The sequence below is a fragment of the Capricornis sumatraensis genome, chromosome 4 (genome assembly GCF_032405125.1).
Source record: "Capricornis sumatraensis isolate serow.1 chromosome 4, serow.2, whole genome shotgun sequence".
Lineage (NCBI taxonomy): Eukaryota > Metazoa > Chordata > Mammalia > Artiodactyla > Bovidae > Capricornis > Capricornis sumatraensis.
In genome coordinates this window covers 63,998,729-64,142,907 of record NC_091072.1, presented here as the reverse complement: position 1 = coordinate 64,142,907, position 144,179 = coordinate 63,998,729, and the positions used below count along the sequence as shown (strand labels likewise).

The 144,179-nt window shown below is 41.5% G+C and overlaps 2 protein-coding genes across 2 annotated transcripts; both read left to right on the top strand.

The window, feature by feature from the left end:
• Positions 1–25,832: 25,832 nt before the first annotated feature.
• Positions 25,833–134,780, top strand: POC1B (POC1 centriolar protein B). The gene is made up of 12 exons (XM_068970361.1): positions 25,833–25,847; positions 26,520–26,604; positions 52,864–53,035; positions 59,393–59,572; positions 72,178–72,285; positions 72,412–72,527; positions 73,660–73,793; positions 76,458–76,526; positions 77,145–77,297; positions 97,380–97,460; positions 129,344–129,562; positions 133,301–134,780. The coding sequence occupies exons 1-12, from the start codon at positions 25,833–25,835 to the stop codon at positions 133,403–133,405; spliced, it is 1,437 nt and encodes a 478-aa protein (XP_068826462.1). The 3' UTR covers positions 133,406–134,780.
• GALNT4 (polypeptide N-acetylgalactosaminyltransferase 4) lies at positions 27,196–28,932 on the top strand. The gene has a single exon (XM_068970360.1). The coding sequence runs from the start codon at positions 27,196–27,198 to the stop codon at positions 28,930–28,932; it is 1,737 nt and encodes a 578-aa protein (XP_068826461.1).
• Positions 134,781–144,179: the final 9,399 nt, after the last annotated feature.

Sequence of the window (144,179 nt, the reverse complement as noted above, 5' to 3'; positions counted from 1 at the left end):
CATTTACCCTGCTTATAAGCCCACCACAAAGAGCAAGGCTTGGGTTTGCCTAAGCCTACGTTTGAGACAGAAATAAAACCCTTTTCCCTCCAAACAGGGGACTGAGCTGTGAGACCTTGAAAGCTTTTCTTATTGCTTACCTTCTTTGTTATTCTTTTACAGCCTTGTGGATCCATAATATCATTACCTTTCCCCCACACAATTGTCTAGTTTTGACTCTAATGTCTATGGAGTTCATGGAGTTAGGTCTCAATAAAGGTCAACTTCTAAACAATGTGCCGCTGTGTTAGCTGGTTTCAATCTGAATATATTAATTCTGGTGCATGTGTGTGTGTGTGTGTACTTTGGGAAATTTTCAGTCAGAGTTTAGTCAAGGATAAAAGATCCTGCATTGGGAGACTCCTGACAAATGAGATAAGGATTTCCTCCATACCCTTTTCTACAAGTGTCTCTGTACTGGACTCCCATTCAGTGACTCGTTTGGTCAGAAACACCATTTCCTCTACTCTTCAAGGGCCAAAGTTGAGAACAGGATTGCTGGGTATGATTTATAAGATGAAAATACAGACTATTCATCCCAAATGAGACACTAAATTTACTTTGAAAACCTGCTCTGTTTGCCCGGAGATGACTCTCATGGAAAACAGCCTGGAGCCTCTGCTAAAATGAGGGTTGTTATTACCCGAAGCACTGTCCCTCCTCTCTGCAGCCTAGCAGGAAACAGAATTTAGAGTTTGGGGAAGTGAATTGCTAACAGCCTAACAGAGCAACCTAACCCAGAATGACCAGATTGCAGGCTTCTCGTGAGCCAGGGACCACCTGTTCTTTACTTTAGCTCTTGCTCAGCGTGATCCTTCCACCTGGGGGTCATCCACAAAACTATCTAAGTGACATCTCGACAAGATCTGAGAGCTGATTCTTGCATCCACGTTTAGTGAGTGGCCTGCTATGAGTGAGACTTTGTTCTAGTTCCATACACTGAAATAAGAAAAATAAACCCCAAAAATCCTGCTTTAAAAAGACTTTTAGTGGAAGAGGCAGGAGGTAACCAGTGGTCTCAATCAGCTTGGCCTGCCCTCACAAAATACTGTAGACTGGGTGGCTTAAAGCAACAGAAATTTATTTCTCACAGTTCCAGAAGCTAGAAGTCCAACATCAAAGTATTGGCTAATTGGGTTTCCAGCGAGAGCTCGTTCTGGCTGGCTCATGACCACCTTATCTCTGTGTCCTCACACAAAGAGGGAGATGAATCTCTGGTGTCTCTTCTCATAAGGACACTAATCCTGTTGGATCAGGGAGCCACTCTTAAGACCTCATTTAACCTTAACTGGTTCTCAATCTACATATAGTATGCTGAGAAGTAGGGCTTCAACATGCAAAGTTTAAAGGGATACATCCCAGTTCATATCACCAACCATCCAACAAATTAATACAGTGGCAGGTAGTACTGAGTGGTATAAAAAGAAAGTGGAAGAGACTAGGACGGCTTGAGGTCAAATGATGCTAACAGGCTTCTCTGAGAAGATGACATTAGCAGAGGCTTCAGTGAAGAGAGGAAGCAAGCTGCTGAGACGGGAGATGGCCCAGAGACTCTCCCCTCTCTGGGGATACCAACAAGAATGCTCGATCACAGCAGGTAGATGTTTCAAAATAAAAAAGAATCAGTCAGATAGAGTTGATTAGGGAGAAAGAGCAGCTTGTTTTGAGTGAAGCAGCCTTCTGCCTTTCAGCTCAGTCCCAAGGAGGAAGCACCTTGGCCCATCTGATCCCCACTGTGCCCGGAGGGTATGAAGGGGAAGAAGTCTAAATGTATTTAGAATATCAAATCTCTCTAATAAAAAGAGCTCAAACCTCAGGAGATTTTAGCCTGTCCCCAGAGCCCTGAAATAACTCTTTCAACAATTTGCAATAATTCAGTAGCTCTTATTATTATGTTCCAGGTACTGTGCAATTATTCATGACCACGGCTTGGCATAGAAACTAGTTAAAATGCCCTTGGACTTCTTTTCTTGGAAGGTAGTTATTACAGTGGAAAGTCAACCGGTTCTGTCACAAGCTTGGGATGCCCTAGGACAGAATTGGCAGTTCTTTCTCTATTGCTTGGCCCTTCTCTTTGGTTCTCTTCTCTATTTTGTGGGGTTTTTTTTCCCTGGTTATCTCATCTAATCTTGTATAACCTCTATGCCTACTAATCTGTAATTTACATTTGCATTCACACGTTTATTTTGAACTCTAAACTCAGATACTTCATGACCTACTTGATCTCCTAACAGGATGTCTGATAGATGTCCCAAACTTATGGTGCCCCAAACTGAACTTGCCATGTTCCTCTCCAGTCCTGCCCTACCCACAGTCTTCCTCAGCTGACTTGATGACAGCCTCACCTTGCTCAGTCCTGAAACCTCAAAACCGCGCTTGACTACTCAAATCTCACGTCCAGTCTTTCAACAAATCCTGTCAGTTCAACCTTCAAAATATACACAAACCCTGACAATTACGTGCATGTCTGCTGCTACCAGCCTGGACCAGGCACCATCATCGCCATCGTTTTTCCCCTGTGTTATTGCAAAAGTTTCCTGACGGGTCTTCCTGCTACTACTCTTTTTCTGTTTGTCAATTAAAAAAAAATTGAAGTATAGTTGATTTACAATGTTTCAAGTATACAGCAAAGTGATTTATAAACACACACACAGATGGGTCTTCAAAGGTGGCAGCAGTGGTAAAGAATCCACCTGCCAATGCAGGAGATGCAGGAGTCAGAAAGATCCCCTGGAGGAGGAACTGGCAACCCCCTCCAGTATTCTTGCCTGGAGAATTCCATGGACAGAGGAGGCTGGCGGGGGTACAGGCCATGGGGTCACAAAGAGTTGGCTATGGCTAAGCATGCATGGCACACATGTATATACTGATACATATATATATATTATTTTTCAGATTCTTTTCTATCAGATTATTACAAGATATAAAAAGCCCTGTGCTATATAGTAGGTCCTCATTATTTATTTAAAAAATTTTTATTGGAGTATAGTTGATTTAAAACATTGTGTTAGTTTCTGCTGTACAGCAACGTGAATCAGATTATACATATATATACTCTTTTTTAGATATTTTTCCCCATATAGTCATTACAGAGTATTGAGAAGAGTTCCCTGTGCTATACAGTACAGTAGGCCCTTATTAGTTATCTATTTTATATATAGTATTATCTATTTTATATATAGTATTATATATTCTCTAATATATATTATTATATATATTATTAATCTCCAATCCTTAATTTATCCCCCCTCCCAAGTTTTTCCCCTTTGGTAATATGTTTTCTATGGCTTTGACACTATTCTGTTTTTAAAATAAGTTCATTTTAATCATTTTTAAGGATTTCATATGTAGGTGATATCATGTGATATTTGTCTTTGTCTGATTTACTTCACTTAGTATGATCATCCCTTAGGTCCATTGATGTTGCTATAAATGGCATCGTTTCATCCTTTTTACAGCTAAATAGTATCCCATTGTGTGTGTGGGTGTATATATATATGTTACATATGTATATAGCATATATATTATCTGCCTTATCTTCTTTATCTCTTTATCTGTTAATGGACACTTAGGTTGCTTCTATGTCTTAGCTATTGTAAACAGTGCTGCTATGAACATTAGGGTGCATGTATCTTTTCAAATTAGAGTTTTCAGGTTTTTTTTTTTTTTTTTTTTTTAATGCCCAGGAGTGAGACTGCTTGATTATATGGTAACTTGAGTTTTAGTTTTTAAAGGAAACTCCATACCATTCTCCATAGTGGCTGCACCAATTTACATTCCCACCAACAGTGCAGGAGGCTCTCCTTTCCTACTACTCTTCCTCCTTTGCTGTCTAGTCACAAAAAGCAACTAGATGCTTTCAAAATGTATGACAGCTCATGACACTCCCTTACTCAGATTCTTGCCCCATTTCATTGAAAGTAAATACCAAAATCATAGAGCAGCTTACAGCTATCTTTCCTTCCATTAATTCCCTCACCTCACAACCACTCCTTCTCCCTTGACTCACCTTATCTTAATACAGTGGTTTTCTTGGCTGGAACTCATCAGGTCCTTTCCTGGCTCATTGTTTCCTCTGCCTGGATTCCTTTCCTCCACCTTTACACATAGATAGCATCTTCTTTTGGGGCTTCCAAGGTGGCTCAGATGGTGAAAAGATCTGTGTGCAATGCAGAAGGCACAGGTTCAATCCCGGGGTTGGGAAGATCCCCTGGGGAAGGGAATGGCAACCCACTCCAGTATTCTTGCCTGGAGAATTCCATGGACAGAGGAGCCTGGTGGGCTACACTCCATGGGTCACAAATAGTTGGGCATTTTTACTTAAGTATCACCTTCTTAGTAACACCTCCCTGAACATCTTATTTAAAATTGCAGCTCCCCTCACAACACTCCCAATCCCTCTCACACTGCTCGACTTTCTTGAACATCCCAAGTCACCATCTGACACATCATTCAATTTACTTACTGTCTGTTGCTCACTGGCTGTGTTCGCTCACTAGGCCATCAGTTCCACAAGGACAAGAATCCTGCCTGTTTTGCTCACTTGTGTAAGCTCACGAGTCTAGAATAGTGTCTGCGACTTGGTAGGTACTCAATAATTATTTCTCTTGTGATCTAATTGCTTTTAATGTAGATATGTTGCTCTCCCCACAAGGCTATGGACAATATTTAATGCAATGCTGTGCATCCTAGACCTTCAAATACACGATTTTGGTGGGTTGGTTAGTTAGAAAAAGGCACTAATTGTGCAGCATTTTGCAAAATTGTCTAATCTAATTTCTAGCTTGGGAAAACTTTTGCAAGAATGTCATGATTATATAAAATGCATTTTATTTTTCCCTTCCTATTGAAGTGTAACAGACATGTACAAGAGTACATCTATCATAAGCATGTACCTTGTTGTAATTTCACAAAATGAAGTTTCCTGTGTAATCAATGCCCAGAAGAAACACACATTAGCAGCTGCTAGATGCCCCCTTATGCTACCTTTCATGACTTCTGACATCATGGCTTAGCTTAAGCACATTTATTTTAAAGACTCCATATTGGGGCTCCAGCAGTTTTAAGATTGCGTGTATACAACTGATCTTATAGAACTGATGTGATTTTTTTCCCCTCGCTAAGAAAGAAAACAGAAAAATGAAACGTTTTACAAAGCACAAGCATAAGGAATGTATCAGAAGCTCACATTTCCAAACAGACTTTCTGGCAAAAATCAATTAAGCTCAGATGTAAGAAGCATCTACTTTTACCTCAGGTACATTTAAGATGGACTAAGAAATACATCGTGCATCAGAAATATATGTCAAGTGCTAAGTTATTATTCCTTTATTGCCTTCTTGGCTTGAATATTGATGCTGTTATATCCGTAAGAATTTCTCACATAAAGTAAGAAGAAGCTTACTGAAGTTCCCTTTAAATCCCATTTAAATTTAAGGGTAAAGAACTTGCACGCATGTGGGTGAGCTGTTATCCCTTATCCCTTCACATCCCCAGTTCTATTCTCAGCACTTCTCTTCACTGCAGAAGCAGATGACTCAGACTTCTTGCTGTTTCCCATCTCTCCCTCAAACGCTACCTCTGGCCTCAGGGAATTCCCTCTGACCAAATAATCAGAAGACAGGGGGACTCTGGCCTGATTTAAGGATGTATCTGTCTAGGGTGGCTCTGCAATTCAGAGGGAAATCTCCCTCTGATAGAACTTCAGGCAGTACATCTGGCTGGTCACTTGACATGAAAAAAGAGGTAACATGAGTTTTCCTGAAATATACTGTTTCATGGGCAATAGCTAACAGGTGCATGGACTAATCAGGGACTCAGTGATTTTAAAACATCTTGGAAGACTGATGCCAAGATCATCTGCAGGGAAATTGTCGTGGACCCCTAAGAATGGCCGCAGTGTTTGAAGTGACTTGAGTCTCATGTAAATGGCCCCCAGAGGACAGTCATTGCGTGGAAGGCTCAGTAAGGAGGTGGCCAAGATGGCCTATGCCCTGTTTGTCAGTGAGCCCCCTCCCCTGGCCATCTGTGCACTTGCATAAATGGCTCAAGTACCAAGTGGCTGTGGGAACCGAGATAGACGCAATACACGGGGACAAAAATGTGCATTTCCTCTCACCACAGTTGATCTAGCCCCTGAGCCTCAGTATCCAACTTTCTAAACCAGAATCCAAGCCCGAGTCCCAGCGCCGTTTCCTAGGAGCATCAGCCATTCAGGTCAATTATTTTGGACCACTCCAGTTTGGAAGAGACAGACAGTCCTATAACGCGTCTTTATGGGAATACTTGCATATTCTGGAGAGTGATTCCCCTTTATTGCTCGTCATGCTTCTGCCAGCAGTGTCATAGGTGGTTGATAGACCGCCTTCTTCACCCCCATGGTACCAGGCACATCACTGCCTTTGACTGCGGAACTCACCTACCGTGGAATAACTGTGGTACTGAGAGCTGACATCAGGAAATCCATTGTTTCTTACATCACCGAGAAGCGCCTGGCTTGATGGAATGGTGGAATGTCATACTGAAGTCTCAGTTTTCTTCATTGTAATTTGCGTTTTATATTCGAGTGTAGTTGATTTACAATGTTGTGCTAGTTTCGAGTGCACAGCAAAGCCGTTGTTGCTGCTGCTGCTGCTGCTAAGTTGCTTCAGTCGTGTCTGACTCTGTGCGACCCCGTAGACGGCAGCCCACCAGACTCCCCCGTCCCTGGGATTCTCCTGGCAAGAACACTGGAGTGGGTTGCCATTTCCTTCTCTAATGCGTGCAAGTGAAAAGTGAAAGTGAAGTCGTGCCCGACTCTTCGCGACCCCATGGACTGCAGCCTACCAGGCTCCTCTGTTCATGGATTTTCCAGGCAAGAGTGCTGGAGTGGGGTGCCATTGCCTTCTCTGTTATCTGTACCCATATATCCATTCTTTTTCAGATTCTTTTCCTGCATAAGTTTTTTCAGGATATTGAATAGAGCTCCCTGTGCTTTACAATGAAAAGTGAAAGTGAAAGTCATTCAGTCGTGTCTGACTCTTTGTGACCCCATGGACTATACAGTCCATGGAATTCTCCAGGCCAGAATACTTGAGTGGGTAGCCTTTCCTTTCTCCAGGGGATCTTCCCAACCCAGGGATCAAACCCAGGTCTCCTGCATTGCAGGCAGACTCTTTACCAGCTGAGCCACAAGGGAAGCCCTAGGGCCTTGTTGATTATCTATTTTATTTATAGTAGTGTGTGTATGTCAATCCCTGATTTATCCCTCCCCCCAGCAAACTTACTCCTTTGGTGGATCAAGTTAGTTTTCTAAATCTGTGTCTGTTTTGTAAATAATTTCATTTGTTCATTTTTAAGATTCATTTGTATCATTATTTTTGGATTCCAGGTATAAGGGATATCATATGGTACTTGTCTTTGTCTGACTTATTGAAGATTTAGTTTATGGAAGAGGGTGGCAAGGGAGACGACCTGGTGTGAGGTTGGAGTGTTGTTCATCAAGTGGTCAGATCAGTGGTCAATACAAGGTGCTGAGTATATGCCTGTAGGCACCCAGGGTGGAGGCGGAAGTGGCTTCTCTCACTGTTCCCTCTTCAAGAAGGTTATAACCCTCTTCAAGAAGGTTATCTTCCTGTCCCTGAAACATTTTGTATCTAGTGAGTTTGCAGTCCTTGTGCCAAACAGGGAAGCATATTTCCACTGCTCAGCCCTGAAAATGCCCCATGGCCATCTCCGGCTGTGCCTGCCATAATTAAGGGCAAAGCACTGGGTGTTTCTATGGGCCAGTGTGATTGATTCTGTTTAACAAGGAGAAATTGGATTGCTACCAAATGGGGACAGTGCTGTGACTGGAGCCCGTGGGGTTCACTGCACTCCCTGTGTGGCTGACATGGTCAATGGGAGACCAGAGCAACTCCATAATGACAGAGCACTGAGTATGATGGCTGGGTCCTGAGGAATTGAAGGGTTGGCTCATTCCTTCAGGTCAGCACTGCCTTCACGGCCAGGGTGCTAGCTGAGAGTCAGGGCATCATGCGCAGAGCGGGCGGGAGAAGGAAGTCAGGATGGTCACGTTGGATCTGCGCAGGCCTGGGGCTGCAGCAGCCGGACTCTGCTGTCCCTGCTTGCTCCTCATCTGCCTCTCCTGGCCGCCTCGCGCCCTGCTGGGTTTAGCGTCCAGGAAGGAGCAGGAACGAACTCCGTCATCCCTCAGTGAGGACACTGAGTGCTCTCATGGCTGGGGACCTGAGCTTCTTTCTCCAGCGGAGGAAAGGACTAGAATGGAAGCTGAGTGACAGCAGGGCGGCCTGGCCTGGCTCTTCTGAGCTCTTTTCTCTGTCCTTTCTGGCCAGGCTCTGGGGCCTGGAGTCTGACCGCTACTGCACCAGGCGCCTGGCATGCTTTCCCTGCCCTCTGACCGGAGGCACTGGCAGGAGGCCAGCGGGCAGGAGGCGGGCGAGGTCGGGGATGCATCCGCCTTCCCCGGGCTCCTGCTGGTCAAGGCTCCAGCTCCCAGCCGAGGTAGGAGCCTCAGCTCTCAGCACACCGAGAGCTGCACTCGTCTCTGGGGCTGAGGGCTAATCCCTGGGTGTCTCCCTAGATCTTGTCGGCCCCATTAACCCTGCCCACGCCTCTGTAAATAATCCCTGCGCACAATGCTTTTCAGTTAAACCCCATTGAGAGTGCCATCTGTTTCCTGCTAAGACTTCCAGTGGATAGAGCAGGGGAAAATCGCTGAGAAATTGAGATACCGTTGGCTGCTGTGAGGAGAAGGGAAATTTAGGGGATATACAGGCCAACACATTACAGTCGGCCAGAATCCATGCCTTTCCACAGACTGAAAAAAAGAAAGAAAGAAACTAGTCATCCCGACTGGTCTGAGTTCATAGTTCTTGGTTGCTGTTTGTTTTGTTAAGGGTTGTCAGGTAGAAAAAGCGTGTGACGTGAATTGGGGTGTGTCTGAGATTGAGGGGATTCCTTCAGTGCTGAGTCAAGGACGGTCCTGGACAGGTTGGGAAGCCGGGGGCTTACCTTCCTTTCAGACTTGAGTCAGGACCTCCGAGTCCTCCCCAGAGGACCCTGCTCAAGCAATGTTCCAGGCAAAAGAGCACACTTCTAGAATCACGTGCTCTCGCCTCTCAATCCGGAATCAACGGCAGACAACTTCTCTGGCTCGGGGCATCCTTTCCATTAATCCCGCATATAGTCTGAGAAGCCCTGACTGTTGGTCTAGGCAGCCAAGAACAACTGATCAGAGTCGGAATGCCAGACGAGAGCGGTCTGCTGCCTCGGAACTCAGAGCTCTGACCCCTAAACCAACAGCTGAACTGAGTCTCCTTAGACCCTCCAGAAGACTTTTTTCTTTTCCCCTTATAACCCTGGACCTTGCCAATGTGGCAGTATGGTCTTTTTGACTCCTTTGGTTCCTCAGGCCAAAAACCTGACCTTGTCTTTCTATCTCTCTGTCTACTGTAGAAGCTTCAGAGGCTGACAGCATGTCCTAAAGACAGCAGCTCATACCTTTGTAACATTAACATGTGCGGTGCTGTTTTTCCTTTCTTTCTTTTTGGCTCTGCTGGGTCTTCATAGCTGATCAGGTTTTTCTCCAGCTGCAGAGGCAGGGCTGCTCTCTGGCTGTGGTGTGCGGGCTTCTCATCGCAACAGCTTCTCTTGCTGCAGAGGGCTGTAGGGTGCACAGGCGTCAGTAGTCGCGGCTCCCAGGCGCGAGAGCACAGGCTCCGTAGTTGTAGCTCACAGGCCTAGCTGCTCCTCGCCACGTGGAGTCTTCCCAGATCAGGGATCAAACCCATGTCTCCCGCGTTGACAGGTGGACCCCCTACCACTGAGCCACCAGGGAGGATCCCATGGCGTTGCTCTTAAGTAGTATTTATCTACTGTGTCTGTTTTATGGATGAGGAAACAGAGCGTTGAGTGACGTAAGTGCCTGGCCCCGCTCAGCCAGGCGGCGTGTCGTAGACTCGGGATGCACCTCTGCTCGGCAGACTCTGGACCCCCTTGGGTGCTGCATGGTCGTGCTCTCATCTTGCTCACCTGGGGAACCTTGGCGCCTGGTCCAGAGCCTGGCAGGTAGTCAGTGTCAGTCATTAAATATGTGCTTAAAATTGTTCAATGAAGATAAGCCCTAACATAGAAAGCTGCTTCCACCTTCAAGCTCCTTTTCCTTGGACCCTGCCCTGGCTTTATTAGGCTATGTGGCTTTATTAGGCTTCTAAGGAAGGGCAACCTTTAGTGGACTAAACCAGTAAGCTGGAAGAAAAAAGGAGCAGAGTGGCCCAGCCTTATGTGGGTCCAAATCCAGGCTCTCCCAGTCCCCTAATCTGTAAAATGGGAATTTAAGTGGTGTATTCCTTGAAAAATTGTACTAAACACTGTACTAAAACTTGGCATCCAGTGAATAAATAATGCTTAGTGGCAGTTTTGATTTATTTAATTGGTATTATTACAAATCAACCCAAATGTAACAAATCTAAGTGCAAAGGGAAAATTTCCATTTCTGGGAGAAATTCCTTTCCACTTCCGAGTTCCATCTCCTAGCTGAGGGCTTTTGCCATGGAATCTATTTATTTCTTCTTTACGCCTCTATTGATGTTTGGTCTCTGGAGCCAGTGAGTGCAAGGACAGAAAGCCTTGAGCTCCCTCTTGAGGCCAGTGTTGCTCCAACTTTGAAATTTTCAGTAATTTCCTGGGACCCACAGGATGCTGTCTGAGATTTTGTTTATTCCTCCAGGTGCTCACCCTCCTTCTGTGCTGGCTGTTTCCTGTTTGTCCCTTTAGGTCTACACGCCACCACTTGCCACTGTGCTCTGGGCCCCAAGATGCTGACTTGTAATAGACTGCCTTGATAATATCCCTCAGCCACCAACGTCTAGTTTATCCTAACCAATGGAAGCCACCAGCACCGAGGTCTAGGATATTACTTCTGCAGGATCCTCCCAGCCAGGTTTCTAAGAGCAGACAACAGCACCCTTCCAGCAAAGCCCACAGCTCCTGTCATTAGACCCTGAGATTTCTGGTCCTTTGGTGTTGGCTCTCTCTGTTCCCCTTCAGACCTAGGGATGGCAATGACTTTGTGTTGCTATTACCTTATAATACAGCAAGTCTCTTTATGCCTTTATAAAGAGGGACAGGGAATCCTGGCATGCTGCAGTCCATGGGGTCACAAAGAATCAGACAACTTGGCAACGGAACAATGGCAACACAGGGTATCTCTGTTATTTCCCTTAATTCTTCCCACAGCGTTGTAACTAGTCCCTTTACCAAGCTCTCAGTTGCTCTATTTGAGAGTGGCTTCTAGCTCCTAACAGTTCTACTCATCCTGTGTCCAAATTCCTCGGGTTGACACTCGTATCTCTCCCTCATCTTCCTGATACCCGGTGCGCCAACAAATCAACTCCTTACAGTTTCCATAATATAATGTGCTGTTTAGCGCTCCAGGATTCTTCGATTAATTCACCAATCTGCAGAGCCCTTTCACACTCCGTGTCCAACCCCTTTACAGTCTACTCTCCTCCTGGCCTCTCCCCAATCCCTTTTCCTCTTCAGAGGTCATGGGTCAACAGCCATGTCTTCTATTCAGTCCGTCCTCACCTCCCATGGTGTACATTTTCCCCATCTCACACCCATGCCATTTCCATCCTACTTGGTAGCACCCTTGCATTCCCCATCTCACACTCATGCCGTTTCCGTCCTGCTTGGTAGCAGCCTTGCATTTTGGTTGTGTCTGCCTTTTCACTAGTGTTTGTGGAAGGATCCTGGCTAGTTTAATTATGTCCCATTGGCTGGATTAATTTATACAAGCCTAATCCATCCAGAACAAGGCATTTCCCTAGCCACAGGGACTTCTTCGCAGGTGCTGTACTCAGCAGGGAACTGAGAATCTCTGACCCTCCCTTTCAGGAAGTAATGCTCGTCCCTTCAGAAGTGAACCGAGAACATGTAGCTACATCTGCTGCCAGTTTGCATTTTGTAGCCACGCAGGGTGCTGGGTCTGAGGAAGAAGCCAGCTTGGGGAGAGGCAGATCTGAGAGAACCATGGGAAACAGATCTGTGGTCTTGACCACACTGTGCCCACATCCGTTACACAAGCCAGTTTGAGATGGGTTTTCAGTTATTCAAACTAAAAATATCTGCAACATTTATGTGAGTAAAAAAGTGGGATTCATAAGGTGCAATTAGAAAACAATTTAATTCTTTTCTTCTGCCCAATCAAACTTACCCAAAGGCCTGCTTCTTCCTCTCTGTGTGAAATCTCAGAGGTGGGGTGCAAGGGGGAGGGGGAAGCCCCATGCCTCATCTGTTCTTTCACTGATAATAAAATGCCTTTCAGTACACCTCCAATTCAAAACGGTTTTATTTCAGAAATTAAAGCATCCACCTCCTCTCCCCTTAGGCTTTCCTTGTCGCAGAGTTGCCCCGGAGTCGGGAAGAAGGGGCGGAGCACACCCAGCTCCACCTCTCTCCACGTCCTGCCTCTTATGTCTGCGAAGAGGGAGTATTCCAGTTTGCTTTTTTCATTGAAGGGTAAACTCTGCTTTGCTCGAGTGAACGGCTGGGTTGGGTGAGAGCAGTTAGTTCAATTTAGGAGCCTGCTAGGAGTCTGTCTGGTTATATCCTTAATGCTTACACGCATGCTCAGTCGCTCAGTCGTGTCCCACTCTTTGTGACCCCATGGACAGTAGCCCCCCAGGTTTCTCTGTCCATGGAATCCTCCAGGCAAGAATACTGGAGTGGGTTGCTATGCGCTCCTGCAGAGGAGCTTCCCAATCAGGGATCGAACACAACCCCCGGCACCACCCCCATCTGTCTCCAGCATTGGCAGGCAGGTTCTTTACCACTAGCTTCTTCTGGGAAGCCCATATCCTTAATATTTAAGCCAAATCCATTATTGTTACAGCACTGGTGATATGAATGCTGGCATTTCGACCTCCATGTGTCTGAAACCTGTAGGGCTCAACTGCTTCCCCATTTGGGTGGGAAAGAGAAGTCTTATTTGGGGGCTCCTTTAAACACCGTCAGAATCTACAGACATGATTTCCTGCCCCTCCCCCAAGTAGTCTGTAAATTTTTCCAAATCAGTTTACAACTTTTACAGTGTGGGAGAGTTTGACTAGAAGCCTGGATTTCCAGCTTATCAAGGGCTGTGTTTCCCATGGTAACAACCTCTGAGATTGAGTGGCAGCTGCCCCCTTCAGGTGAGAGGGGCGGGCACTTTTCAATTCTCTGCAAATTCCTGAAGTTCAGATATACAGTGATTTTATTGTACTGTTTCCAGTGTATGTCTTGTGTAACTCACGCAATTCAGTTAGGACACTCTATTGTATCTGGTAACCCTACAGTCCTAGCCTGTCTCACTCATTATTGTTATCCGCTTGGGCCTAGAAGGTAAGTGAGTTTTCTATCTTTGTTCTCATTTTTCCTTATATTTTTATTTAAAATATTGTGTGGTTCATAGTAGTATGCTTAATAATGTTTATATCATGAATATATCAGTATAGTCTGAGAACCATAAGTATATTCCATAGAGACTATAAGACTTCCACTAACTCTGGATAAAAAGATGGATTAAAAAGTCATAACCTCTGGCTGAGGTCATCTTGAATATAGATGACGCATTCGTAGTCAAGGGCCAGCCCTGCTGACCTGGAATTCTGGAGCGTTGACTTGTAGGGTTGGCTCCGTGATGGTCTAACTGAACAGTGTGGGAGTCAGTGAGCCTTCAGGGATCTTTGGTTTCTCACCTGTAACAGAAATTGAAACACTTTCCAAGACCCCTACCCTTTTTTTTCAGTTTTTTTGTTGTTCTGAGTAGTCATCAGAAAGAGATTAGCATGTGCGTAATTTGACAGCAGAATCTGTCAGCAGCAGCAGCAGGAGAGAAGTCAGCTAGTGACTCTGCCTCAGTGGCAATAAATCAGGGCACATATGAATAGATTACTTTTTCATGTCTTCAGGCACTATTTCGGAAACTCCTGATCCAACACAGGATGTAGATGCCCAGAAGAGGACATAGCAGACTATTTTGGGGAGTTTAAGATGCCTTTAACTGATATACACCATGATTTGGTAAGAGCTACTGAGGGAGAAAACACATAAATGATCACACATCATGCCAAGACATATTGGCTAGGCACATGATGATTATATGATTTTTGTCTTTCATCTTTTTAATGTGATGCATCATATTTACTGATTTGCATATGTTGAAACATCCTTGCAACCTAAGGTTGTTCATCTTTTTTACTATAGCCATCCGGTGGCTGTGAAGTAGTATCTCATTGTGGTTCTGATTTATAGTTCTCTAATGATTAGCATCACTACGAACAAAGCTAGTGGAGGTGATAGAATTCCAGTGGAGCTGTTTCAAATCCTGAAAGATGATGCTGTGAATGTGCTGCACTCAATACACCAGCAAATTTGGAAAACTCAACAGTGGCCACAGGACAGGAAAAGGTCACTTTTCATTCCAATTGCAAAGAAAGGCAATGCCAAAGAATGCTCAAACTACTGCACAATTGCACTCATCTCACACACTAGTAAAGTGATACTCAAAATTCTCCAAGCAAGATTTCAACAGTACGTGAACTGAGAACTTCCAGATGTTCAAGCTGGTTTTAGAAAAGGCAGAGGAACCAGAGATCAAATTGCCAACATCCGCTGGATTACCAAAAAAGCAACAGAGTTTCAGAAAAACATCTCTTTCTGCTTTATTGACTATGCCAAAGCCTTTGACTGTGTGGATCACCACAAACTGGAAAATTCTGAAAGAGATGGGAATACCAGACCACCTGACCTGCCTCTTGAGAAACTTGTATGCAGGCCAGGAAGCAACAGTTAGAACTGGACATGGAACAACAGACTGGTTCAAAATAGGAAAAGGAGTACATCAAGGCTGTATATTGTCACCCTGCTTATTTAACTTATATGCATAGTACATAGTAAGAAACATGGGCTGGATGAAGCACAAGCTGGAATCAAGATTGCCAGGAGAAATATCAATAACCTCAGATATGCAGATGACATCACCCTTATGGCAGAAAGTGAAGAAGAACTAAAGAGCCTCTTGATGAAAGTGAAAGAGGAGAGTGAAAAAGTTGGCTTAAGGCTCAACATTCAGAAAATGAAGATCATGGCATCTGGTCCCATCACTTCATGGGAAATAGATGGAGAAACAGTGATAGACTTTATTTTGGGGGGCCCCCAAATCACTGCAGATGGTGATTGCAGCCATGAAACTAAAAGATGCTTACTCCTTGGAAGAAAAGTTATGACCAACCTAGACAGTATATTAAAAAGCTGAGACATTACTTTGCCAACAAAGGTCTGTCTAGTCAAAGCTATGGTTTTTCCAGTAGTCATGTATGGATGTGAGAGTTGGACTATAAAGAAAGCTGAGCACCGAAGAACTGATGCTTTTGAACTGTGGTTTTGGGGAAAACTCTTGAGAGTCCCTTGGATGGCAAGGAGATTCAACCATTCCATCCTAAAGGAAGTCAGTCCTGAATCTTCATTCGAAGGACTGATGCTGAAGCTAAAACTTCAATACTTTGGCCACCTGATGGGAAGAGCGGACTCATTTGAAAAGACCCTGATGCTGGGAAAGATTGAAGGGTGGGAGGAGAAGGGGATGACAGAGCATGAGATGGTTGGATGGCATCACTGACTCAATGGACATCAGTTTGAGTAAACTCTGGGAGTTGGTGATGGACAGGGAGGCCTGGTGTGCTATAGTCCATGGGGTCGCAAAGAGTCAGACATGACGGAACGACTGAACTGAATGATTAATGATGTCGGGAATCTCTTCATGCTTACTGACCATTTATATATCTTCTTTAGTGAAATGTCTTTTAAAATCATTTGACTATTTTTAAGTCATACATGCTTGAAGAAAAATAAAAGTTTGATGTGGTATAGAATGAAATGAGTCATGAATTTTTAAAAAGCTTCTGAGACTGAAGTGAAGGAAAAAAGGGGGTCCTGCAAAGATTGTATGGAAGTAAAGGCAGAGGGAATAGCTAAGACTATGAAGAAAATCAAAGATGGTCGTTGGATAGGGAATGACTGGAAAGAGGAGCCACACTAAGTAGTCTCTGAAGCCTCTTTGAGGAGTGTCATTTAAGCAAAGACCTGTCAGCCATCTTCAATTCCATCTTCCCCTTCATCCCTCTTACACACTTACTTGACAAGTCATAGTGATGCTTTACCTCAAATGACCTTCTAATGCATAAGCTCATGATTAGGACGGAGAGGGGAAGGGAGGCATGTGTTGCCTTCATAATGGGAAAAAGGAGAAAATTCTTACAAGTGAAAACCTGATATAACTGTCAAAATTCATGGAAGAAGCGAAGTAAATTGTGAATTATCATGATTTTATTTATTCTGAGACAATAAAAGCTACATTCTTTCTTTAGAAAATTAAACTATATGTCTTAAAAAAAAGAAGAGTTATCAGTGTCTGAAGGCAGGTCCAATAACCATTTGCCAACAGGTACCAACCTAGATAGCATATTGAAAAGCAGAGACATTACTTTGCCAACAAAGGTCCATCTAGTCAAGACTATGGTTTTTCCAGAGGTCACGTATGAGTGTGAGATTTAGACTGTGAAGAAAGCTGAGTGCCGAAGAATTGATGGTTTTGAACTGTGGTGCTGGAGAAGACTCTTGAGAGTCCCTTGGACTGCAAGGAGATCCAACCAGTCCACTCTGAAGGAGATCAGCCCTGGGATTTCTTTGGAGGGAATGATGCTGAAGCTGAAACTCCAGGACTTTGGCCACCTCATGTGAAGAGTTGACTCATTGGAAAAGACTCTGATGCTGTGAGGGATTGGGGGCAGGAGGAGAAGGAGACGACAGAGGATGAGATGGCTGGATGGCATCACTGACTCAATGGATGTGAGTCTGAGTGAACTCTGGGAGATGGTGATGGACAAGGAGGCCTGGCATGCTGCGATTCATGGGGTCGCAAAGAGTCGGACATGACTGAGCGACTGAACTGAACTGCACTATTGGTTCAGGACCAAGGACAGCACTTCAGTTTTTCTGCCCCCCTCCCTTCATTTCATTTATGTCACATGCACGTGTACTAAGTCGCTGCAGTCGTGTCCGACTCTGTGCGACCCCATGGACTGGGACCAGCGAGGCTCCTCTGTTCGTGGGATCCAGGCAAGAATACTGGAGTGGGTTGCCATGCCTTCCTCCAGGGCCTCTTCCCAACCCAGGGATCAAACCTGTGTCTCTTATGTCTCCTTCATTGGCAGATGGATTCTTACCGCTAGTGCCACCTGGGAAGCTCTATTTATGTCAACTCTCAAATTTTTTTTACATCCCTACTGCCAGCACCCCAACAGTGCCAGAATGCTCCATTCCAACAGTGCCCTCCATTCTACTGAAGTTCACCCCCCAAATAGGATGCCATTACTTACGTGCTTTCTTTCCCTTCAATACTTCTCTCTTACTTTTGTTTTCAATTTTGGTAAGATACACTCAATGTAAAATTTACTATACATCCACCTAGACATACTTTATCTTCTCAAACTGAATCTCTACACCCATAAAATAGTAACTCCGCATCTCCTCCCCCGAGCCCTTGGCAAACACCAGATTCTACTTCCTGTCTCTTTCCCTAACCCTGCTACCACCACTTTTTATTTTTTATTCTGTGGATTTCCATAAAATAATTCATTGATAGCATAAGCATCGACCCTAGTAATTATAAATGCAAAGTCTCAGACTCTTGATCTACTGAACCAGAAATTCTCAAGTGGACTCAGCTCTGCAGTTTAACAAGCAAGCCCTTCAGGTGATCCTAATGCTCATTTCCTACATGAATTTTCTGCAATAGCTTAACTGTTGGCTTGGGGGAGATGGGTGAAAGTGAAAGTGAAAGTCACTCAGTCCCGTCCGATTCTTTGGGACCCCGTGGAATATACAGTCCATAGAGTTCTCCAGTCCAGAATACTAGAGTGAATAGCCTTTCCCTTCTCCAGGGGATCTTCCCAACCCAGGGTCAATCCCAGGTCTCCCGCATTGCAGGCTGGTTCTTTACCAGCTGAGCCAGAAGGGAAGCAAAAGAATACTAGAGTGGGTAGCCTATCTCTTCTCCAGCGGATGTTCCCAACCCAGGAATCAAATCGGGGTTTCCTGCATTGCAGTCAGATTCTTTACCAACTGCGCTATCAGGGAATCCCTTGAAGTGATGGTTGAATATAACATAAGACTTGGTTTGAGGCTTAGACCAGGTAGCCACAAAATGCATTTTAAAGAAGTCCTGTGGCGTGATTTGCCCAGTGGCTCCCAAATATTAATGCACATTATAATCACCTGGAAAGCTTGTTTGAGAACCTATAGATTTCTTGTATTCACATCAGATTTTCTAAATTAAAATCTCTGAGGTGGGAATTGGTACTTTGGCTACCCTGATGATTCTTACCTATTTGTTAGCACCATGAAGGATAGACAGACACAGGTAAGTCTGGAAATCGGAAAGTAGGTTGGGATTACAGAAATACTCCAGGAGGCAGAGGCAGAGGGTCTATAGAGGGGCTGGAGCCAAAAGAACAGAAAGATGGGAAAATCAGTTGTGAGAATGTAGTTGATAGGACTTGGTGACTTAATGTTAATTGATATAAATCATTCACAGTCTTTAAAAGAAAAAGGGTTAATGCTTTAATGGTTCAGAAGGATCTGGTACTTTCCTTTCTATGTATTCTCCTCTACTATGAAGCAACTGTATCCAGAAGAGAGTGAAACTGCGGGGCAACAGGCTACAGGTAGTTGTTAAGTTGCTAAGTTGTATCCAACTCTTTGCCACCCCATGGACTGCAGCAGGCCAGGCTTCCCTATCCCTCACTGTCTCCTGGAGTTTGCTCAAACTCATGTCTATTGAGTCCGTGATGCTAGGTAACCATCTCATCCTCTGCTGCCCCCTTCTCCTTTGCTCTCAATCTTTCCCAGCATCAAGGACCTTTGAACAATGCTGGGCAGCTGAAAATCCATGTATAACTTTTGACTCCTCGAAAAGTTTTACTGACAGCCTACTGTTGATTGGAAGCCTTACTGATAACATACACAGTTGATTAACATCTATTTTGTATGTTATACTTGATATATTCTGAATTCTTACAATAAACTAGAGAAAATGTTATCAAGAAAATCATAAGGGAGAGAAAATACACTTACAGTACTGTACTGTATTATCCATACCATAAGTTTATGTCATCTGTTTACAAAATGAATCATCTGCCTCTATCTACGTCAATATTGTCTTGTATAATACAAAACACTGTAGGTGTTATACATATTACTAACACTAGACATCAAAAATGAAAGGCAATATGAAAAAGAAATCCATACTTGTTTAGAGGTAAAACAGTTTCTGCATTGAGAATGAAGTAGCAGCAATATGATCGCTTTATTGTAGCCTGGTGTAATCAATACAAATGCTTCATGATAGCCTAGCCTATACACTCACGAATAATCAATATAAAATTTTTATAGCATACAGTGTAAGTCACTCAGTCATGTCGGACTCTTTGTGAGCTCATGGACTGTAGCCCACCAGGTTCGTCTGTCCATGGAATCCTCCAGGCAAGAATACTCGAGGGGTTGCCACTTTCTTCTTCAGGGGATCCTCCTGACCTGGGGATTGAATCCCAGGGTCTTCCACACTGTGGGCAGACTCTACTGACTGAGCCAGCAGGGAAACTATTATAGCATACAGTATTACAGTCTTATTCACAGTACAGTATTGGAAACTTTATCACATCAAAAAAATTTACCTGTGATGCTAGGCTGATATGCAGTTTCTCTGATTACAAGGGTGAGGCATACTCTATGATGTAATTCTTTGAAAGAAAAATTGTAAAACAAAAGAAGGCTAACACACTATTCATTTAATATGAAATATCACTCACCTTATGCCTATGTAAGGATAGACAGAACCCTACATATTTTTATGCATTCATGACATACCTAAATTTCTTAATTTTTTAATATTTCTAGGCTACATAGTTTGTCCAAAAGTTCTTTCAAATTGTTGCAAATTTTCAAAAACAAAATTCCAACATATTTATTGAAAAAAAAAATACCACTTGTAAGTGGACCTGTGCAGTTCAAACCCATGTTGTTCAAGGGTTCAGTTCAGTTGAGTTCAGTTCAGTTGCTCAGTCGTCTCCGACTCCAGCTCAGTTTTTCAGTCCAAGTGCCATAAAGAGAAATGAACAGCAGATGGCACCTCTGTGCTATGCCTGAATTCTCAACCTTTGAAGGGAACTGCGGTGCCTGGAAAGCCCCATCTATGGAGGAGCCTGGTGGATGGAGGTCAGTCTGTGGGATGGCGAAGAGTCGGACACGACTGAGCAACTTCACTTTCACTTTTCACTTTCATGCATTGGAAAAGGAAATGGCAACCCACTCCAGTGTTCTTGCCCGGAGAATCCCAGGGACGGGGGAGCCTAATGGGCTGCTGTCTATGGGGTCGCACAGAGTTGGACACAACTGAGTGACTTAGCAACAGCAGCAGCAGACCTTGGAATGACTGGTGCTAAAATAACAACCCTTCAGAGTGTCGAAGTGGATCAACTCAATTTCTGATCTGAGGGGGATCTAGAAAAGGAGGGCTAAATAAAGAATCAATTTTGTCCTACCTTTGTACCTGGCTTCTAATGATAACTTGTAGATTTTTAAATATTGTGGCTCCCATTCAGATTAATAAATTTGTAATCTGAGAAGGCCCCAAATGATCACTGTAGCAAGTAGAATTACATGAACTCAAGCATTCTTGAGTTTAAGGGGAAAAAGTCCCCAACTTTGGCCATTTTTCCAGATGTCCACCTTTGAGCTCCAAAATCACTGCAGATGGTGACTGCAGCCATGAAATTAAAAGACACTTGCTCCTTGGAAGAAAAGTTATCACCAACCTAGACAGCATATTAAAAAGCAGAGACATTACTTTGCCAACAAACATCCGTCTAGTCAAAGGTATGGTTTTTCCAGTGGTCATGTATGGGTGTGAGAGTTGGACTATGAAGAAAGCTGAGTGCCGAAGAACTGATGCTTTTGAACTGTGGTGTTGGGGAAAACTCTTGAGAGTCCCTTGGATGGCAAGGAGATTCAACCAGTCCATTCTAAAGGAAATCAGTCCTGAATCTTCATTGGAAGGACTGATGCTAAAGCTGAAACTCCATACTTTGGCCACCTGATGGGAAGAGCTGACTCATTTGAAGACCCTGATGCTGGGAAAGATTGAAGGGTGGGAGGAGAAGGGGATGACAGAGGATGAAATGGTTGGATGGCATCACTGACTCAATGAACATGAGTTTAAGTAAACTCTGGGAGTTGGTGATGGACAGGGAGGCCTGGTGTGCTGCAGTCCATGGGGTCACAGAGTCGGACACGACTGAGTGACTGAACTGAACTGACCTTTGAGCTTTTGCTATTTGCAAAGTTTCGGAATAGCAAAAAAGAAATAAAAGTAAATATGGAAAATAATGGACAGGGCAGTTTGGAGTAATAAATGAGGCCAGTGGAATGGAAATAAAGAAGGTGTTATATTTCTTGCTTTTTGTAAAACTTCCCGGGAAAAGTGTTAGGTAGGATACAGAATTTTACATATTTTTAATGTGCTTGCAATCACAAAAAATGGCATCATGACTTAGCGATTAAGAGGTGGCATCTGGAAGCACCCCACTAAAATCTAAAATTCTTCCACATCCTAGCTGTGTGCCTGTGACTAAGCAACTTAATGTCTCTGCATGTCAATTTCCTCATCTGTACAAGGGAAATAGGAAAAATATCATCTCTCTATAATGTACAACTTGACTAATAGCATTAACACTGATATATATTATATATGAAAGTTAAGAGAGTAAATCTTAAGAGTTCTCATCACAAGGAAAATAAATTTTTTAAAATGTTGTATCTATATGAGATGATGGATGTTCACTAAACTTACTGTGGTAATCATTTCATCATGTATGAAAGTCAACTCATTATGTTGTATGCCCTAATCTTATACAGTGCTGTGATTCAGTTATATCTCAACAAAACTGGAAGAAAAAAATTAATATTATCTAACCAGTCCATTCTAAAGAGACCAGTCCTGGGTGCTCTTTGGAAGGAATGATGCTAAAGCTGAAACTCCAGTACTTTGGCCACCTCATGTGAAGAGCTGACTCATTGGGAGAGACTCTGATGCTGGGAGGGATTGGGGGCAGGAGGAGAAGGGCACGACAGAGGATGAGATGGCTGGATGGCATCACTGACTCGATGGACGTGAGTTTGAGTGAACTCTGGGAGTTGGTGATGGACAGGGAGGCCTGGCGTGCTGCGATTCATGGGGTTGCAAAGAGTCGGACACGACTGAGCGACTGAACTGAACTGAACTGAATCAGATTCTTACGAGATTTGTCAAAAATTTTAAGGTACTTAGAAGAGTACCTGGCATGTGGTGAGCGTATCATAGGTACTTGAATAAAAATGTTTAAAGCAGCTTTTAAGTGATGGGACAATCTGATTTTTTTTCTATTCATATTCATTTTTTGATAATTGGAAAAAAAGTTAAATTTATTTTTAACCAAGTGTGCATGTTCAGTCGTGACTGACCCTTTGCCACCCTATGGACGGTAGCCCAGCAGGCTCCTCTGTGCATGGGATTTTCCAGGTGATAATACTGGAGAGGGCTGCCTTTTTCTCCTCCAGGGGATATGCCTGATCCAGGGATTGAACTTGTATCACTTCGGTCTCCTGCACTGGCAGGTGGATTCTTTACCAACTGCGTCACCTGGGAAACTTCTTTTAAATTTATTTCTGGCTGTGCTGGGTCTTCGCGGCTGCACGGGCTTTCCTGTAGCTGCGGCAAGCAGGGGCTACTCTCCAGGTGGGGTGCGCGGGGCTTGCCACTGCGGCGGCTTCTCTTGTTTCGGAGCATGGGCTCTAGGGCGCGCATGAGTTCAGTAGACGTGACTCCCGGGCTCCAGAGCACAAGCTCAGTAGGTGTGCCACACGGGCTTAGCTGCTCCACATCATGTGGGATCTTCCCGCATCAGGGATCAAACTCATGTCTCTGGCATTCGCAGGTGGATTCTTTACCCCTAAGCCACCAGGGAAGCCTGTCACCTGGGAATCTCTTTTAACTAAGAGACTTAGAGAAAAATCCATACCTAAAAAATTTCTCTCTTTTTTTGAGCTAGTTTATACATCTCCAACTTTTTCTGTTAATCTGCCAAACCCAATATTAGATATATCTTGACTGTGAGAAATTTTGAGGTCCTCAGAGTTTTCAGAATTATTATGTATTTTATTATTTTTATTGTAGTCAGATAGACATAAGTATTACCATTTTAACTATTTTAAGTGTACAGTTCGATGGCATTAAGTATATTCACAATGTTTTGTAACATCACCACTATTTCCAGAACTTCATCACTTCAAACAGAAACTCCACATCTGTTAAACAGTGACTTTCCATTCTTCCTTCTCCCCAGTCTGTTCTATGAACCTCCATTCTACTGTCTGTCTCTATGAATCCATATCATCTGTTAAACAATTACTTTCCATTCTTCCTCATCCCCAGTCCATTCTATGAACCTCAATTCTACTGTCTCCATGAATCCACATATTTGAGGTGCCTCACTAGGTGGAATCATACTGTATATGTTCTGTGTTTGGCCTCTTCACTTAACAGAATGTTTTAAGGTTCACCCACGCTGCAGCAGGCTTCCCTGGTGGCTCGGATGGTAAAGAATCCGCCTGCAATGTGGGAGATCTGGGTTCAATCCCTGGGTGGGGAAGATCCCCTGGAGGGAAGGCATGGCAACCCACTCCAGTATTCTTGCCTGGAGAATCCCCATGGACAAAGGAGCCTGGCAGGCTACAGTCCACGGGGTCAAAAAAAGCTGGACACGATCGACTCAGCACCACATAGCATGTTGCAGCATGTATCAGAATTTCATTCCTTTTTATGACTGAGTAACAGTGCATTGTATGTATCACATTTTACTTATTGACTTATCTGTTGGATACATGAATTGCTTCCACTTATTTGTTATTGTGAATAATACTGCTATGAATATTGGTGTACAAGTATCTGTTCCAGTCCCTGTTTTTAATACACTTGGGTATATACCTCAGGGTTAAATTTTTAGGAACTGCTATATTTCCTTTTACGTTCCCACAAGCATCCAGCATTATTTTTTTAATATGTTGGTCTCTTTTTTTTTTTTTTTCTTTTAAAGTCAAACCTGGACTGGGAATAAGTAGCAAAGCTTAGAGTCCTGCCGCAGTTTGCTGATAAGTTGCTAGTATCAACAATCTTGACACATCACCTCCTAGACTAGAGTGATGTTTCTCAGTGTACACAGCTGAGACTCCCAAGGCAATCACCTAAGAGGCTTATTATTAATACATCTGTAGGGTCCTTGATTCCACTTCATATATGCTGAATCAGCATCTTTGAGACTGAGGTCCCCTAAAACCATCATTATGCATGCTAACACATGAAACTCAGAAACCTAGATTGTTGAGTTCTCAAAGGTGGGGAAAATATCTCAGTCACTTTTGCATCCCTCACTGCCAAATATCCTGGAGATATTCAACAAACATATACTTGAACTAATATTTCAGTCTAAATTTGCTTGATTGCTATGTACAGTATTCATTACAACCAAATTCAACGAGTTAGAAAATCTGTAATAGTGTAGTATGCCTTTCATTTGTATAGACAGTGTATCTTACCAGCTGTGGTCTATTATCCCATCTTATGCTGCCAAGAATCTTTATGCTACATGTAACTTTCAGCTGAGTCCTTCAAGCTTTGTAACAGGGTAAAAAAGGATACGGACTTGGAACTGGAAGAGCTGTCTTTGTGTAACTTTTGATAATTAAATCAAAATGTCTAAGAATCAAGTTTATAATCTCTAAAGGTCGGCCACATTTCCTATCAACTTCGCAGCGTTGCTGAAACTCAAATGATATTCTATGTAGGAAAGTCTACTGTAGCAATGACTATAGTTACCATGTGGCCGGATAATTGAAACAGAACAAAAAATATGTTTCTAAGTCTTCCTAAAGACCTCAAATATGCTACTGTATCAATTTGCAGCTCTAAAGCACAGGCAAACGAGACTGAAACAGAAACACAGCAGAAAAACCTTAAATGGACGGAAAACATTCGTTCATTCATTCATCACGTTTATCCAGCATCTACATTTATAACACTCTGGGCGTGTGTGAAAAATAGTGATTAAATAAATTCAAGTCGGTCCTCCAGAGATTTACTTCTTTTGTGTATATTAATAAATAGCAAGCCGCCTCATTTCAGATCAAACTGTCTTCCGCATCAAAAAATAAGCTGTGCGGGCGGGACCTGCTTCAAATTCGCGCGCGCTGTCTCTTTAACGCGTAATAGAATTCTGATTGCATCGATCACAGGTTCCTTACCCTCTCCCAACCATCGGTCTCCTACCTATATCGGTTACTACCCTCCTTCTGGTATCAAGCCGGGGTGAGCTCAGGTGTTAGCAAACGTTGGCTTTGATGTGTGACGACACCTGATCCCCGGGCGTCCGCCTTGCCAGGTGGCGGAGGTCCGGCTTTTCGCGGCGCGGGCGCAGCCTCGGGGCTCGGCTGGCCACGCCTGGAGCGCGGGGTTTGACTGGGGCGCCGTTGTTGTAGTGACCGGGAGGCGCTGCCGCTCCGGGCGGACGGTTCCGGGCACCGCACGGTCCCCCTTCCTACCCCGCCCCCTCCCTCCCCCCGGTTCCCTCTGCGGGCAGGAGCCGGGAGCTGAGCGCTCCCCCATGGCCTCCTCCCCGGTAAGGACGGGCTGCGGTGCGCCTCCCTGGAGCCGGTCCCGCGGGTTGGGGAGCCAGGTCGGGGCTACACCCGCACCTGGCGGGGCATGGAGGCAGGAGTCCTCAGCCGAGTCCCGACCCGCGAGCTCCGCGCCCCTCGCCCGGGGGCGCCCGTGACTCATCCCTTGCCCCTGGGGCACCGGGAGCGCCGAGCCCTGGCGGAGCCCCGGGCGCTCCTCCCCGAGCTCCGACCGGCCCGGCGGCCCCATGCTCCCCCACCCCCGAATTCTCTTAGGGTTTCCGTGGAGCGCCTGCGTCAGAATCACGGGGGAGGTTTTTGAAAAGTACCGAAGCCGGGGGGCTCCGCCTCGCACCTGCGACCTCGAGCCTGCGGGCGGGGCCCCGGAACGTGCATTTCAATCGCTCTGCCCAGGTGGTCTCCGGCGGGCGCCCGCTTCTGGGCAGCGCGAGCGGGGATTCCGCCGGCTCTGCGGGGGGAGGCTGCTGCTCGGCGTACACCCCAATTAGCTGCGGCCGCGCGTGCTCGTTCGGGGTGCTGCTGCTCCCCAACAACCCTCCACCGATGTGGCCGTTCCCGGGCCGGCTCCCGCAGGAGGGGACCGCGCTCCTCTCCGACCCCCCCACGTTCGAGGTCTGCACCTGCTTTCAAAACTTGACAAATTTCCTTCCCAGGAGGACCCGGTTCTGGAGCGTTACTTTAAGGGCCACAAAGCTGCGATCACCTCCGTGGACTTTAGCCCCAACGGCAAACAACTTGGTAAGTTTTCTTTTTTTTTCTTTTTTTGTGATGAGACGCTCAATCGGTAGGATTGCCGCCCGTCCACGCTGAGTCCCCGGGAGCATCACGACTGAGGACCTATATGGGTAGAATCGTGTGGAGAGCGGCCGAGATGCAGTTGGAGCGGGAGTGGACCCGAGTCCGGGGTCACCTTGGTGCTCCCGCCCCCGGCCCAGCAGAGTCGCCCACAGGCCTGGGCCCGGGCCTGGCCGACCACTGGCGCGAACTCGCCACCAGGGGGAGGAAGAGGGAAGGGGAGGGGTTTGTCCTCTGCCCGGGGAGGGTGGGGTGTTGTTGGCTGTAGAGTTTGTGAAAAGTTGTGAGGCAGGCAGGAGGAAGTGGGGAGAGAGGAGTTGGGGCTGCACCGGAGGCCGAGCCCCGCGGAGGTCCCAGGTGACCCCCAGGAAGCCCCCGCGACTGCCGAGGAGCCGAACGCCTGCATGAAAAGAGGGACCTGCTCGGAAGTTCGCTCCTACCTGAGCCCGGAGCTCAAGCGGCGGGTCCCGCAGCCCTTCCCCTGCGCGCGGTGACTCTGGTGGCCGCGTCCGCGCCCCAGCCATGAAGATCCGGATGGCCGTAAGGTGGACGTGGGCACGGAAAAGCTGCCTGCTGCTGGCTCTCCTGACAGTGGCCTACCTCCTGGTGGAACTCTCCGTCTCCACTTTCCATGCCTCCTTACGAGCCGGCGGTGCCCGGGAACCGGGGTCAAGACAGCTCTCAGAGCCGGGGAAGAAAGCAGTGGATTTGTCTCGACCGCTGTATGAGAAGCCCCCTGCAGATTCCCGTGCCCTTGGGGAGTGGGGGAAAGCCAGCAAACTCCAGCTCAGCGAGAGTGAACTGAAGCAGCAAGAGGAACTCATTGAGAGATATGCCATTAACATTTACCTCAGTGACAGGATTTCCCTGCACCGCCACATAGAGGATAAAAGAATGTATGAGTGTAAGTCCAAGAAGTTTAACTACAGGAGACTTCCCACCACTTCTGTCATCATCGCTTTCTATAACGAAGCCTGGTCGACTTTACTTCGCACCATCCACAGTGTTTTAGAAACTTCTCCTGCAGTCCTTCTGAAGGAGATCATCTTAGTCGATGACTTGAGCGACAGAGTGTATTTGAAGACACAGCTTGAAGCTTACGTCAGCAATCTGGATAGAGTCCGCCTGATTAGAACAAACAAGCGGGAAGGGCTGGTGAGGGCCCGACTGATTGGGGCCACTTTTGCCACTGGCGATGTCCTGACTTTCCTGGATTGTCACTGTGAGTGTAATACTGGTTGGCTGGAGCCACTTTTGGAAAGGATTCATAAGGATGAAACAGTGGTCATTTGTCCTGTTATAGACACCATCGACTGGAATACTTTTGAATTCTATATGCAGACTGGGGAACCCATGATTGGTGGGTTCGACTGGCGTCTAACATTCCAGTGGCATTCTGTCCCCAAACATGAAAGGGACAGGCGTAAATCAAGAATTGAACCATTCAGATCGCCCACCATGGCCGGAGGACTGTTCGCAGTCAGCAAGAAGTATTTTCAGTACCTTGGAACTTATGACACTGGGATGGAAGTGTGGGGAGGTGAAAACCTGGAGCTGTCTTTCAGGGTGTGGCAGTGTGGAGGTAAACTGGAGATCCACCCGTGTTCCCACGTGGGCCACGTATTCCCTAAGCGGGCACCATATGCTCGGCCCAATTTCCTGCAGAATACTGCTCGGGCAGCGGAAGTCTGGATGGACGAGTACAAAGAGCATTTCTACAACCGAAACCCTCCAGCAAGGAAAGAAGCTTATGGTGATATTTCTGAAAGAAAATTACTACGGGAAAGGCTGAGGTGCAAGAGCTTTGACTGGTATTTGAAAAATGTGTTTTCTACTTTGCACGTTCCAGAGGATAGGCCAGGCTGGCACGGAGCTATTCGCAGTATTGGGATCTCTTCTGAATGTTTAGATTATAATGCTCCTGACAACAACCCCACAAGTGCTAACCTTTCCCTGTTTGGGTGCCACGGTCAAGGAGGCAATCAATTCTTTGAGTATACCTCCAACAAAGAAATAAGGTTTAATTCGGTGACGGAGTTATGTGCAGAAGTTCCCGAGCTAAAAAAGCATGTGGGAATGCAAAATTGTCCCAAAGATGGGTTTCCTATCCCAGCAAACATTATTTGGCATTTTAAAGAAGATGGAACCATTTTTCATCCCCACTCAGGGCTGTGTCTTAGTGCTTACCGGACACCCGAGGGCCGGCCCGATGTTCAGATGAGAACTTGTGATGCTCTGGATAAAAATCAAATCTGGAAGTTTGAGACATAGATGAGCATACTTTGATAAGTGCTTTGGTCCTGAACTGACAATAGCTTCAGGGGAGTCAGCCTTCAGAGAGCCTCAGTGAAGATTTATTTCATCAACATTCACCCAGTGGTCATCTGCAAGACCTCTGTAAAAGCGGCGGAGCGTTTTGGTTAAAAACAAAACAAAACAAAACAAAACACTGAAACTGGGTAAACAGAGAGCTGTTGTTTAATATTTCAAAGTGCCTTATTTTGGGGTTGTTTTATTTAAGAGCTTTGTCAATATGTTCTCTTACTTCTTAAAGAAGTTGACTTGACTGTGACTTGAGATACACAAAACATTTAAGTGCCAGACTTAATCTTAAAGAATATAAAAGTCCAAGCAAAATGAGGGATGATTTATGTTGATGGGTAAGTTCACGGCACATCTCATTAAAAAGAAAAAAACAAAAAACTCAGAAATGTGCAGTTCAAGCTGTTGCTATTTTTGTTGTACATAGAATTTGAATTTCCTTTAGTCAGCACATGAAATTTTAGGTTTTATTTAGTTTTTTTATTCTAATTTTCTGTTATTCAAATAGAAATCAAGGAAAGTTACTCTTCAGGAGAAAGGCCTGGGTTAGTTATCTTGTCACTGGATGTAAATTGGAATTGAGTTTAGAGGTCTTCCTAACAGACAGACATCTCAGAAAAATATACCCACATCTGAATGAAATGGGAATCATTTACATTCCACACTTTGTGGAATTGAGGGGATTGAGCTATTAGACTTAACTGCTCTATGTTGATACCTCAGATCGCTCTGATTTTGTAAGCTGTCCTCTCTGTGAACTTGTTTGTGTATATGGGGTATTTTCTGATTGCACTTCATTAAACTTTGAATGTATCAGAAAGGGACTCATTCAGAATACTGTGCTTCTCTTTGTTAATGCTTAATCACTTAAAGTAAACGCTTAATAATCGCTTAAAATAAACACAAGTAGAGGCCAACTGTGTTTACTGAAACTTGTGAACTCAAAGTGAGTCCTGTTTGACAAAGTCAGTGCAATTCCTACAGAGTTCTTGCTGATGAGGACTTTTAAGGGTTGATTTTAAGATTTTCCAAGGGGAAGGATAGCCTCTGCAATGGTGGATGAGGCCTTACAGCTTCTTTTCTGCACAGAGTCCCAGACCTGGCGCCTAGATAGCTGTCAGTAATTGTGGGTGAATGAATGACTGGCTGAATGAATGGCTCAGCCAAACAATGTGGCGTTGGTCAAGTCATTTGATTAAATGACTCATTTTGGGCCTCAGTTTTCTCATCTGTAAAATGTGGGTGCTGGAGCAGGTCTTGAAGATTCCCTCCTGCTCTGGAATGTCCTGCTTGTACATTCAGTGACTGTGCAATCTCTACAACACTTTTATCTCCTCCCTGCTAATGTAGGTAATGTTGTTGAGGAACGGTAATTCCAGGTATGAAGCTGGGAAAAAGAAATGGTTTTTGAAAATTAAGTGAGCTGAGCTCAGCTGAAGTGGTTTTTTTTGGATGGAGTGGAAAGTTGTGGCCAGTGTTTGTATTCATTTTATTTTGGAAATTGCTGAACCAATTTTGTTTTTTATTCTTTGATCTTTCAAACTCTGAAAGGAATCTTTTGGGTTAAGAATGTTAACATTTTCTAAACTAACTTATGTGAGAAGTAAACCTATTTTTAAAAAGTTACTTTTACTGTTTTTATTCCAGTGTTATATCCAGAAATCAATCACAGGCTGAATTCAGAATTAAATCTTAACTGGTTCATTTTGCTGTAGACTGGTGAAAAATGCATGCTCCATAAAGGGTCAGTCCACAGTACTCAGAAGCTGTTTTTGGTGTCTACTTGACTACTTGGAGAGTAGGAACTTGGCAAAACCTAAATTTAACAAAAGTTTTTAGAATAACCTTTTCAAGCAGTAATATTGCTTTGTAGATTTTGTTTCTCTTTTGTTTCATAAAAGAAAAATGTGTTAATAATTTTCCATATGTTATGTAGCAAAGAATTGTTTAGATTCTATGTGTCATGTGCATGACCTTGGGTGTAATTTAGGAAAAATTTGTAATAGTGCTCGGAATTCATTCATTGGCAGCAGATATTCTACTGAACCCACCCTCACCCCTTACTCAATCTGCCTTTTGGTTTTTTAAAAATCACTCTTCTCTTTTTATTTATTTTTGTTTGTTCTTCTTGCATGCTCAGTCGCTTAGTCATATCCAACTGTTTGTGACCCCATGGACTGTAGCCCTTCAGGCTCCTCTGCCCATGGGATTTCCCAGGCAAGAATACTGGAGTGGGTCGCCATTTCCTTCTCCAGGGGATCTTCCCAACCCAGGGATCGAACCTGTGTTTCCTGCATTGGCAGGTGGTTGTTCTTCTTAGCCCCCTATCAGATGGGAGTGCTAAGATTGATGTATTCTAGCTGTATTTATTGGAATTATTTTTATCCTAGAATCTTTCTGCTCTCATCAAAAGAAAAAGGGAGCATTGAAAAGTAAAGCACTGAATTCTTTATTTACCTTTTGCCTAAATTGCAGGGTGTGACCCATTCATCTTTTTATAAGAAATTTTAGGCTCGTGTTTTATTTATATCAGTAATTCAGAATAAGCGGGTGGTTCATTCTTCATAATAATGTAGGTAATAAAAGAATGAGATATTTACATTTTCATATGTAGGCATTTCCAATTTAATTCCTAAAACACACTGTAAAACTACAAGGTATATTTGATTTCCTACTTCTAATTTATTGATACCAAAGCTCTTTTGCTATATATAATTAACAGATCTTTTAAGTTAATTGACATGCTTAAAAAGTGTTATAAAAATTTGGTAGGCAAGAATTTCAACTTTAAATGATCATTGGCGACTGAACTGAACTGATGTTATTTAGTGTTCAATTCTGTGAATAGGTTGACTCTCTAAATAGTCATTTTTAGCAGCCATTTAAAAACAATGATAATCTAGTCATCTACAGAGTCTCTATAACTCAAAATAACTTGTTTGTAAAAGAAAATTTGTCTCTGCACCCAGTAGTAGGCTCTTGAGTATTCATTATATGTCAGCAAATAAAACTTTTCTAGGTTGATGGTAGGTTATTTTTCAGTTGTGTAGTTGATTTAGGGTCTCAATTTTAGTTAATAAAATACTTAGTTTTGACTTGTTTGTCCTTTCGAATTGATGTTTTAATAATATTAAATGAGCACAAAGAATGTTGAGATTCAGATTAATCTCTTTTGAACAATGAAATTTTTTGGTGTATGATGAGCGATTTCTGTCCTTTTTTCCTTTTGTTAATGATATTTGCAATATTGATTAAGACATGTAAAATAAAACATATGCCTAATTATTTTTGCAAACGGATTCTGATGGTTTTAGTCTCTGGGATCACTCTTTCTATGTACACATTTACAGCTGGTAATAGGAGTAAGGTAAACTTATCGTTTTACTTATTTGACAAATGCAGACAGTAGAATATTTAAAAAGTTGAATTCCATGTCTTATTTTGCAAAGTGTCATTAAGTAGCAAGGATTCTTTAGTGGTTCTAACACTGTTCATGCGCTAAAGTAAAGTGAAGTCGCTCAGTCGTGTCCGACTCTTTGTGACCCCATGGACTGTAGCCTACCAGGCTCCTCCAACCATGGGATTTTCCAGACAAGAGTACTGGAGTGGGGTGCTGTTGTCTTCTCCAGAGGATCTTCCCCACCCAGGGATTGAACTCAGGTCTCCCAAACTGTAGGCAGACACTTTACCTCCTGAGCCACCAGGGAAGTCTTATGCATTAACTACTCATAAACAAACTGGAAATGATCAGAAATCTCCAGGACAAATTGGGAGCACTATAAAAGGAAGCAAGTGGACACGTGGGCACATTAACACAACATTAAAAACCCTGGGCCAAAAACAAATATGTCTGTCCTGTAAACTGCATAGCGTCACACTTCCCTCAACCTTCTGTCTGTATTACCCTGTCCCTAAGCACAATTCCTGTCCACCAGTAGTATCTTTCTTCCTCTTTTAGTAATCCTTGCCAAACACCCTCCACTCCTGCTAATCCCTGGCATGACACACTGCCTGAGCATCGCCAGTCTCAGGACTCGGCCTTATATTTCCGGTGTCTTGCAGCCTTATTTAAGGTATGTGTAGTCAAGTTGGCTTCCCAGGTGGCTCATGGTAAAGAATTTGCCCGTCAGCGCAGGAGACACAGTTTACAAGGTTCGATCCCTGGGTCGGAAAGATCCCCTGGAGAAGGAAATGGCAACTCACTCCAGTATTCTTGCCTGGAGAATTCCATGGACAGAAGAGCTTGGAGGACTACAGTCCACAGGGTCACAAAGAGTCAGACACGACTAAGCATGCATGCACATAGTCAAGCTAAATATATTTTCACTGATCTTTTGGTTTTTTCCTTTTATGTATAGTTTAAAAACTTACCCTCAACATGTGTGTTGTGATCTTCCTAGTAAGGAGTGATAATAATCTTGCTGGTAAGTTTCTACGTGGCTGCAACCCTATGCAAATCATTTCATCTCTCTGTGTTTCAGTTTCATTAACATTTTAAAAAAAAAGACTGGAAAATCCTTAAAGTCAGAACATTAGTGGTTGCCAGGGCCTGGAGGAGGCAGGAATAGAGACTGATTGCTCATGAAGGTGGATTTTTTGGAGGGTGTGATGGTGGTGGTGAGAATATTCTGAAATTAGATGGTGACCGTGGTTGTACAACTTTGAACAAAACACTGAATTGTACACTTTAAAAGGATAAATTTGTGGTATATGAATTGTATCTCAATTAGAAAAAAACAAAACTTTAGGGGAGAAAAAGTGGCTGGGGAATTTCACGTGTCTCGGAAAAGACTGCTCTTTTCTCTGTCCTTCAGTGGATGGGGCTGGGGAATTTCACGTGTCTCGGAAAAGACTGCTCTTTTCTCTGTCCTTCGGTGGATGGTGGTTTAGTCGCTAAGTCATGTCTGACTCTTGCAACCTCATGGACTATAGCCTGCCAGGCTCCTCTGTCTGTGGGATTCTCCAGGCAAGAAAACTGGAGTGGGTTGCCATTTCCTTCTCCAGAGGATCTTCCTGACCCAGCTTTCAAATCCGGGTCTCCTGTATTGCAGGCAGATTCTTTACCGACTGAACTATGAGGGAAGCCCCTCCGTGCATACTGGACTTTAAACCAACCCAGTAGTATTTGTTGTTAATGCTTGAGTCATGCTGTAATTCAGCATAATTAAGGAAGTTAGATAAATCTGTGCACCTCCTAGCTTAGAATTAGGCTACAGGTAGAAATTAGTTTGTACTGGAGTTTTTTCTCTAAAAGTTCAGAAAAACCTCAATCAATCCTTTTGAACAGGAAATAGAGATTATTATAAAAAGTGAAATGAGTTCCAGACAGAGTATATAGCTGTCTGTGGCAGAACTGGAGGCTAGAGAAGTCCTAACTCTAGTAGTCGGGTACTGCTTTTCCTTTTCTGCCCAGCTTGATCATTTCTAGGCTGGCTGGGCAAGGATGTCTCCTGTGGGCCAGCAGTGTCCTCCACTGCCTGACCATCTTTCTAACTCATTTATCTATACTTATCTGATCCTCTTTCAAAAAGGAATAGGAGGTATTCTTCTTACTTTTTCCTTTTTCCTTAATTTAGTTCTGCTGTTTGTCAGGTGCTATCCTATGCTTGGGTGTTTATACAGAAGTGTGCAAAACAGATGTGCTTCTTACAATGGTATGAAGAATTCGTGGTCCAGTGATAGACGCAGAAATTAACACGTAAGCACAAATCATGTGCAGATACAACTTGTGGTGAAGAAAAGGAACAGGGTTCTTTGAAGGATGGTAACTGGGGCAATATACTAAAGTTTATGGGGGTCAAAGAACATTTCTCTCTGTGTTAGATTCAACTCAAGGCCTGAAGGAGGAGCTAGCTAGGCAAAGACTAGAGGCAGAATTTGTTGTTGTTTAGTCACAAAGTTGTGTCCAACTCTTCTGCGACCCTGTGAACTGTAGCCTGCCCTCTGTCCATAGGATTTCCCAGGCAAGAATACTGGAGTGGGTTGCCATTTCCTTCTCCAGGGAATCTTCCCAACCCAGCTATCAAACCGGCATCTTCTGCATTGGCAGGCGGATTCTTTACCACTGAGCCACCAAGGAAGCCTGGAGAGAGATTAGCATAAGCAAAAATTCCAAGTGGGAAAGAGCTTGTCCTTGATCAAGGAGATAAAAGAAGGCCTGGATGGGTAGAGCCTATAAACAACAGGCTCTGGGAGGTGAAGAAAGCTTCGAGACGTGTGGTTGCAGGGCAGGCAGAAGCAGCTCACTGAGTCTTTGGAGGCTGCAGCGGGTTAAACGGCGACCCTCCCGAAGATGTGTCCCTGTCTTGATGCCTGGAACCCGTAAGTGTGACTTCATTGGAAAGAAAAGGTCTTTGCAGGATTTGAGCAGAGCTCCTCCTGAGCTGCCTGGGTGGGCCCTAAATGAGACATACAGAGAGATAAGAGGAGAAGGTCACAGGAAACCAGAGGCAGAAATTGCCAAGGAGATCCTGAAGGCACCAGAGTCTGGAAAAGGCAAGGAATGAATCCTCTAGAGCCTTTAGAGGGATTGTGGTCCTGCCAACATTTGGATTTTGGATTTCCGGCCTCCAGACCTGTGAGAGAATCAATTTCTGTTGTCTTAAGGCTCCAAAGTTACGGTCCTTTGTTACAGCAGCTGCAGGAAACTAAGACAGAAGCCATGTTTTAGGCTTTTGTTCTGAGACTCATGGAAGTCTGTTGAAGGATTTTAAGGGAGAGAATGACACAATCTGATTCACACCTCAAAACAATCACTGTGGTTTCTATGTGGATTGAACTACTGTGAGTAGAAAAATCAGTTAGGAGCCATTATAGTAATATCAGCAGGTGATGGTGCTTCAAACTAAGATGGTGGTCTTCAAGCTAGGGTTACTAGCATATGAATAGCGTTTAAAGTCATGGAATAGATAAAGTCACCTGGGAAAAACAGAACAATGAGGGCAAATGGCCCGTTTCCAGGTGGCTCAGTGGTAAAGAATCTGCGGTTAATTCCCTAGTCCAGGAAGATCCCCTAGAGAAGGAAATGGCAACCCACCTCAGTATTCTTGTCTGGGAAATCCGATGGACAGAGGAGCCTGCCAGGTTATAGTCCATGGAGCTGCAAAGAGTCAGACACGATTTAGCGACTGAGTGTGCACACATACAAAAATCTCCAGCCTTTGAGTCAGAAGGGGAAATAACAAAAGAATCCAAGAAGGAATGGTTAGAAGAATAGGAGGGAATGCCCCTATAGCAGGGTATTATGAAAGCCGAGGTGTAGATAGAGTAGGGTAAAAACGTTGAAAACAGAGAATATGTTAGTCATTAGAGAGAGTGGGGGAGGGAATTATTGCAGAATTGAGTGCCACCGAGCAGTGTAGACAGGTCCCTGTGAAATGAGTAGTCTTGAATTTGTATTGTTCCTGGTCTTCCTTGGAGTGTGTCTAGCAATTCTGTCACAAATACAGAATTTGTGTACAGTCCAGAAAAGGCTGAGTGACTGAGATTTTGCCAGAGGAATTTGAAGGGAGGGAGACAAGTCAAAGGACTGAATATATGTGCAAGAAAGGGTTTATAAACTGGGCAAGGAAAAAAATGAAGACTACAAATTGGATAATGAAATGAAGATAGTGAAAGAAAGCCTCAGTGGAGAACGCAGGTCAGTGCATTGGAGTTCTGGATAAGATAGAAGCTGTGAACAAGCAAGCTATAAGGAAAGCATGTTGTTAAGGATAGTAGGTTTCAGTTAGTAATCAGAGGAGTGTTGGCGCTGCTTGTGATAACATCCAGGGTGTGACCACCGGCACAGGATGCTGAAGACACATGGAAGAAAAGGTCTTCAGAGAGGCCTGGTTGTCCCGTTGATCCCAAATGTTCTTCACTACCTCACTCTGCTTGGCTGGTTCCTTTGTGTCCTTCGTAACTCCATTTAAAATCCCACTGATTACTTCACCTGAATTAAGTATTCTGTGCCCACAAAAAATTCTCATTTGACATCCTGCTTTTATCATTCATGCCTCTTAGCACAATTTAAATTGATACGTTAGCCTTGCTTGTTGACTTGTTGCCCTCTTTTCTGCTTAAATTGAAGCTCCCTGTTTAGAGATTTTTGCCTATTTTGTAACTCAGGACTCCCCCCACCCCAGCCACCCTGCCCTTACATGTGGTGGGGCTGAGATATCTGTTGAGTGAACTAATAATACCAAGACTTGGAACAGAGAGGACTGTGACCTCAGGTAGGTGAAGTGTGAAAATGCATGTCGCTTGGGAGGGTTTCAGGGAGCTTGATGTCCCCAAGCAAAGTCAACATGTAAGTAGGAGGGGGGACTTTCAGAGAGGGGGTGGTGTGTACAAGAGAGGTCTTATAAGTGGTGTTTCTCTGGGCAGGTGGTAGCTTTGCGGAAGGAGAGCAAGTGTGAGTACCAGGGTCAGCCCAGGGAGCATCCCGAGCATCATGGGAGCGAGAGTGCAGCGTGATTGACGGCAGTGGGGCTGAAGCACTAGAGGAAACAGAAGGGGAGGTGCGGTGGGTTCATGTATGCTCAGCAGCCTCTCAGAAGGTGGTGGGCTCTTGGGTTTCACAGGATGGGGGGCAGTCAGAGGGGAGAGGATAGGAGCAGATGATAACTTGTGAGTGTCATCCCTCTTATGGAGGCGGAAACTGGAAGCTGAGTAAGTTAGCTAAAGTGGTGTAGCTGGTAAGCAGCAGAGCCTGGCTGAGCCCGATCTCCAGTCAGCTTCTGGAGCCACACTCTTTCCCCTTAGCTCAGTTTCCCAGAAGGCCACACTCAAGTTTACACAAACATTAGAAGAGTTTAAGAGCATTTTCAGGTGATGTGCACAATCTGAGTTGCATGTTAGAAGTTTCCAATTAAAATGATGTGTTTTAGCATTGACGTTATCAGCCTTTCCTCTTTTTGTGTTCAGGGTGGCTCTGTCATCGACTCATTCCCTGTTTCATCTCTGGGGTGTTTGTACAATAAATGATGGTGTAGAACAATTTTATTTACCCCTTTTCTTACTGAATAGAGGCAGAATGAAACTGTGAATTTTATTTTCCTGGCAGTGAAACCGTAATTGAAGTTTGCCAGAAATTCTTTTTCTCTTCTGGTTCTTAGTTGCTGAATTGTGTCTGACTCTTTTGAGACCTCATGGACTGTAGCCCACCAGGCTCCTCTATGCGTGGAATTCTCCAGGCAAGAATACTGGAGCAGGTTGCCACTTCCCAGTCCAGGGTATATTCCTGACCCAGGGATCAAGCCTGCGTCTCCCGCATCTGCAGGCACTTTTTCTTCCCCTGAGCCCCCAGGGAAGCCTGTTATTCTGGTTCTTGATGGCAACCTGTGTAGCAACTTTTACTGAAGCTCCTCCTACTGTTACAGGTTTTAACTCTTGCTCCCAGTGCTGAAGTGACCTCAGGCATGCACTGAGAGGCAGGAGCAGAGTGCTGTCTTTCTCAGATCTCCATATTCGTCGGAAGTAAGGGAGAAAGTGGCCAAAAGTTCAGGCTCCTGGGTTTCACTCTGGAGAATGTAGCTTACTAGAAACACACGTTCTCAACAAGGTCCCCAGGAATTCCAGTGGGGATAACATGTAAACCCCCAGAGCTTGGGCTCTTGGTTAAAGGGACGTGGATGTGGAGTCTGACTGTTGTTGTTGTTTAGTCTCTAAGTTGTGTCCGACTCTTTTGAGACCCCAGTGGGTGGACTGTAGACCACCAGGCTCCTCTGTCCATGGAATTTCCAAGACAAGAATACTGGAGTGGTTTGTCATTTCCTTTTCCAGGAGATCTTCCCACCCCAGGGATCGAACCCATGGCTCATGCATGCTTCCCGCCGGGGAAGCCCTGGAGTCTGACAGACCTGGGTTAAACTCCTTTCTATGTTTACGACCCTGGGCAATTTACTTCACCTCACCAAGCCTCATTTCCTCATCCATAAAAAAGGGGTGATGATAGTTACCTACCTCCTTGTGAGGATTAAGTAAAAGGATGTTTACGAAGTTCTCAAAAGGATTTGGCCCTTAGTGACCACTCCAGAAGGGTTTGCGTTGTTAAGCTCCTCAGCCCTCACGGAGAGTTTGAATACATTAAATTTCTCCACATTGTCATTACTAAAGATTATTTTTAAAGCAGCCACAGTTTCTTTGAGACTCTGCTCACACTAGTAACAGGCTAATTACTTCGTGTCAGCTAGCAGGAAAATTATTCCCTATTCATGGCAGAGGAATTTTGAGTTAGTGCCATCACTTAATTATATCAATACTATTACATGGTGCTTGGATTGGACAAGCTGATTCTGAAAGAATTAGATAGGATATTAAAGTTTATCTAGTTATGGTTAGAATATTGTCTTTGTATTGTGCAACCGTCTCTCTTACTTCTCTCTTGGTTTGTGGTGTCTTTGTCTGGGGATTACATTTTATTTTTCTTGTCTTAAGAAAACTATCTACAGTGAATTCCTCCCCTTAGATTTCCTTAGAAAATGTTCTTGTTTATATCTCCCTGAAGAAGGTGATCCAGTGTTTTCTGTTGTAACCCAAAACCAATATGAACCTAGAAATGCAACAGAAAGTACAAAATCGTGGTGCCCTCAAACCAGAGAGCTGAGTTTTGTCCTGGTAGGGGGTTTTAAAGCAGACATAATGAAGGTACGAAGTATATCAAGGAACTTCTGAAATAATTGAAAAATTCAAGAGTTTCTATACAGAGGTGATTGAGTTTTTCAGACCCTCTTGACTATGGAATGAAAAGGCCTGAGAGGAATATAATCCAAATTTTTTAAGCTGTGAAGGATACTAGATGGTGAACATGGGCCTGCTACAATATGCACTTTTTGACCCATTAATAATTATTCAGGGAATTTATCACAGTGATATTTTGTACATATCAGAAATAACACATGTTCATTGCAGCGTTGTATGTAAACAACCTAAATGTGGTCACCTGGTTGAAAAAATTAAGATATAGGTACATCATAGAATGGTTTCCCCGGTGGTTCAGTGGTAAAGAATCTGTCTGCAATGCAGGAAATGTGAGTTCAGTCTCTGGGTTGGGAAGATACCCTGGAGAAGGAAATGGCAACCCATTCCAGTATTCTTGCCTGGAGAATTCCATGGACAGAGGAGCTTGGCAGGCTACAGTTCACGGGGTCACAGAGTCAGACACAACTTAGAGACTAAACACCGCCACCATAGAATACTATTCAGCTATGAAAAAGACCGAGGCTGACTTCTGCCTCCAGTCACCGTAGTTAACTAGGAACCAACTTGCCCTCCAGCTGAAAGCATCTGTGAAATGAGACAATACAAGGCAACTGTTTTCGGTTGTTGAGCGACAGGGAACGTGAACTGGTGATCCTTGCAGGAAGGAAACGCAAGGTGAGCCCCTCCCGTTCGCGCATGGCCTTGGCTTTCTCTCAGGGGCACTCTCCCTGCTGCCCACAGAAGGCAGAGCCGAGCAGAGCGAGCCTGGCCGAGCCGAGGCAGCAGAGGCCTTGATTCTGGCCGTGTCAGGGCCAAGCTGCTGAGACAGGTGGGCGGCCGCAGACTCTGTGGGGCCGCTGCAGTTTTGGCTGAGGTGCACTTGAGAGAGTGTGGGGTCTAGGGGAGATCCTTTCCTGCCAGGCAGGAGGCGGGGGAGGATGAGGAAGAGGCTGGTGATCCCAGGGACCATGCCGGGTAGAGCTCGACCAAGCTGTAGCTCAAGCAGAGGGGAGATCTTTCCCAGCACCTCAGGCGAGACACCAGGGAGGCCAGGCCGTAGGCATCGGGACCGCATCTGAAATAAAGGGTATGCCCGAAAACTCAGTTCACAACTGAAGGAGTTTCACTCTGACAAAGAATAAAACCAAGTCTGACAAGATCAAAAGGAGTAAAACGTAAAATGCACCCTGACTAGAACTGCTTATGGCAGGGATGTGGGTTAGTGATTCTGAAACTGTTGGCGTGCTCTAGACTTGAACAAAAGTATATTGAGTGTAATGTGAGTCAGATTTTTTTTTTTTTCTTTTTACCGTGGGCAAGGAGAGTTATAAATGTTAGAAGACGAAGGGCTGAAATGTACTCTGTGCTGTTAGATTGAAATGGGAGTTACCAGTATATGAACACATGGTTCTTAATATCTTTATCTTGATTTCTGCATATAGATAGATACGCTTTCTATTTATATCTTATTTCTTAGTTCTGAGATTTCTGTTTATGTCTTAGTTCTGTCAGCTATCACAGCAGTTTGTGCATGCGTGCTAAGTTGCTGACTCTCTTCAGCCCTGGGGACTGTAGCCCTCCAGGCTCCTGTGTCCACGGGATTCTCCAGGCAAGAACACTGGAGTGGGTTGGCATGTCCTCCTCCATGGGATCTTCCCAACCCAGGGATCAAACCCACGTCTCTTACATCTCCTGTGTTGGCAGGCGTGTTCTTTTACCCCTAGCACCACCTGGTAAGCCCAGTAGCAATGAGCAAACATAGTTGCCAGATCTTGGTTTCTAAGTTTGCCATTCTCTATGAAAAGGAATCAGAACTTCTTGGGGAGAAAAAGACCTGCACCAGGGCTGGAGCGGGGAAAGTACATCTTGCAGTACCTTGTAATTATGGAAGCAAGGAAGTATTCAAAGAATGATGGACACATATCAGAACACAAAGGCAAGCTTTAAGGGGCTCTTCCTAGCCAAATCTGGGACAGTATGAGAATCAGAATAAATAATGATAAATCTGGATAATAGCCCATTGAGTAAAATAATCTGAGTCCATACTGATGTAAATGAGCAATTGAATAAGTAGATAGATGGAGAAAAAGAGAAGATTCTTCCTTAAAATAGTAAATCAATGAATTAAGTATTAGTTCATTAAGTAGTAAATTAAAGAATAATGGGTTCAAAAATTATTGAAGGATGCTAAAATTAGTGGGTGACAGTTTATTGAGGAAGAGGATATTTACATAATTTAAACTATCTTCCCCACAAAATACTTATTAATTACAAAGGGGAAAAAACACCAACTTTATAAGGCAGAAATTACCTACACCAAGTGATCAAGGTTAATCTCACCAATATTGGGACAAACAGATATCAAATGTACCCTAATACAATGCACTGATAAGGGCACAGCATAACTTTTTGTGACATTCTTGTCAAAATGTATGTATCCTAAATCTAATGACAAGGAAACATCTGCAAAAAATAAACTGAAAAAAAAAAAAAAAAGACCAGATTTGTGATTACCAGAGGCAGTGGTAGGAGAAGCAGGAATTGGATGAGAGTGGTCAAAAGGTGCAAACCTCCAGCTGTAAGAGACGTACTACTGGGGGTGCAGAAGTGTAATTAACACTGCTTTACTGCTATATGTGGGCTTCCGAAGCGGCGTAGTGGTAACAAATCCACCTGCCTGTGTGGGAGAAGCAGGTTCAATCCCTGAATTGGGAAGATCCCCTGGAGGAGGAAATGGCAACCCACTCCAGGATTCTTGCCGGGAAAATCCCATGGATAGAAGAGCCTGACGGACTATAGTGCATAGGGTCTCAAAGATGCGGACACGACTGAGCAACTGATCAAAACAGATCAACCAACCGACATTATATATAAAAGTTAAGAGTAAATCCTAAAAGTTCTCATCATGGGGAAAAATATTTTCTTCCCTATTCCTTTGCTGTATCTATATGAGATGATGGGTGTTCACTAGACTTATTGTGGTAATCATTTGAGGCATGTAAGTCAAATCATTATGCTGTACACCTTAAATATACAGTGTAGCATGTCAGCTATGTCTCAATAAAACTGGAGGAAGAAATTATAAATAACCTAGACAAAAATGTGACTAGACACCCACGTTTGTTTAAGCACATAGGAGGATACTCAAGACAATGAGTATCTTCTCTCCTCGGTGCTTAAACAAATATGTTCAATATGCCTCCAGGAAGGGGAACCAGGTGGCCAAGGGCTGGAGGGAAATTCAGTAAATACTCCTGTAATATTGGAATTCTGTATCATACACACTTGCACAATGGAACAGATAAGCTAATTTAACAACAAATGTAAAAAGCCGGAGGCAATACCATGCTTTCCAGAAAAGGTATTCCTCACAAAGCAAGCCTCTAATGAACCATAGTTGATTTTGGTTAAATCAGTGAGAGTGCTTGGGTTGATTACAGAAAGTTATTGCTCTTCAACACAACGACTGATGCCCTTTTGGACACTATGGAGAGCAAACCATTAGTATATATTCTTTGTCGTCAGCTCCAGGTGAGTGTGGACTTTGTTCTTTCTTTTGTCCTAATGAGGATTTCTTGAAACAATGGACTACTGTTATAGAATATAATTTAAAGATTTTTTTTTTTAGTGGCTAGACTTGTTAAACTTTTAGCTTCCTCCCTCTGATAGTTAATCTCAAACAGATGGTGATTAGGTACAAGCTTTGACATTTTAAACGATGGGGTAATGTTTATAGAGGGTGTGGTTCACTGGAAATGTATGAACGCAAATTCCAAGTTGACACTGTACAGCACGGATACCAATAATCAAATACCTTTTATTATGATGGTATTAGGGTTTGGTGGATCAGGGTTAAGGAACTGAGGAGGGAAATTCAGTGTCGGTTTTCATAGAAGAATGCGTTTGTGACCGTTTTGTAGATTGCTAGTCCTTTTCCTGTTTTCTTGAAATTTGGAAGACACTGTAGCATGTATGCTGAGCCACACAGTTTTAAATGGGACATCTCTGCTGCTAGTGTTTCATAGTTAATAGGGCTCGGAAATGCCACCTGGCTCTCAGGTTTAGCTGTCCACATCCTTTAAGTGTTCACCCTGCTTTCTGTCACTTCTCTTTAGCAGGCCTCATGCTGATAATAGCAAATATTGCTATAATACAGGTAAGTAGCCATCAACTCTTAAAGCTAACAATTTTTGAGCATCCACTCTGGTTAAGGGTAAGGGTTTCCATAGTGGCTCAGACAGTAAAGAATCTGCCTGCAATGCAGGAGACCCAGGTTCGATCCCTGGGTCAGGAAGATCCCCTGGAGAAGGGAATGGCTACCCACTCCAGTATTCTTGCATAGAGAAATCCCATGGACGGAGGAGCATGGTGGGCTACCGTCCATGGGATCACAAAGAGCTGGACACGACTGAGCAGCTAACACTAAGTCTGTTAAGGTGCCCTTTTCCTTTTCGGAGGAAATATGTAAAAGCGCAATTCCTAAGTCACCATCGTGGTTGTGTCACATTCTTCTACCTCTGGCTCTGTGTCTCTCCCACCCCTGCCACCAGCCCCAATTAATTGTCACTTCACATTGATCCTATAGTAACATTGTTTCCTGGTTGTATTGAATATTAGGGACCCTATGAACCTTCAGTGAGTTCGTGGGTCAGTTGTGTGTATTAACTCTCTCTACTGCCTCCCTCCCGGTTTCTCCTCAACCCCCACCGTTCCAGCTTTGATCCCACCACTCCACTGAAACAATTCTGCTGCCAAACCAGCCTTTGATCCTCAGGCCTACAGCTGGCTTCTTGGGCAGTTGACCTGTGTGGTCGCACAAGGCACACATTTCGTTTAAGGCCCTGCCATCCCGGTCTTGACATTTTCATTGATTTCCTACAAGAGACCCCACGTTTACATCTTATACTGGATCCTACAAACGATGTAGCTGGTCGTGTTCAGGCCTGATCTTACCAAGTCTCTTTGAAGCCTTTGACAACAGCCCTGTCACCCTCTGTGAGTACACACTCTATTCCTGCACACCGCAGTCTCCTGGCCCTTCCTACTCCACTAACGGCTCCTTCCTTTCACTTCCTTTTGTCCAGGTTAAGTACCGTCATCCGCTTCTGTATCTAGACTTACTGCTTGAGTGACCCCATCCAATTTCCAGTCTCTAATATATTATCTACACTGTCACTGCTGACAGTAGCAAAAACTAAAGCTACCGTAATAATAGCTACAGCCGAGTGTTTTCTGTGTGCCAGGCTTGGCTTATGAGCATTATTTCACTTAATGCCTTAAATGCCTTAATCTCATTAAATATCTCTAGCATGCACCTGGGTGCCCAGGCCAGCAGCCGGGCACCTTGTTTTCTTTTCTCTCTTTCCCCCTCACATCTAGTGTGTTTGCAAACCTTGCGGACTCTGTCTTTACAATAGACCTTGGTTTTGACTACTTCTCCCGCTTCCACAGCCTGGTCCAGACCACTTCCTCCTGGCTGCACTGTTGCAACAGCCTCCAAACTGATTTCCTTCTTCCCTCTGTATGCACTCCAAACAACAGCCAGACTGAGATTTTCTGTTTGTTTTGTCTAAACATTTTTTTGAAGTATAAGATATGTACCAACGTTGAACAGCTTGCTGAATCTCCGCAGTGTGACTTGCCTGTTTTGCCAGTACCCTTGACCTCCCTTATAGCCACTGTCCTCCCTGCCTGCCACCCACATAATCTCTATGCTCACTTCTAACTCCATAGATCAGTTTTGCTTCTTGAACTTCATGAGTACATTTTAATTACACAGGTACACAGTATGTATATACCACAATTTGTCTATCTGTTTTATTTTGATAGGCAGTTGGGTTTCTAGTTTTGGTCTTCTTTGAGTGATGTTCCATAAACATTACTGTATATATCTTCTGCTGAACATGGGTAAGAATTTCTGCAGGTATTTGACTTAGAAGTTGAATTGCTGAGTCAGATGGTAAGTGTGTATTCAGCTGCTTGTTGTTGTTCAGTCACTAAGTCGTGTCTGACTCCTGCTACCTCATGGCCTGTTGCCCACCAGGCTTCTCTTTCCATGGGATTTCCCAGGCAAGAGGACTGCAGTGGGTTGCCATTTCCTTCTCCAGGGGATCTTCCTGATCCAGAGATTGAACCCACTTCTCCTGCATTTGCAGGAGGATTCTTTACCACTGAGCCACCAGGGAAGCCCAAATATAGTCATCTTGTGTGTGTGTGTGTGTGTGTGTGTGTGTGTGTGTGTTTCTGTGTTAGTTGCTCAGCTGTGTCTGACTCTTTGAATGCTATGGACTGTAGCCCTCTGGGTTTCTTTGTCCATGGAATTCTCCAGGCAAAAATACTGGAATGGGTTGCCATTTCCTTCTCCAGGGGATCTTCCTGACCCAAGGATACAACCCAGGTCTCCTGCACTGCTGGCAGATTCTTTACCATCTGAGTCACCAGGGAAGTCTTTCAGCTTAACAGATTTCAAAACAATTTTCCAAGGGTGGTTATAACCACCAACATTATCTGAGAGTTCCCTTGTTCCACATACTCACCAAAATTTGGTATTATTTATCTCTTCTGTTGTGTTTTTCATTCTGTCTGCCCTCTGATGGATAAGGATAAGAGGCTTATGGAAGCTTCCTGATGGGAGAGACTGACTGAGGGGGAAACTGAGTCTTTTTCTCATAGGCGGGGCCATACTCCATAAATCTTTAATCCAATTTTCTGTGGATGGGGGGGTGGGGGGGATGCTGTGTTCCATCCCTGTTTTCTGATCTGAGGCCAAACTGCGGTGGAGGTGATGAAGATAATGGCGACCTCCTTCAAAAGGTCCGGTGCACACACTGCTGCACTCAGTGCCTCAGACACTGCAGCAGCCACCGCCAACCCACGCCTCTGCCAGAGCTCCTGGACACTCTCGGACAAGTCTGGATCAGTCTCCTGTTGGGTGATTGCTCCTTTCTCCTGGGTCCTGGTGCACACAGGGTTCTGTTCATGCCCTCCAGAGTCTATTTCCCCGGTCCTGTGTAAGTTCTGGTGGCTCTATGGTGGGGTTAATGGCGACCTCCTCCAAGAGGGCTTATGCCACACCCAGGTCTGCTGTACCCAGAGCCCCTGCCCCTGCAGCAGCCCACAGGAGACACTGAAACACTCAAAGGCAGGTCTGGCTCAGTCTCTGATCACATGGAGCACAGCCTTATCTAACTCAACAAAACCATGAGCCATGCCATGTAGGGCCACCCAAGAAGGACAGGTCATGGTGGAGAGTTCTGACAAAACGTCATCCACTGGAGAAGGGAATGGCAAAGCACTTCAGTATTCTTGCCTTGAGAACCCATGAACAGTATAAAAAGGCAAAAAGATAGGACGCTGAAAGATGAACCCCCCAGGTCAGTAGGTGCCCAATATGCTACTGGAGATCAGTGGAGAAATAACTCCAAAAAGGATGGAGCCAAAGCAAAAACACCACCCAGGTGTGGATGTGACTGGTAATGGAAGTAAAGTCTAATGCTGTAAAGAGCAATACTGCATTGGAACCAGTTAGGTCCATGCATCAAGGTAAATTGGAAGTGGTCAAACAGGAGATGGTAAGAGTGAACATCTCCTTTTTAGGAATCAGTGAAGTAAAAGGGACTGGAATGGGTGAATTTAACTCAGATGACCATTATATCTACTACTGTGGGCAAGAATCCCTTAGAAGAAGTCGAGTAGCCCTCATAGTTAACAAAAGAGTCTGAAATGCAGTACTTGGATGCAATCTCAAAAATAACAAAATGATCTCTATTCATTTCCAAGGCAAACCATTCAACATCACAGTAATCCAAGTCTATGCCCCAACAAGTAAGGCTAAAGATGCTGGAGTTGAATGGTTCTATGAAAATCTACAAGACCTTCTAGAACTAACACCCAAAAAAAGATGTCCTTTTCATTTTAGGGGACTGGAATGCAAAAGTAGGAAGTCAAGAGATACCTGGAGTAACAGACAAATTTGGCCTTAGAGTACAGAATGAAGCAGGGCAAAGGCTAACACAGTTTTGTCAAGAGAATGCACTAGTCATAGCAAACACCCTCTTCCAACAACACAAGAGAAAATTCTATACATGGACATCACCAGATGGTCAACACCGAAATCAGATTGATTATATTCTTTGCAGCTGAAGATAGAGAAGCTGTATATAGTCAGCAAAAACAAAACTGGGAGTTTACTGTGGCTCAGATCATGAACTCCTTATTGCCAAATTCAGACTTAAATTGAAGAAAGTAGGGAAACCATAGACCATTCAAGTATGACCTAAATCAAATCCCTTATACAGTGGAAATGACAAATAAATTCAAGGGATTGGATCTGATAGAGTGCCTCAAGAACTATGGATGGAAGTTTGTGACATTGTACAGGAGGCAGTGATCAAGACCATCCCCAAGAAAAACACAAAAAGGCAAAATGGTTGTCTGAGGAGGCATTACAAATAGCTAAGAAAAGGAGAGAAGCTAAAGGCAAAGGAGAAAAGGAAAGATATCCCCATTTGAATGCAGAGTTCCAAAGACTAGCAAGAAGAGATAAAGCCTTCCTCAGCGATCAAGTCAAAGAAATAGAGGAAAACAATAGAATGGGAAAGACTAGAGATCTCGTCAAGAAAATTAGAGATATCAAGGAAACATTTCATGCAAAGATGGGCTCAATAGAGGACAGAAATGGTATGGACCTAACAGAAGAAGAAGATATTAAGAAGAGGTGGCAAGAATACACAGAAGAACTATACAAAAAAGATCTTCATGACCCAGATAACCACAGTGTGATCACTCAACTCTTACATTCTGAAATGCAAAGTCAAATGGGCCTTAGGGAGTATCGCTATGAACAAAGCTAGTGGAGGTGATGGAATTCCAGTTGAGCTATTTCAAATCCTAATGCTGTGAAAGTGCTGCACTCAGTATGCCAGCAAATTTGGAAAACTCAGCAGTGGCCACAGGACTGGAAAAGGTCAGTTTTCATTCCAATCCCAAAGAAAGGCAATGCCAAAGAATGTCAGACTACCACACAGTTGCACTTATCTCACACATTAGCAAAGTAATGCTCAAAATTCTCCAAGTGAGGCTTCAACAGTACGTGAGCTGAGAACTTCCAGATGTTCAAGCTGGTTTTAGAAAAGCCAGAGGAACCAGACATCAAATTGCCATCATCGAATAAACAAGAGAGTTCCAGAAAAACTTCTGCTTTATTGACTATGCCAAAACCTTTGACTGTGGATCACAGCAAACTGTGGAAAATTCTGAAAGAGATGGGAATACCAGACCACCTGCCTCCTGAGAAATCTGTATACAGGGCAAGAAGCAACAGTTAGAACTGGAAATGGAACAATCGACTAGTTCCAAATAGGGAAAGGAGTATGTCAAGGCTGTGTATTGTCACCCTGCTTATCTAACTTACAGGCAGAATACATCATGAGAAATGCTGGGCTGGATGAAGCACAAACTGGAATCAAGATTGCCAGGAGAAATATCAATAACCTCAGATATGCAGATGATACCACCCTTACAGCAGAAAGCAAAGGTGAGCTAAAGAGCCTCTTGATGAAAGTGAAAGAGGAGAGTGAAAAAGTTGGCTCAACATTCAGAAAACGAAGATCATGGCATCTGGTCCCATCACTTCATGGCAAATAGAAGGGGAAACAATGGAAACAGTGAGAAACTTTAATTTCTTGGGCTCCAAAATCACTGCAGATGGTGACTGCAGCCATGAAATTAAAAGAAGCTTGCTCCTTGGAAGAAAAGTTATGACCAACCTAAACAGCATAATAAAAAACAGAAACATTACTTTGTGATAACGGTCCATCTAGTCAATGCTATGGTTTTCCCAGTAGTCATGTATGGATGTGAGAACTGGACTGTAAAGAAAGCTGAGCGCCAAAGAATTGATGCTTTTGAAATGTGGTGTTGTAGAGGACTCTTGGCAGTCCCTTGGCCTGCATGGAGATCCATCGGTCAATCCTGGAGGAAATCAGTCCTGAATATTCATTGAAAGAACTGATTCTGAAGCTGAAGCTCCAATACTTTGGCCACCTGATGTGAAGAACTGACTTATTAGAAAAACCCTGATGTTGGAATGGATTGAGGGCAGGAGGAGAAGGGGGCAGCCTAGGATGAGATGGTTGGATGGCATCACCAACTCAACGGACATGAGTTTGAATAAGCTCCGGGAGTCAGTGATGGACAGGGAAGCCTGACGTGCTGCAGTCCATGGGGTTGCAAAAAGTCAGACACGACTGAGCGACTGAACTGAACTGATCTCTTCTATTGTAGCCATTCTAATGAGAGTGTAGTAATATCTCGTCGTTTTAATTTGCACTTTGCTGGTGACTGTGGATTTGAGCACCTTTTTATACATTTATTAGCCATTTGTATATCTTCCCGTATGAAGTGCCTATTTAAGCCCTTTGCCTATTGGCCTACTGTGTTTTCTTGACTTTCCTTATTGATTTGTTGGGTTCTTTATATATTCTTTGTTATATGTTGGATAACTGTATTGTGAATATCTTTTTCCTCTCTGTGGCTTACCATTTTATTTGCTTAGTGATGTCTTTCAGTGAGTAAAATTTCTTAATTCTAGTGTAGGACAAATGATCATTCTTTTAGTATTTTAGTAATTTTCATGTGTTATTTAAACAATCGTGCCTACCCCAGTGGCCATGAATATTTTCCCCTAAGTTCTCTTCTAAACGCTTATCGTCCTGCCTATTGTATTTAGAGCTGTAATCCATATGGAACTATTTTTGTGTATAGTACAAAATATAGGAGACATTGTCTTTCTCATTGTGAATACCCAGTTGATCCACCATGATTATTGGCTGGCCCATCCTTTTCTCACTGTCAAATGACAGTTTTCTTAAATCATAAGATACTCCTGTTCGGAATCCTTTAGTGGCTTAGAACTAAATACACACCTCTCACGTGGCTCCTTGCCGGCATCTGCTTCCTTCTTGGCTTCCATCCCTGGTTGTCTTTTTCTCCCTGTCCTGGCGGACATGCTGGCCTCCTTGCTGTTCCTCAGACTGCCAAATTCATTGCTGTCTCAGGCCCTACATGTGGAGTCCTTCTGCCTGGAGTGCTCTTTCTTCATGTCTCAGCCTGAACCGCTTCTCATTTCCCTCAAGTCTCTGCTTAGATGGGGGTGTCCTTTCCTTAAATAGAATCACTCACCACTCTGTATAACATTAAGAAAGGGAAAAAGGTATAAGCTTCCATTATAAGTACAAGAGACATGATTATAACATTAATTAACACTGCTGTATGAAAATTGCTGAGGGAGTAAGTCCTAAGAGTTCTTATCACAAGGGAAAATTGTTTTTTCTATTTCTTTAATAAGAATTATGAGATGATAGATGTTCGCTAAATCTATTGTGGTAATCATTTTATGATGTATATCTCATAACTGGAAGAAAAAAAGAATAAATAGTCTATAAAAGTCCTCTGAATATGTATGACATTACTGATGAACTATCTCCTACTCTATTGCAGTTCCATGAAATTGTGTCTTATTTCCTTTTGTAGCTCTTGTTTGTAGTATAATACCTTAGAACTCGAGTCCTAAATATAGCACATATGATAATTCATGGTTTTCCCTGTTTTGTCACATTAGCCACAAATAATTTGAACCTGATTTATTTAATAATTTGATGAATTGTGATGGAACATCAGCTTTTGTACTTTAAGAAAAAAAAGGGGGGTAGTATGCAGCTTATAAACTCACTTTAACTATTTTACATGGAAACAATGCATAGACCAAGTTCGAATGAATTTTATCTATGGCTGAAGAACTTAGAAGCTTTTCAGAGCTTCAGAAACTTTTCTTCAGAAACTCTTCTCTTCTAAGAGTAATACTAATTGTGTTTCGAGGTATTTTTTCCTGAACATTCTATAATATTTAATGATTCTCACTGACCTGGTTTCTCTCACTGGGGCTATTTTGGGGGCACAGGCATATATAATGGGCTTCCCTGGCGGCTCAGTTGGTAAAGAATCCGCCTGCAATGCAGGAGACCTGGGTCAGGTCCTGAGTTGGGAAGATTCCCCTGGAGAAGGGAATGGCTACCCACTCCCGCATTCTGGAATGGAGAATTCCATGGATTGTATAGTCCATCGGGGCGCAAAGGGTCGGATATGACTGAGCGACTTTCACTTCACTTCATTTCAATGCATATACAATATTTGGTTTTGTGGCAAGAGTTAGATCTGTCTTTCATTTGTTTACTTCCTGATCAAAGGCATTTATTTCCGCTATTGATTCCATTTGTCTTCCTTTTCTTAAAGCCTTAAGGTGATGTCTGAAACACATGATTCTTTAATAATTGTAGGATGTTGTAACAGAGCACAAAGTGGGTTTTAAGCTTACCTTATCTTGCTATAAAAGGCATTACTGGTCAGTTAACAAAACTGGAAAACATTTGGTCAGTTAAAGTACTGTCACTGATAAATTTTGTGAAATTGATTGCAGTGTTTTTGGAATGTAGAAGAATAGCTTTATTCTTAGAAATATGCCCTTAAGTATTTAGGAATAAAGGTGCCATGGTGTTGAATTTACTTACCCCAAAATGGCTTAAGAAAAAAAATTGTGTGTGTGTGTGAGTGTGTGCATGTGCGTGCACATGCATGCTTGTGTACAGAAAAAGAAAGAGTGAGCCCACAAGAAAATTATAAACCAAATGGGGCAAAATGGTAACAACAGGTGGATCTGGTAAAAAGTATATTAATGTTCATTATACTGTTAATGTAACTGTTCTGCAACTGTGAAATTATCTCCACATGAACAGTTGAAAAAAATCATCTCCAGCCCCCTCAGGAGAAGCATGCAGTGCTTATGACACAGAGATTAAGTTACTTTCTCGGTCACCCTGAGAGAGACAGAACTGACCCCCAGTCCTGTGTCTCTGTTGCACTGAGCTGCCTTTTTTTAGTAAATAGTCATTGAGTCCTAACCAAATACAGGGGCCACTAATCCTGCTGTATGGCTACATAGGACACAGCCACGCTTGCGTGTTAGTGATGTGGCTTTGGGTTTCTTTTTAAAATATTTTTGCCATTACCTGGTCTGTCGTGCCACCTCCAGCCTCTCTGTTACCTGGACGTCTTGTTATTAGATACCCCGCCCATTGTAATGAGACATGCCTGTGTTTGCATTTTAACACACAGTGATCTTGTTCTTCTGTTTCTTAATAGCTACCGGCTCTTGGGATACATTTCTCATGCTGTGGAGCCTCAGGCCGCAAGCTAGAGCTTTCAGATACGTGGGTCACAAGGACGTTGTCACCAGCCTGCAGTTTTCCCCACTTGGAAACTTACTGGCATCAGCTTCACGAGACAGGACCATTAGACTCTGGATCCCTGACAAGTAAGAGCAGAAGAGCTGCTATGCGGTGGGTTTGGAAATGTAAAAGATAACTGTGGTTGAGATTCTGTCCCTCTTGGACTGCCTAACCCCCAGTTACGTGTACATCTTTAGTCTAAGACACAAACGAGGCTTACTGGCCTGGTGAAATTATTTCATACTGTTTTCCCCTCATCTTGAACTCATAATTGTGTCTTCTGTTTGAAAACTATTTCTAACCATGGAAATATGCTTAATAATGTCTGAAGTATTTTTGTAGGACAGACGGTTAGGGAGGGTGATGGTTATCAATCCCTTTATGAATCTCATGTAAGCTTTAGATCATCTCCCCAGAGAGATACACATTGGACTGCCTCACCAAGATTCTACAGTTTATGGTAACTCAGATGATAAAGAATCTGCCTGCAATACAGGAGACCCAGGTTCGATCCCTGGGTTGGGAAGATCCCCTGGAGAACAGAATGGCTACCCACTCCAGTATTCTTGCCTGGAGAGTTCCATGGACAGATGAGCCTGGTGGGCTCCAGTCCACAGGGTTGTAAAGAGTCTGACATGATGGAGCAATTAACACTTTCACTTTCAACCCACTACCTTTCCAAACCCTAGCTGGTAGTCCATCTATTTTAAGCAGTTATTGAGCCTTGATTATTTTAAAAGTTTTTAAACTCTTAGTTATGTAGATTTCAAACATGTATGAAAATAGAGTAGATAGCATGACAGCTCCCCACCATAACCATCCACCAGATTGAGTAGTTCTTCAGAGTTCGGTGAGTCTTGTTTCATGTGTCCTCCACCCCCTTTTCTTCTGGGATGGGTACATATCAGATAATAAGAAATGTTTGCCTTCACTCTGTCGGGGCCGGATTTGATCTGTGGTTCGTGCCTGAATGGGCCCAGGCACTCCCAAATAAATGAAAGTTCCTGAAGCATTTCCCTGCCAGAGGACACTTTTTTTCCCTGCCACTGCCTGAAGGAAACTCCAAACTGAGCAATCTGAAGATTATCTCAAGGCAGGACAACACTACTGAGAAGAAGTGACATGTTGACATGTTCTGACACTACAGATAGCAGTGTAAGAGGGAGTTGTAAGGAAGAGAGACTGACTCAGGGTCTAAAAGGGAAAGCATTTTTTAAAGCCTTGACTTTGAGAATTTTGGACTAGTGGTTTGCCGTTTTCAGCACAGCCTCCGTCATTGCTATTTTGGGGAAAGCTCAGTGAGTAAAGCACTGGGTAGACGAGCTAAAAGGACACGGAATCATTCATTTTCACTGCCTGATCTAAGCACCACAATTAGGCTTGTGTAGATATGTCTAGTTCCTCTTCCTAAATCATATCTCAGCAGGCCAGGGCAACAGTGGATCATGGCAATGAGAAGGAAACTGATGAACCAGTATCTGTTGCTGCATAATGGTCCCCAAACTTAGAAGCTTGACAGTAGCTATTGTTGCTCCCAGTTGTAGGGGCTGTCTGGACGATTTATCCCACTGCCCCGGTAATGTGGGCCGTTACGCAGCTTCATTACACTGGCAGCTGGGCTGGCAGGTCCAGTGCCTCCCTCAGATGCCAGTGGCCTTGGTGTTGGCTGTTGGCTGGGCGCCTTTGTCCTCCACGTGCCCTTTCTGCAGCAGCATAGAAGGACTTCCTTGCAGCATGGCAGCTGTCGGACAATCTAGGGTAACCAAAGCCGAAGCGGCTAGACTTCTTTAAGGCTGGGCCTGGAACCTGCCCAGTGTGCCTTCTGCCACATCCTGTCGGTCAGTCAGTCACAGCACTAGCCTGACTGCAACTCGAGATTTGAAGGAGGAGCAATTGGTGGATTCTGCCACTGGTGGGAAAGAGTGGTGTGTGTGCCTGGGGGAGAGAGGAGCTGTGGGCAGCCAGGTGAGCAGACCGACACCACAGCTGTTGATCAGAAGGCTGAGAAAGGCTAGCAGGAGTGAGCTGGGAGGCAGGTGTGGCTGGCGTTGGTCATGGTGGGCAGTCACAAGAATTCAGGTAGAAAGGGCAGGTACCTGTGTGGGAGGTGGACAGACTCTGTTAAGGCAGGTGAGGAGCTAGAAACCAGCTAAGCACCAGCACAACAAACACTGGGCACTCCTATCTTGGTTTCTTACATACTTCCTGTTGGGACGGGATCTGGATTCATCAGTTGGACCTGCCTATTGCCAAGAACTGTTGTCATGAACTCCTTATTGCCAAATTCAGGCTTAAATTGAAGAAAGTAGGAAAAACCCACTAGACCATTCAGGTATGACCTAAATCAAATTCCTTACGATTATACAATGGAAATGACAAACAGATTCAAGGGATTAGATCAGACAGACAGAGTGCCTGAAGAACTATGGTCAGACGTTCGTGACATTGTATAGGAGGCAGGGATCAAGACCATCCCCAATATAAAGAAATGCAAAAAAGCAAAATGGCTATCTGAGGAGGCCTTAGAAATAGCTATGAAAAGAAGAGAAGCAAAAAGCAAAGGAGAAAAGGAAAGACATAAGCATCTGAATGCAGAGTTCCAAAGACTAGCAAGGAGAGATAAGAAAGCCTTCCTCAGCGATCAGTGTGAAGAAATAGAGGAAAACAGCAGAATGGGAAAGACTAGAAATCTCTTCCAGAAAATTAGAGATACCAAGGGAACATTTCATGCAAAGATGGACTCCATAAAGCACAGAAATGGTATGGACCTAACAGAAGCAGAAGATACTAAGAAGAGGTGGCAAGAATACACAGGAGAACTGTACAAAAAAGATCTTCACGACCCAGATCATCATGATGGTGTGATCACTCACCTAGAGCCAGACATCCTGGAATGTGAAGTCAAGTGGGCCTTAGAAAGCATCACTACAAACAAAGCTAGTGGAGGTGATGGAATTCCAGTTGAGCTATTTCAAATCCTGAAAGATGATGCTGTGAAAGTGCTGCACTCAGTATGCCAGCAAATTTGGAAAACTCAGCAGTGGCCAAAGCACTGGAAAAGGTCAGTTTTCATTCCAATCCCAAAGAAAGGCAATGCCAAAGAATGCTCAAACTACCACACAGTTGCACTCATCTCACATGCTAGTAAAGTAATGCTCAAAATTCTCCAAGCCAGGCTTCAGCAATACGTGAACCGTGAACTTCCAGATGTTCAAGCTAGTTTTAGAAAGTGCAGAGGAACCAGAGATCAAATTGCCAACATCTGCTGAATCATGGAAAAAGCAAGAGAGTTCCAGAAAAATATGTATTTCTCTGTATTGACTGTGCCAAAGCCTTTGACTGTGTGGATCACAATCAACTGTGGAAAATTCTGAAAGAGATGGGAATACCAGACCACCTGACCTGCCTCTTGAGAAACTATATGCAGGTCAGGAAGCAACAGTTAGAACTGGGCATGGAACAACCGACTGGTTCCAACTAGGAAAAGGAGTACGTCAAGGCTGTATATTGTCACCCTGCTTATTTAACTTCTATGCAGAGTACATCATGAGAAATGCGGGACTGGAAGAAACACCAGCTGGAATCAAGATTGCCGGGAGAAATCTCAATAACCTCAGATATGCAGATGACACCACCCTTATGGCAGAAAGTGAAGAGGAACTAAAAGCCTCTTGATGAAAGTGAAAGAGGAGAGTGAAAAAGTTGGCTTAAAGCTCAACATTAAGAAAACTGAGATCATGGCATCTGGTCCCATCACTTCATGAGAAATAGATGGGGAAACAGTGGAAACAGTGTCAGACTTTATTTTTTGGGGCTCCAAAATCACTGCAGATGGTGATTGCAGCCATGGAATGAAAAGACGCTTACTCCTTGGAAGGAAGGTTATGACCAACCTAGACAGCATATTGAAAAGCAGAGACATTACTTTGCCAACAAAGGTCCATCTAGTCAAGGCTATGGTTTTTCCAGTGGTCATGTATGGATGTGAGAGTTGGACTGTGAAGACAGCTGAGCACTGAAGAATTGATGCTTTTGAACTGTGATGTTGGAGAAGACTTCTTGAGAGTCCCTAAGATTGCAAGGAGATTCAACCATTCCATTCTAAAGGAGATCAGTCCTGGGTGTTCATTGGAAGGACTGATGCTAAAGCTGAAACTCCAATACTTTGGCCACCTCATGTGAAGAGTTGACTCATTGGAAAAGACTCTGATGCTGGGAGGGATTAGGGGCAGGAGGAGAAGGGAATGACAGAGGATGAGGTGGCTGGATGGCATCACTGACTCGATGGACATGAGTTTGGGCGAACTCCAGGAGTTGGTGATGGACTGGGAGGCCTGGCGTGCTGTAATTAATGGGGTCGAAAAAGTCGGACACGACTGAGCGTCTGGACTGAACTGAACTGATTGCCAAGAGGAGGGGCTGTTACAAAGAAGGCAGACAGGATAAAAGTTCTGAAGTGTGGAGAGCCCAATAAAGATCAAGGCAGATTCTATGATACTGACTACCCTTGGCTTCCTGGTCACATTAGATGCCAAGTCTTTAGTTTGTTTACTCTAGGCCTTATACTGAAAATCAGCCCATGTTGTCCTCCTGACTTCTACTCATAGAACATTCCCTTGAAACCTCACTGGACTAGTCCCTGAATGCTCCCTCCTATATTATTTTCATTATTCCTGGTGAAATACCACATATCAGGTGATGGAGATTTATGACAGAGTCGCCTCTGCCTTCTACAGACCACTGGAAGGGAAAGCCAGGAGGGATCTAAGAACCATTTAAGGATCGACTCTTCCCAGCAGAATTCAGCAAAGCATACTGAGCTCTTCTTATGTGCCCGACATTGTGCTAGATGCTGGTCTTTTAGAGATAAGTAAGCCATGATTCCTGTCCTCAGAAAAATTACTGCCTAATAGGAGAGAGGCAGATCTATTTTATAATGAAGATTACTGTATAATAAGCAAAACAGACACAGCAGATAGAGAACAAGTAAGCCTATCTGGGTTGGTGAAAGGCAGGGTAAGAGGAAGCAGTCAGGCTAAGGAAGCAGCAAGTACAAAGCCAGAGGCGGATTTGAGGCAGTGTGGTTGTCTTAGGGTACAAAGGTCAGTGTAGCGGCAGGTGGTTTTGCCAAAGAGCTTGGGCATTGTACTTTTTCTTGGAGAGCAGCCGATGACACATTTACACTGGGGTTTACATGCTTAGAATCATACATTTAGCAAGTCTATAAACACAGTATGTAGGTGACTGGAGGGGGATAAAAGATTAGAGCGGGGAGACCAGTTAAGAGGCTTTTGCAGTAATCTAGGTGAAGGATACAGAGGGTGTGTATATCTATCTTAATACGAGCACAGCTGGGATGCAAAGAAGAGGAGGGATTCAGAAGATACGCAGGAGGTGATGGCAATCTCACTGTCACTAAATAGGCCTGCTGACCCCTTGGATACTGGGGAAGAGGAGGAGCTGGGTGTAACTTCTAGGCTTCTGCCAGTTCTGCTGCCTAATCTTTTTAACACACTTGTGGCAATTTTTCCCATAAGGCACCACTTGTATAAATGTGACTTTCTGAATGGAAAAAATTGCTAAGTCTAAATGTGGTATAAAGTGAAAGTACCTTGGGAAAGTGGAAACGCTGACACAAAGTAGCATTTCCCGAATGTCACCATTTACCTCCAGTTCCGTCTACTAGCCTGCCCCCAAATTATTTCAGTAGTTTTCCTGCTACTTCTCCTTAAATGCCACACATTATTTTCACCTTTTTTTTTCTATTCTCTTTTCCGCACCCTAGCCAAGAAAAAGAAAGAAGGTATCTGAAATTTCAAGGTGTTGAGAATCGAAGTCTGTTATTACCATTTATCTTTTGTTTTGCTTGTGAATGTAAGATTGGGCTCAGACGTGAGCAGGGTCGTAGGTACACCTCAGGGGTCTCAGTTCCCATTGCTGGTGGGTCAAAACAGGAGCGTCACATCACCCAGGGACGTTTTTTGTCGAGGCATATGACACGGAGGACATTTCCTCCTTCCCAACCCAGACTGCCAGCCCAAACTTTCGTGTCAAAGTTTGAAAACACTGCCTTAGAGCTCCTTATTTAACAAATCTTAGCTTTGCTAGGTTGCAGTTTATTTAAACTATATATTGCGGTCTCTAGAGAAACAACAGGAACTTAAAATACATGGTAGAGATTTGTTCAAAAATATTATTTTCTAGCTTCCCATTAAAACAAACTCAGCAAATGAATTTCCGGGTCATGACCACCAGGGTCTCTCTCTTTAGTGAACAAAACTGGCTTAAACGGTTCTGATGCAGAGTGCAGTTCAAAGCAGCCTTTCCACACTTTCTGTCAGTTTTTATGAGTTAAACTATTGTATATGTTTCAAAATCTGTATACTGATGAGATCGTGATTGTAATTAAATCATGTTATAAATATTAAACTATTTATTTCCAGGAGAGGGAAATCCTCTGAATTTAAAGCTCACACAGCTCCAGTTCGAAGTGTGGACTTTTCAGCCGATGGCCAGTTTCTTGCCACAGCTTCTGAAGACAAATCTATCAAAGTATGGAACATGTATCGCCAGCGCTTCTTATATTCCTTGTACCGACACACACACTGGGTTCGCTGTGCCAAGTAAGTGCAAAGTTTCACCATAACGTTTCCATATGGTTTTTCCTGCTGCAGTCTGAATTTTACCCCCAAATCTCAGAAAAGGGGATTGAGGGCCAATTCATTCATTCATTATTTATTCCTTCATCAAATGTTTATTGTGTGCCAGGAATAATAATAAACAAAATGGTCAAAAACTGCTGCTCTCACGAAGCTTATGTTCTGGGGAGGGGAGACAGAGAATAAGCAAATGGGAAACTCGATATGGTAGTAAGTGCTATGGAGAAACTCAGAGCTGCTGGCTTAAATAGGGTGTTCAGCAATTGCTCCCAGAGGGGGTGACCTTTGTGCAGAGACCCGAGGGAGGGCAGGGAGTGAGAGTTGAAGATGTTTGGGAAAGGAATGTCCTGCATAGAAGAAACAAGAGTGAAAGCCCTCGGGCGGGAGCTGGGTGGCCATGTGAGGCAGAGCAGGAAGACAGGGGTGGTGGAGAGTGTGGGAGAGTGGAGGAATAGCCCCGATGGACAGGCGGAGTAGGTGAGCCGCTGGAGCCTGTTCCTCTCTCTGACTTACAGTTTAATGGGATCCCCCTGAACACCGTGTGGAGAGCAGACCACCAAAAGTCAGAACAGAGCTGGGAAGTATGGGCTATTGCCCTTGTTCTCATCCCAGTTTGGTCCGTGGTGGTGGCTGTGGAAATTCTGAGATGTGGTTGGAATTTAGATTATTTATTCAGCTGACCCTTGAATAACGTGGGTTTGAGCTGCAGGGGTGGTTGGTTGAATCCACAGATGCAGGACTGTGAATATGGAGGAACCTTGGATTCCTAGGGTAAACCAAATTCCACATGGGGTTTTCACTGTGCAGAGGGTTGGTGCCCCTAACCACCATGTCGTTCAATGGTCTACTGCAGTTGTTACAACCAAAAGTACTTGCTGTCTAATTGGATGGGATGAGAATGAGAGGAACCGAGAATGACTCCATAACCTTTGGCAACAGTCTTTTGGGACAAGTGCTATTAGAAGTGTTATTAGCATCTGCTAACAGCCAGGGAGCCCGCTATTCCTAAGACACACTGCTACAATACTTAAAATATGTATCTCCTTTCCTTATCGAAATTGGCCTGGGAGGGAAGCACTTTTGTTTTACATTCCTTATTTAAAGTGTGATCTGAGCTCTTTTTTGTTGATTGATCTATTCTACTGGCATGACTTTGCATTTAGAGGGCTGGCATGAGATAGTCCAAGTCTTATTTGAACCTGTACTGCTGAGGGACACCATGTTCAAAATACTGATTTGAGAATGATGCTGATTCTTTCAGAGGAGAGTGGAGCTGTGAGAGGAAGACAGAAACTGCTGTCTAATTACATGGTGTGGTTTCAGAATAAAGCCATGCTTGGAATTATTAGTAAGGGAAGGGGAGGAGAGGAGGAGGGAGACAGAGACGTGAGCCTTAAAATATTTCCTTTCACCCTTTTTAAAAGGCAGTTTCCAGAGGAAGTGATAGTGAAGCAGAGTTTGGAAACGCAAGAGTGGTCCTTGCATACAGTCATGTGCACTCATAATATCTGTTGTATCTCCAGCCCCAACACTGCCTTCGTTTTCAGCATCATTATCCCTTATGGAGACTTTTGCAATAAACCTCCATCATTAATTGAGGCTTTGTTCATTTTCTCAAACTTATGTTCTCTTTGTGCTTCAATTTGCATTGTTTCTATTGGCCTATTTTCAAGTTCAATCGTATTTTTCCCTTGCCGTGTTCAGTGTACTATAAGCTTATCCATTTCTCTGAGATTTTCCATTTGTTTGCTCATTATGCTCATCATTTCCTTTAAATTCTTGAACATATTTATAATAATAGTTCTAAAGCCCTTGTCTCTTATTCCAATATTTATGTCATAGCCGAGTCAAAATTTTTGCTTGTTTATATTTAAATGTTTTATTGTATGCTCAAACATGGCTAAATGTTTGAGAGTATGTTATTCTATCATCTTCTAAAAAGTGTTGATTTTTGTTTTGGTAAGCTGTTACGTTTCTGCTGGCCTAGCTAGACTGTGTTGAATACAGACTTTTTAGGGTGGATCTAGAGTGGCCTTTACTCTTGGACTTCAGTACTAGTGGCCTTTCTAGGGCCTCCACTGAATGCCTGGAGTGTTCAACCAGATCTGTTGAGAACTTGGACATGCCTCGGTACTGTGTACCCTAAGGAAGCTTTGTTTGACTCTCAGTCTCTGTTGTTTTCTTCCAGTTCTTCTTGTCCTGAGCCTTATCACGTTTGTATTTGATCAAAGACTTAAGACTTGGGCAGATTTGGAGGTATTTCTGCTCTTCACAGGTCCTCTTATCAATCCTGCCCTCAAAATTCCAGCCCTTCAGCAGTTCTGAATTCTAACTGCTATTTGTCTGCCCAGTGAGACTGCAGCTGTTTCCTTGGGCTCTGTGTCCTTAAGCCATGTCTGGAAAATGCTCCCAGGTAGAGATTTGGGATGCATTTGGTGCTTATCTCATTTATTCTCTCTCTCAAGCTTCACAGCCCTGTTCTGTCTTTCATCGAGTGCCTAAAATCAATCACTTCATATATTTTTCTGAGTTGTATGATTTTTTTAAGGTAGGGGAGTAAGTCTGATAATGATTACTACCCTTACTCAGAACGGGAAGTTTTGCCAAAGGAATTTAGTGGAAACTTATACAAGCCGATTTCAAAATTCGTATGAATGAATTAAATGTCCAAGAATAACCAAAAAAAGAATGACCAGAAAAAATTGAAAGAAGCTTGTGTAACGGGCTCCTAGAACACAGTGTAAACTTGTAGAAATTAAAATAAGACAGTCATGGTACCAGATTAGGAAAATGGGTCATAGAAAGTTCAGGTGCAGATCTACGTATGTTTTCTGATAACGATGCTATTTCCAATCAGTGGTGAAGTAGCTGAATAGTTGCTAAAATATTAAGATAATATTAAGTAGTTATTTAATATATTAAAATGTATGTATGTAGTTCAGATAATTAGATTTCTATTTGGAAACATTTAAAGTTAGATCTGTATTGCACACCACACATTTCCAAAAATTACAGATGAATTAGACAGCTTAACATTAGAAATAGTCTAAGTGCTCCTGCTTTTCCTTCCAGTGCATTGACAATATATTTAAACGAATGTAGAGGGTCGACAGAGCAATTATTTCTCCCTTAAGTATTTGAATTTTAAGTGTGTCGTAGACTTAAGTAATTTAAATTCAATGTCTTATTTCTGTGCCCCGTACTTACTGTGAGTTTGTCCCCGGAGCCCAGACTCACCCCATGTGGCATAGAGGTGGTGCCCGTTAGTGTAAGAACAGATGAATAGCTGTGTTTTCTAGGCTAACTATTGTTTCAATCATACATCTTGATTCACAGAAATATTTTTTTAAGATATGTTATCTATTGGGAGATATATTCATGCTTTAAAAATAGAAATTAGCATAGTCTTTTTAGAAATCCATTTGTAAAATATATCAGGAGTCCTTGTTACAGGGAGTTCACAACTGGAAATCTATCCTAAATAGATTTATTCAAATTCTTATTCAAAGAAAAAAATCTGTATTTAAAGATACTGCTTTCAGTGTAATTTATAATGATGAGAACTTGGAAATAATCAAGTTCTCCAACTAGAGAAAGCTAGTTAAATAAACTTAAATGATTTTATAGCTATTAAAAGAAGATATGTAAGTAGTGACTTGAAAATATGTTTGTGTTTGGGGTAACAGGGGCAATATTCAGAACTCGTGATTATAATATAAAAATCTACACATAAGATAAAGTTCCTGCATAGACACAATATTATATGATTTTGTTTGAGTGATGGTGCTATGCGCTGTTTTTACTTACTATATTTCCCAGCTTTTTTAAACATGCAATTTGTCTTTAATGAGTAATGAAGAAAACATGTGTTGTTTGATATATCTACATATGCAGGTGAGAAATACTTATTTTTAGTGGCAGAAGAATTTTTCTAAAAGTTCAATAGTTAAAAATAATGTGTGCTGTGGGCTAACTTGTGTTTTTTTATGGTATCCTCAGTCAAAAATAAGTAGAGGCCAACGAAACGACTTTTCCAACATTGTTTCTCTAGCATTAGCTTTCACGGGGAAAATCTGACCATAATTTTCATTTTTTGGTTGTGTTACAAGTGATCTTTGATCCTCTGAATTGCAAAGACTTTTCTGTATTTGGGTAAACTATATATAGTATAAAATTTACCATTGAACCAATTTTCAAGTGTATAGTTCAGAGGCATTAAGTACATTCACGTTGTGCAGATAGTTCACACAAGTTTTACACCTCAGTTTTCCCTGACTGTGTGTGTGCATGCCCTCAGCTGTTCAGTCATGTCATCGACCATAATATGAAGTTAGTCCCAATCCCGTTGAAAAGTTTTTCAACGCTCTACCTATCTTCCAACAACACAAGAGAAGACTTTACACGTGGACATCACCAGATGGTCAACACTAAAATCAGATTGATTGTATTCTTTGCAGCCAAAAATGGAGAAGCTCTATACAGTCAGCAAAAACAAGACTGGGAGCTGACTATGGCTCAGATCATGCACTCCTTATTGCCAAATTCAGACTTAAATTGAAGAAAGTAGGGAAAACCCACTAGACCATTCAGGTATGACCTAAATCAAATCCCTTGTGATTATACAGTGGAAGTGAGAAATAGATTTAAAGGACTAGATCTGATACACAGAGTGCCTGAAGAACTATGGATGGAGGTTCATGACATTGTACAGGAGGCAGGGATCAGACCATCCCCAATACAAAGAAATGCAAAAGAGCAAAATGGCTGTCTGAGGAGGCCTTACAAATAGCTGTGAAGAGAAGACAAGTGAAAGCAAAGGAGAAAAGGAAAGATATAAGCATCTGAATGCAGAGTTCCAAAGAATAACAAGGAGAGATAAGAAAGCCTTCCTCAGCGATCAGTGCCAAGAAATAGAGGAAAACAACAGAATGGGAAAGACTAGAGATCTCTTCCAGAAAATTAGAGATACCAAGGGAACATTTCATGCAAAGATGGACTCCATAAAGGACAGAAATGGTATGGACCTAACAGAAGCAGAAGATATTAAGAAGAGGTGGCAAGAATACACAGGAGAACTGTACAAAAAAGATCTTCACGACCCAGATCATCATGATGGTGTGATCACTCACCTAGAGCCAGACATCCTGGAATGTGAAGTCAAATGAACAAAGCTAGTGGAGGTGATGGAATTCCAGTTGAGCTATTTCAAATCCTGAAAAATGATGCTGTGAAAGTGCTGCACTCAGTATGCCAGCAAATTTGGAAAACTCAGCAGTGGCCAAAGCACTGGAAAAGGTCAGTCAGTTTTCATTCCAATCCTAAAGAAAGGCAATGCCAAAGAATGCTCAAACTACCACACAATTGTACTCATCTCACACACTAGTAAAGTAATGCTCAAAATTCTCCAAGCCAGGCTTCAGCAATACGTGAACTGTGAACTTCCAGATGTTCAAGCTGGTTTTAGAAAGTGCAGAGTAACCAGAGATCAAATTTTCAACATCTGCTGGATCATGGAAAAAGCAAGAGAGTTCCAGAAAAACATGTATTTCTCTGTATTGACTATGCCAAAGCCTTTGACTGTGTGGATCACAATCAACTGTGGAAAATTCTGAAAGAGATGGGAATACCAGACCACCTGACCTGCCTCTTGAGAAGCCTATATGCAGGTCAGGAAGCAACAGTTAGAACTGGGCATGGAACAATGGACTGGTTCCAAATAGGAAAAGGAGTATGTCAAGACTGTATATTGTCACCCTGCTTATTTAACTTATATGCAGAGTACATCATGAGAAACGCGGGACTGGAAGAAGCATAAGCTGGAATCAAGATTGCCAGGAGAAATATTAATAACCTCAGATATGCAGATGACACCACCCTAATGGCAGAAAGTAAAGAGGAACTAAAGAGCCTCTTGATGAAAGAAGAGAATGAAAAAGTTGGCTTAAAGCTCAACATTAAGAAAACTGAGATCATGGCATCTGGTCCCATCACTTCATGAGAAATAGATGGGGAAACAGTGGAAACAGTGTCAGACTTTATTTTTGGGGGCTCCAAAATCACTGCAGATGGTGATTGCAGCCGTGAAATGAAAAGACGCTTACTCCTTGGAAGGAAGGTTATGACCAACCTAGACAGCATATTGAAAAGCAGAGACATTACTTTGCCAACAAAGGTCCATCTAGTCAAGGCTTTGGTTTTTCCAGTGGTCATGTATGGATGTGAGAGTTGGACTGTGAAGAAAGCTTAGTGCCAAAGAATTGATGCTTTTGAACTGTGGTGTTGGAGCAGACTCTTGAGAGTCCCTTGGACTGCAAAGAGATCCAACCAGTCCATTCTAAAGGAGATTGGTCCTGGGTGTTCATTGGAAGGACTGATGCTAACGCTGAAACTCCACAACTTTGGCTACCTCATGTGAAGAGTTGACTCATTGGAAAAGACCCTGATGCTGGAAGGGTTTGGGGGCAGGAGGAGAAGGGGACGACAGAGGAGGAGATGGCTGGAGGCATCACCAACTTGATGGACATGAGTTTGAGTAAGCTCCAGGAGTTGGTGATGGACAGGGAGGCCTGGTGTGCTGCGATCCATGGGGTCGCAAAGAGTCGGACATGAATGAGCGACTGAACTGAACTGAATACTTAGTACTAGGGGCTTCCTTGTGGCTCAGCTGGTAAAGAATCCACCTGCAATTCAGGAGACCTGGGTTTGATCCCTGGTTTAGGAAGATCCCCAGAGAAGGAAATGGCTACCCACTCCAGTATTGTGGCTTGGAGAATTCTATGGACTGTATAGTCCATGGGATCACAAAGAGTATTTGAAACAAGATAAAGAGTAGGGAGCAATGTTTGAAGCAAAGCGAACAGCATATGAGGGAACACCTGGGGCAAGAACAGAAAGAAGAGGGGTGTGGTGCCAGGAAGTGTAAGGTGATGATGAAGAGACAGGAGGGCAGATGCTGTGGTCAGTTTTTCCCATGAAAAAATGTGAAACCACCAAAGGGTTTAAAAAAAAAAAAAAAGATTTACAGATTGTTCTCGATTGTGGAGAATGAAACATCAGCAGGGCCTGTTAGGATCTGAAGAGGCAGGGTCTGATGATGGACTGGAATGTGACAGTGAGTGGAAGACATAGGGATCGTGCTTGATTCCTAGATTTCTGGCTTGAGAAGTCATTTACTGAGAAAAGGAACACTGGAGTTTGGGGAGGAAGAGGAGTTCAGACTGGGACAAGTGCAGAGTCAGTGCCTGCAGCATATCCAAGGGGAAGCGCTTGCTAGGCAGCTCTTACGGGTGGAAATCCCAGGAGAGGAGTCTGGGCGTGTAAATGGTAAATGATCCAACAATAATTAGCGTGTTTCACAGTACACCTAAATCTTTTTGACTCTCTTTCATCTGCTTTTTCTCTCTCAGCAGTTATAGGAATGAATTCTATCACTGCGATCAACAGATGGTTTCTCTTCTAATGCTACCCAACACTTAAAAAAAACATGAATGTTTTGCTTATTGCCATGAACTCCGCCTTCAGTATGTAAACCCCAAATCCCATCAAAGCAAACTTGGAGGCTGCCAATTTTTTTTTTTTTTTAAATGAGTCTATGAAAGTTTTGTTAAGAGTCAGACCCGACTTAGCAAGTAAACCACCACATGAAAGTTTTAGGCTTGAATGCAGTTCAGACTCTCTCATTATCCAGACAGAAAACAGTGGCTCGGGTAGTTAGGAGCTTCATAAGGTTATATATCTGGGCAGCTTCAGAAATGGCCTTAAAATTCAGACTCTCTACTGACCTGGCAGTCTTATTTTCACTGCTTTTCACTGTTTTCCCCTCCTATTGAATAGCTGCTGGCTTCAGAGTACCACTTACTAACTATTTGTTTCTTAATGGACATGGAACAATGCCTACTTTGGTCTCAGAGCCCTGAGGGCCAGAAATGTAAGTTTGGTTTTTGAGAAGATATTTTCTTTCTATGTTTTCTTTGTTCTTTCCTTCTCTTCCACTATTTCCTTTCTATCCTCCCTTATTTTAAATTCTTTTTTTTTTTTTTTAATCTCCTGTGCAGTTGGAGCCTTGGGTGTGGCTGATACTGGATGCTTAGTAAATCTCCTTCAGCCTGTGAAGTCCAGGTTGGTCCTCAGGGACCATAACTAATTCCTAAACGTTGCTTATCTAACTCTCAAATTAAACTATTTCCTTCTCCTGCATGGAGGGCTGATAGTTGAGTCACAAGCTCTCATCTCAGAAGGCTTAGCCCTTCCTCCGTGCAGCTAATTGTCTGGCAGGGGTGGGGATTGTGTGCCCTAGTGTTTTTTCCCCTCAGCTTTATTAAGATATAAGGTGTGCAGTGTGGTGATTTGATACATGCATGTATATAGTGGTTTTTATAGAGTATTTAGTCTAATGATAAGAATTATCCAAATGAGAATTTTGATTTCTTATGAATGCACTTTAAAACTTCTCAGGGTTCACAGATCTGTTTGGCTCACTGTTGAATAAGTAACTCAATCACTGTGCTTATGGACTACAATTTTGCATATAGTTTTAGGAGCTCCATAGATTCAAAGTTAAAGAACTTCTGTTATATAACTTGGGCTACTCTCAAGGACATGTGAACCAGTTTTTCTATCAAAAAGCTCTAGAATTTCCTCCTTTTCTCCAAAGTACATTTTAAGGAATTGAATAAGAAGTAGTTAACTTCTCAAATGCCTTACAGACAGTTCACATCTGCTGATCCATTAGTCACCATTGACTAATATTCATCTTGGTAACATACTTGCTGGAAGTCTTAAAAGGTGGTTGGGTGGTACTGAATTAGAGAGAAATTTGTTAATGTCTTGGTAGAAATTTTATATCCTCTTAATATTCTTAAAATTAATAACCCTGTTAGGTATTGTTTGAACCCTCACACACAAAAAAGGACTGTCATTTTGTGATTAAAGACAGGGCAAAGAGTAGCCTCTTTTATTGGTGCTAAACTATTTCTGATGTATCTAATTAAAAATGAAAGGGAGGAGAAGGCCAAATCGCCATTGTCACTTTCAACCCTTCCAAAGACAAAAAAAACTTCCCAGGTGGCACTAGTGGTAAGAATCTGCCTGCCAATGCAGATGGTGCAAGAGATGGGGGTTTGATTCTTAGGTTGGGAAGATGCCCTGGAGGAGGAAATGGCACCCCATTCCGGTACTCTTGCCTGGAAAATTCCATGGGCAGAGGAGCCTGGTGGGCTGTAGTCCACGGGGCTGCAAAGAATTGGACATGGCTGAGGGACAGCATACACACAAGAGACAAAAAGAAACTACAGAGAGTATATGCAGGGGTTGTAATACCGTGTCCAGAGCATGTTCGTGAACCCCCAGAGCATGTTTCTGAGCCCCGCCTCAGCCCCGCCGAGCTGGAGGTAGAAACATCCTCTCTGCACCGGCTCCTTTCATTCCAGCCAGCTCCTCCACTCCCCACTCATCTGAAGTTCACATTGTCTTCATTTCATTTCTCCATCGCTGGGGAAATTTCTCCCAGGCTATAATTCCAGCTGCTCAGGATGAATTTTTGGCTAGTCCAGGTAACATTCTTTTCCTTATTCACAAGTTCCTTCTGGGGAGCTTCTAGTGACTAATGGGCACCTTTTTGTTAAAAAACTTTTTTCTTACCATTATCTAAAATTATATTATTTGTGTGCCTTTCCTCCCACCTAGAATGAAAGCCTTCTGAAAGCAGGGGTCTTATCGGTCTCATTCACCATGATATTCCTATAACCCAGGCCAGCGCCCAGTGCCTGGTTCCCACAGGTGCTCAGTAAATATTTGAATTAGTCAATGAATAAATGTCTTTCCCACAGACTCCTCAAGGGCACTGATGGGGCCTGGCAGCAGACACACAGATTTTTATTAAAAGATAGTCTGGTGGTCAGCCTGTCAAGCAGAACCCAGGCACTTAGCCTCCTAAGAGCATGGCCTTGTGGTTTGCTTCCACTTTAGAACTTTCTGTGGTTACAAAGAAGCCCCACAGAACTTCCTGTGCTCTACTTTGGCCAGTAAGACAAACTTTCCTTTCTGCCAGAGTCTTCAACAGAGTGGCCGAGCGGTTTGGCTCTGGAGCCAGACTTCCGAGTTCAAATCTTCCTGGCTGTGTGACGGGCAGTTCCTGTTCCTTTACGTGCCCTGGTTTATTCATCTGTCAGTTGAGGCCAGCAGTAGCCCTTGTTTGGTAGGGTTATTTGGAGAATTAAATGAGTTGTTTTAAGGAAAGTGTTGAGAACCATTCTAGCACATAGATGCTCAGTTAATACTGGCAGGATAAATGAGGTTGGTGGTAGTGGTGGACGTGGCAGTGGTTGTATTTGGCCAATAATGTCATAGTGTGGATTTGTGCTTTGTACTTTGCTTGCACCTAATCCTTCCGTTTTATTACGTTTTATATCATTGCTTTCTTAAAATGTAAGAACTGAGTCATCTCTTAGAAATAAAATTTAAAATGTTCGTATTAAGTAATTCTTCTAAAAAGATAGCATATTAAGAAACACACTCTGATTTCTTGCATTAATTATTTATAATTTGATGCAAACGTTATTTTCGTGGAGATACTGAATAGGTTTTTCTTCTCCAGAATCTATACAAAATAAGTTTCATCTCTTTGGAGCGTTTCTATAATACTGTCATTCACATTTGAATCTTCCTTATATATTTTCTAAAGGAAAAGATTAATATGTTGTTATAAAATCAAGCTGAACTGCCCAGTGTGGAAGATATTTCCTTGCAAGTTTATTTCTTTGAATTTTTAAGGACTATTTCACTTAGAATTTAGTTATGCATCTCTGTCCTTTTTAAAATATGGTGAATTCATAAATTCTAGATTGAAAGTTTCTGTTAGGAAGAATTAATTTTAGGCCAGCCTTAAGAGCAGGAGTTGGAAGGAGGGGATGGTGAGAGAACAAAAAGAAAGCTTTCAATTATAATCCACACCCTTACTTAGTTGATGACTTTTATAGTAATCTGGGCCAAGAGGGAAACTACGAATAAAATTGAAACATAATTGGTCTGTGACCTAAATCTGTCTTTTTTGGGTTTTGCTCTTGCTGAAGTATTAATAGCAAAATGAGTATTCATAGTTTCCTAATAGTTTTCACTTTGCTTTTGATCTTGTGCTCTCCTGTCTCCATTCTAAAAAGGCACTTAAGGCAGAAAAGCAACCTTGGAAAGGACCTTAAAGGGAGAGAGAGTATAAAAGCAGTAAACAACATGTCTGAGCATTTTCTCATTTGCTTTTAATGAGGTGTGTGGATAGTAGGTGTGTCCATGCAGGAGCTTCAGTTTTGTATAAATGAGCTGTCCTGTTTTCAGTCCATTGAAGCTCTCTGGCCTCCCCTCATCCAGGAAGTTGCAGGCTTGGGGAATCTGTCCTCCTGTCGATGATAAAGAAAGTTAGTCACTCAGTTGTGTCCGACATTTTGTGACCCCATGGACACATTTTGTAGCCCACCAGGCTCCTCTGTACATGAAATTCTCCAGGCAAGAATACTGGAGACAGTTGTTATTTCCTTCTCCAGGGGGTCTTCACGACCCAGGGATGGAACCCAGGTTTCTCACATTGCAGGCAGATTCTTCAATGACTGAGCCCCCAGGGAAGCCCCTATTGCTGATAGCGTTCAATTTTCATTCTTAAGATACCGGTCGTTTTCCTACAAAGAGCGTCACTGCAGGGTTGGTAAGATGAGTAATACAGACTCTCTTGGGTCGTATGGATAACACCAGAAAATGACAGAAATAGAGAATATTTTTTTAAAAAAAGCATAAGCTATTTGGCTTGGAAGCAGTGCAGACCTAGAACAGATACCATAAAAGTAAATTATTTAAATAAAAGAATAAAAGGATACATTTGAATCAGTTCTAATGAGATGGATGAAACTGGAGCTGATTATACAGAGTGAAGTAAGCCAGAAATAAAAACACCAATACAGTATACTAACACATATATATGGAATTTAGAAAAATAGTAATGATAACCCTGTACGCGAGACAGCAAAAGAGACACAGATGTATAGAACGGACTTTTGGACTCTGAGGGAGAGGGAGAGGGTGGGATGATTTGGGAGAATGGCACTGAAACGTGTATAATATCATGTAAGAAACGAATCGCCAGTCTGTGTTCAATACAGGATACAGGATGCTTGGGGCTGGTGCACGGGGATGATCCAGAGAGATGATATGGGGTGGGAGGTGGGAGGGGGGTTCAGGATTGGGGACTCATGTACACCTGTGGCAGTTTCATGTCAGTGTATGGCAAAACTAATACAGTATTGTAAAGCAAAATAAAGTAAAAATTAAAATTAAAAATAATTAAAAAAAGAGTAAAAGGTAAGAGAAACTTGGTTAGTCTATATAGTATATTGTGATCTTTTTTAATGGTTTATTAATGTCATTCATTGTGTTATTTTCATCTGGACAGATGTTGTTAGCAGAACATGATTCTGCTGTATGCTGTGGTATCATTTAATACATACAGCCTGACCTGTGTGCCATGGTAGAGTTGATTGTGATTGTCAGGAGCCTTCCACAACAGTGATCTTTCTTATGCTCTCCAGGTTTTCACCTGATGGCAGACTAATCGTATCATGCAGTGAGGATAAAACTATTAAAATCTGGGATACCACAAGTAAGCAGTGTGTTAACAACTTCTCAGATTTCGTAGGGTAAGTCCATTTCTCTTTTTGCATTTATATGGGTTAGTTTGCTAGGAAGGCATTTAATTATTACAATTCAAATAAAGAAATTAGAGAGAAATTGAAATATTAGACCATCTTATTCCTTTCTCCCAGGTTTGCAAATTTTGTGGCTTTTAACCCTAATGGTACATGCATAGCTTCAGCAGGTTCTGACCATACTGTGAAAATCTGGGATATAAGAGTGAACAAGTTACTCCAGCATTATCAAGGTAATGACTTTCATAACCGAATTGAATCATACAATGGACTTCTCTTGCACTGGCAGGGACTATTCTCAGTGTGGCTTGGCCCTCTTACTGAATGTGATGGACTGACTAGAGAAAAGTTAGCCACCATCAGCAGCATGGTCCAAGGAGCTGGGATAGGTGCCAGCCTGCAGAGGGAGGTGGATGGACCTTAAAAATGATGCCAGAGCTGTAAAAAAAAAAAAAAAAAGGAAAAAGAAAAGAAAAAAAGTTACTATAAGATTTTTAGACTTTGGTTATCTGCTTTGTATAAGAATCCAGGATAGAAATTGACTCAGAAGGAGATACGTGAGCACAAATAGGCGTTATAACTGGCAGAAAACAACATCCTACTGTGCCTGTCTATTGAAGTTAAAAGAGAAATGAATTGATTTCTTAATGTGTATTAGATTTACATTAAACCCAAATTTCCATTCCTTAATAAACATGATGTAGCAGACACTGTGCTAAATTCTCACATCAGCCCTCAGAGGTATTACCGTTACCTCTACTTTAAAGACAAGGAAGTTGAGGCTGAAGGAGTCTATGTCACTTGCTAAAATATTGCTCGGACTGACATAGGTCTTTCTGTTTACAAAGTACATTTTTTACGAAGTACAGTGATTAACAAACTTTTGATCGTTGTGCTATACTGCCTCCTGTTGGAAGGATGGTGTCCAGAAATGAATTCTCAAACTAGCAAGGCTGCCCTTCTCCAAAGACATCTCCATACTCTTCGCCCCTTGTCCCAAGCAACTAATTGGTTATTAAATTTAGTTTAAGACTAGGATATATACCTTATGTGAACTGGTGGTAGACAATGGTTGTTTATATTGGTAATATATATATCTGAAGATTTTATAGTTTCGTAGTTAATAAGATCATCTTTCCATGACAGAGTCTCATTTGTAAAGTTTTTCTGTCTCATGAACTGGAAGCTTAAGCTGTTTGATGGCCACACTACTTATTTGTTTTAGTGAGCTATGTAGAGTTTTGGTGCTATGGAGGCATTACCTCTACTCTTGTTTTCAACCTAATGTTGCTAGTAGGGTGAAGGGGCATCTTTAGAAGTAAGAATTATTCTCTGAACTTTTTGCTTTTATTTTCTACAAATCAGTTCACAGCGGTGGAGTTAATTGTGTGTCGTTCCATCCTTCGGGTAACTATCTCATCACTGCTTCTTCAGATGGTACGCTGAAGATCCTGGACCTCTTAGAAGGAAGGCTTATATATACACTTCAAGGACATACGGTGTGAACTCTAAGATATTTGCTTTAGTATATGGCACTAACTAAAATATAAAGTTTATATATGTAAAAAATTTATTGCCTTTTTCCAAGTGTACTACACATTGCTGCTATTACAGTTTTTTTTTTTTTTTTTCCTTTTGCTTGCAAGGCTGTGTTTTCATCCTCTGGAAGCAACTCTTCGCAATATTACTTATTATAGTTCTTGTCAAAATCAGTGTGTATCTTTCAATGGCCTGTAACGTAATCCTCCACTGCTGTCTTCCTCAGTATGTAGTGTGGGTCTGACTGGTTAAATGGTGACAGATCCATGTTTTTCTGACTTCTGCTTTTTCAGCTCACGTGCCAGCTCTGATCCTCTCAGCCGCCACACCCTTTCACTCTTGCTTTCCATTAAACTGATGGGTGAGTTTAGAAGGAGAAATTTGACAAGTCGAGCCTAGTGCCTTCAGCTTCTAGGAGCCTGTGCTCATGGTTTTCCTCTGGTATTTCTTGTGGGGAGGCCAGCCCTTGTCCAGTCTTGCCTGTGACGGGGTACTCAAGTCTGACTCACTTTGGATTTCAGTTCTAGAAAGCCCGTTTGCCCACAGATGAAGCCATATTCTCTTTACAAGCCCTCATCAGTAAGAAAGATAATATTTCATTGTCTTATTTTTTAATTAGTTTAGGAACCCAGTGGGGAAGTGGCGTGCTATTTATTGAGGCTGTTCACTCACACACATGCACATACGGATGTATAATATACCAAAGAAAAACTTTTTCAAGTGTAAAAACTATTCTTCCTTTCTGGGTAAATGTTCAAACTTCTCTAAATTTTTTATAATACATCCCCCTCCTTTTTTTTTTTTTTTTAGTAAGATATACTAGGTACTTCCTTTTAACCAAGTACAAGCTATTTATATCCAGAAATAGAATGGGCTTTTTGTGGTCTAGGGGAGAACTTTTCTTTTTCTGCCTTCATGTATCCTGCCGGACTTCCTGCTTGCTTTATCATTTGTTTCACAGCTGTGTTAGAGGGAAGCAGAAATAGACAATTAACCAGCTCAGATATATGTGTACGCATGGAATTGGGCTGGATTAACAACCAATAAAAGTGGCCATGGATTAAAATATCCATGGAAGAAGGACTGAGTACTGGAAAAAAAGTAAATAAAATAATTTAGGAGAAAAGCACTATACACGAAGATGGAATTTTTCACAGTCTGGAGGTGGAGGTGTTTATGAGTGTTAATAACCTGAGACTGTGGGCTGGTCTGCGTGAAAGATATAAGAGGCTTTTCCCCATAGATTTTCTTATATAGATTCAGTTCATTTCATTCGGTCAGTTGTGTCTGGCTCTTTGTGACCCCATGGACCGCAACACCCCAGGTTTCCTTGTCCATCACCAACTCCCAGAGCTTACTCAAACTCATGTCCATTGAGTCGGTGATGCCATCCAACCATCTCATCCTCTGTCATCCCCTTCTCCTCCTGCCCTCAATCTTTCCCAGCATCAGGGTCTTTTCAAATGAGTCAGTTCTTCGCATCAGGTGGCCAAATTATTGGAGTTTCAGCTTCAGCGTCAGTCCTCCCAATGAATATTCAGGACTGATCTCCTTCAGAATGGACTGGTTGGATCTCCTTGCAGTCCAAGGGACTCTCAAGAGTCTTCTCCAACACCATAGCTCAAAAGCATCAATTCTTCGGTGCTGAGCTTTCTTATAGTCCAACTCTCACATCCATATGTGACCACTGGAAAAACCATAGCCTCGACTAGATGGACCTTTGTTGGCAAAGTAATTTCTCTTCTTTTTAATATACTGTCTAGGTTGGTCAGAGCTTTTCTTCCAAAGAGCAAGCATCTTTTAATTTCATGGCTGCAGTCACATCCACAGTGATTTTGGAGCCCAAGAAAATAAAGTCTCTCACTGTTTCCATTGTATAGATTACCGACTTAATAAAAAAACAAACAGTATATTAGCATTTTTGAGCTGAGAAATGAGTCCTCTTGACTAAAAACTGACCCAGAGATCATGCTGTGACTCTGCCAAGAATCGTCCAGCGCTGCTGCCATTGCTCACCACGCTCACTTTCCTGTTACCTCCCACCCTGATAACAGCACGAACTTCCCAAGTGGCTTCCAACTGTTGGTTCAAACTCCAGCTCATCATTCTCGCAGTCGTGGTATCAGTTGTCATCAGTCACAGCTCTTCTCCTATCTGTGTCCTGCTCTCAGAACTCTTAAGTGGCTCACTGTTGCCCACGTGAAGAACTCAGTGAAGCATGTTGGGGTTCAGGAAATGACTTCTCTTTATACAGCCTCATTCCCATCATTCAGCCTCTGCTAGTGATTTGTTGAATAAGATTCCAAAGCCAGAAAATCTTAACAGAAGAAATTCTTACTCACTGACCTATGCATGAACTTCTTTAAAGGCAAGAAAAGTGTATTTTCTAATTTTTATTAGTATGTCTTTTTTCAGTTACTATTGTTTATAGATGTCTTCAGATAATTGAGTTGATGCTTTGATTCTCTTTGCCTGCCTGGTGGCTAGCAGCTGAATATGTCCTCAGACTTAATGCATAAATAGCCTGCACAAATTAGGATGAAAAATTAATATTCACAGCCTTCTTGGCCACGGAAACACGTTATCAAATGCTTTTTTTCCTTTTATTTTCCCTTTATTTTTAGGGGCCTGTCTTCACTGTTTCATTTTCAAAAGGTGGAGAGCTGTTTACATCAGGAGGCGCAGATGCACAGGTTTGTAAAGCTCTCGGCTCCCCCTTTGATTTGATTAGGGGAAATGGAACCTGAGACCTCAGCTGAGGTTTTTACAACCAGCTAGTTTGTCTATGTTCAGATGATTATGAATGAGTTTATGTTTTAGTTAGTGCCAGGGAATCTGCTATCTCATAACTGAAATGGTACCAGTTCTGATAACTTTTGGAACTCAAATAGCAGTTATTTTCTTTTGCTCATCTTTATACTTATACATAAAACTAACACTGAGTGCCTAATATTGGTGTGGGCCTTTTCACTTGAATTGTTGCCTAATCTATTGTCTGTGTGTTTTATTTTTCAAACGTTGATTAAACTTCTTGAGTATGGTACATTTAAATTGTAACACATCTGTATTTATTTGAAATGACAAAAAGTCATTCAGAGCCACATTTATTGAATAAAGTGGACATAAAATTCAGAATACGAAATCTCTCCCTATTACCCTTTTAAAAAGTATTGAGATATAATGTTGTAGGAAAATATATCTAGCCTTCCTAACTATTTTGAGAGCCTATTCTATATGTTCATTTTTTAAAAATTTCCTTCTACTACTTGTACTTGCAAATCAATAACTGCCAACTTGATTAATTTTTACAGGTCTTATTATGGAGGACTAACTTTGATGAACTGAATTATAAAGATGTTAGTAAAAGAAACCTCAAAAGACTGCACTTTGATTCACCACCACATCTGCTCGATATCTACCCAAGGACACCGCATCCCCATGAGGGAAGGACTGAAACTGTTGAAGTGAGTACTTCACGAGTATTTTCCCTGCCATTTGTAAGTGTACACTTTGGGACTATTGGCAACCTATATGCTTGGAATTATACTTAATTATATAAAGCCTAGTCCTCCTTTAAAACAACAACACTTTAAGAAACAATTATACTCACTAATAAAACTATAAATTGAGTAGTATATAAAGTGCTAAAGTCTCATATTTGCAGCTTGAAGATTTAGAAATAAAACTTAAAAACTGTGATGATAATAATAATGGGAAAGGAAGAATCGAATCTAAGGCCTCTGACTGTGAAGTCTGAGCTAGTTTGTGTTCGAGACGTGTTTAGGAAACTCATGTGATAGCTGTCATGAGAACAGCTGAAAGGCAAGAATTTTTAGGGCAATTATTGAAATGGGTATCTTGAAGCAAGTCTTATGAACAGTAAGAAGAGGTTTAAGCATTACACCTAGTAATTGGGAGCATTTTACTGTTTGCCAACATGTATTTTCAAACATATAATTGTCTATTTAGCTGTAAATTTGTCTTTGCTGGATACTTAGCTGGTGTTAGTCTGTTTCTTTCCATTTTGCATTTCTTTGTCTCAGCAAGAGCTAAAATCAGGAATCGCTATTGTCTGTTCATCTGAAATTTTCCCCCAATCATTGGCAGAATCTTTCTTTGTTTTTAAAGTAGATGTTTTGAATTTTTAAGATATGATTCCTGAGTGGCAGTTCCCAGCCACTTCATGCTTGTTATTCGTGCTGTGGTCTGATTCCTCTCCATGGTTCCTGGGCCCCTCACCCGCTGTCAGTCATTTAATTTTGGTTTCGTCCGTCTTGGTCTTCTCTCTTAGCTCAGCTGTTTCTGTTACTCTCAGGGGTTTTTCTTGTGTGTGTGTGTATGTGTGTGTGTGTGTATACACTCGTTTAAGTTTTCAGAAAAAAATGTTATCTTTGGACAGTTTTCTAGATTTTGTTTAATCTGGTCACATCTTTGGGATTTCTTTCCTTGTTTTTCCATGGTAGTGTTTATTTTCAGTTCTTTGCTATAATTTTTGTCCTTTTCAACCATTTTTCCAGACCTTCTAAATAAAGTATTTACCCTTGTGCTTTACTTCATCTTTGTGCCATTTATTGTATTATCATTTCCTCACTTTTTAAAAAAACAATTATTTCAACATTTATTGTAAAATGTAATAATAGGATAATGTGTTGAAAGTAAGAACATTCTGTTCAGTTCAGTCGCTTAGTTGTGTCCGACTCTTTGCGACCCCATGGACTGCAGCACGCCAGGCTTCCCTGTCCATCACCAGCTCCCAGAGTTTACTCAAACTCATGTCCATTGAGTCAATGATGCCACCCAACTATCTCATCCTCTGTTGTCCCCTTCTCCTCCTGCCGTCAGTCTTTCCCAGCATCAGGGTCTTTACCAGTGAGTAAGTTCTTCACATCAGGTGGCCAAAGGATTGGAGTTTCAGCTTCAGTATCAGTCCTTCCAATGAATATTCAGGACTGATTTCCTTTAGGATGGACTGGTTGGATCTCCTTGCAGTCCAAGAGACTCTCAAGAGTCTTCTCCAACACCATAGTTCAAAAGCATCAATTCTTTGGCACTCAGCTTTCTTTATAGTCCAACTCTTATATCCATACATGACTACTGGAAAAACCATAGCTTTGACTAGACGGACCTTTGTTGGCAAAGTAATGTCTCTGCTTTTTAATATGCTGTCTAGGTTGATCATAACTTTTCTTCCAAGAAGCAAGTGTCTTAATTTCATGGCTGCAGTCAGCCTCTGCAGTGATTTCAGAGCCCCTCAAAATGAAATCTGTCACTGTTTCCATTGTTTTCCCATCTATTTGCCATGAAGTGATGGGACCAGATGCCATGATCTTAGTTTACTGAAAGTTGAGTTTTAAGCCAACTTTTTCACTTTCCTCTTTCACTTTCATCAAGAGGCTGTTTAGTTCTTTTTCGCTTTCTGCCATAAGTGTGGTGTCATCTGCATATCTGAGGTTATTGATATTTCTGCTGGCAATCTTGATTCCAGCTTATGCATCATCCAGTCCAGCATTTCTGATGATGTACTTTTCTTATAAGTTAAACAAGCAAGGTGACAATATACAGCCTTGACATACATACTCCTTTCCCAGTTTGGAACCAGTCAGTTGTTCCATGTCCAGTTTTAACTGTTGCTTCTTAACCTGCATACAGATTTCTCAGGAGGCAGGTCAGAACATTAAGTGAATGTAATATCATTTGCTTTTTTTTTATTATATATTCCTGGACTCTACAAATATTTATTAAGTTCATACTATGTGTAAATACATGGTGGTATATGTTTTATATCTTCAAAATTGATTGTAAGAAATTCCATTTTCACCAGTATGATTAAATGGATACCTCCCACTAAAAACAACTATGCATGCTTGATAAACTGTAGTCATCTATGTATTTCTATGAGGATGGCTCATGGAATTTATTTCTATGCAATAGATTGTGTTCCATTGAAATCATTATTCATTTTTAAAGTAAATTTTATACATTTTTAATTGGAGGATAATTGTTTTACAATGTTGTGTTGGTTTCTGCTATACAACAATGTGAATCAGCCTCTCTCCTACTTCCCTCATCCCTCCCCTCTAGGTTGTCATAGAGCACCAAGCTGAACTTCCCACTGGCTATTTTGCACATATAGCTATTTTGCTATATTTGGTACTATATATATGTCAATGCTACGCTTATCTATGCACTTCCTCTTCTCCTTCCCCACCTGTACCCACCAGTCTGTTCTCTATGTCAGCATCTCTATTTTTTTCCCTGAAAATAAGTTCACCAGTACCATTTTTCTAGATTCCATTTATGTATGTTAATATACAATATTTGTTTTTCCTCTTTCTGAGTGACTTTACTCTGTACAACAGGCTCTAGGTTCATCCACCTCGCTCAATTCATTCCTTTTGTGGCTGAATAATATTCCATTGTTTATATGTACCACAGCTTCTTTATTGATTCATCTGTTGATGGACATCTAGCTTACTTCCGTGTCCTGGCTATTGTAAATAGTGCTGCCATGAACATTGGGGTACATGTGTCTTTTTGAATTATGGTTTTCTCAGAGTATATGCCCAGTAGTAGAATCGCTGGGTCATACTCTTGCCTGGAAAATCCCATGGATGGAGGAGCCTGGTAGGCTGCAGTCCATGGGGTCGTGAAGAGTCGGACACGACTGAGCGACTTCACTTTCACTTTTCACTTTCCTGCATTTGGAGGAGGAAATGGCAACCCACTCCGGTGCTCTTGCCTGGAGAATCCCAGGGACAGGGGAGCCTGGTGGGCTGCCGTCTATGGGGTCACACAGAGTCGCACACTACTGAAGTGACTTAGCAGCATGGTAGTATTATTCCTAGATTTTTAAGGAATCTTCATACTGCTCTCCATAGTGGCTGTATAAATTTACATACCCATCAACATTGCAGGAGGGTTCCCTTTTCTCCACAGCCTCTCTAACATTTACTGTTTGTAGATTTTTGATGATGCCTATTATGACCGTCGTGAGGTGATGCCTCACGGGAGTCTTGATTTGCGTCTCTCTAATAATGGGCAGTGTTGAGCATCTTTTCATGTGTTTGCTGGCCATCTTTGGAGAAATGGCTTTTTGGAGAAATGTCTGTTTAGGCGTTTCACCCATTTTTTTGACTGAGTTGTTTTTCTGATATTGAGCTGCTATAACTGTTATTTTGGAGATTAATCTTTTGTTAGTTGCTTTGTTTGCAATTATTTTCTCCTTTTCTGAAGGTTGTCTTCTCAGGATTGTTTCCTTAATTTCTCTTTCTGAATTTTTGTTGTTCATGTATAGGAATGCAAGGGATTTTTCTATGTATTAATTTTGTATCCTGAGACTTTACTAAATTCATTGATTAGCTCTAGTAATTTTTTGGTGGCATCTTTTAGAGTGTTCTGTGTATAGTATCATGTCATTTGCAAGCACTGGGAGTTCTACTTCTTTTCCAGTCTGGATTCCTTTTATTTCTTTTTTTCCTGTGATTGCCATGGCTAGGACTTCTAAAACAATACTAAATAATAGTGGCAAGAGTGGGCATCCTTGTCTTGTTCTTGATCTTAGAAGAAATGCTTTCACTTTTTCACCATTAAGAATGTTTGCTCTGGGTTTGTCATATATGGCCCTTATTATGTTGAGGTAGGTTCCTTCTATGCCTACTTTCTGGAGAGTTTTTTATCATAAATGGGTACTGAATCTTGTTGAGAACTTTTCCTACATCTATTGAGAGGATCATATTGTTTTTATATTTCAATTTGTTAATATGGTGTATCACATTGATTGATTTGTGTATGTTAAAGAATCCTTGCATCCCTGCGATAAACCTCACTTGATCGTGATGTATGATCCTTTTAACATGTTATTGGATTCTGTTTGCTAGTATTTTGTTGAGGATAGTTGTTCATCAGAGATATTGGCCCATAATTTTCTTTTTGTGTGATGTCTTCGGTATTGATATCAGGGTGATGATGGCTTCTTAGAATGAGTTTGGGAGTTTTCCTCCCTCCGCAGTTTTTTGGAAAAGTTTGAGAAGGATAGGTTTAGCACTTCTCTAATATTTGACAGAATTTGCCTGTGAAGACATTTGGCCCTAGGCTTCTGTTTGTTGGAAGATTTTTTTATCAATTTCGATTTCAGTGCTTGTGATTGGTCTGTTCATATTTTCTACTTCTTCCTGGTTGAGTCTTGGAAGGTTTTACTTTCCTAAGAATTTGTCCGCTTCTTCCAGGTTGTCCATTTTATTGGTATATAATAGTCTCTTGTCTGTTATGATCTTTGTATTTCTGGTTGTCTGTTGTAAATCCTCCATTTTCATTTCTAATTTTATTAAGCCATCTTTTTTTCTTGATGAGTCTGGTTAAAGATTTATCCATTTATTTTTAATGTAAAGTTTATCTTTTCAAAGGACAAACTTTTAGTTTTATTATCTTTGCATTTGTTTTATTTTTCTCTATTTCATTTATTTCTGCTCTGATCTTTGTGTTTCTGTCCTTCTACTAACTTTGGAGTTTTTGTTCTTCTTTTTCTAGTTGCTTTAGGTGTAAGGTTAGGTTGTTTATTTGATATTTTTCTTGATTTTTGAGGTAGGTTTGTATTGCTATGAATTTCCCTCTTTTTAGCACTGTTTTTACTGCATCCCATAGGTTTTGAGTTGTTGTGTTTTCACTGTCATTTATTTCTAGGTATTTTTTTATTTCCTCTTTGATTTCTTCACTGATTGGCTACTTAAAAACTTACTGTTTAGCCTCCATGTGTTTTTTACAGTTCTTTTTTTTCCTGTAATGGATATCTAATCTTACTGCACTGTGGTCAGAAAAAAGTACAATTTTCTTAAATCTACCAAGGCTTAATTTGTGGCCCAAGATGTGATTTATTCTGGAGAATGTTCCATGTGCACTTGAAAAAAAAGTGTATTCTACAATTTGGGGATGGAATGTCCTCTAGATATCAGTTAGGTCTGTCTGGTCCAATATGTCATTTAAGACTTGTTTCCTTATTAATTTTCTTTCTGGATGATATGTCCATTGGTGTGAGTGAGGTGTTTAAGTCTCCCACTATTACTGCGTTATTCTTTCCACTATTATAGTTATCATTTGCCTTGTGTACTGAGATGCTCCTGTGTTGGGAGCATATATATTTATAAATGTTATATTTCCTTCTTGGATTGATCCCTTGATCATTATGTAGTGTCCTTCCTTGTCTCTTACAATGGTCTTTATTTTAAAGTCTATTTTATCTGATATGAGAATTGCTATACCCTCTTTATTTTGATTTCCATTTGCATGGAATATCTCTTTCCAGACCTTCACTTTCAGTCTGTATGTGTCCCTAGGTCTGAAGTGGGTCTCTTGTAGACAGCAGGTATAGGGGTCTTATTTTTGTATCCATTCAGCCAATCTGTGTCTTTTGGTTGGATTGTTTAATCCATTTACATTTAAGGTAATTATTGACATGTATGACCCTACTGTTGTTGTTGTTTAGTTACTAAGTCACGTCCAATTCATTTGTGACCCCGTGGACTCCAGCCCAGCGGGCTCCCATCCATGGGATTTCCCAGGTAAGAATACTGGAGTGGATTGCCATAGCCTCCTCCAGCGGATCACCCGACCCAGGAATCAAACCTGCATCTCATGCATTGACAGACGAATTCTTTACCACTGGGCCACCTAGTGCATGAGCCTATCACCATTCATTGTTTGGAGTTTGTTTTTGTAGATCTTTTCTTTCTCTTGTGGTTCCTGTCTAGAGAAGTTCCTTTAGCATTTGTTGTAGAGCTGGTTTGGTGGTGCTGAATTCTTTAAAGTTTCAGTTCAGTTCAGTTCAGTCACTCAGTCATGTCCAACTCCTTGCAACCCCATGAATCACAGCACGCCAGGCCTCCCTGTCCATCACCAACTCCCAGAGTTCACTCAGATTCACGTCCATTGAGTCAGTGATGCCATCCAGCCATCTCATCCTCTGTTGTCCCCTTCTCCTCCTGCCCTCAATCCTTCCCAGCATCAGAGTCTTTTCCAATGAGTCAACTCTTCATATGAGGTGGCCAAAGTACTAGAGTTTCGGCTTTACCGTCATTCCTTCCAAAGAAATCCCAGGGCTGATTTCCTTCAGAATGGACAGGTTGGATCTCCTTGCAGTCCAAAGGACTCCCAAGAGTCTTCTCCAACACCACAGTTCAAAAGCATCAATTCTTTGGTGCTCAGCTTTCTTCACAGTCCAACTCTCACATCCATACATGACCATGGGAAAAACCATAGCCTTGACTAGACGGACCTTTGTTGGCAAAGTAATGTCTCTGCTTTTCAATATGCTGTCTAGGTTGGCCATAACTTTTCTTTCAAAGACCAAGTGTCTTTTAATTTCATGGCTGCAGTCACCATCTGCAGTGGTTTTGGAGCCCCCAAAAATAAAGTCTGACACTGTTTACACTGTTTCCCTATCTATTTCCCATGAAGTGATGGGACCAGATGCCATGATCTTAGTTTTCTGAATGTTGAGCTTTAAACCAACTTTTTCACTCTTCACTTTCACTTTCATCCAGAGGCTTTTAGTTCCTCTTCACTTTCTGCCATAAGGGTGGTGTCATCTGCATATCTGAGGTTATTGAGATTTCTCCCGGCAATCTTGATTCCAGCTTGAGCTTCTTCCAGCCCAGCGTTTCTCATGAGTACTCTGCATAGAAGTTAAATAAACAGGGTGACAATATATAGCCTTGACGTACTCCTTTTCCTATTTGGAACCAGTCTATTGTTCCATGTCCAGTTCTAACTGCTGCTTCCTGACCTGCATATAGGTTTCTCAAGAGGCAGGTCAGGTGGTCTGGTATTCCCATCTCTTTCAGAATTTTCCACAGTTTATTTTGATCCACACAGTCAAAGGCTTTGGCATAGTCAATACAGAGAAATACATATTTTTCTGGAACTCTCTTGCTTTTTCCGTGATCCAGCAGATGTTGGCAATTTGATCTCTGGTTCCTTTTAAGTTTGCTTACCTGTAAAGATTTGATTTTCCATTGAATCTGAATGTGATCCTTGCTGGGAAGAGTAATCTTGGGTGTAGGGCTTTTCTCCTTTTATCACTTTAAGTATATCCTGCCACTCCTTTCTGGCCTGCAGAGTTTCTATTGAAAGATCACCTGTTAATAACTTTATGGGGATTCCCTTGTATATTATTTGTTGCTTTTTGCTTGCTACTTTTAACATTTTTCTTTGTGGTTAATTTTTGTTAGTTTGATGAATATGTCTTGTCACATTTCTCCTTGGGTTTATCCCGTCTGGGATTCTGCATTTCTTGGACTTGATTATTTCTTTTCCTCTCAGGGAAATTTTCACTTATAATCGCTTCAAAAATTTTCTCAGACCCTTTTTCTTTTCTTCAACTAGGCCCCCTATAATTCAAATGTTGGTGAGTTTAATATTGTCCTAGAGGTCTCCTAAGACTATTCTCAATTCTTTTCATTCTTTTTTCTTTATTCTGCTCTTCAGTAGTTACTTCTACCATTTTATCTTCCAGCTCGCTTACTTATCTGTTCTTCTGCCTCAGTTATTCTATTAATAATTTCTTCTAGAGTATTTTTGGGCTTCCCAGGTGGCATTAGTGGTGAAGAACCTGCTTGCCAATGCAGGAGACAAAAGAGATGTGAGTTCAATCCCTGGGTTGGGAAGATCCCCTGGAAGAGGGCATGGTAACCCACTCCAGGATTCTTGCCTGAAAAATCCCATTGACAGAGGAGCCTGGTGGGCTATAATCCATAGGGTTGCAAAGAGTCAGACATGACTGAAGCGACTTAACTACACAGTATTTTTAATTTCAGTAATTGTGTTGTTCATCACTATTTATTTTTTATTTCTTCTAGGTCCTTGCTAAATGTGTTAAGAGAATCTTGCATTTTCTCCATTCCACTTTTGATATTTTTGGATCATGTTTACTATCATTATTCTGAATTCTTTTTCAGGTAGTTTGCTTATTTCCTCTCTGTTTTTGCAGCTCCACTGTCTGTAGGTCTTGTGGGTTTTTACCTTGTTCCTTCGACTGTGCAGTATCTCTCTGTCTTTTCACTTTGTGTCATTGTGTTGCAGGTCTCCTGTCCTCAGGCTATAGGGTCATAGCTCTTGCTTCCAGTCTCTGCCCCTGGTGGGTGAGGTTGGTCCAGTGGCTTGTGTAAGCTTTGCGTTGGGAGGGGCTTGTGCCTGCAGTCTGGTCAGTGGAAGTGAGTTTTTGCCTGTTGATGGGCACAGCTGTGTAAGGTGGTATGTTTTGGGGTATCTATGGGCAGCCTGCCTGCTGCTGGTTGGGATTGTGTTCCTGTCTTGCTTATTCTTTGGGGGAGGCACCCAGCACTGGGTGCTGCCGACAGTTGAGTGGTGCTGGGTCTTGAATTTGGATGGAGGCTTTTGTGGGAGTTCTCACTGATAATACTGCTTGGAGTCAGGAGTACTCTTGTGGTCCCGTGTCCTGGACTCAACACTCCCACCTAGAGGCTAGGGCCCAACTTCTGGTTAGTGAACCAAGACCCCATAAGCCGTTTGTCATGGCAATAAAGGGGATTAAAAAAAAAAAAAAAAATGAACTCCAGACAAAAGGTAAAAGCAAAATTAGATAAGCAGAGACAAAAACAAAAGAACACATATACACACACATGAAACTAAAACAGAAAGCAGATTACAAGAGAGAAGCCTGACGAACAAAAGAAAGCAAAAGTGAAACCCACCAATTAGAGACAAAACTAAAGCACAAAACAGAAAGTAGAACCAAAGCAGAGTGCCAGCTGAGGAACAAAGCAAAGGGGAAAAGACCAAAATGGTAAAAGAAAAAAAAATTCAGAAAAGCAAATGTGAAATAGAAGTATTTATAAAAAATATCTGTATATATTAACACAACATCAACAAAAAGAGCCGAACAAACCCCCAAAAGAAAACAGAAAACAACACAAAATTTAAAAAGACAGTGTAGCAGAAAGCCAAAGTAGAAGTAGAAATATACAAAAGAAGTAAAAAGTATGATTAAAAAAAAGTCCCAAAAGCCTGACTATAAATAATAATAATAATAAAAACAACAACCACAACATCAGAGAAAAAGGAAGGAAAAAAACCCTAAAAACCCAGAACCAACAGCAGGAGCCTCTCCCCTGCTTCAGCTCCCCTACCCCCAGATGCAGGTCTGGCCCTGTGTGCTCTCCTCCTCCTCCTTTCTTTCATCCTACCCAGTCATGCACAGATCTGTATGGTCCTTTCCTGTGGCCAAGGACTCCTGCTAGTATTCAGCCAGTGTTCTCTGAGAAGTGTTGTGTTTCTAGATGTACTCCTGATGCATCTGTGGAGAGAGATGCACTCCACGTCCATCTACTTTTCCACCATCTTGGTTCTCCCGCTTTTATTTCTTTGATAGAAAGAATATATTGTCATTTCTGGCTTATCACATTTTGCTTCAGTTTCTACAATTATAGATGCATTTGTTGATCCCCTGTGATCAAATGCATTCACATCAAGTATATGTGAAACATACTCTCACTTGAGTTTCCTTGTTTTACCCATGCTGATCTTATGGACTCTTGGTGTTTTTCATTCTAGTATTTCTGTAGCTTGGCTGGGCCTCATCAGCAGCGTTGCTGCTGTCCTCTTGTCCATTCAGCCACCTGCCTTTCCAGAGCTACAGGTGACAGAGCTGCATGCTGAGCCCAGGTCTCCTTACTCTTTATCTAGTGATGCTTCCATGATATCACACTGCCTCGGCTCTGGGGACTCAAGCCATTTTGTCTGTGATTTACTCTCAGCCCGTAGCCCACTTAAGAGTGCTCGACTTTCTTTAAGATGTCAACAAGTTCTCTCAGTAGCTCTGCTCTGGCAGTCCAGCCAGAAAGCAGTAAAACTAGCTGGGCTGCTTTGTATGGCTAGGTCAGGATGACCCAGGCCATGCAGAACCATTCTATACCCATATTTTTCACATAGACACTTAAAAATCTATTAAAAGCTGGCTTTTCGTCTTCGAGTTACAGCTCAGTTACTTGGTGTAGAATCTTGAACACTGGGACTGAATGATTATGTTTATTGCCTTGAGAAAGTCAGCCTTCGCGTACAGTTTAAATTTTCTGTAAATACTTGTTGCTCTTGTCTAGTCGCAAAGTCATGTCCAACTCTTTGGTGACCCTGTGGTCTATAGCCTGCCAGGCTCCTCTGTCCATGGGATTTCCCAGGCAAGAATACTGGAGTGGGTTGCCATTTCCTTCTCCAGGGAGTCTTCCCAACCCAGGGATCAAACCCAGGTCTCTTGCTTGGCAGGTGGATGCTTTACCACTAAGCCACCTGGGAAGCCTGTAAGCACTCATACATATTTACTAAATGGGGATTGAAATAAAGTTTCAGTAGCAATTGTCATCTATCATTTATTTACCAAGAAAATTTTTGAAAATGGCACTTCTGAGAAAGTGAATGTCTGGATACATAATTCAGTTTCTAATACTAGCAGATCAGAGACCAATTCATAGAGTCGTTATCCATTCTTTTCCTTTTCTTAGTTATGGAAGATGATTGGGGGAACTAATGTTCTGTTTCCCTAAGTGTAACAAGTAATTATGATTTAACACTCTTAAGTATGGCTTGTATATAGGACAGCGACAAGAGCCATGTCCTGAGAGAGTATATAGATTGTACAAAAAGATATTCTTACAACTCCAGTTTGTTTTTATTTTTTATATTTAGCAAAAGGCTTCATTCTTACTAGATGCCCAGTAATAGTGCGTATTGAACATTTACTACCTATCAGTTACTACCTGAGGACTTTGCATTTATTACCTGCTTAAAACTAAGTATACAGTATGGCTTACATTTGTCAAAATTCAGATTTCATGACATAAAATGACAGAGACTGTGATATAGGATTCTGCATAAGAACAATGTACGGTTCATTTTTTTCCCATAAAATCTGTTAGAGTAAAGCAAGGGTATAAAGTTTTCTGGACAGAGAACATCTTTAACATTATGAATAAATAATTGTTAAATATCAAATTATTTTTTAAAGGCTTCAAACTAATGTCTGTGAATCTCTCATAGAGCTAAAAGGCTGTTACTTTTTAAATGTCACTTAGAATAGTGTGAATCAGAATAGAAGTTGTACTGTGTATTATTTAAGATAAGCAAATTTCACTTTGAAATACTAAATTTGATGGATTAAAAACTTTTTTTTTTCAAAGCTTTAGGCAAAGTAATATGTGCCTTTGGAAATAATTGAAAACTAGCAACCTGCTTTTTTTGAGGTCAAAATTCCTAATTAAAAGAAGAAAAATATATTATTAGAAAATGTGAAATAAATAGCATCTAAATGATCTAATTTCCCCAGCTTCCTCTTTTTTTAGTAACCAGAAGGGTTTCATTTCTGAGTTTGAAGCAACACTGTATTCCTGTGATTTGTATTTTATTGTGTTTTCTATTAGGCTGATTTGAATCACATAATCTCAATCTTCTGAGTGAAATTATTTGATATTTTACAAAAGTCATCCACTTGCCAGTCTTTTTAAAGGCACCACTTGTTTGAAGGTGTGGAATCTTATGGAGTCTTAGACCTTGGGTACCAGCTGACTATACATAAAAATTACTAATTCCTACACAGTTAGAGCAGAGAAGGCAATGGCACCCCACTCCAGTACTCTTGCCTGGAAAATCCCATGGGCGGAAGAGCCTCGTAGGCTGCAGTCCATAGGGTCGCGAAGTCGGACACGACTGAGCGACTTCACTTTCACTTTTCACTTTCCTGCATTTGGAGGAGGAAATGGCAACCCACTCCAGTGTTCTTGCCTGGAGAATCCCAGGGACGGGGGAGCCTGGTGGGCTGCCGTCTGTGGGGTCACACAGAGTCGGACACGACTGAAGCGACTTAGCAGCAACACTGTTAGAGAGGGCGATGGGCAGATTGCTTTTAGAATAAATGAGAGATGTAGGTCACATGAAAGAAGGCAGAAAGCATAAAATCTTCTTATTCACTGTGTCAGACCCCTCCTCTGTCCTTTCTGCTCATCTGACTGCAGAGCCTTTGTTAATGCTCCTGGCCTGGGCACACTGTCTTAATTAAAACATAAGACAACTTCTTTCTTTTCTAATACAAGGTATTTTAACCCAGTCCACATTGTGCAATGGCACATCACTAATTCACACTGACTTCATCTTTTTCAGACTGTCACGAGCTGGGCTACATAGTCCAAACCCCCAGACAAAACCAAACTTTCCTTCTCGAAGGAGGAACTAACTTAAAGTGTGTGCCTGACACTTTTCTCCCCCACCTTTTTGCACATTTTGATGGGAAGACATAGAGACATACTAAAGGATGGTGGTAGATCTTGGAGACAGGCTTCAAAACAGCTATTCTAGGAGTGTTGCGGGATATTATTGTAAGAAGGGTTGGTAGTGGTGGTGTTCACTCTCTAAGTCACATCCAACTCTTTGCAGCCCTGTGGACTGCAGCACGTCAGGCTCCTCTGTCCTCTACTATCTCCCAGAGTTTGCTCGAATCGATGTCCAGTAAGAAGGGGTTCAGTTCAGTTCAGTTCAGTCGCTCAGTCGTGTCCGACTCTTTGCAACCCCATGAATCGCAGCACGCCAGGCCTCCCTGCTTATCACCATCTCCCGGAGTTCACTCAGACTCACGTCCATCGAGTCCATGATGCCATCCAGCCGTCTCATCCTCTGTCGTCCCCTTCTCCTGCCTCCAATCCCCCCCAGCATCAGAGTCTTTTCCAATGAGTCAACTCTTTGCATGACATGGCCAAAGTCCTGGAGTTTCAGCTTTAGCATCATTCCTTCCAAAGAAATCCCAGGGTTGATCTCCTTCAGAATGGACTGGTTGGATCTCCTTGCAGTCCAAGGGACTCTCAAAAGTCTTCTCCAACACCACAGTTCAAAAGCATCAATTCTTCGGTGCTCAGCCTTCTTCACAGTCCAACTCTCACATCCATACATGAACACAGGAAAAACCATAACCTTGAAGTTAATTAAAAAGATTTTGTCAATAATTGTTTTTTTGGTTTCTGATTTCATAACGGCCATTTGAAGTTACCTTAATCACCACATTGCATAGCAAATTCTGTATGATATTGAGCAAGAAGGAAAACTTCCTTTAAGTTTAACCAAATATCTATATAAAGATATTGTGTGGTAGTCTGGCCACGATTCATAGTTGAAAACTACAACTGATCAATTTATGACTTGGAGTCTGAGATTGAGTTTTTATTTCAACCTTCTATTAAGGTTGAAACATTGTGTCATTAATTTATGGTTAATAAAACTGACCTCCTCTACCAATTTTGTATTTCAGTTCTAGCTGTGGTATATGTATTGTTTTGTACCTCTGAAAATGTTCTTTAGAGATTATCAATAATAATTATCTAACACATGCAACATTATTCTAATTGCCGTACATAAACTGTCATTCAGTCTTCCCAAAAACTATAAAGTAAGCACCATTTGTATTCCATGAGAAATTGAGGTCCATGTAAGTTAAACCTTAGAGCTAGCAAGCAGCAACATGAGAATTGCAACCAGTCACTCTGGTTCCATTCTGTACCTTTAACTATTTTCATACAGTGCTTCAATAGAATCGAGATTTAATTTCATCCTGTTAACAAATACTGGACCTCATAGTAGCTTTAGATTATGGACATGTTTCTTGCTCTTCAGAATTTTTTAGCTCATGAACGCCTCACTGTCCAGAACCTCGGCATGGGATGGAATCTGTGAGGGCGCCTGTATTAATCCTCCATCATGCATGAATCCCTTGTTCGATGATGGAAAACAGCCTCTCATGAGGCAGCTGATTCCCATTTCAAGGCAACTGTAGTTATTGAAACGTTATTTCCTTTAATAAAAATGGAGAGCTAGGAGGTGCTGTTAATATTCACGGAGATTAGCTTGCAAAGAACTTAACTGTAAGTGTCACTGTCTCAGCATATTTTCTTTGTGGAGAAGACTATAAACTTTTACTTAGTGAGACTTTCCTGCTTCACTTAATGAATGTGGCAGCAACTTGTAGTACAATACAGTAAAATATTGTTATAGCAAGAATTTCCCAGCTCGTAGAAGCTCAAGGATTTCTCTATGATCGTTTCCATATGATTTCATCTTTTGGAGCAGTTCTTGTTTCAGATGGCAAAAGCAGATTGAATTTTTCATTGGTAAACAATTTCATATCTACACTAGGTGGCAGTAGATAAAAGAAAATAAGGTGTCTGCAAGCACTTCCTGGACAGCTAGCTCACCGTTGAAAGGAAAGCAGGTCGCCCTCAGGTTTCTTATCTTTGCCTCAACTCTGGACCCAGAGCTGATGGGAAGGAGGCTGTGCGTTCTGCTCTGTGCAATGGCAAGAAAAAACCTAGGCAAATAGATGGTCTTGTATGGTTCTGATTCTTTCTTTATTGCAGTATAGGGATTGTTGGGTGTGTACCCCTCTGCCTGTAACACAAGTGGCTGGATAAATGTAAACACTTCACAATGTTTCCATAGCTTCAGCTGTACTGATCAAACATGATTCTGCTTTTGAAATCATTCCACTCATCTTAACCACGGGTTCAGCCCCTATTCCCACATCCCCTGACTGCTGCAGCGTTCTCACTGTTATATCCCTACTTTATTCTGGATACTGTACATGTTCCCGCCAGCATAATCTTTCTAACGTGCATTTTGGCCTCCAGTTCTTCTGTGCCTCCCCAGAAGCCTTCACCCCACACAATCTGACCCTTGCCACCCTCTCTGGTGGCCACCTTGTGCAACAATTTGTGTCAGCATTCTGCCTCTATGCTCGGGGAGGCTCATAACCTCATCTCCGGCCCTCTCTCTCTGCTTTTGTTTTCGTAACTTCTCTAAAGAAGTCATCTTAAGCTCTCTCTGCTGCATGGGAAGCCTTTCTCAGTCAACAGGCCCTTCCTGAGGTTCGCCAGTACACTCACTGTTGGTAGCATTTGATACCAAGTTCTGCTATCTTTAGGGGACTTCCCTTGTAGCTCAGCTGATAAAGAATCTGGCCTGGAGAAGTCCATGGACTGTATAGTCCATGGGGCTGCAAAGAGTCAGACACGACTGAGTGACTTTCACTTCACTTCGCTTCTGCTATCTTTGTTGCCCTTTGTTTACTTCTTTATATTCATAGTTCAGTGTAAATAATTAGTGACCTTGTGGTTTCTTTCCTTTTTTTTTTCCCAAATTCTGAAATAATCTTCCTCCAAAGTAGTCACCACTCTATTATTCCCTTGCTTTTCTTTTATTTTTATTTTTTATTTTTTTATTTTTTTTATTTTTTTTTAATTTTAAAATCTTTAATTCTTACATGTGTTCCCAAACATGAACCCCCCTTCCACCTCCCTCCCCATAACATCTCTGTGGGTCATTCCCATGCACCAGCCCCAAGCATGCTGTATCCTGCGTCAGACATAGACTGGCGATTCAATTCTTACATGATAGTATACATGATAGAATGCCATTCTCCCAAATCATCCTACCCTCTCCCTCTCCCTCTGAGTCCAAAAGTCCGTTATACACAGCTGTGTCTTTTTTCCTGTCTTGCATACAGGGTCGTCATTGCCATCTTTCTAAATTCCATATATATGTGTTAGTATACTGTATTGGTGTTTTTCTTTCTGGCTTACTTCACTCTGTATAATCAGCTCCAGTTTCATCCATCTCATCAGAACTGATTCAAATGAATTCTTTTTAACGGCTGAGTAATACTCCATTGTGTATATGTACCACAGCTTTCTTATCCATTCATCTGCTGATGGACATCTAGGTTGTTTCCATGTCCTGGCTGTTATAAACAGTGCTGCGATGAACATTGGGGTACATGTGTCTCTTTCAGTTCTGGTTTCCTCGGTGTGTATGCCCAGCAGTGGGATTGCTGGGTCATAAGGTAGTTCTATTTGCAATTTTTTAAGGAATCTCCACACTGTTCTCCATAGTGGCTGTACTAGTTTGCATTCCCACCAACAGTGTAGGAGGGTTCCCTTTTCTCCACACCCTCTCCAGCATTTATTGCTTGCAGATTTTTGGATCACAGCCATTCTGACTGGTGTGAAGTGGTACCTCATTGTGGTTTTGATTTGCATTTCTCTGATAATGAGTGATGTTGAGCATCTTTTCATGTGTTTGTTAGCCATCCGTATGTCTTCTTTGGAGAAATGTCTATTTAGTTCTTTGGCCCACTTTTTGATTGGGTCGTTTATTTTTCTGGAATTGAGCTGCATAAGTTGCTTGTATATTTTTGAGATTAGTTGTTTGTCAGTTGCTTCATTTGCTATTATTTTCTCCCATTCAGAAGGCTGTCTTTTCACCTTGCTTATATTTTCCTTTGTTGTGCAGAAGCTTTTAATTTTAATTAGATCCCATTTGTTTATTTTTGCTTTTATTTCCAGAATTCTGGGAGGTGGATCATAGAGGATCCTGCTGTGATTTATGTCTGAGAGTGTTTTGCCTATGTTCTCCTCTAGGAGTTTTATAGTTTCTGGTCTTACATTTAGATCTTTAATCCATTTTGAGTTTATTTTCATGTGTGGTGTTAGAAAGTGATCTAGTTTCATTCTTTTACAAGTGGTTGACCAGTTTTCCCAGCACCACTTGTTAAAGAGATTGTCTTTACTCCATTGTATATTCTTGCCTCCTTTGTCAAAGATAAGGTGTCCATATGTGTGTGGATTTATCTCTGGGCTTTCTATTTTGTTCCATTGATCTATATGTCTGTCTTTGTGCCAGTACCATACTGTTTTGATGACAGTGGCTTTGTAGTAGAGCCTGAAGTCAGGCAGGTTGATTCCTCCAGTTCCATTCTTCTATCTCAAGATTGCTTTGGCAATTCGAGGTTTTTTGTATTTCCATACAAATCTTGAAATTATTTGTTCTAGTTCTGTGAAAAATATGGCTGGTAGCTTGATAGGGATTGCATTGAATTTGTAAATTGCTTTGGGTAGTATACTCATTTTCACTATATTGATTCTTCCAATCCATGAACATGGTATATTTCTCCATCTATTAGTGTCCTCTTTGATTTCTTTCATCAGTGTTTTATAGTTTTCTATATATAGGTCTTTAGTTTCTTTGGGTAGATATATTCCTAAGTATTTTATTCTTTTCGTTGCAATGGTGAATGGAATTGTTTCCTTAATTTCTTTTTCTACTTTCTCATTATTAGTGTATAGGAATGCAAGGGATTTCTGTGTGTTGATTTTATATCCTGCAACTTTACTATATTCATTGATGAGCTCTAGTAATTTTCTGGTGGAGTCTTTAGGGTTTTCCATGTAGAGGATCATGTCATCTGCAAACAGTGAGAGTTTTACTTCTTCTTTTCCAATTTGGATTCCTTTTATTTCTTTTTCTGCTCTGATTGCTGTGGCCAAAACTTCCAGAACTATGTTGAATAGTAGCGGTGAAAGTGGACACCCTTGTCTTGTTCCTGACTTTAGGGGAAATGCTTTCAATTTTTCACCATTGAGGATAATGAAAACTACAGGCCAATATCACTGATGAACATAGATGCAAAAATCCTCAACAAAATTCAAGCAATCAGAATCCAACAACACATTAAAAAGATCATACACCATGACCAAGTGGGCTTTATCCCAGGGATGCAAGGATTCTTCAATATCTGCAAATCAATCAATGTAATTCACCACATTAACAAATTGAAAAATAAAAACCATATGATTATCTCAATAGATGCAGAGAAGGCCTTTGACAAAATTCAACATCCATTTATGATAAAAACTCTCCAGAAAGCAGGAATAGAAGGAACATACCTCAACATAATAAAAGCTATATATGACAAACCCACAGCAAACATTATCCTCAAAGCTTTTCTTTTAAATTTTACTATATATGTTTGAATCAATAATTAGATATTATTTCATTTTGGATAGTTCTAAACTTTATATAATGGAATCATACTATGTATATTTTTATATAACCTGCTTTTTTATTTAACATTAAAATCCTGAGATTTGTTTGTATGGATTCTGAATTCATGCTTTCACATGCTGTTATGCATAGTTGTATTTTATTCATTTTCACTGCTGTATAGGATTCCAATGAATTTAAGACAGTAATTCCCATGATTATGTATCTGTTCTGCTGTTGATAAACACTTGGGGATTTCTGATTGTGGTTTGTTTCTTGAATTTATTTATTGTATTGACAATTGATTTACGATGTAGTGTTAGTTTCTCCAAGATTGTGGTTCTTGCTTTTGCCATTACAAAAAATGTTCTATAAACAGGGTCAGCACATCACTGAGCTTTCTAGCTTTTGTAATCTGATAGGTATTAAGTGGGATTTTGCTTTACTCTTCCCTTTTCTAATTACTACTAATGTTTCTGAAAATCTCTTCATAGTCTAGATAACTGTTAGGCTTCCTGTGATGTTTTCTTAGGACTTCTGTTCTTTTCACATTGATTTGTAGGTTTTTCCTATATATTTTATTTTTATTTTTGTTTTTCTTTTCCTATATATTTTAGATATTTGTCCTTTTCCAGTTCCAAACATAACATCTCCTCCTGTTCATTATCTGATTGTTAACTTTATGGTATCCATTGTGAAACAGAAATGCTTAATATTGGTGTAAACAAGATGGACCCATTTTTAATTTTTTCGGCCTTATGGCTTTACTTTTGCAGCTTTAGTTTAAGATATCCTTCTCTACCCCATGTCAGAAAGATATTTTTACACATTTACTCCTATCAACTTTGTAGTTTTAACATACCATTTAGGTTTATAAATTATCTGCTGTCCATCTTTTATGTAGTGTTAGGGATCTATTTAGTGAGCCTGCTTCTCAGGTACAAGTCATCCTTCCTCTACCAATTTGTGGCACCATTTTTATTTTGTATTTGTTTTCCATTTATACAGGGCTTTGCTTCTGAGCTGTTTATGGTATAACTTTCAATAATCTTCTCTAATATCTTTACATGAGTTTTATTTTTCCATAAAGGTCTTATGCATCTTGGTTTTTCTCTGATGTATTTTTAAATTTTTATAGTGTTATAAATTATGATTTTTAAAAATTTGCATTTTCTGTGTACTAAAGTGCAGACATGTCATTGATTTTATATATCAATTTTGGATCTAGTAAACTCTTGTTAGTTTTAATGATTTAGTGGTAGATTCTTTTGTGATTTCTTTGTAGATAATTATATATGAATAACGAATTTTATTTCTTCTGTTCCAATTCCTACATCTTAATGCTTTTATCTCCTTTTCTTGTCTTACTGAACTGGCTAGGATTTTTTTCTTCATCTTTTAAGGTGGGTCATTTATTTTATTTTTAATAGCCCTTCCTAGGTGAATCCCATTGATTTTCAAATGTAAAAGCAACTTTTTATTCCTGGGATAAATTCAACTTGGTCACAATGATCTTTTCTTATATACTGATAGATTTGATAGGCTAATATTTTAAAATTTTCTATCCATGCTAATATACAAATATATTTTAGAATATATTAGGAAATACCCTCTAGATTGTTACAAATGGCATCCAATTTCTTATGGTATAAAAATCTAATATTAGCCTTTTTAATGTACATATGCAGATTAATCCAAAGCTTGATGTAATCGATTTGCAGACCTCCACTCCCCCTGTTGTGGACATCCTTTCTTTTGATTCTACCACAGTAAGTTTCCTTTGGCATTTAAGTGGTATTTAATTGTTTGGCGTAATCCATTTTCCTTAAAAAGTATGTGGGAGAAAAGATTATAAAATTGACTAAGTAGCCTAACAGTTTAGAAAAAAACCTTATATGAAGAGTCAACTTACAATGTGTCTAAATTGCCACCAGGGGGAGCAGTACCAGTTTCCAGAAAAGTAGTTTGAGGACCCTGAGGGCAGGAGAATCCATGCTGTCTCATCTCCTGTTAAGGTAGTCGATGTGACATTTCACATGCTGTTAGAGAACAGATTTCCTTTTTTGCTAATTGCCTTTCAGAGGTGCTAAACTTACTTCTCTTCTCCTTAGAAGCTGTAAGAAAAGTAGTCCTTTTCCTTTGTTCATCTCTCTTGATGGATAATCCGAAAATTAAGGTGTATTTGCATACATACAATTTATCAGTGTATCTGAAGTCTTAAAAAATTGAGAGTTTTAGCCTTTCAGTTTGAGTGTGCTTAATCTTTGCAAGGCAGATCATTTCTGCCATCAATTCTATTAGAGCAAAACTAGTCCTAAAAACAAATGGGAGGAATGGCATGGTCTTTGGCAACACTACTGAAATAGTATCAGTATAGTTAAATATTTGGGGTAAATTATTCATATGTGGCAAAAAAAAAAAAAAAAGGCAAGAAAAACCCTTGACATTACAACATTATAAACTTTCCAGTAGATCTCAAGAATTGTATTTATTGTAGAGGAATTCTGCAGAGAACTAGTCTATCCGGAGTCTATCCTGTGTCAGAAAGAAGTCTGCTTATTAAAGGGTCTTTTAAGGGTGAATTCCATGCAGAAAGACTCCCAGATCAGTCATAAGAAGTTCCAGAGACAGGAAATCAGCTGGAGGGTCAACCTAGGGGCTGGTTGTCAAAGAGAATCCCAAGAATTGTTGGTAAGTTTCCAGGTAGTGCTAGTGGTAAAGAACCCACCTGTCAGTGCAGGACACATAAGAGATGTGGGTTCAGTCCCTGGGTTGGGAAGATCCCCCGGAGGAGGAAATGACAGCCCACTCCAGTACTCTTGCCTGGAGAATTCCATGGACAGAGGAGCTTGAATGGGCTCTATAGGGTCTATAGGGTCACAAAGAGTGGGACACGACTGAAGTGACTTAGCACGCATGCACTTAGGACCTCAATCAGGTTTGTGGTCTTATCTCTTACAACGTTTATGTTTATAAAATAAACCTGTGAGCATTCCTGCATTAAGTTATTTATGAGATTAAAAATTAACTAGACATCAAATTCTTGCCACAGTGCTTAGCTTATGGTAGGTACTCAGTATATTTATGTTCAATGAATTACTCAAAAGGCCTACTGTTGAAATTTATAAATTCTGATGAGTTGAGTTTTTGCCCCAGTAGTAAGAAGAGCAAAAGATAGGTGGCTTTTGAGATGTGCTGCCTTCTTGTGAGGTAGTTGGCAGACTAAAATTGGATATTTCTGTCCTAGAAGATACAAGTGGAGAAGGCAATGGCAACCCACTCCAGTACTCTTGCCTGGAAAATCCCATGGCCAGAAGAGCCTAGTAGGCTGCAGTCCATGGGGTCGCTAGGAGTTGGACACTACTAAGCAACTTCACTTTCACTTTTCACTTTCATGCATTGGAGAAGGAAATGGCAACCCACTCCAGTGTTCTTGCCTGGAAAATCCCAGGGACGGGGGAGCCTGGTGGGCTGCCGTCTCTGGGGTCACATAGAGTCGGACATGACTGAAGCGACTTAGCAGCAGTAGCAGCAGCAGAAGATACAAGAGATCATCTAAAGTCTTTGGTCTGAACTTTAAGACTCACTCTCCTTGCCAGTACCCTTCAAACTTTGCAAAGCCTCATGACCTGAGGAATCCTGGTGTTCTCAATAGTATGCTATGGAGGTGCGCATAAATGCCAGCTAGCAAGTGATAGCAGGCTGGCTGTCCCCGGATGGTGTTGCAGAAGCATCGAAGTCAAATGTCTACATTGTAACTCAGGAATGCCAGGGCTTCCCTGGTGGCTCAGATGGGTAAAGAATCTGCCTGTGTTGCAAACCTGGGTTTGATCCCTGGATCAGGAAGATGCCCTGGAGAAGACAATGGCTACCCACTCCAGTATTCTTGCCTGGAGAATCCCATGGACAGAGGAGCCCAGTGGGCTACAGTCCATGGGATCACAAAGAGTCAGACACGGCTAAGCAACTGACTGAGGAATACAGAGTAGGTAGGACCTCAAGAAGACAATTCTTTTTTCTTTTTTTTTCAAATTGAAGTGTAGTTGATTTATGATGTTGTGTTAATTTCTGCTGTACAGCAAAGTGATTCAGTTATACACATATATACATTTTAAAAATATTCTTTTCCATCATGGTTTATCACAGGGAGGATAGTTTCTGTTTTACACAGAAACCTGTGTTTTTATCTTTTTCTTTTATCCACCCTATACACAATAGTTTGCATCTGCTAACCCCAACCTCCCAATCCATCTCCTTGCCTTGGCCATCACAAGTCTTGTTCTCTATAGGCAAGATAATGTTTATAATAAACATGTAGTGGTGTTTGCAGTTGTGTTACAAAACAGTATAAATAAGACTGAAGAGTGCACTTGTTATCTGCATAAGGGATAATGTTAGATTGAATCATATGATGTTGCCATTTGTAGGCAACAGCAATCTAATATCTGTGATTTCCCATGGGTCAGCCCAACATACAAGTCTTAAAAGGAAGATTCCACTGTTACTTTGAGTTGTGTGTGCTCAATGCTTTGTAAAAATAAAATAAACAAGAAAACTGAAAACAAAAACTCACTTGTTATAAATTGGATTGGAATTAAGCTAATGAGAACCTACCTAAAATCTGGAAGATAGCTGCTGGTCTCCCAGCAAGACAAAGAATCCTGATTTTATTTCTCTTACTAATGTTTTCTGAAGACACAGATGCTCATGAAGCATTTAGATTTTTATACAGAGTATCTTTAAAGAGCTTTCCTTTAAATTTTCAGTGTATCTTTCTTTTAGCTTATTGATAGATAAGAGGTTAGAAAACTAAAGTGAAATCACTGTAATTGTTTGCCTTTCCATTAATTTCGTGGTATGTGTTAGTCGCTCAGTTGTATCCAACTCTTTGCGATCCCATGAACTCGTTACAATCCCATGGACTGTAGCCCACCAGGCTCTTCTGTCCGTGGAATTCTCCAGGCAAGAATACTGGAGTGGGTTGCCATTCCTTTCTCCAGGGGATCTTCCCAACACAGGGATTGAACCTGGGTCTTCTGCATTGCAGGCAGATTCTTTACCATCTGAGTTACCAGGGAAGCCCACTAAGTTCGTGGTAAATATTTCTTAATCTGTCATCTCCTCCACGTATTGGCTGCTTTTCTTTTGCTTCTGCACAACAAGCATAATTGTAAAGGATATTTGTTTCTATTCTGGCATAAAGCACTAGTGTGGTGTGAACTTTGCATGTGATTATAATTTAAAAACCCAGAGAAATGTTGGAAGCAAAAAAAGCAGTATTTAAAGGTGGGTTTTGTTATTGTGGTTACTATTTATTTTGCAGATTTGTTTAGTTTTTGCAGACTGGAAGAACATTTCTTTAGAAATTCATTTTCATCAAGATGAGATATTAAAAGATTACTGTTTAAACCTTAATTTGTGAAATTTATTAATAGGATAAAAGCAGACTTTTATGATATAAGAAATAATTGGCTCTGTTCCTGTTTTGACTTGATTTAATATTACATTCAGGCAGATTTCTAGATCTTAGTGTATTGATATCTGTGCTCTGATGCCTTCTTACAACAGAGAAGAAATTATGGGATACAGTGTAACAGCTGGTATCTTTGTGGCTTGCACTTGTGTCTCTAATGCCAGGCAGGAAATTTGATACAATATTTCAGGATCAAAATAAGCTGTTCCCAATCTGCATTTTTAAAGCTTTGTTGATTAAAAAAAAAATGTTTCTGTAAAGGCTGTCACATAGACATAGTTTAAAAATGATCTCAAACTTCTGAATCTTAATCTAATTACATTGTCACTTGTTAAATACTGATCTTCTGAAGATTATTTAGTTCAAGATTCTCATTGTGTATTTTAATGTTTTCATTTATTCTTTTAGAAATAGACCAAGATTTTGTCATCAAAATTGTACAGAGCCATTTAACATTAGATTGACATGTGGTGTGGCTACATCCTCAGCCCCTCTCCTCACTAGCAAGCAAGACAGGGATTTCTCTGTTGTTGTTGTCCAGTCACTCAGTTATGTCCAACTCTGTGACCGCTTGGACTGCAGCACACAAGGCTTCCCTGTCCTTCACCATCTCCTGGAGTTTGCTCAAACTTATGTGCACTGAGTTGGTGATGCCATCCATACCTCTCATCCTGTCACCCCCTTCTCCTCTTGCCTTCAATCTTTCCTAGCATCAGGGTCTTTTCCAATGAGTCAGCTCTTCACATCAGGTGGCCAAAGTATTGGAGCTTCAGCATCAGTCCTTGCAATGAATATTCAGAGTTGATTTCCTTTAAGATTGACTGGTTTGATCTCCTTGCTGTCCAAGGGACTCTCAAGAGTCTTTTCTGGCACCACAGTTTGAAAGCATCAGTTCTTCGGTGCTCAGCCTTCTTTATGGTCCAGATCTCACATCCATATATGACTACTGGAAAAACCATAGCTTTGACTATAGGGACCTTTCTGCCAAAGTGATGTCTCGCTTTAAAAAAAAAAACAAGAACTACATTTTTATTTTACTTTATTTATTTGGCTGTGAAATGCAACATACGGGATTCTAGTTCTCTAATCAAGGATTGAACTCACACCCCCTGCATTAGAAGCTCAAAGTCCCAGCCACTGAACTGCCAGGGAAGCCCAATGTCTCTGGTTTTTAATATGCCGTTTAGGTTTGTCATAGCTTTTCTTTCAAGGAGCAATTGTCTATATAAAGTGGCATTTCTTAAAAATACTAAGCAAAATTTACTTCAAATATTAAGATTACTAAAATTGTTATTTTTAGATAAACTACATTCCTAGGTTTTGATGTATTTTGTTATTATTTTTCCAGCAAATGACCACAATAGAATTGTCAATCTTGCTCATGTTCCATTGATTGACCATCAAAATAATGGACTCTTCTCAGAGAACTGCATTTCTCCTTTTTACTCTGGGAACTGTACAGAGTATGAATGTAATATATATGTCTTTCTTTAGAATTAGGGACAATTTCCAGGTTAAATTTATTTAAATAACTGAGAACTGACAATTGCATTACAGGAGAAAATCAAAGTCTACAGTCTTTTTTTTGCTCCATCAGTCAAAATATTTAAAGCCAAACTGCATGGAGGCATCACATGATATCCTGAAGACAGGATGTCAAGGTTTCTGCCTGACCTCAAGAAACTTATAACCTAGGTAGACAGAAAACACAGTATAAGTGTCAGTTTCAAAATTCTAGATGCCAAGAGTGCATGCTAAGTTGCTTTAGTTGTGTCCAGCTCTTTATGACCTATGGACTGTAGCCCACTAGGCTCCTCTTTCCTTGGTATTCTTCAGGCAAGAATACTGGATTGGGTTGTCATGCCCTCCTCCAGAGGATCTTCCCAACCCAGGGATTGAACCCACGTCTTTTCCATCTCCTACATTGTCAGGCAGGTTCTTTACCAGTAGTGCCACCTGGGAAGTCCAGATGCCAAGGGTATATGATTGTCAAATGAAAGATTATTAACAGAAGGATTCAGGAAAAGGTCATGAATGGGCTAGAGGAAAGAAGAAGATGTCTCTTAAAGAAAAAAAAAAAAACCTTTGACCAGGTCTTGACCTGAGTGGAGATGGGTAGAATTTTGAATAGGGACATTCCAGGTAGGGAGAGCAAGGTAAAAGTAGGTGCCTCAGAAGTGACTGAAAACAGGATATGTACCACGGTAAGGCAAGGGCGTCCATCTCATCTGGAGTCTCTGACATTGCCTAACTCATGGGCTGGCAGATGTGGGAGAATGCCAAGAGCATACCTGCCCGCACAGAGTTTTAGCTCTCAATCCACACTTCCTGAGTAACAAAAGGTGCCTGTACCAGGGAAGCCTGCATTATATTCTAGAGGGAGAGAAAAGCAATTCACAGATTTAAAAAATAGACCATGTAGTAGAGTAGACAGAAACAGTGCAAAGGTGTAGATAGCCCTGAACTCACGGAGGAAGAGGGGTGCGTTTAGATAGTGTGCTCAGGACAGGAGTCACGGGAAAGGTGAGGTTTGTGGAAGGAACTGAAGGAATGAAGTGAATAGATCAGAAGCATATGTGGGGAGGCACTCCAGGCCAGTGGGTGCAGTGATAGAAGGCCAGACTGAGAGTAAGGAGGATCCACCACCCGGGGGTGGGCTTCCTTCAGAGAAAGAGGCATGACTGACAGGTGTGTAACAGCTTCACTCTGGCCAGTATGCTGAGAATCAGGTGGCGAAGGTGGTGGTGGTGGTGTTTAGTAGCTCAGTCGGGTCCGACTCTTTGCGACCCCATGGACTGCAGCACGCCAGCCTTCCCTGTCTCCTGGAGTTTGCTCAAACTCATGTCTATTGAGTCGGTGATGCCATCCAACCATCTCATCCTCTGTCTCCCCCTTCTCCTCTTTGCCCTCAGTCTTTCCCAGAATTACGGTCTTTTTCAGTGAGTCAGCTCTTCACATCAGGTGGCCAAAGTACTGGGAAAAGGAAGTGGAGGAGAGCAAAGAGACCAGTTTGGAAGCTTATGAAATCATCAGACAGGAGGCAGTAGTTGCTTGATCCAGAGTGCAGAGGAGGTGGTTTTAAGTGATCTGATTCTGAATGTATTGATATTTTGAAGGCAGAGCCAAGAGGATTTCCTGACAGATTGGATGTCAGCTGTGGGATTCCCTATCTCCTGTCTCCAGGGATAGTAAGGTGCAGCCCTGAGTAATCTCCGTGTGGCCGAGATTATCTCCCAGTTCAGCATCATTTTACCAGCAGAGTTGCTGAGAGAAAAAAGACCTTTGATTTTCCTATCTTCTTTTCTGGGATCAAGAAAGTGGTCAGCTGAATCAAAGCAAGAGATACTGTACTGTTTCTGACTTGGAGGACAATGGTGAAACATTCTCTTCCTTCCAAGGTGTCCTTTGGATTTGCATTTTTTAGCAAAGTTCATTGATTTCCCCTTCTGGAAAGATGGTCACATCAGCCTACTTTTATTTATTTATTTTTTTTAAATATTTATTTATCTGGCTGCATAGAGTCTTAGTTGTGGCACGTGGGAACTAGTTCCCTGACCAGGGATCAAACCCAGCCCCCCTGTATCTTGAGCACAGAGTTTTAGCCACTGGACCACCAGGGAATTCCCCAGCCTACTTTTAGGAAGAAAAAAAGTTAATCCAGTTTCATGGAGGTTGTCATATGGTACATGCTATCTGAAAAATACTGATGTATTGACAAAATGAAAGGACAGACAAAGAGTAAACTTGCCAATGCAGAGAGGATATCTCCATGGATGTTGTGGCAACAGTTCATCCTGGTTACCAGACAACATTGCATAACTAGTTCAGAGTTATTCCAGTTCCTAACTGCTTATGTAAGCAAAGATTTGGAAAGACTTATTTGAAAGAATAGTGTATGCAAACCTAAAAGCCTCAAAACTAAAATTTGTAATTTGGAAAGTATAAATTGGCAATATGCAACGTTTTGTCCCCAAATACCCCATTTACCTTTCCAGGAAAACCAGTAAAAATCATGTTGCACAAAGCTTCTGCTTACACTGCTTTTCTGTATGATAACATTCCTGGCTTATCGTATTTAATAGCTTCTAAAGTTAGGGGTAGGTGAAGTTCTTTTTTAAGTGTTTAAACTTTGCAATAGTTTGTAAGGTAGCATTTGACTTGTTAGTTTAGTGCATGTGATTTCCAAAACTAGATAAGTTTGTATATTTCTTGTTGGTACTTACTAAGCTTTAGGAAAAGGCATTTTTATGGGATCTTTAGGCACTGGTTCAGTGGCCCTCAGTATTTTTCTCCTGCCCCCACTCTTAAGTGTTTGAAAGAAAATGAACATAAGCATTTGTAAACCCAGCTCTGGACTTGACAGAGGTGCTTTCCACAATTTAGCCTCATGTTATTAAGACATTTAGTCTTAATTTCAAATGATAGTGAATATGTCAAGTGAGATAAAGTAATACTTTTTTTTTAAATTCAGTGTCTCAAAAAGTTGTGTAACTATTAGATATTAGGAGTAAAACTTGAATTCTTATCAGAGTTGAGAAATAATTTTAAAACCTCACTCTTTGAAACTAAAAGAAATAAAGTAATTAAATTGTCAAAGCATTAGAAAAAAAAGTCACACATAGTAACTAACAGAAGTAAATAAGAAAAGATACAGTTCCATAAATCTCTTACCCTTTAGAATAGAAAACTTTTTTTTTTTTTTTCAGATACAAGTTATTTTAGAGAAAACATTAGAGAGAATGAGACTGTTTCCAAGTTAGTTTTCCTTGCTTGGGTACATCATGACCCATATGTTATAAGAACTACCAACAGTTGTAAATGAGATAACTGACCTTTTAAAAAAAAATGTGTTTGGGGATTATGGAAAAAAGCAACCAACTAAAACTTTTTAGTCTGTTAAAGGAACGTGGCTTTTTAAAAAAGCTGATTTACTAAGTACCACTGTAAAGAGAGAATAATAGTGTGGGTCAGAGGCTTTTTTTTTTTCTCCAGATAAAATGTACTTTTTGATCAAAATCATAATAATCATAAGTCCCTAAGTGTTTAACTTAGCTGTCTGTTAAGGATTTACTAATTTGAGCTTCACTCCCTTCAAGTTTCAAGGTCACAGAGAAAGAAAGCTTACATTGTGTTTCCTTTTACCAAAAATTTTATACTAATTAAAATTTTAGGCTTAGTCCTAGTTAAAAGTTTGTGCAATAAAACTGGTCTTTATAACCTGTTGACAAACTTTTCTATATGAAATGGAGAGACAGAGAATTTACAGAAGGATTTTATAAAACTTGCTCTTTGGGAGCCCAACAGAGTAGATAGCTTTTTGAATTTCCTTTAGAAAATGAGCACATTGCTGGGAACTGGAGGTGTTAAAATTCCAGGTATCATTTCTGCCTTCCAACTTCCTGAGCTCCTGTGTTTCTAAACTGCCGCACTCGGGGCTGCCCCGGGCCTGGGAATCTAAGCTGCGTCCCCAGTTCCCACAGCTGAGGCCGAGGCATGCTGAAAATGCCCGACAGCCTCAGCCCACACATCCAGTAACAACTGGTTCCTTCCTCTTCCTGGGGAAGAGCAACATCCTCTGAGAGGAGGAGAAACGCACGCTGCGGAATGCAGGAACAGCAGTGGGCTTTTCACACAGGAAACGACCGCCAAGTGCTGTCTCCTGGACGGTCGGCCCCTAACCCGCTTCCTGCTGACCCGGAGGGAGGTGCGCGCTGGGGCTGCGCGCAGGCGGGTCCGGTAGCGTTGTGTGGGAAAGAGGCCTCACTCTCAGCTGTCGTGTAGGACACCCGACGGCTTTTGAGTTATTCGGGGCTGCTTATTCAGTGAAGCTAGTTGCTTCTGCTCCTTTATTTAGCCACCCGACAGCTAATTATTTGGTGGAGATAGTCCACAAGTCTGCTGAAATCAATTTTTTTCCGTTCTTTGTGCTTTATGACGTCAGGTGATGTAAACTATTAACATATTAGGATTTAAGAGAGATTAAATCCCCATGGCCTGAGTGAGCTGGCAGCTGATGCTCACTGCTGGTTCTTGCCTAGTTCTGTGTCTTTCAGTCTCCTGGCTTTTCCTTTCTGAGACAGTCAGGCCACAGTAGAAGATGGCATTCTCTGTGCGCCGTCATACGTCCTCGACCATGCAGAAAACTGCTTCACACCAACCAGCCCATCAGCCCCTATAGCTTAAAAATTACGATTGATTTGAAAGGACTTTTACAACTGATTAATGTTCTGGTATTATTTGACTTCCTTCTTTTTTTTTTTCTAATTCCTACAGTATTTTCTTTTTCCTTTAGTTGAAATAATGATAGTCACTATAAAGCCCAACTTTAATATCATATGTGCTTTTTAAACTGCTTTCCAGATAGATCACTACAGAATTTTGGTGGGTTTCAGCATTTATGGTGGCAAAATTGTTTAAAGTTTTCATGTATTTGTTTGGATTGTTTTACTGAAGCACATAAGAGTTATTTGTTTGTTTTAAGTTGAAGGAGAGATGGAGAAGGAATGCCAGGCATTTCCTCTTCCTTTCAGAATGTCCTTTTAATGAACATTCCTCTTCCCTCCTATGAACAAACCATCTCAGCTCAGCAAGGGGCCTCTGAGTGTCTAACTTTCTAACAAACCAGCTTCTTTGCTTTGTTCCTTCATCTCCAAGTGGGGCTTGCTTCATGCATTTACTATTTCTGCTCACCTCTATGCTCCCTTTTAGCCTTTGCAGACTTCCAAACCTGTCCAACTGGGCTCCCTATATTAAATTCTCTCTGTTAAAATAGCTGTTGTGGTTTCTGTTTTCCTGCTGGGTTCTGAATGATCGTACTAAAGATCGTAAATAAATTATAAGAGGTACAGAAAAAAAAAAGTATTTATGTCAGCGTTACTGAAAACAACAGCAACAAAAAATGGACACAAATCAAACAAATATCCTTTAAGAGAGTATTAGTTAAATAAAAGCATATTATGTCAAGTGATAGAATATTATATATCCATACCATGTTTAACAACAACTAAATGTGTGTGTGTGACTCTGGATTTGATTCTGGGATGATGGAAAAAATTACTGTATAGAACATCATTATGACAGTTGACAAAAATTGAGTCTGGGCTTTCCCTCCTTGGCAGGACTTTGTAGTTACTTTTCTTTTACTTCAGGGACCTTCTGAGGTCCTCAACCTCACCCTGTAACTTATTTTAATTTTTTTGTTTGTTCTTTTGTTTTTCTTCTTTTTTTAAGGCAGAGTATTCTTTGTGGCAAGAATTGTGTGTGCCTAAGGTGTTACTGCTATTCTTTCTGGTACAGATATAATTTCCTGTGTGGAGTAGGTGAAAATGTCAGTGTCCATTAGATTTGGTTACAGTGTGAATTTTATAAAGTGAGTATCATTTTCCATTGACTTTTTTTTTTTAACTGAGCTATGTTTTCTTGGTAAATATTCTGTTCATTGGGCTGGAAATCTTATGAACAAGGCTCAAAAGCTTGCTCAAACCCGTAATATTTGGGGTTTCTTTCTAGTGGTTTGAGGCACTTGTACAGCTATGCACCTGTTTGTAGAACCCAGACTGTCTCCTCCAACCTTCCTTTCTCTCTTGCTGCTGCTATTGCTCAGATCAGAACTACCCACAGTTATAGGGATCCAGTCCCCTCAAGCTCACGGCTCCTTAGACTCAGTTCCCATCTCGTCTTGGGAGTAATTATGTCCTGTTAGTGTTAAACCTTGTCCCCATAGGTGAAATGTGAAAAGACATCTCCTAATTCACTTGGAAATTTCTTCTTTGACGCTACAGGTTCAGTACAATGAATCTGTGCCCTGTTTTGCCCATTCTTTAAGGTTGATATTATGTGAAATAAATTCATGTTAAATGACATCTAGCATTAGACAAAGTACCAGAGTAAATGTTATTCTAAACTCAGAAAAATACATTTTAGGGATAATAATCATTTAATGAAATTTCAGGATGAAAAATAATTACTCATTTTAAGCATTCTTTTAAGATAAAGTGAAGACAGTTGTGTGCTTTAGAAAATCAGTTGAAACTTTGAAGAATTTGACTAAGAAATTCAGTCTTCCAGATTTGTACTTTTAGAAAATTCTGTGTACTCTCTATAAAATTCAGTACACAATAAAATCACTGAAAAAAATTCAAGTTGTTAAAACTATTTAAAAACTTCATTCTTTCTTTTTCAAGAAATAGTTTATATATATTCTATGATTTATAAATGCCATAAGGCTATAGCTGTTTTACATTTTGGCCACTCATCTATCATAGAGTCACACCATCTTCCTCCCACCTCCGGGAAAACAGCCTCTGTCTGACATACAATTAAATGACATGAAACATTTTAAGCAAATATGATGTTTTTTAAAAAATCACCATTTAAAAAATTGAGTATACTTATAGGTTCATCAAACAGAATTGGAAAAGAAAAATTCTATTTAAAGATAAATTATCTCTTCCCTGAAGTATACTTGAAACATTTTATTTTATTTAAAGAGCAGCAGTCTTTCCCAAGATATTACATGATTAATATTTTAATCAAGCATTAAGGTCTTATTATTTCTGTTACTATGTGCAGTGACTATTTTTATGTACTTATTAGTTGAGAGAAATGAAATTCCTGGGATTTATCTCAAACTATGTTTTATTTGTTTATTTTTAGTTTTGCTTTGGCACTTTTTCCAGGCAGTTCTCTTGGCAACAGTAGCAATGCTTCTGGTTGTCATGTTTTATGCAGTTAAACTCTCCCATTATATTCTACTTCAAAACTTATTTCATGTAAGTGTTCTAGTAGCTGTTGTATCCAGCTATTAACCTATATAATTACTTTCTACAGTATTTTTAATCAAAATTATTTTCCTAAATGTAAAAAAAAAAATGGATTTTTTTTGAGAATCTAAGAATGAATTTTGAATGGAAAAAATTCAGAATGTACTGAAAGTTTTTGTCAGTGCCAAAGAGAGAGGAGGGAGACTTGGATCTGACCACATTAACCAGGATTTACATTTTTTCCTCTGCTTCTCATATACCTAGCACAAGACAATCTGGAGCACTAGTAGACTGTGTGTATGGAGGATATGGCCAACCAGCTTGTTGGTGTAGAAAAACCAGTACATATGGAATTACTCTTCTGCCATAGCTCTGCAGACCCTAGATGAGTAAGTCTTGGCAGGAATAGAAAATCTTACAGGCTACTAACCACACATGAGCTGTATTTCTGTAGGAGCTGAGCTCAGAGTGGTGAACCTTGTGGTGTGTAGCATCCTGAAGGGAATGACTCAGCCTAAGTCGGGGGCTGGCTCCACAGACATTGTTCATTCATTTTTCAAAAAACGAACATGCCAGGAACTCGCTAGGAATAGTGGGTGGAGGGGGAGGAGGTTGGATATAGGTTATTATGATAAGCCAAAGCTATCATGGAAAGTTACATGATACAGCGAAAGTAGGAACTGTGCATTTGATTGAGTCAGGAGTGTAAGTGAGGCAGAATCAGAGGAAGTTTCCCTGAAAAAGTTGTTGGAGCTGAGATATAAAACCTTGCTATTCAAAACATGGTCCATGGTGTATTTGATCATCACCTGGGAGCATCTTAGATCTATGCGGAGTCTTGGGTTCCATCCCAGGCCTATTGAGTCAGACTCTGCATGGTACAATTCCCAGGTGACTTATGTGTACATTGAAATTTGAGAAGTGCTGGTCTAAAGCTTCAGTAAGAGTTGATGTGAGGACATTAAGGACTACAGGCATGTTCTAGGCCAAGGGTGTTGTACATGCAGAGACTTTTGGGGACCTTGGTATGCTCTAGGGACTGAAAAGATGGCTGGAGCAAAGGGATGGGTGGGAGAATGTGGTATCTGGGCAACCAAGAGAGGGGTGTTTCCAAGAAGATGGGAGTGTCAACATTGCTGAAAACTAAGAGAAGAATGTTTTAAATGATGAATTTGGCAGAAATCTTTGGTTACCTTTTGGAAAACATTTTCAGTGGACTAATACAGGTGCAAGCCAGTATGAAGTGGATTGAACAGTGAGTAGAGGGGGCGGGGTGAGCAAAGAAACAGCTCAGTTCAGTTCAGTTCAGTTGCTCAGTCATGTCCGACTCTTTGCAACCCCATGGACTGCAGTGCACCAGGCTTCCCTGTCTATCACCAACTCCCGGAGCTTATTCAAACTCATGTCCATTGTGTCGGTGTTGCCATCTAACCATCTCATCCTCTGTCATCCCCTTCTCCTCCCACCTTCAACCTTTCCCAGTATCAGGGTCTTTTCCAATGAGTCAGTTCTTCACACAGGTGGCCAAAGTACTGGAGTTTCAGCTTCAGCATCAGTCTTTCCAATGGATATTCAGGACTGATTTCCTTTAGCATGGACTAGTTGGATCTCCTTGTTGTCCAAGGGACTCTCAAGAGTCTTCTCCAACACCACAGTTCAAAAGCATCAATTCTTTGGCACTCAGCCTTCTTTATAGTTCAAATCTCACATTCATACATGACTACTGGAAAAACCATAGCTTTAACTAGACAGACCTTTGTTGGCAAAGTAATGTCTTTTTAATAAGCTGTCTAGGTTGGCCATAACTTTTCTTTCGAGGAGCAAGCATCTTTTAATTTCATGGCTGCACTCACCATCTGCAGTGATTTTGGAGCCCAAAAAATAAAGTTTGTCACTGTTTCAATTGTTTCCCCATCTATTTGCCATGAAGTGATGGAACCAGATACCATGATCTTGGTTTTCTGAATGTTCAGAAAACATTCAGAAGGAGACAGCTAGAATATATTAATTTTTTACTCAATATATGTGTTGTGCATCTATTATATACCAAGCAATGAGAATACACAGATGAAAGACAGTCCAGTAATAGTGATAAATACCTATGGGAGGTATGCTATGGGAGTACATCAGTAGAGTGGTTAAATAAGAAGTGTGAGTGTGTACATGTGTGTAAGTGCTAGAAAATTAGAGTGTGTGTGCTCAGTTGTATCTGACTTTTTGCAGCCCCATGGACTATAGCCCACCAGTCTCTGTCCATGTGATTTCCCAGGCAAGAATACTGGAATGGGTTGCCATTTCCTTCTCTGGGGGTCTTCCTGACCCAGGGATCTAACCCGTATCTCCTGCATTGGCAGGTCGATTCTTTACCATTGATATACCAGAGAAGCCCAGAAAATTAGGGTAGGGGACAGAAAACTTAAATCAGAGATAACTTCCCAGAATAGGTTGAAATTTGAGCTGATTCTTTAAGAATTTGCCTGCCGTTATGGAAAACACACAGTTCAGTATGTGTATGGGTGAGAAGGCTTGAAAGGGGATGGCGAATTCAGGGAACCATGAACATTCCTGCTTGGCTGTGGGGAACAGTAGCCGACTCTTGGGGCTGAGGAATAGCATGAGATGAGTCAGGAGAGAAAAGATGAGGGTGGATCATGAATGATCTTGAATGCCATTTGAAGGTGTTTGGATTCACCCTAATAATTTTTGGCAGACCGCTGAAAGATTTTAAGCAGGAGAGTGGCAAGAGCAACTTTGGGTTTTAGGACAGTTACTCTAGAGACATGATAAAGGAGAGGTTAGAGGGAGGTGAGACTGGAGGCATGAACATTAGGAGGCAAGTGCAATAGTGACCCAGATGCCAGGTGGGATCTGTTTGATCTCCAGCAGTAACATGGAGGGGAATAGAGAGGACTGACCATGAGAAAGACTGACTGAAGAGAAAGAGTTAAAATTCTGTTTACTGATTAGACAAGGGGGAGAGGCAGGAGTATAGCAAATCTCCCAAGTGTGAAGCTCCTAGGTGGGGGATGGCACTGAGAGCCAGGGCTTGGGTGTGGAGGATCCAGGCAGAAGTACAGATCTAAGAATCTTTAACTGAGTAAGTACGGTCCCACGGGATGATCCCTGAACTGGCTCTCCATACCAAATACGGTAACGATTTTGATAGATGATCGGCAGTAATCTTATCTCATTCATCCGGAGGAGTCATTAGACAGCTGTTTGAATAATGCTGATTATTTGGTAAATACTGTAACTGAAACATAAAGCAGATAAAGTGGGTTGCATTTAATGGCAATAAGTACCGCGTGCTCTGGTGGTGTCGTGGCTTCCTCTTCAAGAACTTCCTGCTTACTCCTCTGGGTATGTGTTTCGTGCAAATAAATTTTCATGATTCTTAACCACTCTTTTTATAAAGTTACTGAATCTAGTTCATATTCTCTTTGACTCATGATGGCGTTAAAAATATTTTTGAACTTTATGATATATTTGAATATGAATTCTCCTGGACCATCTTCCCCATGGTAATTTGTTAAAAATACAGTCATTTTCAAAATGACTTAAATTGCTTTAAATTGAGGTATAGGTTATTTATGATATTGTGTTAGTTTCTGGTGTACAGCAAAGTGATATATTTACATATTATGTATTTTTTCAGATTCTTTTCCCTTATAGGTTATTTTAAAATATTGAGTATAGTTCTCTGTACTGTACAGTAGGTCCTTCTTAGTTATCAAGTCATGGTTGTTACCCTTTGGCTTCTGAGTTTCTTCTACCAGAAAAATGAGGAGCAAAACACCCATACCTTTCTACACTATAAACATATAAAAATGTAGAAAAGAAAAATATAGTATGTCTATCAAACAGTAATACATGGCATCTTCAGTTATTTATAATGAAGTGTTTGTTATTGATTTTCTCTGTCCTGAATGCCAGAGACATGGGTTTGATCCCTGGGTCAGGAGGATCCCCTGGAGTAGGAAGTGGCAACCTGCTCCAGTATTCTTGCCTGGAAAAGTCCATGGACAGAAAAGCCTGGTGGGCTACAGTCCATGGGGTCACAAAGAATTGGACACAACTGAATGACTAAGCACACACACATTCATCTATTTATTCAATTGCCACCAGCCCTTAGATAGCCTATTAATTAGAGAAACCAGACAGGAGAATTTTTAAAACTTTGAATATAATGGATAGAAAATTATCTTCATTCAGCAGATTTTATTAATTATTTTATGTATGCCTTATACAGGCAGCACTCACCATATTGTCAGCTATCTAAAAGAAGACGAGGTATGACTTCTGTCTTCTGCTGCTGCTGCTGCTGCTAAGTTGCTTCAGTCGTGTCCGACTCTGTGCGACCCCACAGACGGCAGCCCACCACCCGTCCCTGGGATTCTCCAGGCAAGAACACTGGAGTGGGTTGCCATCTGGAAAGGTACAATTCAGATTTTAGTGGAAGCAGGGGAGAACACAATATGATAATATTGATAATGATAGGTCATTGATTACAGACTATAGATTAAACTCTTTACCAATATTCTCACAGCCACCATATAATATAGCCCAATAAAATTTCTTCATTTTACAGATGAGGAAACTAAGGCTGAAAGAGGCCAAGGAATTTGTCCAAGGTCACACAGTCAGTACACAGAAAAGACTAAACCCAAGTCTGTATGACTTGATGCCTCACTCATATAGTGCCATATTATATGTTAGCATGGATAATTACACAGTATTACAAATAGCAGAAATGGAAGGAAAATGATAATTGCCTTTAAGAAACAAAATTTGAATTTTTATAGAGATTTAGAACAGGGACAAATTGCATCTATTTGGGAAAGATGAGGAATGACTTCATTAATTTGCAAATGCAAATTAAAATCAACTAATATAAAGTGCACTGTGTATGCCGAGATCACATAGAAAGCTTTCACTCTGTTTTTTGAATGATATAATGAATAATAAATAAAACAGTGGTTCTCAGTACCCAGCTGTGAATATACATTCCTGTTACAATCACAGTTGTCATTAATCATACTAGAATGTTCACATTATGTTAGCTGGTGAGTAGAACCATAAATAAATATAATATTTGCCCTCTAAAAGATGTTCTGTAAAGCTTGCCAGTTTTCTGAATGTAGCTTTGTTAAATGATTGGATGAATTCCTGCCTTAAAATTGCTTCTTTATAGTATTAAAACACAGTGAGGAAGCCAGTCTTATTCAAGTGAGCAAAGCATGAAACATGAGTTATTTTATGTATACAATTAAAACATGACTTTTTACACACAGCTTACTTCTCCTGAACTTGGCACTTGAAGAGTTTTAAGGAATAGGAGATAAGCTTGTAAAAAAATGTCAAGGATTGGCATTATTTAAATCAGGGAGTCAGCAAGCCCAGGAAATAATTTTTCAGAAATTTAAATAATCTAAATAATCCTTTTGATTCTGTGGTGATTTTATGTTTCAAAAACAATGAGGATAGTTATTTGAGGAGTACATTTGGCTTGTTGGTTTGGTTGGTCCTCTGTGTACATTACCATGATACTAAAGTGGTGGTGATGTACTTGCTTTTGCAGCACATATACTAAAATTCAAAAGATACAGAAAATACTAGAGTGGCCTCCACAAGAGGATAACATGAATTTATTAAATGTGCCATGTGTTTTGGAATATTTTATTTGTAGATAGGGAGGCTCAAGGTCATAAAGATGTTGCTACTGCTAAGTCGCTTCAGTTGTGTCTGACTTTGTGCGACCCCATAGACGGTAGCCCACCAGGCTCCCCCGTCCCTGAGATTCTCCATGCAAGAACACTGGAGTGGGTTGCCATTTCCTTCTCCAATGCATGAAAGTGAGAAGTGAAAGTGAAGTCGCTCAGTCATGTCTGACTCTTAGCGACCCCATGGACTGCAGCCCACTAGGCTCCTCCGTCCATGGGATTTTCCAGGCAAGAGTACTGGAGTGGGGTGCCATTGCCTTTTCCGCATAAAGATGTTCAGTCTGTTCAGTTCAGTTCAGTCCAGTTCAGTCGCTCAGTCGTGTTCGACTCTTTGCGACCCCATGAATTGCAGCATGCCAGGCCTCCCTGTCCATCACCAACTCCCGGAGTTCACTCAGACTCACGTCCATCGAGTCAGTGATGCCATCCAGCCATCTCATCCTCGGTCCTCCCCTTCTCCTCCTGCCCCCAATCCCTCCCAACATCAAAGTCTTTTCCAATGAGTCTACTCTTTGCATGAGGTGGCCAAAGTACTGGAGCTTCAGCTTTAGCATCATTTCTTCTAAAGAAATCCCAGGGCTGATCTTCAGAATGGACTGGTTGGATCTCCTTGCAGTCCAAGGGACTCTCAAGAGTCTTCTCCAACACCATAGTTCAAAAGCATCAATTCTTCGGCGCTCAGCCTTCTTCACAGTCCAACTCTCACATCCATACCTGACCACTGGAAAAACCATAGCCTTGACTAGACGGACCTTAGTCAGCAAAGTAATGCCTCTGCTTTTGAATTATGCTGTCTAGGTTGGTCATAACTTTCCTTCCAAGGAGTAAGCATCTTTTAATTCCATGGCTGCAGTCACCATCTGCAGTGATTTTGGAGCCCCAAAAAATAAAGTCTGACACTGTTTCCACTGTTTCCCCATCTATTTCCCATGAAGTGATGGGACCGGATGCCATGATCTTCATTTTCTGAATGTTGAGCTTTAAGCCAACTTTTTCACTCTCCTCTTTCACTTTCATCAAGAGGCTTTTGAGTTCCTCTTCACTTTCTGTCATAAGGGTGATGTTATCTGCATATCTGAGGTTATTGATATTTCTCCCGGCAATCTTGATTCTAGCTTGTGTTTCTTCCAGTCCAGCGTTTCTCATGATGTACTCTGCATATAAGTTAAATAAGCAGGGTGACAATATACAGCCTTGACGTACTCCTTTTCCTATTTGGAACTAGTCGGTTGTTCCATGTCGAGTTGTAACTGTTGCTTCCTGATCTGCATACAGATTTCTCAAGAGGCAGGTCAGGTGGTCTGGTATTCCCATCTCTCTCAGAATTTTCCACAGTTTATTGTGATCTCCCCAAATAAATCTACAAATTCAAGGTAGTTCCAATAAACATCCCAATAAGATTTGTAATGAAACCAGAAAGTTGATTCATGGCATGTATGGAAGAGCAAAGGACCAAAAATACCGAGGGCAATTTTGAAGCTCTTTGAAAGCTGGAGACTCATTAAGCTCTAGGAAAGAGCTTCCCTGGTGGCTCAGGTGGTTACGAATCTGCCTGTGATGCAGGAGACCCAGGTTTGATCCCTGGGTCAGGAAGATTCACCTGTAGAAGGGAATGGCTATCCATTCCAGTATCCTTGCATGGAGAATTTTTTGGACAGAGGAGCCTGATGGGCTCCAGTCCACAGGGTTGCAAAGTGGGACACAACTGAGCGACTAACACACACACACACACACACACACACACACACACACACGGTATTGTTACAGGGTGAGACAAAGAGTCCACAGTGGAGAACACATAGACCGAACCACACAAATGCAGATGGTTAGTATATGAAAGGCCTGACTCTGTGGACCCATGAAGATGAGGTAGCCACTAAATCGACTGTTCAATAAATGTTGCTGGGACGGCTAGCTATTTGGAAAAAAATAAAATTATGTTCTTACTTTTAACCACAAAATTAATAGCAGATGGGTTAAAGCCTTAAGTGTGAAAAACTGTACCTCAGCACTTCTAAAAGAAAACAGAGGAACATATTTGTATTTTGGGTAGGCAAGGATTACTTAAGCAAAATATAAAATGTACAAATCATAAAAGGAAAAGTTTAATAAATTTGACTACATTTAAAGCAAAAACATCTGTAAAAAAATATCCCATAAAATAAAAGTGAACCAAATCCACAGAGTACGGGATGTGTTACACATATAAACAAAGTATTGACATCCATAGTATATCAGGAACACTTTTTTGTTTATTTTACCAACATATAGCTGAAGTAAAATGTCGTGTTAATTACTGCTGTATAGCAGAGTGATTCAGTTATGACGTCTATTCTCTCTGTTCCTAATTCTGTTTCTGATTCATAGGCAGGTTCATCTGTGTCGTGTTTCAGATTCCACATGTAAGTGATAACGTGTGTTTGTCTTTCTCTTTCTGACTGACTTAGTATGATATTCTTTAGTCACATCCATATTGCTGCAAAAGGCATGGTGTCATTCTCTTTTATGACTGAATAGCACTGTGTGTATGTACCACATCTGATTTATCCATTCATCTGTGAAAGGACCTTTAGGTTGCCTCCTTGTCTTAGCCATTGTGAATTGTGCTGCTATGAACATAAGTGTGCATGTATCTTTTTGAATTATAGTAGTTTTGTCTGGATATATGCCCAGGAGTGGGATTGCCATGTTACATGGTAATTCTATTTTTTTTTTTTTAAATGATGGCCGTTCTGACCAGCGTGAAGTGGTACCTCACTGTAGTTCTGATTTGCAGTTCTCTATATGAGGCACTCTTAAATATTAATTAGAAAAAAGAGAAGTAGACCAACTAAACAGTGGACAGAAGACTTAAATAGGCAATTTGCAGAAGAATGATCAATATACACATAAAATATGCTCAAGTCATCGGTAATCAAAGAAATGCACAGTAAAATTAAAACTTTGGGAAATCATTTCCTGTCTATTATTTTGTTAAAATTTAAAATGTCTATCAAATATTTTTGACTTTGTAGAAAAGGGGGAGATTTTCTTCTGCTCAGGGAACAGTAGGTAGATCCCACCATTTGGGAGAATATCTGGTAAAACTATGACTCTAGAGAAACTCACCGTCCTGTGTACTAGGCACATTTATAAGAGTGCTTACTATGGAATTCAATGCTAGTTACCAGTACAAAGGATACATAAATTATGGAATAATCCACCAGTGGAATGCTATTTGGCAGTGAAAATAAGTGAAGCAGACTTATCTGTAGCAAATCCAACAATATTGGTTAACAGAAACTACCAAAGGGACCTAATAGAATACTTTTTATGTGAACTTGAATACATGTAAAAGCAATACTGCTATTTAGGGATGTCAGCTTATGTGATAAAAGCAAAGGGACATAGCTTGGGGTGACAGACACCATATTCGAGATGGTGGCATCCTTTAAGAGGGAGAGGTAGAGTAGACTTTATTTCTTAAGGTGGGGGAGAGGGTTGCTTTATTATTCTCACACCTTTTCACTGAATTTCTTTAAAAGTTGATTACAACTGATTTACAGTGTATGGTAATCTGTGCTGTGCAGCACAGTGATTCAGCTATAATATGTGCATTCCTTTTCCTGTTGGTTTCCATTACAGTTTATCATAGGTATCCAGTAGGACCTTGTGTATCCATTCCATATATGAGTTTCCTGTGGTATCCAGTAGGACCTTGTGTATCCATTCCATATATGAGTTTGTTTCTGCTGATCACAAACTCCTGAGCCATTCCTCCCCCACCTTCTTGACAACCACAAGGCTGTTCTCAATGTTTGTGAGTCTGTTTCACAGATAAGTTCTTTTATGTCATATTTTAGATTCCACATATCAGTGATATCATGGTATTTGTCTTTCTCTTTTTGACTCAACTTCACTTGGTATTTTCATTGAATTTTAAGAGCAAAATTGGAACTTAAAAACATCAGTTATTATGAGATGAAAAGAGAAGGATTCCAGATTCATTCAGAAATGTTAGTGTTGCAGTGAGGTTACATCTCTTATTCATGCCTATATTAATTTCACTGGATGGTTGATGTGCATACAGGGAAGGGGCAGCTTTCTGAAAGATGAACAGATGGGTTGTTTTTTGTTTTTTTTTGAGACATGATGTGAGTGCAACTAAACTAAGTGTGGTCTTCCAAATCAAACTTCAGTTTTTGCAAGGTGTGATCCTTACTTGAATGTAAAACATCTTTTAAAGCAGTACATCACTGTACAGGATAAGCTACTACCTGCCTCAGAATTTAGATTCACGCGCACACACACCTTTTTTGAACAGAGTGAGGTATTGCTGTAAATAATGGTTGATTTCTACCCTAGTCATTTCAGCAGTTTGCATAAAATGTTCTTGTTGATTCTATAGGAAAGAGATAATAAGAATAAATTCCTTACTCTGTAGGCCTTTGGGGTATAACAGCAGGATTTATAAGAAATGTAATAACTACGTGTTTTCTCTTTGGAATTTACAGAAAGTTTTATTAGTTTTATATTCATCTAGAATACTGGGAATAGCATTTTTAGTTTTATTTTAACTCAGAAGGGAGGGTACTAATTTTAGTTCATGGACTACCTGCTCTCTTTCTCCACTTCCCCTAGATAATTCTGGGTAGTGCTTTATCATTAATTAAGATTTATCTGATACAGTGCACGATTTGAGACTCAGCACAGGGCATTTGAAGACAAATATTCCTTTAAGGGATTCATAGCTTATGTTTGCCTCATCATGAAACACGGAAGGATATTTTTGCACAGATTTATTTTTCCTACCTCTATCCTACCTATTCATGGCTTCAAAACTAATAAGCTTCTCTGGAGATGATAGTAAAGATTAAAAACAAAGACAGACAGATTTATGGCCTTGGCTGTCATTTCCAAGGGCACTGAATTAATCATTCAGATATTCTAGTTGATAGCTGCATTGAGGCAGGGATGTTTTTCAAGTCTTCTGACAAAAATGAAATTTTCCAATTTGGTTTGAAGAAGAGAAATCAAAGCCCTCAGTAAAACATTATCCCCAAAGCCTCTTTTTTCTCTCTTTGAGGAAAAAAAAGATGTATGATTTTTCCCAAGGGATAAACAGAAGGCTTTCTCAGCTCAACGAATTTAGTCTGGGAGACACAAATTTCACATGACATTCTCTGATCCTATCCTAGAAATATTTTTAAATCAATCCGACTGGGTCAGATAAGTATGTTCTTACAAGGATGTACAATACACTGTGCAGATATAAAATAGATGTGGTTTTCTCTTTCAGGATGAACAGCCTTTTCTTCCTAAGAGTGTTAGAAACCGAGAACGAATCCTGCCTGTGTTGTGGCCCTGTGACAAGCCCATACGGGTGACTCCATAGCTCTGTGTTCCGTTTCTCTGATTGACTCATCCACACCTTGGTTAACACTGGCTTTTGATCTCAAGGCAAGAACCAAAGGCAGAGCAACACTCTGACTCACTTCTGAAATACATCCGTCCTCTCCTGGTCAGGATTCTCGGATGAACTCAGTAACCATCTGAATCCTTTGTGTTGATGGTGAACTCAGTGTAAAGCCTCCCACTCACTGGCCACCACTTCCTCTAGTCTTCCAGGTTTGATCATTCATCAGCCACAGAAGGAGCTCCAATCCACCGAGCCTCTGCCTTTTCATTGCTCACGTTCTGTGTCTGTGTGCACGTCTCTTCTTTATGGGCTTAGATTCTGTAGTCATCATCATAGCCACGCCCTTGCCCCCTTTCTCTCTCCATTGTAGTCACCCAAAAAAACTTCAGCCTGATTAAATTTTTCTGCCAACTCTGTACACCCAAGCAACTGAACTTGACTAGCCAGCCATGCTGACTGACTTCCCCTTAAATTTATTCATACAAAACTCCAGGAGCTCTCAGTACTGCCTAATCCTAACCCTAACCCTCCCTGTCCTGGGACATGAGTGCTCTCTTTCCGTTTGATCTTTTTCATCAGCACACATTTGTAATGTAGTTCTCATCTTTCAAAAGGAAAACTTCATGTGACCCCTCATCTGTTTCCAAGTCCCATCGCATTGCTCTCCTTTTTGGCAAAACTCCTTAAAAGAAAGGCATACATTCAGTCTTCCTGCTTTCATTTTCCTTTTTCACTTTTTGGAATTCACCCCAGTTCAGCTTTTGCCCCCACCGTTCCACTCCTATCAAGGTTCTGGTGGCTAGCCACATCAGTTTTTCTACAGGACTTGGTCTTGGTGATCACTCCCTTCTCCTTACTTGGCTTCTAGTCCAGCAACTCTCCTTCTACATGAGCCGCGAGTCACCTTTCCTCCTCCTTTCTTCCTGCCTTCTAAAGTCTTTGCAGTTATTCTGTTTGGTTCTTAGACTCATTGCTATAAAGAGTTACATGCCTCACACCCCAACTCCAAGGGAACAGAAGCTTCTGCAAGTGGTACCCTTCCAGACCTTGCCTTATGTACCTCTTCACCTGGCTGTTCATTTATATCCATTGTAAAAACTGGTAAATATATATATGTTCTATGCTGCGTGCTAAGCCACTTCAGTTGTGTCCGACTCTGCAACCCCATCGACTATAGCCTGCCAGTCTCCTCTGTCCATGGGATTTCCCAGGCAAGAATACTGGAGTGGGTTGCTCTTCCTTTCCTCAAGGAATCTTCCTGGACCAGGGATCAAACCTGGGTCTCCTGTATTGTAGGCAGATTCTTTATGACTAGCACCACCTGGGAAGCCCATATATATTTTGATAATTCCCAAATTTATATCTTTAGCCCCAGGCTCTCCACAGAAATCTAGATTCATGTATTTCCAGTTATATCCATGACTTTTCCCTTTGGAAATCACATAAGCATCTCAAACTTAACATGCCCAAAATTTATTCTCTACCTTTCTTCCCATTAAAAAATGCATCATCAGTGGAGCGAAATCATAATGTAACACCTTACCCAGCTTTATGTTTCTTTATTACCCTTGTTACTACCTGAGATTACATCACATATCTATATATTTACCCACTGGAATATAAGCCTATGTCAACAGGGTCTCTTTTGTTCATTCACTTCTTGCATTAGGCAGAGTAATGGTCCAGAAAGATGTCCATGTCCTCGTCCCCAGCATCTGTCAATGTCTTTCTTTACATGGCTTCCCAGGTGGCGCTAGTGGTAAAGAACCTACCTGCCAATTCAGGAGACAGAAGAGATGCCAGTTCGATCACTGGGTAGGGAAGATCCCCTGGAGGAGGGCATGGCAACCACTCCAGTATTCTTGTGTGGAGAATCCCATGGACAGAGGAACCTGGCGGCCTATGGCCCATGGAGCCGCTAAGAGTCAGACACAACTGAAGCCGCTGAGCATCCAAGCAGGCATGCACGTGGCAAAGGGGCTTTGCAAATATGATCAAGTTAAGGATCTTGGGATGGGGAGATTATCCCAGATTATGGTCCAGTGCAATCACAATGATCCTTAGAGGGTGAAGAGGGAGGCATGGAAAGTAGAGAAGTGGAGGTCAGAGTGATGGAGCCTAGAGCTACAAGTGGCAGCATCCTCAAGGAGCTGGAAAGGGCAAGGATAGATTGCCCCCAGAACCACCAGAAGGAACTCTGGGGGGAACTCTGCTGACACCTTGACTTTAGCCCCATGAAATCGATCTGGACCTTCAGAACTTTAAGAGAGTAAATCTGTGTTGTTTAAGCCACTAAACTTGTGAGTAATTTAAGTCATGGTAGGAAACTAATATACTCTTATACCTAATTCCTAATATACTCCTATATCTAGTTCCTAATATCTCTGGCATCTAGAATTTTCCAGACCCATATGTGCAAATAAAACAATCTTGTTTGAATAAATGGTATATCTTCATTGTTTTAGATACCATATAAAGATAATTGGAGTTTCTAATCTTGATTCTGAAAGTTCTCATTGAAAATAAATGATCCATTCTTTCTTTGAAAAGTAGTCTTTGCTTTTATTTTTGTCTAGGCAAAAGATACTTTTTGTTATCCTAGTCTATTTCAGGCAGGCATTTTATAAGAGAGAGAGTAGTGTGTGTGTAGTGACTTAAAAACTCTCAGAATGTCAGGAATGGAAAGGACTTTTAAAGGGCATTCAGTTTGAATTTCCTGATCTGATGTTTGTATATTTCTCACAATATCCCTGACAAGTGACCATCCCAAGTCTATTTTTGAACCTTCAATGATGGGAAACTTACTTTAGCTGGAGGGGTCAAGACCACTTTTAGATAGACTGTTCTCGCTTTGTTTTATTTTCTACTTAGAGAATTAAAGCAAAACTAGAAATGTTAATTATAAGCCCAAACTGACTTATTTTAGGGCTTCCCAGGTGGCACAGGGGAAAAGAATCTGCCTGCAATGGGGGAGACTTGGGTTCAATCCCTGTGTTGGGAAGATCCCCTGGAGAAGGGAAAGGCTGCCCACTCCAGTATTCTGGCCTGGAGAATTCCATGGACTGTATTGTCCATGGGGTTGCAAAGAGTCGGACACAACTGAGTGACTTTCACTTTCACTTTACATGTAAAGTGCCTCCTTTTGTGTTCATGCTTGTCAGAAAATCCTTATGCTATATCACCAGAAACCATCAAATATACTTTTAGGGGATAAAAATCAAGCAGTGATTTTTAGGTAAGTGATGAATGCTTATATTGCTCCCTCATTGTGCCTGTGTGTGTGTGTGTGTGTGTGCGTGCATGCGTGCGTGCGTGCATGTGCTCATGTCTGACTGCTTATGACCCCATGAACTGTAGCCCACCAAGCTCCTGTGTCCGTGGAATTTTCCAGGCAAGAATACTGGAGTGGGTTGCTATTTCCTTCTCCAGCAGATCTTCCAGACCCAGGGATCAAACCCACATCTCTTGTATCTCCTGCACTGGCAGGTGGATTCTTTACCAACTGTGCCACCTGGGAAGAGACTATACCTTTAGGAGGCGTTTAAGACTAATTTTTAGTAGAGAATGGTATTATCTTAACTTTAAGTTTTTGCTTCTCTTCAAATACTGTCAAATTATTAATATTTACATTTTGTTGATGGCTCATCAGATGTAGGACAGTCAGTTGAATTTAGTTTAACAAATGTTGAGCCCAGTTTGTGTCTCATACTCTATGCTAGGCACCTTAGGAAGAAAAATGACCCAGTTATGTCTCCTAGAGAGTGACCCTCATAATCTGCTAGGGAATATAGACACAAAAACACAAATAGAACAAGAAGTGATAAGTGCTCTACTGATGGCACAAAGACTTATGAGAGTGTATGGTGTTAGAAATGTTCTAATTTCATTCTTTCACATGTAGCTATCCAGTTCCCCAGCACCACTTATTGAAGAGACTGTCTTTTCTCCATTGTATATTCTTGCCTTCTTTGTCATAGATTAACTGACCATAGGTTATACGTTTATTTCTGGGCATCTGTCCTGTTCCATTGATCTATATTTCTGTGTCTGTGCCAGTACCATACTGTCTTGATTACTGTAGCTTTTTGGTATGATCTGAAGTCAGGGAGCCTGATTCCTCCAGCTCCATTTTTCTTTTCCAAGATTGCTTTGGCTATTCAGAGTCTTATGTGTTTCCATACAAATTAAAAAATTTTTTGTTCTAATTCTGTGAAAAATGCCATTGGTAGTTTCATAGGGATTATATTAAATCTGTAGATTCGTTTGGGTAGTATGTCCATTTTAACAATATTGATTCATCTAAAAAAAGATATGAAAAGATATCTTTTCATCTGTTTCTGTCATCTTCAATTTCTTTTATCAGCATCCTAAAGTTTTCAGAGTATGGTACAGGTCTTTTGCCTCATTCAATTCAGTTTAGTTCAGTCGCTCAGTCGTGTCCGACTCTTTGCGACCCCATGAATCACAGCACTCCAGGCCTTCCTGTCCATCACCAACTCCCGGAGTTCACTCAGACTCCCATCCATTGAGTCAGTGATGCCATCCATCCATCTCATCCTCTGTCGTCCCCTTCTCCTCCTACCCCCAATCCCTCCCAGCATCAGAGTCTTTTCCAATGAGTCAACTCTTTGCATGAGGTGGCCAAAGTACTAGAGTTTCAGCTTTAGCATCATTCCTTCCAAAGAGATCCCAGGGTTGATCTCCTTGCAGTCCAAGGGACTCTCAAGAGTCTTCTCCAACACCACAGTTCAAAAGCATCAATTCTTCGGCGCTCAGCCTTCTTCACACAGTCCAACTCTCACAACCATACATGACCACAGGAAAAACCACAGCTTTGACTAGATGGACCTTTGTTGGCAAAGTAATGTCTCTGCTTTTCAGTATGCTATCTAGGTTGGTCATAACTTTCCTTCCAAGCAGTAAGCGTCTTTTAATTGCCTCATTAGGTAGGTTTATTCCTAGCCATTTTATTCTTTTTGAAGTAATGGTAAATGGGATTGTTTCCTTAATTTCTCTTTCTGATCTTTCCTTGTTTGTTAGTGTATAGAAAGGGAAGAGTTAAGTTTTTATCCTGAAACTTTACCAAATTCACTGATGAACTCTAGTAGGTTTCCGGTAGCATCTTGAGGATTATCGATGTATAGAATCATGTTGGTCTTCCCTGGTAGCACAGACAGTAAAGAATCTTCCTGCAATGCAGGAGACCTGAGTTCAATCCCTGGGTTTAGAAGATCCCCTGGAGAAGGGAATAGCTACCCACTCCAGTATTCTTGCCTGGAGAATCCCATGGACAAAGGAGCCTGGTGGGCTACAGCCTGTGAGGTCGCAAAGAGTCAGACATGACTGAGTGTCTTAACACTTCACACACAGTATCATATCACCTGCAAACTATGACTGTTTTATTTCTTTTCTAATTTAGATTCCTTTTATTTCTTTTTCTTCCCTGATTGGCATGGCTAGATCTTCCAAAACTATGTTGAATAAAAGTGGCAAGAGTGGACATCTTCATCTTGTTCTTGATTTTAGAGGAAATGCTTTCAGTTTTTCACCATTGAGTATGATGTCAGTTGTAGGTTTGCCATATATGGCCTTTAATATGTTGAGGTAGGTTCCTTCTATGACCACATCCTGGAGAGTTGTTGTTGTTGTTTTTTAATCATTAATGGATGTTGGGTTTTGGCAAAAGCTTTTTCTACATCTATTGAGAGGATCGTGTGGTTTTTTATTATTCAATTTGTTAATGTGGTATATCACACTGATTGACTTGCGGACATGGAAAAGTCCTTGCATCCCTAGGATAAAGCCCACTTGATCATGGTAGATGATCCTTTAAACGTATCATTGGATTTGCTTTGCTATCATTTTGTTGAGAATTTTTGCATCTGTGTTCAGTGATATTGCCCTGTAATTCTCTTTATTTGTGGTATCTTTGTCTGGTTTTGCTTCCCTGGTGGCTCAGCTGCTAAAGAATCTGCCTGCAATGAGGGAGACCTGGGTTCAGTCACTGGGTTGGGAAGATCCCCTGGAGAAGAGAACAGCTACCCACTCCAGTGTTCTGGCCAGGAGAATTCCACAGGGTTACAAAGAGTTGGACATGGCTGAGCGACTTCCACTTAAACAGTTTGTCTGGTTTTGGAATCAGGATGATTGTGGCCTCATAGAATAAGTGTGGGAGTGCTTCTTCTTTTGCAGTTTTTTGGAATAGTTTCAGAGGGATAGATGTTTCCTGTTTTCCAAATATTTGATAGACTTTAGCTATAATGTCGTCTGGTCCTGGACTTTGGTTAGGAATTTTTAAAATCACAGTTTCACTTTCAGTACTTGTGATTTGTCGGTTTGTACTTTCTGTTTCTTCCTAATTCAGTCTTGGAAGATTGTACCTTTCTAAGAATTTGTCCATTTCTTCTAGGTTGTCCACTTTATTGGCATATAGTTGTTTGTAGTAGTCTCTTATGGTTCTTTGTATTTCTGTGGTGTCAATTGTATGTTTGTCAGTTTAATTAATATGTCTTAGTCTTGGTGTGTTCCTCCTTGGGTTTATCTATTAATATATGGGACTCTCTGCACTTCCTGAACTTGTGTGACTGTTTCCGTTCCCAAGTTAGTTAAGTTTTTGCCTATTATCTCTTCAAATATTTTCAGACCCTTTTTCTCTTCTTCTAGGACCCCTATAAGGGGAATGTTGGTGCATTTAATGTTGTTCCAGAGGTTCTGAGAGTGTCCTCATTTCTTTTCATTCTTTATCCTGTTCCATGGCAGTGTTTCCACCCATCTGTCTTTCAGCTCACTTATTTCTTCTTTTGCTTCATTTATTGTGCCATTGATTCCATGTAGTGTATTTTTCATTTCAGTTATTGTATAGTTCAACTGTTTGTTGTTTATATTTTCTTGCTCTTTATATTTTCTTGTATCTTCTTGGCCTGCGCCCCCATTTTTCTGATATCATGGATCATCTTTACTCTCATTATTCTGAGTTCTTTTTTAGGTAGTTTGCCTATCTCCCCTCTGTGTTAATTGTTCTTCTGGGGTTTTATTTTGTTCCTTCGTCTGGAACATATTTCTCCATCATCTTACTTTGTCTAACTCTCTATGATTGCAATTTCTGTTTCACAGACTGAAAGATTGTAGTTCCTCTTGCTTCTGGTGTCTACCTCCTGCTGGGTGTGTCTGGTCTGAGAGCTTTGTGCAGGTTTCCCAGTGGGAGGGCTGTGTCATGGTGTGTGTTTAGAGGTGGCTGTACATTCAGGACAACTTTAGGTAGTGTGTCTGCTGATGGGTGGGGCTCCCTCCATTGGGAGGTGTTCCCAAGGCGTTCCCACCTTGTTGTTGTTTGTCATGAGGTGTTCCAACACTGGAGCCTATTGGCTGTGTTCTCAGTGTGAAAGTGGCAACCTCAAGGAGAGCTTCTGTCAGTGAATATTCCCCAGTATCTCTGCCATTAGTGTCCTTGACCCCACAGTGAGCCACAGCCCCACCTCCCCAGGAGACCCTCCAAGACCCTTAGGCAGCGTGGCCCAGGCTCCTGTGGGGTCACTACCTTACCCTGGCTCGCAGTGCATTTGAAATCTTATGGGCGCCCTCCAAGAGTGGAGTCTCTGTTTCACCCAGTCCTGTGGAGCTCCCGTACTTAAGCTCTTCAAAGTCAGAGGCTCCTCCTCCTGGATGCCAGACCCCCAGGTTCGGGAACCTCAAGTGAGGCTCAGCACTCTCCCTCCTGTGGGAATACCTCTGTGGTTTAATTATTTAATTATTACCCACCCAGTGGTTATGGGACTTTATTATTTTGGGAAAGCACCACTCCTACCACCTTGCTGTGTCTTCCTTTTCATCTTTGAGTGTAGAATATCTTCTGATAGGCTTCAGTCTTTTTGTCAGTGGTTCTTCAGCAGTTGGTTGTAGTTTTGGTGTTTCACGAGAGGACTCAAGCCCAAGTCCTTGTAGGCTGCCATCTTGTCTCCTCCCCTCAGAAGTCAAATAACAGTCATCTTAATTGACATGACTTTTAAAATCAAGAATTAGCATTTAACAACCTGTTTAAATGTATAACACCTCATCCTTCAGACAGATACATACAACATACAAACTCTATTTCACTGAAAAAAAATCAAGGAGAATTGTGAATTTCCTCCATTCTCTTTTTTAGCCTTTTTTTCCTCTTGTAATTTGCAGTAGTTGAAGATGAAAATTAAATGCAAGTTGGGCTTTTAAAAGAGGAGTATTGAAACTGTATATATATTTTATATATAATTTTTAAAGTTTGGAAAATATAACTCTTCCCATCTTTTCTGTGGTGTCAAAGACAACAGAAACAACTGTTAGAACTCTACCAGACACGGGTGAAGAGATCTGCGGATACTTCTTGAATCCTTCTTTAATGACATCAGAATGTTCACCTACAGTCTTGAAAAAGAAAACAGAAGACATAAGCGACCTCCCTACTGAGAGTCAAAGAAGCATACCGCTTGCTGTGACCGACGCGTTAGAGCATATTATGGAACAGCTCAATGTTTTGACACAGGTGGGTTGGCATGCTTCACACTTAGAGGTAGGATGTACAAAATCCTGGTTACAGCAGGCTGCAGAACTGGCAGAGCAGCGGGGGATACTTTCTTTCTTAGCAAGCTCACAGGTGGTAGTTAACGGAGCAGCACATGCTCTGCTGAGATGCTCTAGGTCCTGTGGAGGCAAGGTCTGAGCCCATGCGTATGTAAACGTGTGTGCATACACACACCGTCCTGTATCTGGCATCTGAGGACCAGAAGGGAGGGGAGGAGACAGTGGAGAACTGTTGTGGTACTTCATGCTAGAAATTTGATTCTGGACAGCAATGTTTTGCCCTAAGAATTTTCTGATGCAGTGTATTCAGATATTGGATATTATCAAAGAAATATTTAAGGCCAAAAGAAAAAATGTATTGGGATTAATCATTTCACTTAGAATGAAATATTGGCAATGCTTTTAGTTTTCACATAATTCCCTCTGTCCAATGTATAACTTCCCTCATTTCAAAGCTTCTTACAGGACACTCTGTTCTGGAGATGAGGTTTTCACATTCCCCTTTTAGATTATTACCCAGTCTTTTTTTTTTTTTTTTTTTCATTGATGCTAAATTGTAATTTATTTTTTACTGCACAGGATGACTTTCAGCATTCTTGTTTTTTTTACCAGACTGTATACATTCTTTTATTAAATTTCATTATATAGTCATGCTTGTAATGAATAATTTTACAGTGAAAAGGAAAGATGTAATGGCTTAATCCCTTTCAATTACATTTAAGCAATTTTTAAAATTTATTTATTTATTGAAGGATAATTGCTTTACTGAATGTCAGTTTACCTTTGCCAAGAAGGAATACTATGAATCTTAACATACCAAAGGTCTTCCAACTCTTGGTCAGGAAATTTAGATGTCATTTAATGGAAGCAGTGTATTAAAATGGATACATCAAAGGTTGTCCTTCCAGCTCTCCTTGGTGTTTCTTTTGAATAAGTCTTATCATTCTTTGATAAATAGGATGAGGACACTAATATTTGTCAGAGCAGATGCTGTCCCAAGTTATACAGAAAGAAGCTATGACATGAACTAGAGATGTCGATTACTTTCCCAGAATAAATATTTTGAGTTGAAATAGCTCTTGCATAGAAGTTATCTTGCATAGAAGTTAATGTACAATTAACCCTGGCTGTACATTATAATTGCCCAGGCTATTAAGAAACGTCCAGATGTCCAGTTCTCATCTCCAGAGAATTCAAGGCCTTGGCATGGGTCTTTTAACGTTCCCTTCTGGGTTTAGAGCCAGTAATTAAAAATTTCACCCTTTAGATAACATCTCCGAACCTTTTAGTTAAGGGACATGGATATGGGTCATGACAGGTTGTGGGAACAAGGCTTGTGAGACCTTGGAGTCATAAGATTTGTTCAGTGAAAAATCATAGGAAAATCACCAATTTTTGCTTTGCAGTATTGTGCTGGAGGTGACTTTGTGTTTATCAGACGTCTCTCGCCTTTAAAATGCAGTTTTTCTCTTGACCTCCTGCCAGCCTTAGTTTTGATGGGCCTGTTTCCCAGGGCCCTGGCTCCTCACGTGCGCTGTCACACTGAGTGGCAGGTCCTCTTGAGGGTCTTTCCATCCTCTGCTCTATCCGCTTCGTGACCCGTTTCACCTTTTTCCCTGATTCAAGGTTAAATGGATCACTTTAAACTTTATTGAAAGTCTCTACTTCTTTAACTTTGAAGGACTGACTACCCTTCATATACGAAAGAAGTGAAAAGCAGGCACAGCACACTTGCAAAATGGGAACAGTGTGAATCTGTGGGCGAATCAAGTGAAATAAACACATTCTGATTCACTTCAATTACAGATGACTGAGTATCTCCTAACCCTGTGGCAATGTTTATAATTCAGTACAGATTGTTTTGGGTTGGCCAAAACGTTCAGGCTTTTCTGTAAGTTATAGATGTTACAGAAAAACTCAAACGAGCATTTGGGCCAACCCAACAATATCACTTTCTCATTATAATTTTTCAGACAGTAGGTAACTGGAGTTAACCAGTGTTATAGATGTTGATAATATACATATCAAAAGGTTTTGCTTTTTGCATTGTGATAATGTATGTAAATATCAGGCAAAAAGCTTGGAGCGTAGTAGGCACCCAAGGAATATTAGAAAGTATTATGAGCATTGCTGTTAATTTTGATCATTAACAATATTGCAGTATTGTGCTGGAGGTGACTTTGTGTATATCAGACATTTCTTGCCTTTAAAAGGCAGTTTTTCTCTCAACCTCATACCTGCTTTAATTTTGATTGGCCTGTTTTCCAGGCCAATCATAACAAGTCATGATCTATAGTATGGACTATGAGAGGGAAAAAACTATTAAATAATAGAAAAAAAAAAAGAACAACTGATTACTGTCACAAACTGATAGGGAATCAAATCATTATCTTGAAACTTATTCACTAAAGTAACCATGCATTTATGCTGCTTTTCCTGTATGAACGGAACCAAATAATATATGAGAAGTGTATTTTGTAAACCATCCCAACTAATAAATGCAAATAGAATGTCATTGCCCTCTAAAGAAAGAATAGACATACCGAGGGACCTAGCCTGAGTCTTATCAAGCCTTTGGATCCTGTTTCCAATTTATATAAAATACGGAGAGTAAAAGAACAGATTTAACTGTATCTGGAGCACACAGTCCCTAAAATCCAGTCTGGTAGGGAATCTACAGGTCAGATGGCCTGAGCCTGTAAATAGACAAATTATAAAGAAAATAAAGCAAGGAAGTGGGGAATCTGCAGATTAAGTGGATAAGATAAAGTTGTAGTTTCTAGGGATGCATACTTGAAAGATAGAACCATAAAAACATGCAGATTATTATCACAGTGGTCAAGATAGTGGCTGTTATGGGGGAAGGTGCATGCGAGGGACTAGTTCTTGACCTGATGCTGGTCACAAGGGTGTTTTTCTCATGAGAATTCATTGATCCTTTTTAGTGTGCAATTTCCTGAATCCAGTTTATAGTGAAGTTAAAAAAAAAAAAAACTGTAGCAAAGTAATCGATAATCACAATTTAAAAGTAGTCGTGTGTGTGTGTGTGTATAGTCATATACTCACTCACTAGCCAAAGGAGTTAGAATAGCTAAGATTCATAAAGTCCTGTTGTGCCAGGCACTAGCTTAAGCATTTTACATGCCTGATTTCATTCAGTCTTCCTACCAGCTCTGTGAGGTGCTGTTGTCATCTTCTGGGTGCAGAAATGAGTGGCAGTCATTATATTTTCAAGGTAAGCTAGGTATCCAGCTGTCTAGGGTAGTATAGATATGATCCATATGGATTGATTGTGGCAGAATGGCCAGGGATGCCATTTAAGTAGTCATGGGGCATGTGGCATTCCGTCCCACCTCCCACGTTCCACATTACCTGGGACACTATTTAACAGCCTCATGTGGCCTCTTCTCTGGCATCGATGCTTTAGAAGATCAGACTTTAGAACTGTCCATAGAGACTGTCATTTATTCCTTTTTCCTTAAATGCTTCCTCTTTTTGCCTTTTCCTCAAACGGCTTGGCAGTGCTTTGCCCTGTAGTGGGGTGCAGAAACAGAGCAAGTTCCGGAGCTCATCTCTGAGCCAACCTCCTGGCAAGAGGGTAGGCATTACAGTTCTGAAAAAGATCAGTGCAGAGATTATCACCATCATTCTCACCACCAGGTCACCAGGCCCTGATGACTTTGTCCTCCTTTTTTTGCAGACTGTTTCAATCTTGGAGCAGCGACTGACTTTGACAGAGGATAAGCTGAAAGACTGCCTTGAAAATCAGCAAAAGCTTTTCAATGCAATCCAACAGAAAATTTGAACAGAAAAGTATGAGCAGAGGCATGAGAAATGAACACATGTACATATACTCAGGAAGGCAATACCAGCTGCTTCATACAACGCAACCACGTGCGAATTGGCATGGCATTTCTTAAAAGGGTGAGCAACAGAACAAAAGGCAGAAAAGGCATAATTAAGGACCAGTTTAAACATACCAATCAATGTCTAGGACTAATTCAAATCATTACTATTTATGGTTCCACTAATAAAGTGATAAGCATTCAAGTGGCTCTATATTTCCCCCCCCATATTATTTTTTAAATGTTAGTTAATAGTTCAGATCCTGCCAGGAAAATAACCAAATCTTTGGATTTCATTGTTATTTCAAATTGACCATGTCCAGGCAATTCCTTCAACAATTAGTGTACTTCTTTAGTGAACGGTACCCTTAGGGTGAAATAATTCACTTACCTCTAAAATAGCATTTTATGTGCAGAGAATGAATTAATGATCTGACTTGTATTTCTCAGTTTAAAAAATTTACTCTTTCTTACCTATGCCATTTGATGAAAAGATGATCTCACAGACTCTCAAACCACAGAATTTCCACAGCAAGAATACACTTATTTTAATTAGCAACAGCACATGCAGGACATATGGCAGGGATTTTGATTTAATTTACGGCATACATTGCTTATTCTTTGACCAACCTGAAAGAAAATGAAGAGTTAGAAATATGTGAAGTGCACATATCTTCTTCCATAGATGAAGGCACTGAATGTTTTTGGTTATATCCAAATCTGTGATATCAGTTTATGAAGATTAAATTAGTGCAGAATCCTCAAAACCCAGAACCATGCAACAGCAATACTTAGAAATATACACCCATGTGTGTTCACATGCTTCAGGAATGTTCAGGGTGATTTTGGTACCTGGATATAAGGACTTTAAAAGAATATTTATTTGCATCGTTGTCTACCTCTTTCTTTTAATTGTGATTTGAAACAAAATGAAAATGAGTAAAACATTCTAAAAGATCTTGGTTATAATTTAAGAATTTTATCTTAAACAAAATAAGAGATTAAATTGGGAAAAAAAAAAGAATTTAGCTTGCATTTCTGTTAACCTATATCAAAAACAGAAGGTGAGAGAAGACAGTCCACATTCATGATGCCTGCAGGCATACCCTGGGGAAGATACTATGTTCTGGAAAAGAAAAAAGTCCTATTTATGTATGGGTCTATATTGAGAAATATCTCAAAGTGATTTCAACTGTATTTATGAGGTGGTTTTGTTTTATCATCCAGGGTGTTTTAAGTGCCTTTTTATACAATACTAAGTAGGAGCTTCTAGACCGTTTCAAGAGTTTATAAGACTAAGTGGCATTGTATTTTTTATAACCTTGTTGAGAAGACTAAGAAATGAAATGTCATACCAATTTTTGTTTACTTTTTTATTCTTCAAACAATAAAGATATTTTACCTTAAAAAAAAGTTTCTTTTTAAATGATTAAAATCTAGAAATAATACTAAAATTTCTTATCTAGCTCACTTAGCTTTAACCTTCATAACAACCTCTTAGAGAACTTGTCAGAACAGTTCCGGTGCTTTTCCGCGGGCTTATGATTCACTAGGTCTGGTCTGGCAGGGCCACTAATTTGCATCTCTAACAAGCTCACAGGAGATTTGGTGCTATTGGCCTCAGGCCGACAGTTTAAAAACTATTGACCAGCTATAGCCACTTCCTGCAACATGGTGTTGCCACACACTTTTATGGCCATAGACCTTTATTATAAGTGATATAAAAACAGTGATGACTGAAGTTTGAAAGCCTTAAAACTTTTTCAGGAGGGATATTTTATAACCCTCCTTCCCTCCCCCACACCTTTGTTTATGCTTTTGAGGATTCTTTCCTTTGGATTCCAGCCTCACATTTGTCTTAGTTGCCTGTTCGCTGCGTGAGCAACATCTCCACTTGGAAGACCTGGCAGGCCGTCTCTGAAAGTGCTCAAAGCCAGTCCCTACTGTCCCCTCAACCACCAGCCAGCTCCTCTCTCCCCTAGTCTCCGGACCTCCAACTCTCCTTCAAGGCAGTCAGGTTGGAGTTATCCTTGAATCCTTGATCCTACACTCCACTCCCATTCCTTCAGCAAATCTTATGAGACGATATGAGAGACCGGATCATTTCTCACCCCTCCATCAGCCACCAAAACAGGCCACCATCGTCTCTTCCCGGAATGGCTGCAGTACCTCTTCACTGTCTCCACCATCACCTTTGGACAGCAGGCCAGAGTGGTTCTTGAAAAGACGGAGTTCAAACATGTGGCTCTTTCGGCTCCAAACCCTTCAGGGCCTCCCATCTTGGAGTAGAAGCCCAAGGTTTGACAGTGGTGATATGCTCCCCACCCCTTCAGTTTAGACCTCCTCTTCCCCTTGGGGGCCACACTTACTGCCCTTGGTCACAGTGGCTTCTTTGCTTCCCTTTGTAGAAGCAAAACGGCTCCCCCCTGAGAGCACTGGCCTTGCCATTTCCTCTGCCTGGAGCCCTGTCCCCAGGCATCCCTCATAACATTCCAGCCCAGCTCACCTGTTGCCTTTTCACAGGTGCCCTCCCTAATCAGCCTATGTGAAATAGTAACCCTCCATTCACTCCCTGCCTAGCCCTGGTACAACAAGATTGCAACACCGTCCCAGTTCTGCCTCTTCCACTGTGAACTGACCTCTTCAAAGAGTAAGCACGGTCGTCATCTTTAGATTCTCAAACTAGCACAGTTCATAGGAGGAGCTCAACAGATAGGTATCCAAAAAAATGCTCAACCTAAAAGTTGAGAAGATTTTATTCAGTGCACTTATGGAAGACTTAAGTCTGATATACAGCCTCTCAGATAACTCTAAGGGACTTTTTCTAAACAGGTAAGACAGGAGCCAGGACAAATATAAGTTTTGCAAATAAAACAACATAACAAATACAAACTAGGTAGTCAGAACATTAAAAGATTACTGTTGAAGAAAACCAGATAGCTCAAACTAATGAATTTTAGCACTTTTCTATGTATGAGAAGATGCAGAAGTCTGGGCTTATTGAAATTCTTCCTTTGATACGCATCTTAACTGTCTAGTACCAGTATCCTGTTTTTTTCTCCAGTCTGAATTCAGGGTGCCCAGTCGAGGGTGGGTGCGGTGACCACAACATTCTCTTTTTACTGAAATGCTGGCAATATTCTATGTCTCCAGTATTCTGTGTCTCTCAATCATAAATTCAACCATTTGGAAGGCATTTAGTGATCAATTTTGTCCCATGGCACTAGGAAGTTTCATTCCTAGATCGGCTGGAGACTGTGTGATATAGGCTATTCAGTCCACACAGACAGCTTCACTGTAACAGTTATGAATCCGGCATTACAATATACTTAGATAGAAACATAAAGTAAGTTTATAAACAATATAAACTTACAGTATAAATTTGTGTGCTCTGTGCTGACTCGCTTCAGTTGTATCCGACTCTGCGACCCCATATAGCCCACCAGGCTCCTCTGTCCGTGGGATTCTACTGGCAAGAATACTAGAGTGGGTTGCCAGGCCCTCCTCCAAGGGATCTTCCCAACCCAGGGATTGAAACTGTGTCTCCTGCGTCCCCTGCACTGCAGACAGATTCTTTACTGCTGAGCCACCAGTGAAGCCCCTAAACAGTATAAACAGTTTATAAATAATAGCTGGAATAAGTTAAATTTGCTTACCCAGAGGACTAGGGCTTTACTCCTTTTGGAAAAGAAATAAGATTTTTACTTGCCCTTGATAAACCCTTAAGGAGGCTATGAATTAGATTCTAGGCAAAGGAGCCTTTCCAACTGTTGGAGTTTTAAAGGCTACTTTTCCACTTTTTCTCTCCTTGTTGGAAGGTTCTATCTGATTAGTTAGGCTCAGTCTCAGGTCATTGTGGGCTATAGCTAAGTTTCTGATTTGCAGAGATTTGCAAGAGAAAAATGGGCTTCCCTGGTGGCTCAGACGGTAAAGAATCTGCCCTCGATGCGGGAGACTTGGGTTTGATCCCTGGGTTGGGAAGATCTGGAGGAGGGCATGGCAACTTCCAGTATTCTTGCTGGGGAGAGAAAGAGAGTTGCTTTTAATTCTCCAAAGAACCTGTGTGCCTCCCAAATGATATTAAAAGATTGATTTTGCCTAACTATATTTTCTTTAATTTGATCTTTTAATGTAAGTGAGAAGATTTCCAACTAAACTGAAATTCAAGAGTTCTATGTTCGAGAATTTCAGGGTTAATTTATCAAGCCTTCAAAAGCTTGCACAAGGCATTTAAAAAAGGCCCTCTTTCGGAGTGTAAGGCTAGACCCAGAGTAAAGTGTTTTCTTTTTTAAGTGAACCCCTAAATATTAGCTCCGCTTTTACTTTATATTGCACTACTACTACTAAGTCGCTTCAGTCGTGTCCGACTCTGTGCGGCCGCAGAGATGGCAGCCCACCAGGCTCCCCCGTCCCTGGGATTCTCCATTCTATATTGCACGGTTTCAGGTAATCCCATCGGTTTCCTTTTATGTTAATTAGTGTATTTCCTGAGGGACAGATTCATATGCTCTGCCTTATAATACCAAGCAAGGGAAGCATTCTGGAGAAGGGCATGGCAACCCCACTCCAGTATTTGTGCCTGGAGAATCCCCATGGACAGAGGAGCCTAGCGGGCTATAGTCCATGGGGTCGCACAGAGTTGGACACCACTGAGTGCCTAAGCACAGCGCAGGGAAGCATTCCGCAGGAAGACCTAGTATTTTTTCGACAATATACTTATGCAACCCAGCTTCAATAAAACATTTAAATATACCAATTTTTATAAAATGTCACCTCAGTTCTTTCACACCTTTAGCTTTTAGTCTCCATTGTTGTCCAGTCTCTAAGTCATGTCTGACTCTTTTATGACCCTGTGGATTGGAGTCCACCAGGCTCCTCTGTCCATGGAATTTCCAGGCAAGGATACTGGAGTGTCATGTCCTGCTCCAGGGGATCTTCCTGAGCCAGGAATTGAACTTTTGTCTCCTAATTGGCAGGAAGATTCTTTACTGCTGAACCACCAGGGAAGCTACATGAGTGTCTACATTAGTGAAGTGAAGTCGCTCAGCTGTGTATGATTCTTTGCGACCCCGTGGGGTGTAGCCTACCAGGCTCCTTTGTCCATGGGATTCTCCAGGCAAGAACACTGGAGTGGGTTGCCATTTCCTTCTAAAAAAGCCTTGATTTTACAAGGAGTCCTAGAAGCTTTCTTTTCATCTCTGACCATTCATCTGTTTTTGTATAAAAGGTTCTGGGGCCCCCAGTGAGGGGTTGAGCCAAGAGACTCAGGCCCTTTTATCAGTCTTTTAACTTGATTTTGACTAGTCCTAACTGTTGCACCAAGTAATTATTCATCAAGTATCTCAGTGTAATTTTCTCCCAAACTTTGATCTGGGATAAATAGAGCAAACTTGTTGAGGTGCTTTAATGTCAGGAACCAAAAAGGAGGGTCTCTTTGGCCCATCCAACCTTTGAAAATACTTTCAAAGCACTTATCAGCTAAAAGATTCCTATCTAAAATAGGCATAAAACAATTGAAGCCCAACAATATAAAAACAAAAACCCAGGACTTCCCTGGTGGTCCAGCAGTTGAGAGTCTGCCTGCCAATGCAGGGGACATGGGTTTGATCCCTGATCCGGGAAGATCCCACAAGCCTTGGAGCAATGAAGCCCACACACCACAACTACTAAGCCTGAGCTCTAGAGCCCGCGCTCTGCAACAAGAGAAGCCACCACACGGAGAAGCCCGCACGCTGCGACTGGGGAGCAGCCCCTGCTCGCTGCAAGCAGAGGAAGACTGCGCAGCAAAAAAGACCCAGGGAAACAAAACATAAATAAACCAATTGAAAACACCAGAGGTAAATTCAGGCTCAGTAAGCACATAACAGGATCTCCAACATCATAGGTCACTAGAAAACTGCAAATTAAATCAAGGAAAGATGACTACACGTCTATTAGAATGACTAAAATGCAAACCCTGACTAAACCAAAGCTGGTAACCATGCGAAGCAACAGGAGCTCCATGATAAGGATGCAGAAGGGTGCAGCCACTTTGCAAGACAGTTTGACAGTTTCTTACAAAAATAAACATACCAATTACCGTGCAGTCCAACAATCAGTTATCTTTGGTGGTTTAACTAAATAGATTGAAAATGTGCTCACACAATAACCTGCACATGAATGATTATGGCATCTTTATTCATAGTTGCCAAAACTTGGAAAGCAACAAGATGTCTTTCAGGGATGATTTGTTTAATAAAACCGTGATCCATCCAGACAATGGAATATTATTCACTGTTAAAAAGAAATGAGCTATCCAGTCATAAAAAGATATGGAGGAATCTTAAATGTATATGACTAAGTGAAAGATGACCATCTGAAAAGGCCCCTAAGTTGTTTGCAATTCTGGTATTAATTTTTTAAGTGCAAGAAATTTTGAAAATACCATCATATATTATAATGGAAACATACACACATAAGGTTCTAGACACGTAAGCACCTGAACAGAAACCATCTCTACCATGCAGCTTTCCTAACTGATTCAGAAGACTTCTGGGAGATGAGGAGGGAGGAAAAAAGGGGAGAGGATGAGACAAGAAATGCACAGATGAGCATTTCTGAGAGCATGGTAAACATGGGAAAGCCAAGGTGGAATAAGCCCACTCAAGTGACACACGTTCTTCTTACCCTCACAGAGGCAGGCAAACTTGATATCGTTATTCACTCAACACTTGATTTCCTGGTAAAATACACAGTCAGCAAGAATGCGAAAGGCAGGACCACCCACGTGCTGGATGCCTTTTGGAACCTTTACCAGACCAAATCCTGCAGAGAAAAGGGCTGTGGTGTCAGGGGCGCCAAGACAAAATGAATATGCATGTTCATGGTTTACAGTGAAGGGACCACACAGGGGGACCCACCTTTGTGCATTCTGAGTCAGGACCCTAGACGGAGAGCTATAGGGAAAGGCAGTCATGTTTGAAGAGAAGCCTTCTTAGAAATGACGTTCCATACAAGCCTACAAGAATCCAGTATGTCTCCATCTCACACTCAGATAAATTACTCTTCCAAGGCATGCTTCTCTGTGATACACATGGGTGGTGTCACCCAACTGAACTCTGAAGTGGGAAATTTGAACCCAAAAGCACAAGTTACCATTCATGAACACATCGACCCCATTCTAAAACCTGTCCTTTTACAGCAAGAATTAAAACAGTGTCTCCAACATGGATTCCTAACTCAGTTCAGTTTAGTCGCTCAGTCACATGCAACTCTTTGCAACCCCATGGACTGCAGCACGCCAGGCTTCCCTGTCCATCACCATCTCCCAGAGTTTGCTCAAACTCATGTCCATAGACTTGGTGATGCCATCCAACCACCTCATTCTCTGTCGTCCCCTTCACCTCCTGCCTTCAATGTTTCCCAGGATCAGGGTCTTTTCAAATGAGTCAGTTCTTTACATCAGGTAGCCAGATTATTAGAGCTTCAGCTTCAGCATCAGTCCTTCCAATGAATATTCAGGACTGATTTCCTTTAGGATTGACTGGTTGGATCTCCTTGCAGTCCAAGGGGCTCTCAAGAATCTTCTCCAATACCACAGTTCAAGAGCATTAATTCTTCAGTGCTCAGCTTTCTTTATGGTCTAACTCTCACATCCATACATGACTACTGGAAAAACCATAGCTTTGACTAGACAAATCTTTGTCAGCAAAGTAATGTATCTGCTTTTTAATAAGCTGTCTAGGTCGGTCATAGCTTTCCTTCCAATGAGCAAGCGTCTTTTAATTTCATGGCTGCAATCACCATCTGCAGTGATTTTGGAGCCCCCCAAAATAAAGTCTGTCATGTTGTTTCCCCATCTATTTGCCATGAAGTGATGGGCAGATGGTAATTGCAGCCATGAAATTAAAAGACGCTTACTTCTTGGAAGGAAAGTTATGACCAACCATGCCAACAAAGGTCCATCTAGTCAAGGCTATGGTTTTTCCAGTGGTCATGTATGGATGTGAGAGTTGGACTGTGCAGAAAGCTGAGCACTGAAGAATTGATACTTTTGAACTGTGGTGTTGGAGAAGACTCTTGAGATTCCCTTGGACTGCAAGGAGATCCAACCAGTCCATTCTAAAGGAGATCAGTCCTGGGTGTTCTTTGGAAGGAATGATGCTAAAGGTGAAATTCCAGTACTTTGGCCACCTCATGCAAAGAGTTGACTCATTGGAAAAGACTCTGATGCTGGGAGGGACTGGGGGCAGGAGGAGACGGGGACGACAGAGGATGAGATGGCTGGATGGCATCACCAACTCGATGGACATGAGTTTGGGTGAACTCCGGGAGTTGGTGATGGACAGGGAGGCCTGGCGTGCTGCGATTCATGGGGTCGCAAAGAGTCAGACACAACTGAGCAATTGAGCTGAACTGAACTGAACTGATGGGACTGGATGCCATGATCTTTGTTTTTTGAATGTTGAGTTTTAAGTCAGCTTTTTCACTTTCCTTTTTCATCTTCATCAAGAGGCTGTTTGGTTCCTCTTTGACTTTCTGCCATTAGGGTGGTGTTTTCCACATATCTGAGGTTATTCATATTTCTCCTGGCAATCTTGATTCCAGTTTATGCTTCATCCAGCCCGGCATTTCGCATGATATACTCTAAATAGAAGTCATATAAGCAGGGTGACAATATACAGTCTTGACCCACTCCTTTCCCGATTTAGAACCAGTCTGTTGTTCCATGTCTGATTCTAACTGTTGCTTTTTGACCTGCATATAGATTTCTCAGAAGGCAGGTAAGGTGGTCTGGTATTCCCATATCTTTAAGGATTTTCCACAGTTTTTTTGTGATCCACACAGTCACAAAAGCTTTGGCATAGTCAATAAAGCAGAAGTAGATGTTTTTCTGGAACTCTCTTGCTTTTTCAATGATCCATATCCAAACCTGGCTTGAACATCTGGAATTTCATGGTTCAGGTATTGTTGAAGTCTGGCTTGGAGAATTTTGAGCATTACTTTGCTAACGTGTGAGACGAGTGCAATTGTGCAGCAGTTTGAACATTCTTTGGCACTGCTCTTCTTTGGATTTCAAATGAAAACTGACCTTTTCCAATCCCGTAGCCACTGCTGAGTTTTCCAAATTTGCTGGCATATTGAGTGCAGCACTTTCACAGCATCATCTTTTAGGACCTGAAATAGCTCAGCTGGAATTCCATCACCTCCACTAGCTCTGTTTGTAGTGATGCTTTCGAGGGCCCACTTGACTTCGCACTCCAGGATGTCTGGCTCTAGGTGAGTGATCACACCATTATGGTCATCTGGGTTGTTAAGATCTTTTTTGTCTAGTTCTTCTGTGTATTCTTGCCACCTTTTCTTAATATCTTCTGCTTCTGTGAGGTATATACCATTTGTGTCCTCACTCAAAGTCACCCAGTTTTGGAGAATGCAAGTTAGAGGAAATGGCAAGTTGTTGAATTAACATTGTCCATTCTGAGGGGAATCCCCACTGGCTCAGTGGTAAATAGTCCTTCTGCAATGCAGGAGATGCAGGTTTGATTCCTAGGTGGAGAAGACCCTCTGGAGAAGGAAACAGTAACCCATTCCAGTATTCTTGCCTGGGAAATCCCATAGACAGAGGAGCCTGGTGGGCTACAACCCATGAGGTCCTGAGAGTCAGATGTGAGTAAACCACCACCACCACCATTCTGAAGGGGCTTGCTTCCAGGTGCTTGCAGTACCAAAATCTCAGGGTCAGCAAGAAGCTCAGTCCCTGATATCTAATCCTTAATAAGACAATCAGATAAAGAGGGTCCTGGACAAGCAAGACCAGAACAAAAGGACAAATAGCTGAACCGAGCCTTTCCCCCAGGCACGGAGAACCTCAGCAGCCAAGATCTTTCCTATTGCCTCCAAAATCTGCCAGTGGGACTTCCAACTACGATCTACTCAGGACTGTGGAACAAACCCAGCCAACATGCATGCTAAGCCACTTCAGTCCTGTCGGATCCTTTGCAACCCCATGGATTGTAGCCTGCCAGGCTCATCTGTCCATGAGAGTCTCCAGGCAAGAATACCGGAGTGGGTTGCCACGCTCTCCTCCAGAGATCTTCCCAACCCAGGGATCGAACCAGTGTCTCTTCTGTCTCTGGAAGCTCCATGGAACAACCTAGAGCCAGGTACATTTCCATAATGAGGTTACTCACCGAGAGGTGTCGTCCTACCCAAACCCCAAACCTAGCTCAGGTGATGGGTGGTGCCTGGAGGATTCCAGGGTGCTGCTGGAAGCAAGGGACCCAAGGCCACGGTTGCTCATACACAGGCTATTAGTGCCCCCGGGGACCATGATCCTCGGGCAAAGGTCCCTCTGGGTGCCCTCCCTCCTGCTGGCTTCCAAACTGGTCACCAAACCAAGTTCGTCTTGCCAGATACGCAGCCAGTCCAGATACAGATGGTAGAACTGAGGAGAGGGTTTCTTTGGAGAAAGCCAGGCGAGGAGACAGGACAGGTTTCAGATCTGCCTCAGCGAAGGCACTGATGGGTAAGGATAAAGCCGCTAGGCAGGCTGTGGCGTGGGCTGCGTGAGGAGGGCAGGCAAAGGTAATTGGCAAAAGGTGTGGGGGAAGTGCCCTTCTGCGCAGGCTCCAAGTCCCTAAACATTCACAACAGACCCGCCAGCAAAGAGCACAGGCCCAGTGCAGGCGTACGGGGTTCTATTCAGTCTCACCTGCTGAGCCCCAGCTAGACACAGCTGAGGCTCCAAGTTCCTAG

Bases quoted from the DNA above. Each gene is read 5' to 3' on its own strand.
- POC1B (XM_068970361.1), top strand. The intron at 59,573-72,177 runs GTAAGTGCAAAG...TATGCTCTCCAG, and splicing joins CACTGGGTTCGCTGTGCCAA to GTTTTCACCTGATGGCAGAC. The intron at 76,527-77,144 runs GTTTGTAAAGCT...TAATTTTTACAG, and splicing joins CAGGAGGCGCAGATGCACAG to GTCTTATTATGGAGGACTAA.
- GALNT4 (XM_068970360.1), top strand. From the start codon at position 27,196: ATGGCCGTAAGGTGGACGTGGGCACGGAAAAGCTGCCTGCTGCTGGCT.